This window comes from Cyprinodon tularosa, unplaced genomic scaffold (assembly GCF_016077235.1).
Source record: "Cyprinodon tularosa strain WSP-4 unplaced genomic scaffold, ASM1607723v1 ctg129, whole genome shotgun sequence".
Taxonomy (NCBI): domain Eukaryota; kingdom Metazoa; phylum Chordata; class Actinopteri; order Cyprinodontiformes; family Cyprinodontidae; genus Cyprinodon; species Cyprinodon tularosa.
The window spans coordinates 668889-795565 of NW_024038103.1; the positions used below are offsets into that span (position 1 = coordinate 668889).

The 126677-nt window shown below is 37.8% G+C and overlaps 4 protein-coding genes across 6 annotated transcripts; 1 reads left to right on the forward strand and 3 right to left on the reverse strand.

Moving 5' to 3' along the window:
• Positions 1–4532: 4532 nt before the first annotated feature.
• LOC119777910 (macrophage colony-stimulating factor 1 receptor 1-like) lies at positions 4533–18855 on the reverse strand. Of its 2 annotated transcripts, none has more exons than XM_038276919.1 (22): positions 18678–18855; positions 18349–18418; positions 16868–17155; positions 16494–16781; positions 16276–16412; positions 16033–16198; positions 15741–15942; positions 15117–15232; positions 14203–14314; positions 13908–14107; positions 13727–13818; positions 13523–13649; positions 12994–13098; positions 12772–12882; positions 12520–12682; positions 12354–12436; positions 12168–12265; positions 11731–11853; positions 8726–8837; positions 8538–8637; positions 7552–7663; positions 4533–5819 (listed from the first exon to the last, which is right to left on the reverse strand). In XM_038276919.1, the coding sequence occupies exons 2-22, from the start codon at positions 18401–18403 to the stop codon at positions 5673–5675; spliced, it is 2937 nt and encodes a 978-aa protein (XP_038132847.1). In that variant the 5' UTR covers positions 18404–18418; positions 18678–18855; the 3' UTR covers positions 4533–5672. The 2 variants fall into 2 exon arrangements, with proteins under 2 accessions (XP_038132847.1, XP_038132846.1); XM_038276918.1 differs by having other exon boundaries at positions 18349–18421; positions 18678–18854.
• A 2995-nt stretch (positions 18856–21850) lies between these two features.
• On the reverse strand, positions 21851–61035 carry pdgfrb (platelet-derived growth factor receptor, beta polypeptide). Its single transcript, XM_038276920.1, has 23 exons — positions 60647–61035; positions 44471–44545; positions 42911–43228; positions 42573–42830; positions 42345–42475; positions 41551–41716; positions 39146–39326; positions 37651–37766; positions 37399–37522; positions 37046–37251; positions 36706–36800; positions 36437–36569; positions 34863–34967; positions 34440–34550; positions 31529–31685; positions 31117–31283; positions 30606–30718; positions 30370–30492; positions 29038–29149; positions 28354–28453; positions 28167–28272; positions 25395–25684; positions 21851–24408 (listed from the first exon to the last, which is right to left on the reverse strand). The coding sequence occupies exons 2-23, from the start codon at positions 44517–44519 to the stop codon at positions 24261–24263; spliced, it is 3309 nt and encodes a 1102-aa protein (XP_038132848.1). The 5' UTR covers positions 44520–44545; positions 60647–61035; the 3' UTR covers positions 21851–24260.
• Positions 61036–72701: 11666 nt separating this feature from the next.
• cdx1a (caudal type homeobox 1a) lies at positions 72702–80508 on the forward strand. 2 transcript variants are annotated; one of them, XM_038276922.1, is made up of 4 exons: positions 72702–73175; positions 74441–74589; positions 77184–77410; positions 78604–80508. In XM_038276922.1, the coding sequence occupies exons 1-3, from the start codon at positions 72824–72826 to the stop codon at positions 77370–77372; spliced, it is 690 nt and encodes a 229-aa protein (XP_038132850.1). In that variant the 5' UTR covers positions 72702–72823; the 3' UTR covers positions 77373–77410; positions 78604–80508. The 2 variants fall into 2 exon arrangements, with proteins under 2 accessions (XP_038132850.1, XP_038132849.1); XM_038276921.1 differs by having other exon boundaries at positions 77184–80508.
• A 12094-nt stretch (positions 80509–92602) lies between these two features.
• Positions 92603–94110, reverse strand: LOC119777933. Its single transcript, XM_038276944.1, has 5 exons — positions 94053–94110; positions 93595–93849; positions 93399–93521; positions 93095–93196; positions 92603–93010 (listed from the first exon to the last, which is right to left on the reverse strand). Exons 1-5 carry the CDS (start codon positions 94108–94110, stop codon positions 92817–92819), a joined length of 732 nt encoding a protein of 243 aa, XP_038132872.1. The 3' UTR covers positions 92603–92816.
• Positions 94111–126677: the final 32567 nt, after the last annotated feature.

Consider the following 126677-nt stretch of genomic DNA (forward strand, 5'->3'; position numbering starts at 1 on the left):
CACAGAGTAACAATAGGAGAACTTGCTTTGATTAAAAACTGTTGTTAATCTGATGAATAAAAAGTTATTTCCTGATTGTTTCACAGCGATTATGCCCACAGCTCCCCTAATCCCCCACCATCACTGGTTGTTGGTGTCCCTGTTCCTGTCTGAAGAAAGGTTAAAATTGCATCTTTAAGATTAACTGCACTTATGTGAATCACATCAGCCAATGAAAAGTGTTACAGATTCACATGAGAGCAAAAAATGTTGTCTACCTCCAATGTTCCCAGTTACAGTAGCAGAGTGCATCAGTGTAGCCGGTTCAGCGTCACAGAGCCGTGGCAGCTCTGTTTGTTTTAAAGCAGAGGCAACAGATTAGTGTTGTATTACAATAGGCTTCCTATATTGGGATAAGATTTTTTTCTAATTAAAGTTTTCCTCTTATTTAATACTTGTTCATTGAAATTACAGTTTGATTTTAAAGTTTTGCACAGCAAATGTTTATTTACATGCCATTATTGTGTAAAGTTTGATAGTGTCATAAGATTTATGCATTAAACCTGCAAGTTACTTGTCAAGCGCACTCTGGTAGCTAAAATTTACTGTTTTTCTTTAAGAAATAAGTTATGAGTAGTTTATTAAAATTCATCTGCTTGTCATTTATTAAAGCAGATCAAACAAATAGAAATATAACTACCCGAGGCTTTTGGTTTTGGAACAAAACTGATTTGAAATTATTACACATTTAATAGATGCCAACCATTTTAGCAAAAATGTCCTTCTAGCTGAGAGAAACACTTTCTGCCATTTTTAAACCCCTGATGATTTTTATTTTTGTAATAGGAAAGAATTAATTTCTATTGGAATATAATTTTTCTTTTAGAGCACATTTGTTTAAAAGTAATTGAGATCACTATAAATTCCTTGGTCTTCTTACTAATAATTTGATGTATTTTGATATTTGATTTAAATGCGATAAGAGCACTACCCTCCATTCATGGTCTATGGGATTTCATTTTATGTTGGCCTAACCTTGCAGCCATTGGTAAGCCTTTTAAAAAAAGATTTTTAAGTTAACATTTATGGAAAAAGAGGATAAATTAACAAACTTAAAAAAAAGGATAGGTACAATGTGTGCTTGTGTGAGTATGTGGCAAAGTAAATTGAGTAAAAGAAGAAAAAAACAGAAATACCAAAGCAATAATATCACAAGGGGAGAGATCAGATGAGGCCCACTCGCATATATGTTAGTGTTTTTTTTTATTATTCCCTGATTTACAGAGATGCATTAAAAACAGAGGTGGCAGTGTTCTAACAGCACTGTTGAATATTGTTAACATTATATTAATAAAACAAGGACTGGAGCTTTACTACTATTGATTTTTCAATAGTACTATTAAATTTTTCTTAAAAGCATAAAATCTGTATTTTGTCTGTTTTTTTAAAGTGTCACTGTCAATGATATTGGTTATCAAAAACATAATCTCAACAGTATTAACATGAAATAATAATTAATATCATGTTCTTTTTGTACATCGAAACTGAAATAAGTGAACAAAAGAAAAAATGAATAAAAGCAGATTAGGAAAGAATTATTATTGTCAATAATAGTAATAATAGCAACCATTATTATATATTAGACTGAAAAAGCTGTGTATTATAAATAAGAATGGAATAATTGAAAGTGTTGGTGGAATATTGGTTCTTAAGTAAAGAGAAGGAGTAGAGAGAATCTCTGGTTTAGTATTCTCTACGCAGATATAAAGGATTAGTTTTTTATTGTTTTATGTAAATGTTTATTTTAGTTTTTCAGTTCATGAGTGTATAGTATGCCTGGCGACGACTAAAGCAGCAAGCAAAGTTATGCAGTTTCTTTTTTTATTGTCATGTACTGTTAGGTCCCCTAGCAAGCAGAGAGTTTGACTGGGTTGCTAAGACAGGTAGCATGGATATATGAATTAGTGCAGGGTAAAGAAAATACATTTGTGAATCCCATTTTACCTAAACTGTCACCGGTGTACAGGGCTCTATGGAGAATTCTGTATGAAATTAATGAAGATTTTTGGGGAAGTAGTAAATATTTTTACAGCTTAAGTCCAGAAGCCAGAATCTGGAGCAAATGAAAACCTTTTTTCCTCATTTAGTTATTGGTAATGCACTGGAAAAATGATCTAGAAATAAATCAGAATTTCTTAAATTAAGTGTATTTACCCTTAATTTGGGTAGGTAAATTAGATAGTTTGCCAATGGAATTAATATTTTTACTCTTAAAATAAGATAATATGCACTTGAAATAAGACAATGCAATTGTGTTTTCTTATCTTAAGTGTAGATTGTCTTGTTCCGTTGGCAAAATGTCTCTTTTACCTCCTCAATCCAAGAACAAATGCACTTATTTTAATAAAAAATGACTTGTATAGATTTTGATTTTTTTCCAGTGTATTTATTAGCTTGAATATTTAATGTTTTTATGGTATTCTTTGGAAATTATTTCTTAGGAGACTTTATATTCACATTTTTTTATTACTTATTATTATTTTTGATACTGATTGTTTTCAATATTGATAATTTTAGCTGCAGCAACATAATAAATTAATTAGTTTAGGACCGAGTCCAGTATAAAGAGTATAAATAATGTGTTGGGTTTATTGAGGTGTCTAATGTGTTTATTGCACTTGTGTAAAAACTTGGTGGTGTTTGTGTAACTTTAACAACTTTGCTTTGGACGATGGAAATTTGGTGGATCTTCCATTGTTAGGCTGTTAGGGCCGAAGATCTTGTTACTTCCTTAAAACAAAAGTGGCGTTTCATGGGTTTATCTAAAAATGGGATATCAGATATGTTTATAAGTGATTTGTGTATAATTAGAGCTTTTACAGTTTTGATTATTTAATCCTTGGTGTTTTGTTTTTTTCATTAGAAGTGAGTAGATACAGAATCAATCGTTTAAAACCAAGAGAGATGATGGTGAATTGGTATCATTAAGAATATCAAAATAATTTTGGGTAGTACAGTCATTTTATTTACAGCAATTCTGCCAGTTAAGGGTTGCAGTTGTGCAAAGGCTTGTTATGGGATCTGTTGACAAATCCTCCAAAAGCTCAGTTTTAACTCAGACATGAGTGTTGAGTACATTACACCTGCAGTTTCTGTTCTAATTCGTCCCAGTTGTATCGGGTTTAGGTCAGGAAACCATAGTTCCTTCCTTCCTTCTTTCCTTTTCTACTTACCTAAGCACTTACTTAAATTACTTCTTTCTTAAGTCAGTAAAATGTATTTATTACAGTAAGTGCCTTTCACAGATAAAGGATCGCAAAAGCAATGTACTGAAAACCAACAAAAAAGCAGTTAAAATGGAAAATAAACAAAATAAGATACAATTCCATTAAAAATAAGCATTAATTTTTTTATTATTTTTTTTAATTAAAAACAATGTTTTTAACTGTTTCGCCAAAGAGTCCACAGAGTCATATAAAGGTAGCTTCCTCCTCTCCTTTAAATTTGGTTCAGGGAACAACTAACATTACTATTTATTCTGAAGCCTGACTTATCAATAATCAAAGCTGCATCAGGAAAATACCACATGCCACAGTAAGCTGTTTCTATGAATTTAATGGCTCAGGCTTTTCTGCAATTCTGCAGCCATTAAGACAAAACACCAACAACTTTGTTCATTATATTTTCCTTTATATCCTTTATGTTGGCCTTTATATTATTAAGGATAAACCCTCGACTATATTGTTGTGTCGAGCCTTCATATAAATTTTCCCAAATCTGCCTTCAGCCACACTGGGACAGCTGTCCTGTGCATCTGTTAGACAAATTCAGGTATATATATGCTCACATGTTAACAATTTTTTCAAAATATACATAAACAGAAAGGGATCAATGTAAATTCTGTCAATTCTTTCTTCCACAGTAAAAGGAAAAATATAATTTCAAGACTTTTTGGGACATAAATCGCTTATTTTTGGGACATAATTTATAATAAATTAATCTCGCAATGTTGAGTGACCAGTGTACACACAGAAACAGTAAAACAGAAGGACTCCTTTGTAATGATGATTTATTTTGCAGTAGTCTGTATGTCTTGATAAACAAGACCCCAAAGACTGATTCAAAATAGAATTTTAGTCTGGGGTAGCAAAATCGATCTATTGTTTGGCTGCTGTGAAATGGCCAGACAAGCTGAAATATTAAGGTTGCTAGATAGATATTTTGAAACACTCCTTTTAACAGTTCTGGGGTTTTGCCACTTTTAGAGACGTTATGGGAAACTTTCCAGAAGAAATGCAGAATGGACGACAGCAGAGAGAAAACAGGAAGTGGGGAGAGAAGACAAAGGCCACACAGTTTCTGTCTACGAAGGAAAAAGAAACAAACTATAAATTTCTCCAAAGATCCACCAACACTGAAGGAGAAACCAGACTTATTTGGTAACGCTTTATTCATCATCTGTATTTGCAGTGATTTGAACAAGAACTGTCTGAAGTATTGATGTGCTACAATCTACCACAGTTAAATGAAAATAAAGGTAGGTTTCGATTTTGTTTTATATATATATATATATTTATATATATGTACATTATGAGACATTTCACGTGTTTCGTTTCAAACACAAAATGCCGTCGCACAAATATGCAGTCTGCATTGCTCACATAGCTTATGTCATTAGGAATCATCATACATTTGGCAGTGTAGGCTTACTGCTACATTAGGAGGACATTTTCATGCAAACATTCATCTTATGCTGGAAGAGAGATGTATTTGCAACTTACAAAATGCACATAAAAAAAATGGAAAAAAGAAGTTCACATTGTCAGATATAAAAGTTTTCTCTGTTCCAAAAGAGAGCCGCAGATTTTCCTGCAGCTAAATTACGCTAAACACTGGTAAATCACTTAAAGTGAAGCGGAAAAATCACATGATTCTAACCACCAATGAGAATTGGAAGTGTGTCGCAAGGAAAACAGCCATGACAGAAGCACAGAGAAAGAAAACAGCATGTCCTGATTTTACCATGTTCAGCCAACAAGGAGGAAATACGCTTGTACTTTAACTGATAGAGGGAGATGAACAACAAACTAAAGTAGAGAAAATCCTACATCAAGCTTTTTTAGTCCAGTTTGCAATTGTATACCTGCTTCTTTTGCATATGCATGCAATGAAACAATTAAAAGGAAGTGATCCTGCTGATTTCAACCTTTACGAGAACAAGATTATCATGTGGCAGTAAAAAAAAATGTAATAAACAAAAGGCCCACTGATGAAAAAAGCTGTGGAAAAAAAAAAAACATATGTAAGACAAAAGACTGTCTAACAGTTCAGCAGGGGTGATATTTTTAATAGAATGCAGCTATGAAAGCTTGCACACTTGTTGACGTGTTTCCTCCCTTCATGTCTGCAGCTGAGGTTAGACCTGGCCGTTTCTAGTCATGATCTGCACTGAAGAGAGTCACATGTTTTATTGCAGCCGGTCGTCTGTCTGGCGGACGGCACATAGGGCACAAAATAGCTGAGAGGGTAACAGTCTGCAGGGCTGCAAAAAAAAAAAAAAAGGCCTCATCCCAAGAGTCGCAGCTGATCTTGCTTTTCCTGATTAATTTTCATTTTATTATTTACTTTTTTTTGTTTTGTTTTACTTTTTGGTGGTCAATCTTTTCACAAATGTATTGTTGTTTGAGGCAATTTCAACAAAACTGATAGTTGTTTGTCTTCATCAGAGGCTGCTCCTCTTCGCCGTGGTCACAAGACTGGTCACAAGGGCCATCATGACACTTGGGCTGGTCATACGCATCGGCCTCTGTGACCTCCTGCTGCAGATTCTGGTAGATTACCTGAGAAAGGAAGCATATAAAGCTCTTATAGGTGAGGCATCATTTATTTAACACACTTTTTTCTAATTCCTGGTTTCATCCCTGATAGAAACCTCATTATACTGTGATGTCCAGTCCAAACCAAACAGCCAATAACTTAAAGCAGACAGTGATGGAAAACTACTTATATACTAATTGTTTTCCATGGACCTAAAATTTGCAACAGAAACCCAGTAATAAGTAACGTATTCTAGTTCTAATCAGAAAATGGGTAAATTTACCAACTGTTGAACAGAGTTATACATCATCAAACTAAAATCTTGGGTCAAGGCAAGCTATTATAGATATATTTCTTATGTTCAGACACTTATAAAGGTATATATGCTATAAATGAGTAAACAATTAGCTTCCTTAAAGATTTCTTCTGGTTTCCTTTCTGTCATTTAAAGGTTTCAGATCATTAAACGAATCATCTTATTATATCAGACCAACCATAACAAATACAAAATACAATTTCTTAATTATTTTTATTAAAGGGAAAAAACAATCCAAACATACTGTCTCTATAAAAAAAAAAAAAACATAATCAACCGTTACACCTAATAACTGAAGTCCAAAGCTGCCATCAGGCATTTGTGACACCAAACAATGAGTCTCTTACATCCCTGTAAATGGGTCCAAACTACAAACACGTTGGAAAGTTTTTGAGCATGATTGGTTAGTTTAAGGTCACAGAGTCTTAAATTGAATCTGATAAAAAATACGATAGGACCGGGTGTTCTTTGGATCTTTGCCCTACAGAAAAATCAATGTTGTTTTAGTTTGAGAGCAAGAATGGATGGTATTGTTATATAAATAAATACAGATATGACTATCTGTTAGGGTTTCCTGGATCAGAGAAGAGGTCATAGACTCTAAGAAGAGTTGAAGCACTAAATCTGCTCTATAACATCAAACCTCCACCAACAGGATTAAATGTTGCTATTATTTTATTTTCCTAAAAAGATGTGTTATATTAATGATAGCTATAATAGCACACACACCTTCCAGACACTTCCATATTGGCCTTTGTTCTTATATTTATTTCCATATTGGTGTTTTTTTTCTTTTTGGTCCTGTTATCATTTTCCTAATAATCTTGGTGATAATAAATGTGAGATGGATCTTCTTTTTGTTTTAAGTCAGTATTTGTTTTTTTTCTACCTGTGAACTTGTCCATGGGTGCCACTCTATTGTCGAATGAAGTGTTGCAGTGTGACCTACCCAATGGAAGCCGAGATTTAGATGCTGTTTTTGTTTTTTAATGCCCCGTCTGTTTGGGTTGGTGGGCCGCTACAGAAAAAATTCACCATATTCGATTTTTTTTTTCTTTATTTGTGGGCAATGGGTGTATATCAAGGATCAGTTGAATCCAATATGCTTAGTAATGGCTTTGCAGACTAGTTACAGTGATCAAACCATTTTATTTCCCTTAACTTTATTTGTCTATGTGATTGTTTTAAGTTTGAAAACAAAATAAATGTGAGAATTGATGAGACACAAATTATCAGAGGTGCAAATAAACTGTTTGTTTCCCCAGCTTCACTTTAAAATGTTTTATTTTTAATTATTTTTTGTGATCGTTGGAGAGAAGGCACCGGTAACAACTAACCTGATGAATTAGGATATAGCTCAAAACTTGGAAATAAAAAAGTCTGTCTGGAGCATCACATGGTTTCCGTTTGTTCACAGATTTGATTCAACATTAACTCACCTGCCCCTGCTCAAAATGGCCGCCGAGTAGTTTTTCTATCATCTGTGAGATTTTGCTAAAGGTTGGACGCTTTGTAGGCTCCAGATTCCAGCACATTTTCATGATGGCATACCTGAAATGAACCAGGACACAAATAGGGGGTCATAGCATCCTGTCAGTGGTACGCAATAAAGCCAACTCAGGGAACAAACTAGAAGGGCAGGGTAGGTGGTGACGCAGTTTGATAAGAGAGGCTTGTTCATAAGAATCATCAACCCTTGAATCCCATTTTGAGGCCATGAAAAAGCGAGTTACACGGCTTCCTGGCTCTGGGATCATGTGGCTAACAGGCAGAACCGAGGCCTGACTCACAACAGGACAACAGATGATCAGGCCCTGACTCTGATTCAGTACCCTCAATTTCCACAGCTCAGCGATTCTGCCTCGTGTGACAGCCGTGCTAAATCGGTGCACACAGATGTTGCAGCTCCTCCAACCCCGAGACGCAGGGCAGAAAACATTTCGTTTTTCACTTCTAGACTTTGCAGTTTTAACTAACTAATGGCAGCTCTTCATCTGCTTATCTCTAAAATCAGCATCTCAGATATGAGATAGGCCTGAGGACATCAGAGTAGAGGAAAAGGCCTCTTTTTGTTTGGCTGTGATAAACACTGCTGCAGCCGGGTGCTTTATCTGTGATGCTCTACTCATCTTATAAATAATCATCAGCCAAAATATTATCAGCTTAAAGAGCCCCTTGCATGTTATTTCATAAAATATATATAAAGCACAGCAAGCTAAATGACTACAGCTCTTACATCTACATGCCGGGAGGCAAATATTAAGTCTGGGTTAATTGTAAAACCCCTGCTGATAATCACCTGATGCTCCACTAAATTTCATCTGATAATGAAGCCATGCTAGGCAGAGCTTTATGGATGGAACGTGTAAAGGAGGCACTCAGCTGGTTGCTGAGGGCAGAAGTGTAGATAAGCTGCAAAGCTTACATTTCAAGGGGAGCAAAGTCAGGCTGCGACATCTGGTAACCACGCTTCACCATCTTGTAGAACCTGGAGTCCACTGCCATGCTGGGATATGGACTCTGACCTGGAGTAAAACCAGAAAGATTATCATTGCTGCAGGTACATCATGAACTAATAGGTCAAAGCAATGAAACTGTTGAGATTATTCTTACCCAAAGAGAAAATCTCCCATAAGAGGATACCGTAGGACCAGACGTCACTCTGCACGGTATAGACACAGTCAAAGATGCTCTCTGGGGCCATCCACTTCACAGGCAGACGGGCCTTAATACACACAAAATATAATCCCTTTAAACAACTTAGAAATATTAAATAAATTCATCTTAAAAGTCAAAACAGATGTTTAAACACACTTTAGAGGGAAGGTTTTTGGGTTTGAATCAGTCAGAATTATCAAAACTTGCTTTGCTTAAGGTCGGGGTAATTTAAAAACATGGATAGTAATGTGGTGACATTCCAAAACCTCTAATTAGGAAAAATGAGGAAAAACAATCTTGAAATACTGGAAGAACATCCAACAACATCAAGCAGGGAGCGGAAACTTTGGTACTAATGATTCTTCCAATGGAAAATCTCCCCAAGAATTTAACCAAATCAGTTACAGAGATCCTTAAACACAGCAAGGTCAGTGTTCACCACAAAGCCATGATCTAGAGCCAAAAAAAAAAAAATGTCCTAAGCAAGTTAGCTTACAGAGCGACTGTCCCATCTGCCGGCAGCTTTTAAAAGAAAAATACAATTCTTAATTTAAGTTATACAGTTAAAAAAGTATGGATTTCAAAATCAAAGAAACAGATTTTTTAAGCCTCTGAATATAAAGAAGGTAAATAAATCTCACAACTTATTTTTTAATTAATTTGGGATTCAGCAATCAGAAACAATTTGGTAATCCTGCATCGAAAGGAATTAAGGATTATTAGGGAAAATAAGGGGAAATAAACTAGAGAGTGAGACAAAATTATGCATCTATTTTATAGATATGGTTTCTTTGTACCTACGTTTCTTTGTTAAATATAGATAAAACAAAATTTGTAATATTTGATCAGATTTGGTCTAAAATATCTAAAAAAACTGGAAAATTGCCTAAGTAATTTGACTTTTTAAAAAAAATTATTTTTTATCCTTGACTGGATAAAACTGAGATTTGAACATTTTTAAATCAAGCTGCTTGCCGATTCTCTCTGTAATTCATTCCGGCATCATGTTTTCTAATCTCTGGCTTAGTTTAAATCAACTTTTGCATGTCAGGGGATGTAAAAACCATTGTAGTGAAGACTAAACATTTATTTTATCAAACACTTTCCATTAGATGTCAGGCAGCTTTGGTGAGATTGTTCTTGTTTCATTTCGATGCACTTTTTGACAAACTGCTGTTAGGAATATTAAATTCTCTCGTTTGTCCTGTTTTTTCATTTGAGTTTAATCTTGCCGTTTTAGTCCACACAGCATGGAGATCAACAGACTGATCTACTGACAATGCCCTGGTGCTGTTCTGCAGACTAAAAGCTTAACTTTCAAAGTAAAAAAAATGCTTTCTGGACCCTTTTGAATTTTAACCACTTGGAAAGATGAGCATTTCTAAAGTTTAAAAATGTTAGGCAGCCTATTTGTAATAATTCACAGTTTGCTCATCATGTGAAAATGTATTTTCTCTTACATTTTTCGTTCCAAGTGAGGGTATGAGCCCTTAGAACAGCACTCTGTAGCTCAACCTCACAACTTTCTCGCTTTATGCCTTTAGACCTACTATAGAGGAATAACAGAGCCTAAAGATCCCATCTTATTTGTAATTTCTTCACTTGTCTGTTGTGTGTCAAAACCCCTGAAATGTAATCCTTGTATCCTAGAGCTTTTTCGTTATGAGTTAAGAATGAATTGGTCAATTGAAAGAAAAATCCAGTTAAAATTAAAGGAAATAAAAAAGGTGAAGACACGTTTTAAATATTACAACTTCTGCTTACTTGAAGAAGAAATTAAAAGCAAGAACAGAGGAATCAGAGGATAAGGAAAAGCCGTTATGTTCATGCATCATCATTCATGTGGCTGTCTGTTTTTGATGCTTCTAAGCAAATAATCAACATAGAAGAAAGAGATTGGTATCCACAGCTTGAAGATGTTAACTTAAGTCATCAGATCCAGTCGTTGGCATGTCTAAAATGGCTCACGGTGAGGTGATCAGAGCACAAACATGGATGTTTTCTTTGCAGCATTTGGCATTCATCAGTGGTTTTCATCAGATAATACCTAAAAACACTGTCTGACTAGAGGTCAATTTTCCTTAGTTTTTCTTTCAACAAAACATAAAACTTCAGTGGAGTTTATGGATTGTGTTGTATTTCTATTTATCTTAACCCAGCTGCATTCGGTTTTATTGATATTATTTATCTATCTTCTATCTTGTTGAATTTGTATTTATTTATTTGCAAATACATCTGGTCAAGTTTCTCTATTGCTTGTTTTAATATATTTTTATTTCATAAAATTGTGTCATTAATAAAGTTATGTCATAACTATTATTGTGTAATTAAATCAGACCTAAAACTAGATTTTAACATCAATGGACATGAATAAATTCTCTCAAGACTTTATTAAAGTTTGATTTCAGTTGTGTAATTGTGTAATAATCAAATATCCAGAGTTATTTTTGCAAATCTTAATGTCTCTTGTAAAAGGATGTATTCTGGATTTAATCCAGCAGACCATAGTTATGTCTATAATTTCTTCTGCATTTTTACTCAAACTTTTTTATCTGTCATTGCACTGCTTGACAGCTGGCAAACAAAGCAGATAAATCTTTTATGTCTTGTTTGTCTGTTCTGACATTATTCTGGCATCTAGTCTTTACCAGAAAAAAACTTGCCTGGCGCGTAGTTCAGATTGGGATTAGGGGTTGAGTTGAAAAATTAACTTAATAAACATACTATATTCTATAAAATAAAAATTTTAAAGCCAGTATAAGATTTAGCTGATGGGTTTGACCCTTTTGTTTTAGTCTGCGTCTCAAATCATACTCATTATTATTTAAACTCATAAAAGCCGTGATATCATAAGAATTCTATATGTTACTGAAGGTTACCATGCTGGGGGACTCTCATAGTGGTCTAAGCCTGCATTGATTTTTGAATCAAAGTTAGCAGTCAACTACTCAAGTTCTTACATTGCCTTTCACGACATAGTTGGAGTCATTCATGATGTCTCGGGCCAAACCAAAGTCACAAATCTTCGCCTCCCTGCGGTTGGTCAGGAGGACATTCCTCGCCGCGACATCTCTGTGGATACACTGAAGACAAAGCCACACAGTTTGTGTTTAGTTGTAAGTCTTACATCATAAAAAAAATCAGATTAGTGTGTTTCTAAATATAGAATATTTTTTAATAAAAAGCATTACACTATTATCAGTAAATATTCACAGAGGGAAATTCCCATTCTAATATCCCATGAATGATTTCCCATGCTACCTTTTATAGTGAAATGATCATTGTTGGAAATGTCTTCTACGTATGCTATCTGCTTCCCTTTCCAGGAATAGAAAAGCATTCGCTTCTAAATATTTTTATAGAAGTATTTTCTAATATAGATTTTGTATATTCTTACATTTCTAGCTGCAAGAAAATCAAGGCCTTGCGCGACTTGAAGGGAGAATCTCAGCAGGTCATCCATGTCCAGTGGCCAGTCACCAGTTTCCTCGCAGTCTAAAAATAGACAAGAAGCAGAAAAAAAGGGTAAATGAGTTATCCTATATTTTCTGGTGCATAAATCCATGATTGGCGCTGTGTGTACCTTGAGATTGTTCTGCATTAGGCAACTGACAAGGTCTCATCTCCAGGTAAGTGCTTGAGGCCACACTGGAGATCCCACTGTCACTGTTAAATGATTTATCACAATAAGTATGTTTTCCTTTTCTTATTTTTAAACCTGTGCAGATGTTCAACGTTTGATGACGAACCTTCGGATAAATTTTTTCTGAACACAAATGTTTTTATAATCGTTGCAGCTCTCGCTGATGTCGGGAATACTCATGACGAAGTTTACGAAAGTCTCAGCCTTTTGGCGTAGGAAGTTCAGCAGATCACCCAGGCTGCAGTACTCAGTGATCACAAGTACTGGTCCTGAAAAGGAAATACACTTTTAATACAATTTACACTTGATTTTGCATGGATTCAACAAAGTTTCATGAGAATTTTTCATGCCATCTGACCTCCATAAGTGCAGGCCCCGAGCAGATTGACAATGTTTTTGTGGTGCCCCAGGTGACTCAGGATCTTCAGCTCAGACATTAGAGCCTCCTTCTCATCTGAGTGTGCACAGGCTACACATACATTGCATAGGCCATAGAAAATATATGTTATTTAAGGTTTTTTTTGGGGGGGGGGGTTACTTTCAATAAAATACTATAATACAAAAAATAAAATAAAATCACCTTTTAACATTTTCACAGCCACACGTATGACATTGTCCTCCTCTCCCAGACCATAAGCAGTTGCTTCAACAACTTTTCCAAATGCACCTGCACCTAAAATCTTTCCTGTCAGGAGACAAAGCATATGGGGAAAAATATTTTAGTGCTTTTTGTTGTGTTGATCAGGGAATTGTCTTTATCTTTAGCCAGCCCTTTGCTTTAGGCTAAGCTGGAACGGGCAGGAGTTTAATTCTTTAGTATCACTCCCTTTTAATCCCTTTTACATTGTAAAATTAAAATAAATTGGAATATATGTATAGAGTGTTTGAAACTGACTATAATTAGATTGGATAGGAACGAACTGGATTAATCTAAATTAACGTAACTCTGATTTGATTTCCATATAAAATAAATATCTAAAGTGCTTTAAAAGATGATACTTGGTCTATTTTTTTCTAGATACTCTTAATAAAATTCTAATTGATTTCAGTTAAATGATAATCAATAAGAAATTAGAAGACTGTTCTTATTTAAAGATCATGTTTATAACCTAGTTTGAGCTTGTCTCTTGGGAACTCCAACTTCTCGTTGTACGGCAGCTGCGTGGGATCGATGAAAGTGTAGTTGTTGCCATCCCTCGCCTCAATGATCTTCCAACGGATTTCATAACGAGGTTTCTGTAAATAAAAATCAGAAAACAGCTCTTCTTGTAGTCCTTCAAATAGTTTTCAGTATTTACGTGAATTTTATTTACCTGCTTGTATTTGTAAAGCAGAATAACCAGCAGCAGCAGGAGGATTGCCAGAATGCCTGCCGCTCCACTCAGGGTGGTGGTGAAGAGCTTGTCTGTCAGATCAGAGGACAATATATATTAATCCTTAAGTGTTGTAACAGGCATGGTGGAAAACTGTGATTGCATTTGTTAAGATCCTCACCAGAAACTTCCATGGCGAGTGTATCTCGACTCACACCAACAAGATTGAAGGCTACGCACTCCACAGTCATCCTCTGGCTGGAAGGTCCAACCGTAAGGACACTCTCCACCTCCACAGCGCCGTACTCTTCTCTCTGGACTTCCACAGTGGGAGCCTTGAGAGGGATGGCCAACTGCAACCCTGAGGTGTTTTCATTGCACCTTAACCAGTCAGAGAAAGATAATAATCTTAATGTCTAATTTTCTGGGTGAATTGAGTGCAAGCTTAACAGACATTACATTCAGGTTTTACTCACGTGGGTCGTATTCCCACACACTGATACCAGATAATCCTTGGAGCCGGATAGCCAAATGAGGTGCAAGTCAGAGTGGTTACATTTTCCCATCTAACAACCGCGTTAGGTCGCTCTAGCAGTGATTAAACAGAGATAAATAAACATGATTTTGATAAATTGAGAATTGATAAAAGGTACTTTAATGAAACAAAACCTAGGATCTCACAAAAACTGGCCAATGTTTTTTGAAGCATTAGAGCCATGATGCCTTTCTTCAAAAAGATAATTGGCTCCAACCCTGGTCAGAGCTCTTGATGGATAGAATTAAAATGTTCTCTCCACGCTTGGATGCATGACTCTTTCAAGTTAAAATCAGTATCTCTGACTCTTCAAAAAACATGGCAATTGCTAAATGGTTTCTCTGAACTGCTCTTACATGAGAGTATAATTGCATGGTTGTTTGTCCAGTTTGTCTCTGTGCTCGTTTATGATAAACTTGCAAACTATCCAGGGTGTTCCCTGCCTTTGCCACTAGCAGATTCTTATCCTGCAAGGATAACTGTTTGTATAGAGGTTGTATGGCTGAACCTAAGATTCTAGGGTGAGATCGCTGTATCATTCTTATGATCATTCTTAAGAAAAAAATATGCAGCACATATATAAATAGCATGTATTTATATTTCTTGTTATTTATAAAAGTCTTGGGGGTGTCTGTGCTTTGTCTTCTGTCTAGACTTTTTTAGACGTTTTGCTGAAAGATATCTTTTGAAAGGTATCAAAAACCCTGGGAATCTCCTTAAGGTATGTTAAAGAAATATAATAAATCTCTATTGACATTAGCAGGGCTCAGTAGCTTTAACATCTCTCCAACAGTCAAGGTAAAATACATCCCTTTATTAATTCAAGAAAAAGACAGATGAGTTTGTCTGACTTACGATACATTTGGACTTGAAATGAGATGGATGCATTGGTTGAATTACTCCTTGCATAGAAAGTATATTGGCCCTGCTCCTGTATGTTCATTCTTTTCAGCTGCAGGGTTGCATGGTATCTAATAACGGACAAAAAAACAGATTTTATAACTCAGAACAAAGAAATATTTATGGAGCAAGTAAGAAGAAGTGACTAATTCTGTGGTTTGTATTCAGACAGTTTCTATGTATCACTCCTAAGTCCAAACTTAAAAACAGGACATTGCTCTTCCCTTTAGCAGTTTTTTTGACCTGAGCGGAGATGTGATGACCTTCATGTTCCCTGTCAAATTTACAAAAATGCAGTGACAGCATTTCAGAACAACTTCCTCTTCTGCACTACAATCTAGCAGAAGTTAGACCTACAGAGTATTGATCTCAGTGCTCCCCACCACTAGTTAGAACTGAAGAAGCCTCTTGGATGAGAGGTCGAAACATCTTCTAGCAAACTTCATGTCCAGTTGCCTAAACTGATCTTTTATAAGCTTGACCATGATCTGGATGTCTGAGAACCTTCACAGATATGTTACAATCTAGCAGCTGGATGATGCTGTCTTTTACATGCAGGGCTTACAAAACAAACTGTACCTGTTGTTGTATCGGATGAACTTGTGCTCCTGTGAGGATTTGTTCGGAGGTGTTGGAGTCAGCCATCTATGCTCCGTGATATGAGGGTAGGCTTCAATGAGCAAGCTGAGCTCCAAGTCCTCTCCCTCGTTGACCACAACAGAAAGACCCTTTGGGGCCAGTTTGGGTGAGAGTTGGGGAAGCAACCTGATGTAGGGCTTGTCTGTTTGACATATGAAAAGTTCAGAAAAGTCACAACACTTTATGTATGTCAAAGTTTAATCATAGAAGATGTAACTAGTTTGTTTCTTACCCACAACCAGCAGGTAAGTAGTCGTACTGTTCACTCCGGCTTCATTTGTACCAATGCAGGAGATGTTTCCTGTGTCTGCGAGGTCAACCGCAGGGATCGTAAGGATGCTCTGGATATCCAAACGATTCTCTCCATTGGAGCGAACAGTCTCCTCTATTGTTGGGTTCTGTGATGAGAGATAAATACTGAGCCAAAGTCTGGATTAATGCTACAGACAAGTCTTCAAGAAAGACTCTCACTGACCGATTTGGTGGTATATTTCCACGTGACGTTGTAGTTAAAGTTTGGATTGTGTGTCGTGCAGCGAATCTTAATTTCTTCCCCAACTATTCGTATATATTCATCAGTCTCCAAGAAGACATATGGAGGAAAGCGCAGCTCTAGAGCAAGAAGAAAATATTTGGCTATTTGATATTTAAAAGTTTTTGGTGTATCAGTTTTGTATGGCAAAGTGATCTTACTCTGAATGACGTTGATGGAAAAGGCCCTAGAGGTTCTTTCCTGTCCATTGACTTTAGCCGTACAAACGTAATCGGCATTGAAGCTTGGGTGGAGGTTGTGGATTAAGATGCCACGGTGCCTGTCCACAGTGAAGTTCATTCCCGGTGGCACGGACGTGCCGTTGTCCATGCGAAGGCCCAAATCAGTGGCTGAGGGGTCTGTTAGCAGGCAGGGTAGCAGGAAGTTCTCACCCTCCTTCCTTACCACACGGAGAGATGTGCTACTGGTCCAAAACACTCGCAGGGGGTCTAAAATGGACATAATAATGTGAGAAATTATCCTAGATAATCACTAAATAGTTAGCATAAAACACACCTTAACTGATCCTACTCACCTTTTACATATACATGCAATGAGGAGGCCAGATCACTGGATTTGGGTCCGGCAGTGTAGAAGCACTTGTATGTTCCGGTGAATTCTGCCGAAGGCCGTTCCACCCTGAAGATGCGGACGTTCCCACTGCTTCTAGACATAAAGCGCCTGTGTTTGGCAAGCCTGGGTTGCCAGCTCACAGGACCGTTGCCCTCACACCTCAGATCCAGAGGCCTGCCAACCCTAACCACCGCCTCAGGGTTTGTCACCACCTTGGAATTGACTTTGATTATTGGACGCCTCCATTCCACTGTTTTAGAAAAAGAAAACATATATTTCTTCAGATCAATCAAGATTTAGTATGTGTTTTAGTCTGTTAATCCATATGTCTGATAAATGAGTCAGACTTATTTTGGAAGTTATATCTCCTTTTTGCTAAATTCTCACTTCTGCTTTTCATAAAAATATCAAAACTGATTCCAGGCCTCTTGCTGTTGTATTGATGTATATATCCTTAAGACAAAAAAGAGTACAAGGAACAACTTTAAGGAATTCAGACATAAAAAGTGTAATAGTGATACTCTGAGGTTTTTGAATGTCTCACTGTTAAAAGTGAGCCATCACAAATAAACAGTATTTATCGTGAAGATCAGTCATTTATTCTATGGCTTTAGTGTAACCTCTATCAGATATCAACAGGTGAGTATTATGGCTGTAAGTGATTCTGTCACTGTTTTTCTCACTCTGTTATCTGTCTTTTTATTTTCAGTATCGCTTCCAAATTTCCTTTTAGAACCCTCTTATGAATCTCAAAGGAGAACTGAGATTCCAGGTTCAGCATTTTCTCTTTTCACCACAATATTTCTCACAGTAACTGGGATTTAGACGTTGTTTAACGCCAATCAGCAGTTCCTTGCTTAACCTCCGTGTGTTTGCAATCAGCTGCCTCTCTGGTCCCATCTGTCTTTTGTTCAAGTGAGTGAACTTTTTTATCCAAGCTGAAAATAACCCCAATTAGATCTCATAAAGTGGCAAAAGAGCAAGCAAAACTAATCCATTCCGCCTCCAATCAGACCAAAATTAGATGATTTCGCATGTTTAAATTTAAGCACTTTAAAGACACAAAATAATAGCTAGTGGGTGATAATCATTTATCCCAGTCAAAGCTGTTTTCAAATTCAGCAGGAAAAAAAGAGAGAAACAATTTGAAGAATGACCCCACAAACAACTCATGATGTTCTTGTTGATTGTTCTGCTCATTAGACTCAGTATTGTGCACCAACTCGGCAAGCCACTAATGAATGCAGTAAAATGTTCTCATGGAAAATACTTTATTTATGCATTTAACAAAATATCATATGAAACCATTCTTTTTTTTTTAGTTTATTAAGATCTTCCTTATCTTAAGAATGTAATACACACCTCACGCTTCAGGAACAGGAATTAAACTAGGAGAGCAAAAAAGATCAAAGATTTATCTTTGCAGGGTTTGCTTTGTCTTACCTGAAGCTGCAGAGGCCACAAGTGCCAGCAGCAGTGTGAGGAAGGACTCCATCATGGATAAACTCCAGACCTGCTGATTAAAAACAAATACTAGCTTCTAAGCACTTTGTATTTAATCTGTTGTGTTTTAAAATCTGTTGTGTTTTAGAGAAAGACAGAGAAATGGAAAACTGTCTCAGGAAGTTTTGTTATGTCTGCATCCCTTCTTTTACTTCTCTATCCTAACCACTGAGAGAAGTTTAAATTTGTGAGAAAGACTTTTATTGCCAATTATTAGCCAACAAAAAAGAAGCAAATCTTCCATCATAGAATGATAAATTATGTCTCACCTCTAGTTGTCTTCAGCTTAAAATAGAGATGCAAAAACGTCCCTGGGATTCTGAAGTTCCCACCATCCAAATGTGGACACAAAACTCCCTTCTTCCCTCTCTGTTTGTCCGTGTCCTTATTACTCCCTTGTTCTTGTTTACAGTCAGACAGCAAACATCAGTGAGTGAGGGCTGAAGGGTGGAGAGAACTGTGCATGTGTCAAGGAGGAGGCGGTTCAACTTAGCCTGCTTGACAACTTAATGAGGCATTTCAAATTTAGAGGTGGGATCTCTATCTGTGCTGACCTGTGGCTTTAAGGCTTTTTTTGGGAATTGATATTAGAAGAGGGGGATAGTGATGGATTGGTGACATAAAAGTATAAAAAACAAACAAAACTGATCTCCTTAGAAAATTTTATTCAGTTTATTCCATCTGCTTTGTACCAATTCACAATATGGGTCATTATAAGGTATGCTGAAGTGTGAATGAAACTCAAACTGTGGTTAAAGTAAACTAGTTTATTCCAACCTACTGTTGGACTCATATAATTTACACAATTTAAATAAATTTTACCTGTCAAACTAAAATTAAAAATTTTTCCCTTCAGTCATCTGCTGGATGTTGATGGGGGTGATAACGAAACCCAGACATCTGTCTCATCAGCGGGTATTTGAATAGAACGATCAAAAGCCTAAAAAATCTCATATGTCTCCTTCTTGATAAAGTAAACAATAAATTTACAGAATACCATCTCAGTACAATTTACAAAGACAGTTTGATATTTTACCGATTGGTTGAATGTTTTCTACTAAAGAAAATCTTTGCATTGAATCATTGACTTTGCATAATCAGCTCCTTCTGGATGAGCCAGTAGCGACGGTGAACATTTGTTTGCTTGGTGTTGTTGACTCTGAACCAATCCCTCAGGTAAGTGAAAGGTCAGGCCCTGAACAAGAGGACCCATGGCGGAGAGAAAGTAGGGATTAACAAAGTGTTTATTTATGATGTGTAATGGAAAATAGCAACAACGTCTAAAGCAGGAAACTCTGCAGGAGGAGAACACTGGTTAGTGACCACCTCTATGTGGCGGGTAATGATAATAAACATGTGAGTCACTAACCTGGTCTTATAGTTCAGTACGAGCCTAGAGGAAGAGGTTGGTTCCAAGCGGTCGGCTGCCAAAAAAATGCAGCAGGTGCCGCCCAGAAAGTCCTAGACGCTGAAGTCTCGGAGGTCGGAGGACAGGCAGGAGAGCAGAATCGAGCAGACAAGGAAGGCAGGATAATCCAGAGGGCGAAGCCAAGGACAGTGTTAAGTACATGCTCAGGAGTCAGGGCTAGAAAATCAGAGATCTAAAGAGATACCAAAGGGGAATCCAGGACGGTGTCAGGAATCTCTTCCAGGGTCGATAAACAGGCAGAATCCAGCAGGAGTCCAAAGACAGGTCAGACAAACAGATCAGGGAGCGGGGAGAATCAGAGGTTCAGAGGTAGAACGGGTAAGGATCAGGCCATCAGAAACAACTAGATATGCTCGAAAACTCTCGCTAAGGGCTCGAACGATCAAGCACTGATGATTGGTTGAAAGCTGGTTAAATAGAGGCTGGAGCAGTTGGATCAGATGAGAGGTAATGAAAACTGGGCAGGGATAAGCAGGAGAGTGAAATGAGTAATCAAACCAGTCATCAGCGCCAAGATGAAAACACTGTGGCCACTAGAAAGTACAAATAAATTAAAATCATATCAATTGAAAACATAAACAGAATAATGGAAATATGGTAACAACTTCAAACAACCTGTACTTTGTACCAAGAACATGGACAAAACTTTTGCCCTGTTTATATAAGGTTGATAATAGCCTTTAAAGCATCACCAGAACCCCTACACCTGAAGCAGCCCAACATACAATGCTTCAGGGGACATGGCTGTTAAGTCTTCTCCAAATCCATAAAATACATGTAAACCAGAGAAACAAGCCTACCTGACCCTCGCTTACAGGAAAAAACACAAATTCAATGTGTTCGCATGGATTTTCCATCTTTTAGATGAAACTCCCATGAATTTCACATTTGATATCCATTTTCCACATGTGGGTCACATTCTCCTCATATGATCAAGCATTTTCTTCATGTAATCCATGTTCCATTCAACTTTTAATTTAGAACTTGTGATCGTATATTTTTCACATGTGGAACACATAATAAGCTTTTTCTTCCATGCGAATTCCATTAGATTGTGCTCTCCTTTTTACAGTACATTTGTTGAAAAGCCAACATATTTGTGTTTATGTTTTATGTTTATTCCTACACAATTGTATGTTTTTTTTACGTTAAAGGGGAACACTGTTTTTTTACATTGGGCCCTTGATTTTACGTTATTACATCATATTCTACTCACCCATATTAGTTTTGTGTTATTTGGAGCTGTTCTGAAGATATTCGGTTTTGTAATATCCAAGTAAGTCTTCCTAGTCTTCCTATGGGCAACAAGTTGAAGGCACAAACTAAACTGTTCGCAATTTATTCCTTATGGTACGTCAGCATTCATAACATGTAGGCGAATCACTTTCCCCCACACATCCGCGGTTATATTTTTTTAAAACAAAGCGGAGTGTATATGATGTCATCCGCGCGCCGGACTGGAGTTGTGACAGGAAGCCCGGGCCACAGGCGGCTACGCTCTACTCCTTATATTCATTCGGTTAGCTAATCTGAATCGTTCCATTCCATTTCGAGAGCGAGATCATCTGTTGTAGTAGCAATAGACATCTTTCAGGCATGTGAGTAAAACTAGCAGCAGTTCAGCGGAGAGGATGAATGAACGGTAGCTAGCGTGGCTTGATCTCTCTATTGACTTTGCCCTGTTGATTATCTTGCCTTCCTTCGTCAGCTTGGATCTGATCTCCTGTCAGCTCTGCACCCTTCTAGGCTCTCTCCTGAATTCTGAGTTCTACTTTCTGAGCCATTACATTTAGCATTCAATAACAAGAAACAAAAAAAGACACAAAAGTAATCCTAAACACTAAATCTCTTAACATTCTATGGAAATGAACTGATCCGGAATTTTAAGAAATTGCAAAAATGGAGTGGACAGAATACCAGATATTGTTTAGAAAACCAGCTTGATTTACAGTGTTCTTTTGACCATTGACAAATGCTGTTAACTTCCCATTAAAGACTCCAGAAAATCAAAAATATTGTGCTATTACTGATTTATTGACACATTTACAGCATAAAAAAACAACACATATAAAAATACATTTATAAAAGTTAACAAGAGCTTTGGTACCATATAGCTTGTGGCAGAGTGATTGTGTGCCTTTTGCACTGTCAGGAAATAAGGAGGTGTTCTTTTTAAAGGCCATGTAAAGTACAGAGTTATAAAACTATAAAAGAAAAGTGACACAAAGCAACAAGATACACTTGGTTTACATGTGCACATTGGTTTGTCATCTAATGGTTTCTACTCACCAGTGTATAAATGCCATCCTTTTATGACACACACAAAAAAATAGGGCATGAAAAAATATTTTATCCCTTTTTCCACCTTCTGTATAATCCACAAAGAAGCACAAAAAAAAAAATGAAAATAAAAATAAAAGACCCCTAAGAACCTGGTTGCATAGGTGTTGCATTACTTTGAGTATCTTCTGATTTTATGCCAGTATGGAGTCTTCTTTGTTAGTCATCGTCACACATCCTTAATTTGTAGTTTTTATTTTTAAAGTCTCTCTGCATTTTTCTATTTTTTTATTACCATCTAGCAAGGATTTATGATGGGAAATAAAATCTCTGTTTAGAACTTTTTAAGATGTTATATTTGAACTGAAAAACTTTGCTTCAAGAAATGTAATCGCAGCACATAATGCTGCCACCACTATGTTTTATAGTGTGCATGATGTTCATCAATTTTCTTGCTTGTTTGTTTTCTTTTGTGAAAAGACACTTACTTTATGTAATTGTGACCAGAAGGTTAGGTTGGGTTTCAAGAAGCCATCAGTAAATCTAGAGCAAGGCTTTGGGAAATTCTAGTCAGGTTAATGTGTTTTCATTTTGAAGTAAAAAAGGCCTTATCTCAAACTACTTCAAAGTCATTATATGGAGACATATAGAGAATACAGCAGAGTTTTCACATGTTAAAAGCAACCAGTGCTTACTTGAAATACATGTTCTTCTCTCTTGTTTGCCTCCATGACCAGTCTCTGTGCCTTTTATTCTAATTATAGGATATCTCCTAGATTTCTCCTGAAATGACTTTTTATAAAGAGATAAATTTAATTGTTTGTATCCTTTCTCTAAATTAAAGCATGCAAACTCGCAAACTGCACTGGGAGAGCTCAACTCTATGAAAAATGGCCGGGATGAATCCCTGAAGCTGGACGGCTCAAATTGAAAACAAATAAACATGTCTCCAGAGTTTAAATGTGCTTAAGTTTATGCAACCAGATCATTAAGTCTTTTATTCTTTTATTTCCTTTTCCTCTTGTTTTCTAGTTGAATAATGGATATTTTTCAATAATAAGCTGAAAAAAGCTCTAAAGTTCTTTATTAATCTGGTATTTTAAGAATATAATACACTATATCCACCATACATTAAAGCAACCCTCTATGAAAGCTATAACTAAAAAGTCAGTACAATGACTCTCATGTGTGCCACCTTGTGCTAAGGCAGTGAAATGCTGCTGGAGTGTTTCCCTGTTTTTACTGATATCAGATTGGATTTAGATCAATCTAATAATCCCAGATTATGCTGTAGTGGCTCTTTCTAACATTCACAGAGTCATTTTATATCGTTGATACAAATATCCTAATTTTCTCTAAATAAAGTGCAAATCTGTTACAAAACTATAAAATGAGCCAAAAAAATGACAAAGAAATCTCAGGTAAAGATAAAATCTCAGGCATAAAAATACACTAAATACCAAAGTAAAAGGACAAAAAACAGATTTCACTTTCATACAGTGCACCAAGGTTTCTGCATTTCACATCCTATGAATTAAACTTTACAAACAAAATGAATAAGGCTCCTGATATTACCTAATATAAGAAAAAGGATACAGATAAAAGTGTTATTTGATAAAAACCTGTCTATATCTGATCATATTTTAGAATTAGTGTTAATCACTGCTGAGAGACATTGCTCTGTTTTAGACAGGTTGTCTTTCTTTGACATTGTCGTTCATCAGTTTTCTATGGGAAACCTAAAAAATGCTTCTTAAAAATTACATATATCCTCAAACATAGTCAAAGAGACAAGTTACGGTGATAATAAAACACATTCTGATCTTCCTAAGGCCTTTTAGCTATCTGACAGAGCTGGGAGCTACAGTAAACACCATCACTACTTTGGTTAAACTGATTGTGTAGGAATGTGACTTCATTCATTGTCTGGCAAACCTCCAAAACAGAGAGAAAGATTGTACCATATTTGTTATGACTGTATAGAGAATGGAAAAGTTCTCAAATGAGGAATCACTTTTTGAGAGCTCAGTGAATCTACAGAGATTACTTCTCAGTCAGTCTCTTTGCTACATTTCAGTTTTAGTCGGGTTTCTTCTCAGCCTACAGAAAGAGGCTCTGTTTTCCTCGGTGTTCCAATCAGGAGCTACAGGAAACTGTCTTCTACCTCAGGCGTCCCATTGGAGCCCAGCAGAGCGTCTCTCTCACTGGTGTCCTCCACCCTGTCCTCCTCTGGAAGTGTTTCAGCCGTGTCCTGAGACGTGGAGTCGGCTTCTTCTTCCAGAACCAAAGAGCTGAAAGAAAAATTATTTCAATGACTTTATAGAAGTGTGCATTTCTCTTGGAAAACATTTTATTTTTATTTTTTTCAATCCACCCTTTTAAACTCTAAATCAGAATGTTCTTCATGGGGCTAGCTGGAATAAACCAATTAAAAGACAAGGGAGTCCAGTGCTAAAATTTGGCAACTGTATCTAACATCGTCAGTAGCAAAATGTGTAATTAGAATTAATTAAGACTTTAGACATTTATCCGACCACAGGAAGTGATAAGATTTTCTGAGTCAACATACGGAAAAACACAAGCATTCCCACAGATTTGCGAAAATGAGGAAGCAAAGGATCATGTCTGTCTCCAAACTAATTCATTTAGCCTGTAAACACATATTTTACTCAGAAATATCTTTTCTGTTTGCACATTAGACTTTTCTACTTTAATTCATAGAGCAGACAGTTTCCTGTTAATTCTGTTTAATTAACAAGAAACATTTTGACTTAATTCTGTCATATCAAACTAATCCAGGCTGTATTAAAAATACAGCCTTAGACCAAATCTTTGTCTGTGTTTTTTCCAGTTATGAGGCCCACAGCCTTAAACCCAAACCACACAGTTGATGGTAGATCTCATGATCCATTTTATAAGCAAAGTAAATTCCAAATAATTCAAAACTGAAAACATGTTCAGACCTACATCTTTGTTTAAATATCTCTGTTTAGGTTCTCCAGTTGAAATTCATAATAAGATATGACAGCCACTGTATTTAAAGGGGAAATTACAGACCAGCGTAAATCTGTGTGGCTAAAAAATGTATTTGTCATGTAAAGCCGTTGCTTGGCTCCGTGTTTGTACAAGCTGTAAAAACACATCTCTGAATCCACCTTCATAATGCAACTACTGTCTGAGCTCCACATCTGGATGAGTGGGTGTGTGGTGAAAAGAGAAAAAATACACATCCAACCCTTCCTCGGCCTGTGTTTAATTCCAGCAGGGGGGTCCGTACCTCACTGGGCTCTCCGACGCCACTTCAGTGAAAACTTCCTCAGGCTTTAAGTCAGGGAGCGGAATGATGTACTCGTTGTACGAGGGTATGGCTTCCTGTCCGTCTGCCTCTCGCCAGCCGTCTCCAGGCCTCGGGCTCTGGTTGTGTTCTCCCGAGAGGGGATAGGTAACGGGAGAGGGAGATCTGAAGGCATGGTTGGTGACTGGAAAGGGCGAGGAGAGTCGAGGTTTGGTGCGAGCCACTGCAGGGTGGTCACTCTTCAGGAAGTTTTCATTCACTTGGTTGTATCTCTGTTCGGAAAGGGGGGAAACATATCAAGAAAGCTATTTATTTAATGCAACTTTTAATGCATGTAGAATGAAAGATGATAAATACTTAAAATGTCACATTTTTACTTATTTAAAATGTTTTTTTCTTTTATTCATCTTATGATGTATAACCCGGTATAATGATCATACCATAAAAAAAAGTAATATGTGGACTGTATATATATATATATACTATATATATCCATGCAACTTTTTCTTTCTATGGCACATTTTTCTTCCTTGTCTATTTGAGCTGCTGTAATGAATACATTTCTCCACTGAGTGATTAATAAAGTCAATCAATCAATGAATGAATTTATAAGCCAAGCTAGTGCATAATACAGAGGGCTGCTAACATTGAGCCCAGAGGACCAGACATTATATCAAACAGTTTTTAACACAAATGAATGATGACTTCCTACCCTAACATTAATTACTTTTGACAGTTAATGAGTTTTTCTTATTATGAGAAAATAAATATGGGGTTTTAGAAGACGTTGGCTTGTCGCGCTGTTGCCTTGCGGCAAGAAGATCCTGGGTTCAGTTCTCGGTCTAAGTTCTTTCTGCAGGGATCTTGCATGCCCTCCTCATGCACGAGTGCGTAATTAAATGTTAATCAATATGTAGTAATTCATCTTATTTCTCTATTTCTCCCTATAAAGCTTGTTGTGCCGTTCTCAAACTTTAAAGGGGCTAACTAAAAAATATCACACAGTAAAAGTTAAAAGACCAATTTTAAAGATTAAAGTTTTATACTTGGAACTGCTTTAATTTTTTAGACAATAAATCAGTTGAAATTCAAGTTTGTTCCTGGATGTAAGATTTAGAGAATATAATTTCCAGAAAAAAACACTCTGTGCTCCTTGGCAGGATAAAATCTAATTCTAAAAACTGACTTAAACCTCAATGATTAACTTGATCTGCAGCGTTAAAAGTGATGTTTGCAGTGAGGCTCGTGTTTTTCAAACAGTCTTCCTCGTATGTTGAATTTGGTTTAAAAAAACTCTACATGTTCTTTAAGTAGACCTCAATTTTCTCTCATTAGGTATTAATCATGGTTTAACTTTCTGGTATGTAAAGGCAATTCTCTTCATCAGATTTATCAGTTTGAACACAAACACAGACTTCATCTTCAGATAATTGGATTTACATTCTGTTACATGAATTTTACGCCTGTAGAGGTTTTGCAGATTTTGTAGTTTTTTTTCCCCTCTGGACTGGATCATGTTGTCTTGTCTACCTGTTTTTATTTTCTGCATTTCATAGAAAAAAAAAAAAATTGTTTCTCTTTGCTCTGCTTTGTGTCTGAAGACATGATGTGAAATCCTGTTAAATGCTGCAGTTGAGGCAAACAGTATATCGCATTGCAATTATTATTGTGTGCAAGGGATTGTTTAATTGCATTACTTAGGATAATAAGCGCCATGCTTGGGAAGTCTGCATACCAGTAATATATCGGACCTGTTTGTCAGACTTTCATTGCCCTTGATGCTCACAATAGATGTATTATATTCCATGACTGAGCCACTGAATCTTGTAAAGAGTGTTGGGAAATTATGACGAAGAAGATAGAAAAACTAAATTATCTTTGCAGTGTCTATCACTATAATAACCACTGCATGACTGCCAGACTGTAGACTATGGCAGAAACCAATTCCAGAACATCCACTATTTGTTCTGAGAAATATATGAGAAATTCCATCAACTTTTTCTTTTGGCAGTCAGTCGTCATTTTGTTTGAGTTTAGAGGAGTAGACTGTAATTGGCCTTAGAAGTAAGAAAACCTGGTGACAAACTACAAGGAACATCTTCCTTGTAGATCGTTGAAAGAAATACTTCTTCACTAAGATAAGACATATAAAACCCACCTCTTTTCTTTGGCTTTTGACACCATGTAGAGTGTTGATTTTATGTACACATGTTGATTTTATGTATACACATGCATATTTTTATCCTGTGCGGGCAGTGCTTTTATTTTATTTTATTTTATTTACTTTTATTTATTTTAGTTATTTTATCTTTTTGTGCAGCACTTTGGAAAACTTGTGTTTTTTTTAAATCGCGCTATATAAATAAAGTGGATTGGATTGGATATTTGCAGGGAAATTAAACTAAAAATCACCTTTTAAACTTTCATTTAAAATTCTTTTTTTTTTCAGTATTTTTGGTTCTTTCGGTCTCTCTCTAATAAAATACAATCACATAATAAAAAGCAGACTGTTTTGTTTAGAATAGAAAAAAATGACCATGGAAAACTTTTTTTTTCTGTCCATGGAATGTGAACTAAAATACTGACTATAAAACAGACTCTTAACAACAGATGAATGAAACTAGATGCCATCAAGTTAAAGATATTGATATTTTACTCTATGTATTATGTAAAACCTTTGTTGGTAAATATATTATATAGTAAAACTAACTATAAGCGCAGTGTCTCCCCTTTAATCGTAGGTATAAATGATACCTTTTTGTAGCTGTCCATCAGCATGTTTCCGACATTGTGCACCAGCAGTGAGAACTCAGGCCTCTTCTCAAATTTCTCATCCCAGCACTTCTTCATGATCTCATACCTGCAACATCAACAAAATAAAATAGGGTTTCAATCAGGGAGAGGAGGATTTTTAGGACAACACAATGATAAGTGGACTCACACTTCATCAGAGGCGTGGGCAGGCTTGCCCATCCTGTAGCCTCGCTTCAAAGCACTGTAGAAGATTTCATTCATGGGCAAGTCAGGGTAAGGGGTTCCTCCTGCAGGGACAGTTTAATATATATAAACAGGAAAGCTGGATTCAGACAGGTTTTAAAAATATATATATTTTAAAGTTGGATTTCTGGCAAAAGTGATTGGCAAAAGGGGATCCTAAAAGTGCATTGTAAGCCGTACTGAGACATGACAGCACAGAAGATCTTTCTTTTGGACTCACAGAGATCAGAGATCTCACAGAGACTCACAGAGATCAGATTGTGAGCATGTTTTTAACCAATCTAACAGTCTTCTCTGTTTTTACAGTGGCTTCAAGACTTCATGGGAAGAGTGTTTAAGAAAAAAAAAAAAAAACTTACAATAAGCAAGGAAATGAGGATTTCAGTGCTTGACTATGACTAATAAGATTTAGTCCTCATATGAGTTTTCAAACAAATAGTTATCTATGTACATTCTTTTTTTTTTTTTTTTTTTTAGAGTTTTATGTATTGCTGATTACAGAAAACCCCCCCAGATCTGACTAGAACTTTTGCAGGTAAAGTTAAAGAATGCAAAGACATTTTTACTATTTGTTTCTTTCTGCATGTTCTGCTCGTGCAAATTTACACTGTATAAAGTTCAAACTGACCAAGAGTGAAAATTTCCCAAAGAAGGATGCCATATGACCAAACATCGCTCAGGGTGGTGTATAAATTGTGGAAAATACTTTCCGGTGCCATCCACTTCAGGGGCAGGAATGTCTGAATGAAGAAAAAGCACAGAGATACACACTTCATTTTAGTGAAATATGACAGGGTCAACATGGACATAGTTGTTTGCTGTTTTTCATTTTTCTCAGAATTACATATCTATTTGATCTAATATCTAAATATTGCACAGAAAATAGATATATTTTCTGTGCAATATTTGCAATTGACAGTTGTTACTGTGTTTTATCTTCTGAGAGTTTAACCTTAAAACCTCAATATGACCGTTATCCCTTGGGGAAAAAAAATAGTTTAGTCTCCTCTGAATGTTAAATCTTTTCTAAAAAAGGCATTTGGTTTGTCCATGTGGAGCTTGCAGGTACAGATTTTAAACAGGGTTTTTGAGTTTCTTTTTGTAAGGACCTTTTCAGTTCACTATGTTGAAGCTAAACGTATTTCATGGTAGCCACTGGTGGTTTCCACGACTGCTACACTGTGAGGCATTTTAGGTCAGATGGTTGAAACCCAGGCCCGGCTTAGTGGTTTAATAGAACATTGATTCCAAACACACATCCAAAAAGTGTGAAGCATGCTAATATGGAGTCTCTGGAATGACCCTGACCTTAACCATATTAAACATTTTTAGTCTAAGCTGAAATGTCAACCAATTCTACAAAGAGAGGTCAAAACACCCTGAGCTAGATTTGTACAAGAAAATTCTTTATGGCTATAAAAAGCAACTTTTTAAGGTGCAACCTGCTAAGAGAAAAAATAAGTATGAGTGGGGGAGTCTTCATATAATTGAGCTTGTTAATATCATTTTTTGACGTGTTTGATTAATTTAAACAATTTGTAATTTCAAAAAAACATTTCTTATTTAAGTATTGATTCAATTACCTTAAGTTAATTGAGGTAATTGATTCAATTCAATTCACTTTATTTATATTGGGCCAATTCAGAAATCACATCACAAGGCACTTTATAAAGGCATTTCAATCAGATCATACAGTCAGGTTGGTTTTCTAACAAAGAAAAACCATCTGATTGCATTGAAGTCACTGACTTGCAGGAGACTCTCCTTCTGGATGAGCATGCGGTAAATATATGTTGTTAGCAACTATCTAAATAAAAAGGGATATTTGCTTTCATTTAGTCTACAGCAATCCCCCACATCGTTGTTTTGGCAGATGAGTCTTCAGCAATTCTTCAAGAAAAAGCCTGATTGTTGCATCACTAATAATAAACATTGCAGAAAGCAATGATTTTCAACTTACGCTGCCTTTAGAGATGTAGTTGGAATCATGCATGATGTCTCTGGCCAGGCCAAAGTCGCAGATCTTCACCAGCTTGCCTTCACAGATTAATACATTCCTGGCAGCCAGGTCACGATGGACACACTGTGATGGAAATATCAGTTAATGAATTCTTAATTATCATTGATCTGAAAGCAGGTCAGGTTTCAGACCTTACTTTCAAAATTTCATTGAAATCATCAGGATCAACATCCTACATTCTTTGAAGCCAGGAAGTCCATTCCTTTTGCCACCTGGTAGCTGAAGCCCAGCAGGTCATCGTAGGTGAGGTTGGGGGAGTCGCTAATCACCAGATCTAGTCTGCCTCCACCTTAAGGAGAAACATAGCAGGATAATCAAGAGGAGATCAAAGAAGGGGACTTGTTACTGGATCTATTATGGGGATGTCCAGTGATATAATGTGGTGTATGATGTGGTGCTCATGTGGTTCTATGATTGTTTTACTCTTTGTATATATGGTCCAAAATTAGCTGCATTGCTTAACGCATAAATATAAAATTCCTTGACTATGACAAGCAGGCGGAAGTCACTGGATGCCTCCATTTCATATTCTTCAAAGTAATTTATCTAATTTTTCACTTTTCTTTGTCCCCATTATGTGTTATTCTTTATGCTCTTCTGCTTTTGTGAAACTGGAAAATTGATAATTTCCTACAGTATACTCTCCAGAGTTCCTTGAATGAAATCATGTATGGGATGAAGTCACACCTTGTTCCTGGTAGAGGTCTTGCTGATAGGGGGATTCGTACGGAGATGGCTGAATGTCTGCATACTTGATGGTGTCCAGTTGCTCCTGCATTGGCACGTAGATTGAAGGCTCGTCTTTGCTCATGTCCATGTACCCGCCATCGCTTTCGCTTCCAAAGGACACATAACTGAGGGCACAAAGATAATGTGTAGACACCAAATTAGTCAAGTGACCAAATGACCTTATTTGCAGACCCCTCCACCCCCTACCCCCACCCCCCCTTTGCGTGCAAGAAAATCTGTTACAATTGCAGTCACGGAATAAGCGGAAAATGTATTGATATGTCTTGGACAATTGCAATGGCAGAACTTTATGGATAGTCAAGCAGTGACTCCAGAGTAGCTCTGAATACATTTTCTCTGCTCCTCTCACCCTTTTCTCTGGCTGAGAGGAGTGCTTCCTCTGGAGATGATGCAGCCGCTGTCCTGGTTTTTCTCAGCATAGTAATGGAGGAAGGTGTGCTTGTTCCTATGCAGGTAGTCCACTAGGTCACCATAACGACAGTACTCCGTAACCAGGTAAAGAGGACCTGTGATGCAGAAGAAGATTTCTTTCAGTTTTTTTTTATTATTATTAATAAATATATTTAGCATTTATCAGTCCAAAGTATTTTTTCAGTATTTGAAGAGTTAATTTGCAGAAAAACATACTTTTTATTAGCAGCACCATAGGAAAAGTAAATTACATGCCTTAGCAAATTTCTTTCAAAGATACCATGTATCTGTTTTTGCAAATTAACTTTTCATTTTTATTTTTAACCAAAGCCTTAAAACAGGTATATTTGAAAACAAAAATGGAACTTTATTGATCTCACACTGGAGAAATTTACCTCCTCATTTAACCCATCCCCTTGGGGAGCAGTGGGCTGCCATCATGGGGTGCAATCAGGGGTTAAAGGTCTTGCTCAGAGAGCCAGAGCGGCAGTCTGTGGGAGTGGGGCTCGAACTCAGAACCTCAGGATTCCAAGCTCTATGCCCTAATCACTAAGCTGCCACTCCCCTTATATGTGTATCCTTCTACAAGCAGTAATGATGCCTTCCAAAATATTAAAATACTCCACATTATGTGAACTTTACACTAAAAGGCTTCAATGGATTTTCATTGGAAGTGGTTCATAAACAGAAAGCAGTGTGTAATTGTAGAATGTCAATAAATGCACTTGACATTTAAAATATGATCTAAAAGCTGTGGCATTGGTTGTTTTTTTTATTCAGAACTGCTAAGTAAATACTCAATATCAGTCAGAATAAAAGCAGAATGTCTGTGAATGCCAACTGTCATGCTTCTGATTCTTAATATGATTCATAGCTCGAATTTTGGCCATTCCTACAAATAAATATGGACTGATCTAAGCCATCCATTTAGAGCTGTGAGTATAAGTTTACAATCACTTTCCTTTTAGAAGTTGGACTGGACAAAAATGATATTACCCTCAACTTAATATTTTATTGCACAACTTTTTGAGGCAATTACTGTAATCAAACATCTCCTGTAACTATTAAGGAGATTTTTGCTCCTCTCAGCAGGTATTTAGTCTCACTCCTGATGAAAAAGCCGCTCCAGTTGTCTTAGGTTTGATAGGTGCTTTTCCAGATGGCAGGTTTCAGCTCCTTCCAAAGATTCTAAACATGATTTAAGTCAGGGATCATGAAAGACTACCTCAGAAATGTAGAAATCAAATGTTTTTCTATTTCCTGGGTGTTTTTGGCTTTTTTGATTTGGGTAATTACCTTGTTCAAAGACCCATAACCTGCAACTCAGACCAAGCTTATTAACACTGGGCAGCACATTTCTCCCTAGAATCCCTTGACAGTCTTCAGATTTAATTGAACCCTGCCGAGATTCAATGCACTCTGTGCCAGATGAAGCAAAGGAGCCCCAGAACATAACTGAGTCTTCTCAGTTTTTCCCATTAGGAACAGTGTTCTTAAATATTTTTCATTTTTCTGTCTGTTAACATCAGAGATGGCAAAAGTACTCACTTTCCGTACTTGAGTAAAAGTACAGATACTTGTGTTAAAAAATACTCTGGTAAAAGTGGAAGTACTGATTAAACTTCTTTACTCAAGTAAAAGTAACAAAGTACAGGCTTGTAAATTTACTTAAAGTATAAAAGTAAAAGTAGAAACCACTTTTTTCATGCCGTTGCCTACATTTTAAATGGATGTCTGCCAATAGGACTAGATCTCCGTTGTGTTCATTTTCAATCATCTCGTCGTCCATGCTACTATGCTAACGCCACCGCCACCAAGCTGCAATGATTTGCCGCCAATGAATACCGCCGAATCTGTCGATTCATCTTGTAGTGGTGCGTCAAATGCAACGTAGATTCCCATCCACTTAGATTGAATTTGGTATTGATGACGTGAAAAATAATAACGGTAACTCCATTGAAATGATTCAAAACTAAAGTAACGAGACAATTTTTTAAAATGTAAGGAGTAGAAAGTACAGATATTTGTGTAAAAATGTAAGGAGTAGAAGTAAAAAGTCGCCATAAAAATAAGTAGTAAAGTAAAAATATCAGAAAAATCTACTTGAGTACAGTAACAAAGTATTTGTACTTCGTTACTTCCCATCTCTGGTTAACATAGAGCTGATGTGTCTTGGCAAAAACATAATTTTTGTTCTCCTAGAAGCTTCGTGGCTTGTCATCATTTATTTTGGCACATTTTCCTGCCTGGCTTTGTAATGATATGTTTTGAACAATGGTATCCATCTCCCATTAAGGCCACTTTGGCTTAAACAAAAACATGGTTGAATCTGACACTGATGTTTCTTCAGGTTGAAGTTCACCTTTAATATCTCTAAAAGTTTTTTCTGGGCTCTTTTGTTACCATTTGTGTTATCCATCTCTGTGATTTATCATCACTTTTCTTCCTGCAGCCACATCCAGGTAGGTTTGCTACAGTCCTGTGGATCTTAAATATCTGAATGATATTTGCAACTGTAGTAACAGGAACATCAAGCTGCTTGTAGATGGTCTATTAGTCTTTACATTTAACATGCTTGTCTATAGTTTTCTTTCTAATCTCCTGAGACTACTCTTTCCTTCCCTTCTTTTGTTTTATGTTAAGTTTCATTAAACAAGGGGTACCAACAATTTTATCCACGTGTATATATAAAGTTGTTCAAAACAGTAATGTAATCCTCTGATTTTTTATAACTACATATACATATACGTTAATACCTTTATAACTGTGAGCAACTCATAATATGAAACCTTTGCCAAACAATTAGTATTGTGTCAATTTATTAGCGAAGTTGTCAGTGTAGATCTAACCGTGTTTGGTGCACGCTCCGAGCAGGTTGACTATGTTGAGATGAGGCCCAAGGTGACTCATGATCTTCAGCTCAGACATCAGCGCCTGCGTCTCACTCCTCCTGGCTGAGGCTGGATGAGAGCAGAGAGGAAACAGGAGAAAAAACTTGCTTAAAGGTAGAACAGTGTGAGATATACAAAGCGAGAGCCCAGAGACAACAGGAGATGCTGTGTTTTTGCCAAACAGCCACAAAGACCTGCGAGTTGCAACCTAAATGAGGCTGGCACCCAAACTGAAGCTCAGCAGGCACACAGATCTCTAAGAGCTCACAGGAACACTTTGCTGGTGTCACTTTATCTGACAGCCAAGCAGGGGTCTCCTTATTTTGTTAATAGAAACTACGCAGATGGTTTTTTTCTTCTTTTAGACTTTGTGTGTCTTACATTTGAGCATTTTCACCGCCACCTTTGTGCTGGAGTGGGAATGTGTGAGACCGTACGCAGTTGCCTCGACCACCCTGCCAAAAGCCCCTGATCCAAGAGTGCGACCTGAAAACACAAAGAAAAGTTCAATGGGACACAGAGTAAATGGAGCACACAATAGACCAAAAAATTAACCATAACACAAAAAAACCCGTATTTATTATAACAGAAAAATTAACACTCCCCTATAAGTCAAAAAAGTTTTGATTTTAAAAAGAGTTTATGGCATATAAGAAGGGATTTTTATCTAAGTGGAGGTCTAACTGAGCAGCCATCAGATGTTTTCTGCTTAGTGGCTCAGAAAAAAATGTTGCCATGAAGACAAGAAGTTAAGAAGCGAATATGGACTGTTGCCAGTGGGGCAGGTTTAAAAAGCTTTATTATGTATTCTGCAGCTGACTGTGTGCTGACAACCCAAAGCACCTGCAGTACAAAAGCCTATGAGGGTAATTTCCAGTTTAAAGTGTCTGTTTTCATCAGGGGTAAAGGAGGAAAAACAGCAGGAGGAAAGCTAGACAAAAAGGTATGGAAGTTTTATTTGTTAAGTTTTCTTAGCAGTTTAACTCATTAGTATATTGATTAACCCTATATAAGAAACATTACCTTTGTATTTTAATCATATTGACAAATATGAACAATTCTACAGTTGAATCATCAAATAAATGATTGACTTTGACTGTTTTTAAAATATATTGGTGAGTAAATATCAAAATGGGGGATTTTTTTTACATTTTTATCTTCACCTTGAACTCATCCAGAGTTGGATTACAATCTAATACAAAGGCATGGACCGCATACCACAAGAGGGCGTAAATAACATATGGACAAAAGAAGCATGCTTTTTATTTGTGCAGTTCAAGATTACGAAATAGATTTTAGAAACTCCTCCACTATTTTCCAAGATTTTTTTTTCTTCATTGTTAAAAAAAAAAAAAAAGCCTAGGGTGTTCAAATAGTTTAAATCTTGCTGCTTAGATGACGAATAAGCTCAAAGGTCGTAACTCAGTCGGTTTGTAATACTTGCAGTTATAATAACTTGCAAAAGTATAAACAGTAACAGACCAGACAGATTGGACTTGGACTTGGAGATTTTGACTTCAAATTAATCTCCAATATAGAATAATGCTTTGGTCTAAACCATTGAAGTGGCTCTCTGGTTGAAGGTGAACCTTCATCCCAGTCTAATGTCAGCATGTAACTAGTCTACATCTAAAATTGTTGTTTATCTAACTCCATGCATTATTTTATTAACCCTGACTACCGACAGCATGATGTTACAACCACCATGTCTCCCAATAAGGGTGGTGCATTTTAGTTGATCTGCAGTGTTGCATTGTCAGAACCAGTAACAGCTGGCCTTGTGCGAAAACATAATTCTGGAGCATTGCTGATATATAAAGATTACTCAACAGATGATTCTGTAATCAACACCATGAAGCACAGATTCCCATCCATCCATCCATCCATCCATCCATCCATCCATCCATCCATCCATCCATCCATCCATCCATCCATCCATCATTAAGATGACTCACCCAACACCAGGTTTTCTCTGGGCATCTCCCAGGCCAGGTCATAGGGCAGGTGGATGGGATCCACATAAATATACTCATGTCCATCCTGGCTAACGGATTCTATGACCTTCCATCTGATCTCATAGCGAGGTTTCTGGAAAAAAACAAACAAACAAAAAAAAAATGTTCAGAAGGCAAGGAAATTGTCAATAAACTACAATTTCTTACAATATTCTTTTTTGAAATTCAGACTAGGAGAAAGAGTATTAATGCAGTTATGATTTTCATACCTTCCTCCATACAGCAATGAGGATGATGATAGACAACATGAAAATGACCACTAAGGCCAGGACAGCAGCCAGTACTGCCACCTGGGAGAACCAGGCTGAAACAAAAAAAAAAAAAAAAAAAAAATGTATGGAAGAAAAAAATGTCTTGATGAAGGCAATAATTATTTATATATGGACTTGTGTCTTTAAAGATCAATATTTGTTTATTATATATAAATACTTTTGGGTATAACCTCATTATGAAGCACAGTGGTAAAGATGTATACTGAAAAACAGACATTAATGTATCCTGTAAAAAAAGAAAAAAAAAGAAAAAAGAAACATTCTCCAAGAAACCTACTGCTGTGCACCAGTTTGATGTTCCTTCCGTCATCTCCGGCTTGGTTGAGTACCTCACAGCGAACTGTGACCTGCTGGGGCTTGTGGAAAATCACCTGGCTGCTTACGCGGCTGACTTCCCGGGCCTTGATATAGCTGACATTGGTTTGGATGCTCAGCTCCTCCGGCTGCGGCTTCAGAGGATGCAATTCAGCTGTTTCGTTGCACCTAAAGAGGGAGCCACAGACACCCAACCACCTGCATTAACAAAGCCCTAAAGTCAAAGCAGATGTTTTGAAGTGAATAAGTTTGTAAGGTCAGCCCTCTAGTGTTCGTGTGTGGTATTTCAGAGAGTAGAAATGATATGTGACTCACTTGAGCATGCTGTCACAGCTGTACCAGTAAATGGTCGGGGTCGGATAGCCCTCAGCGGTGCAGGTCACCACGTCTTTCAACCCTGGGAGATGGTGGTCGGTCAGCTCTTTAATCCGAGCAGGAACTACGCAGCGAGGGGCATAGCAGTCATTAAACATGAAGTAAACTGAACTCCAAAACCTGATTTGAATCCCAGGTTTTAAATACATTTATAAATGCAAACAAAAAACATTGTTTTGAACATCTTCACACCTTGGACTTCCAGGTCAAACACAACCTCCTTTGTGTCGTCTCCATTGAATATGATGGCCGTGTAGAGGCCTTTCTGCTCGGCCCTCACCCTCACCATGGTGAGAATGGTCACATACCTGAAGCAAGAAAAGCATGAGCAAAACAAAAAGTTTGTTTTAGTAACTAAATGTGAGGGATTTTCTTTTTCTGCAATGTCCTGCCAACCACTTTAATTCTGTATGAAATACATGACATTTCATCCACACAGTGTTGTTTTTTGTCAACGATGACGATGACATAATCTCATCAGCCCTCCTTTTTTCACTGTGATAATTAAAACTGACAAGCTAAATATGGATCCTTTAAAACGAAAACATGACTACATTCTCACTACATTAACATATGATTTAGCCCTGGACCATTTTCACACCATGTTCAGTTTGACTGTGAATAACATTTCCATTTTGGACATGCCAAACCAGAAACCTGACTGGCATTAGGCAGAAAACCTTTGAATAAAGCTAATGATTATGGTGATGGCAGGGTGGCCTTCCAACCCAAAAGACTTGGAGCTCATCACTAAACATAAACTAAGTGGAGAGTGATGGCCTATTGGTTATCAGAAGGATTTGAACACTGTGTTGTCAGTAAAGATTTTCCAGTTAATCATTGAGAAGAGTATAAATCATATTACATGATATTCTAAATTAATGTAGATTAAAAACAGATTCACAGATTTAGAGATAAAAACAAATTTTTTTTTTACAAACAAACCCTTTTCACATGAATGTTTTTCAGATGTCTGCATCATTTCTCATTATATTGGTCAGATAAAAATTATTCCAAATCTCAATCTTTTATAAGTATACATTATTTAGGAATTACTGTATAAGAATGCATAATAGTTCATTTCTATGCTCTTTCTCTAACTGGTTTAATGTATTATCTTAGCAACCTTAATGTGCAATACCGGTAATGACCACAATTGATGTTTATACTGTAGGAACTGCATCAAAACTGTAGTTCAGAACAAGTGAAACCAGAGACCATTTAGTCTAGATTGTATGTTTCTTCATTCATCACCAGAGGCTGTTTTGCAACCTCATGTTTTATAAGGGAATACATTAGAATGAAAATGCGTTTTTCCTATCTAGTATTTCTATTGTTTATCCACTGGGTAGCTGTTTTGTTTCCTTTATTTGCTGTGATGAATACATTAACAAAATCATTTCTTTTTTTTGCAACATGTGAAAAGCACAGCCCTGTGGGCAATTTGTCTGAAAAGCATTAGGGGGGAGTTGTGACAGGTATCCGTTGTTGATGGTTTTGGCGTGTTGACAGACAAAGTTCTTCCCTCTAGAGAGTATTGCATTTCCCTCTGAGGACGTCTCATTGTGTGCTGACTGACAGGAGCTTGATGTTTGAATCCAACATGCTACAGGGAACCTCATCTCTAGCTTTGTTGCATGTGCTCTAGAATTATGGCTCAGCTGAATGCTTGGAATGGATCTTTTACCTTATTTCATGCTCCTGTCTAAAGACGATAGCTTTTTCTTCCTTGATGGTGGTCCCATCTTTGGTCCAGCGAATCTTAGGGGGAGGGTAGGCTGTGATGTCCACTCTTAGTTCCACATTGTCCTGAAGCTTGGCTGAAATGTTTTGCTGCCGGGCAGGCTTCAACTCCACAAAGCCATTCTCTGATAGAAAGACATGCCATTAGGAGAATCTTCAGTATGACCAACTGAATAACATAATTATTCTGCAGTAATTGACTTAATGAATCTGTTAACACTGTTAGACCTTTTGTTTTCCATAATTAAATTCACCGGGGGGAAAAAACATATGTGTTGGCTGCCAGGCATACCCAGGAGATATCCTCAATTTACCACAGGATCTATTTAAAACATCTAAATATTGACATAAATTTAATTTCCATGCATAACCGAACATGACATGAAAATTATGCAAAAAAGCAGTCATCAGGATTTCAAGCAAGGAACTATTTGCTGCAAGCTCACATGGCTACCACCTGTTCTGCCACGCTGTCTAAATAAATAAATATTGCATTCCCTTTCAATTAACTAATCTGCAAATTGAGCCTTTTTTCCCTAAATGTTGCAGGCTAATGATGGTCCCCAATGTGTATAAGTGGTTCTTAATTGATAAAGAATAACAAAAACACATCATAGTTATAAATACAAGGTAAACAAACAAAAAACAACAGACTCAAACATCTGAATAAGTGAAATTAAAGCAACATGTTTTAAAGTGTATGTTAAACGTGTTAAATATGGATAGAATGATTCGATTTGTGAAATTTTGGAAATTATTCATTTTACCTGAATTTGACAATATTTTGTCATATCACAACCACTTTCAGTCAAAAAATTAATTATGAAGTGGAAAGAGATAACTAGACTGTACAAGCACTATTGCGATTGGAGATTATGTCATTAAAAAATACAAATAGATATTTAAAATTTGGCTGTGCACTTGGATTCAGTCACTAGGTTATTACTTTGTAGATCCCTCTTTAGCTGGAAATAGAGCTGCAAGTCTTTAAGAACACGGCTTACAGATATGCTAATCTAAACAATAAAATCAAACCTTTGTTAGCTTAAACTAAGAAATATTTCGTGGTCAGCATCTGTGCATAAAAACTTTCAAGTCTAAAAGCAGATTGTTAGTTGGATTCAGGTCTGGATTTGATTGGGTCAGTCGGATAGGTAAACACACTTTGATCTAGGCCGTTTGTTGCTCAGTCTGTTTGTTTAGGGTCTCAGGATGATGCTTCCCTGCCTGAAGGCTAAAAGTCGTAGGTCAACTTGGTATTAAGCTCCATCGTGCAGAAGAATCCTCCCACAGCAGGGTTTTACTGTGGCAGTAAAGTGTTAAGAGTAATGTGCATAATTAATGTAATGTTTTTCATGTAGAATTTCAATTTTTTATTTCACATTTATCTTGTATGAAACAAATTAAAGCTTGTCGCCATAATGTAATAAATTGTGAACAAAATCAAAGGCAGTTGATACTTTTGTAAGGAACGTAAACCTAAAAGCTGCTTAAAAGATGTCAATTTAAAAGATAACATCTGCTAAAGTATAGTTTTTAAATTTGCATAATCCAATGTGTCATCAACTGGATAGCTGGGATTTGTTTGCAAAGGTTTTTTAAGGCAAATTAGATTCAGGTCCAGACTCAAGGAAATATACAGACTTACATATATATCCAAAAAACCTTGAGGGTGTGGGCAACATTTTACATATACGGTAAGCTCTTTTATTCAAAAGAACAATAGCACCAAAGAAAATTTATATATTAGGGTCTTTTTGTGTTTGTATATTCAAACCAGAGCTTTTGTAATGTTTCCATTACTGAAAGATGCAGTCAAATAATATGGGTATTTTCTATTGTCATGTCAGTTAAAGCTAAAATCCATCCTGGTCTTCTGTCTCCATTGAACATGGAGTTTCAAGTTATTTAAGGCTTTTATATAAACAGTACACCTCACTGCCAATGGAATAAGCATTCATAGACCCAAAACGGACATAGTGATGGTCAAGAGCCAAACCATAAAGGAAAATGTGAGAAAGACCTTGCTTGTTTTGGCTCCCAGACTGCTGTTCTAAGTTGGGGAATTATGTGTCTCAGTTAAACATGTTTCCACCTTAAAGTCTAAATATAAAGCTGGTGTGTGCGATGATTTGGTGTGGTTTTTATGGTATCACTCAGTGATTGTACACCTCGTCAAAAGGTTTTCTTCATATCCCAAAAAAATTAACCAAACTCAATCCTTCAAACATAGGTCTTCTCAGTCCTTTACCTCCCAGTGTTGATGTTAATAACTACTGTTGTGGTGAGCCAAACCCAATAATGATCCCTGCAGCGTTGGTTTGTTTGAATTGTGTGTCTGTCTCTAACCGAGCACAGTGATGGTGACGGTGGAAGACCCCGTGAAGCCCTGCGTCGATTCCACAACTTCACACTCGTAGTTTCCGCTATGGTCCACAGTAGTATCAGGGAAGGTCAGTCTGGACTGCATGCCCTTCAGGGAGGAGTAGTCTGTCTCTTGATCAACCTTGTCAGCCTTTAAGATAGGAGGAAAATATAGATAATATAGATAACACCTGATCTCATCACATTTAATTTTAATTGATCTTGGTCAACCATCGTATCATATACCTTCAGCAGATAACAAAAAAGGTTTAAAAGATGAGCACCGCTGCTGTGAGTTTCTGAAAACACACTACTAGTAAATAATTGTTACTGCAATTTTTGCTTGTTATCTATACATAGATTGGACCTTGGACCTAGCTAAATTTTTTAAATATATAAATAAAAAGACTTCAGGGAGCTTTTTTGTTGTCTTTCAGATTGGGAACTCCAAAAAAAAAAAAAAAAAATCTTTTCAAATACAAATATGATGCCGCAGATGCATTATTTAGGGCATAACTGAACAAAAATTTTATTTTAATAATTTCCATTTGAGTATGAGATATAACTCGAACCTTTCTAACATAAAACAAAATGTTGTAAGGAGAAATGATCACTTGGTGCATCGCCACACTTGATGTTTTTAGAGCAATATTATCGGAGAATCCAAAGTGGGGTGTGTCTCCACATCTTTTTTCAATTTGGGTTCGGTTATGAGTCTGGAGAGAAATCAAAAGGGTGAATTTGAACAAAAGAGCCTGTTCTGCTCCACTCCCACTCACCACTGTGTCTGGAACATTCCAGTAAAAAGACACAAGGTCCACTCCATGCACAGTGCAGTTTATAGTCAACGGCTCGCCCTGCTTCAGGACCGTCTTTGAAGTGTTGATGTAAGGGTCGACCCCATTAGGCACTGGGAGGGAAACAATAATGGTAAACAATAGTAAAATAACATGCCTGAGTCAAATCTGAGTGATCAAATTGGGCAGTGCCAGGAGCTGCACACCTACCTGTAATGCTGAACACGTCAAAAGACTGAGATTCTCTCAGCTTTCCATTCAGCTGTCCATGACACACATATGTTCTGTCCTCCAGATGCGCCCTGTACCCCTCGCCAGGTATATAGCGCCCTGTTATGAACTTGTGGGTGTCCATCTCGTACAGACTCACAGTGATGTTTGGGTTGGTGGCCACACAAGGGACGATGCTTTCTTCACTGGTTTTCGCCACCATGCCATGGGGCCTCACCACAAACCAAAACTCCGGATCTGAAGCGAGAGGTGACCTCGAAATTGATGAGGGTTCAAGCATGAGGGCATACTGAAAAGGTCGTTGAGGCATACCATACCTGGGACAAAAACTGTCACTTCAGCCATCTCATCCGTGAGCCTGTCAATGCACTGATAGACGCCAGTATGCCTCCAACTCACTCTATTCAGGGTCAGGGAAACCGATGTGGGATCGGTTTGAAATAATATGTATCTTGGATTTCCATGTTCATCTAGATCATCAAGGATGTTTGGTGTATCATCCCTCTTAAACTCCCAAGTTGCACTCAAGGAGCCAGAGCAGGTTAGGTTGAGAGACGAGCCTTGAATCAGGATGAACTCTTCTGCATTGGGGAAGATCTCCAGGCTGTGCACTTTACAACAGAAAGGCACTAAAGCTGTGTTGTAAGACAAGGGATGGGTGTAAGGGGGTGAGGACGGGGGGGTAGGGATAGCAGAAGGAGTTCAGAGGTTAAATCAACAATGTAAGTCAGATCCTGCCCTATCTCTGACTGCTGAAGGATGAGAGTGAACTGGAGCAGATGAGTGGGAGGAATAAAGCGGTGTGTCAGAGACAGATGGATCCAGAGCAGACGAAGCATATTTTGTCGTTCGCATTGAGAGTTGTGTTATCTCACAGAGTGAAGAGTTGCTTTAGAACATGTTGCTGTGTGAACATATATATCTCCTATCAAAGTATTACCTTATTGTTGTGTGGATATAAAATGTACTACCTCTCTGCTAGAATGATCCTTCTACTTTGTTATCATGACTAATGAAAGTTTAAACATTGGATTATGTGCTGTTAAGTCTCTTTTTCAAAATAGGAATGGAATATCTTTCAAATAAAAATGCAATCTGTTTATCAGCATGGATTACACAGAGCCCTAGAGATTGGTAAAGCTGGGTAAAGTAAACACACCTTTTAATGCATTAGCCACGCTAAGAAAGCGAATAAGATTCCAGCTGGTTATAGTGGAGGATGTTCTTTCTCTGGACGGATCATCAAAATAATTGTCAATCATTCTGGTGATATGTTTACGTAAGGCTGTCCTACGTGCTCATCCCCATTTTCACTTACCAGTGGTGAGTCTGACATAGTGGAAAAATTGCAAATCTTCTTTTGGAAAGTAAGCTTGTAATAGCGACGCAAACAGCAACTTTTAAAGAGTGTGCACGAGGAGAAATGGGCTTGTGCATGCTCTCGCAGGCATTTAATAAACGTTCCCTCACGGGAGCGGGTACATAGTTGTGTATGTGCATTTTTTATTTTTTAAAGTGAAGAGGGGGGGTCATTTAAAAAATTCACGGAAATCCCCCACTATACCTTTAAGTATTGAGAAATGATACTATGTGAGAGGTGTAATTGTTTGATTCCCTGATTAGATGCCTAGAGAAAAAAGAAGCCTAAATATCTGTCTCAAAATACAAAGAATCAATCTTCCAGTGTAGAAAAGTAACTTATTTTCAAATGTAAAAGTATGATCCTGCAACATAAAATTACTTTAATCAACATCTTTTTTTTTACAGGTATTAGTAAGTGATACACTGGATATCCAACAAATCGTTCCTGCAGAGGTAGCTGTCTTATATCGTGATTGGTTTATCTGTTGTTTTCTATAAAAAAACTGAACACTAACCTGTATAAACGACCATCAGGTGGAGCACAGATGCTACCAGCCTCCTCATCGCGGCTGCCTCGTGACCCCACAATTCTGCAAAAAGGAAAGATGGAGCAATCATTTATTTATGAATACAAGACAAAGTTTGGTAAAGACAAAATTAATCAATGAAAATAATATTAGAATGTCAAAAAAAAAAAAATCCCCAAATTACCAGCAAACACCTTAAAAACACTTGGAGTAAAAGTTACCAATCGTTCTATAATTATTCTGAGCAGCCTCTCAGTAAAGCTGGTACATCATGACTGCAATAGTGTTTTTTGGCCCATAAATATGAAGAAAGTCTGAGATATAGGCTGGTCTTCTAGATATGTATCTGCAAAAAGCAACTTTGATAAAAAAAAAAACTCTTCGGTTTGATTTTCTGATGTCTTAATCCATAATTAAACATTTTCCATCACTGCAGTCCTTTGGATCATTGATCAACTGCCTCCTCTAATGTGAAGTAAAGTAAGATTAGGGAAAGGCATATTTCTCAGAGGAATGATCATCTAAGGCTGATATAAAACAATCTTTATTTAATATAGCTTTTAACTAGTTTTGAAAATAAGGGCAAATAAACAGACGCCCATTTTATCAAACAATGCATTTAAATCTAGAAGATAAGAAGTTTATTTTGACTAATGTAATGTTGATTAGATAAAAAATATCTTCATGAGAGCAGAAAGAAAAGAAAACAAAAGATATCAGCTTTTCTTATATCAAAAGTCAAATTCAAGAGTGTGGGAGATCAACTTAAAGGTTGTGACAGATTGACATGAGCTACACTGGTTCAGGTTAGGGGACAAAATGTGAGAACAACCTGTTGCTCTCATCAAGCTTAAAGGCAAAATAAAAACAAAAGTATTTTATTCTTCATGAAGCTGCTTTCTTTCTTGGCCTAGGCCTAATCTGAAGGTATTTGATGCCTCATTGCACCAGGACAGAGCGACAATGTCTGTCTCCTTTTGTCTGGTTTACCAGCACTGTGCCCACTCACAAACAGGTCAGTGTGTGCAGATCAGCAGCAGGCTTATGGGCAACAATGCTGTGTCCAAGTTTTTCCTGGGTCATGCTGAGCCATTAATTGGTTTTGACAGAAATAAAAGTGAAATTGAGGGTATTCACATAAGACTTTGACAGGAGCGATCCAGATTTTTTCAGAAAGTTGCTATGCTTTGACAATGATATGGGGTATGGTGTTGTCAAAATGCAAATACAACAACCCAGCTGAATCAAACTCATGCAGTACTACTAAAGACCTTCTAACATCACACAGCTGAAAAAGCCAGAGGATAAGGGGAGTAAGGCTAGGAGGGGGTGGTTTGTTGTTATGTTTTGGATGGGGGTGAAGGACGGCTGCCGCTGCACGCATACGTCTGGAAACAGTTAAGGATGGATCACAGCCTGTACACAAGAGGGTGGGAAAGAAAAAACAGGGGGTGGAAGAATGATTCTTGGGAAGAGCGAGGGTGGAAGAGGAAGAAAAGGAGTGAGCATGTGGAAAAAAATTGCGAAAACTTGGTGCTTCCAGCACTTTTTTTTCTTTATCTGGCAAAGAAATGTTCTACCTATTTTAAGACTTGACCCTATTTTTATGCCATATGTAATAATCATTTAAGTGGAAATCTGATAAGCAGCAAAAATAAGAAACCAAGTGTCTTTCTAGTTGTCATGGTCTTGTTTTATGGTTGAAATGAGCTGAAATGTCCTAATCAGTTGGCAGAAAAAAATCCAAAGTCAGTCAGTCACTAAAACCAGATACACAATGTCTCCCTAAATTAACAACCTCTGGCACATCCGCTCCCAAAGCTCTCGAACAGTTCCAAAAAACACGGCTGGTCTGTTTCCTCCCCCGCTTCCTGGTTCCAATAAAATGAGGTGAAAGAAAAGTGGATAGATAATGAGCAGAAACATACACATTTGGAAAATTCTCATTGGTGCAAAAGCTTACTCAACATATGGACCTACAAAAAATTACAACATGAATGTCCTCTTAAACCAAACACAAACGCAGAGACCCTCCCGCCTTCCTCCATTTTTGTCACTGATGTCTGTGTACAGTTCACGTTCCCACAGTATCAATCTAAAACTTTCCCAGGACCGCTGATACACTAGGGACTCTGCTGGTGATGACGGCAGGAGTGGAGGGGTCACCGCGTCCCAGGGGCCACAGCAGCAGAGAGCAACGATGGTCTGCGCAGTGAGGAAGTGATTCTTCAGCACTCAAATAAAGCCCCTAACCTCACTGTCAGTGACAAGGGCTTAGAACGACAAGAGCCAAGCTTCGCCAAAGGCATGTGTCATTTGGCATGGTGAAGACAAACAAATCATATTTTAAGCAATAACAGTGTGACACAAATAAGGAGCCTAGTATGGTCAGTTTTTAGAGTTCAGTTCATAAGCTGTAACAACTCAGAACAGGACCTGGTATTCAGGCAAGACAGACAGTAGGATTACTCAAAAAGTTAAAGTTCTCCAGGAAGCTTTTTCAATTAAAAAACTTCCTGGATGGGAAGCGAAACATCTTCAAACTTGAAAACAGAGTCCAGTGGATTGTTTTTAACTTTTTTTTTTTGGAATGACTATGACCTGGATGACTGAAATTCTTCCCCACAGATTACTCAAAAAGCATTTATTAAAATCTGGCAGATTGGAGTAGCAGCAGCTAGGGTGTCTATGACAGGAAACTCTTCGGAAAGGAAACACAGGTTAGTGACCACGTAAATCTAATGGAGGAAGATGATGAATGTGAGTCACGACCTGGTTTACAAGTTCAGTCTGTAGCCAGAAAATTAGGCAGGATTCAGCCGGTGGGCTGCCAACAGCAAAAAGAAGTGTCCCAGATGCTGCAGCCCTTGAGAACAAGCAGGAGTCCGAAGCGAGGTCAGGCAAACAGATCAAAACAGGAACAGGCAGGCTCAGTGGTTGAAAGCCAGAACAGATCAGAAACATTAAGGTACACAAAAACACTGTCACCCTTGGTATGAGAGATCAAGAATAATCCGGCACCGATGGCTGGGTGCAAGCAGCTTAAGTAGATGCAGGAGCAGGTGGATCAGATGAGCAGTGATGAGTAACAGGGCAGAGATAGAGAGGCGAATGACATGAATAATTAAGCCAAGTGCCAAGATCATGACATAAATGGCTTTTTGCAAATGTATGAACTTGAAGCATTTCATATTTCAACGCATTCAAACCACAACTATTAATTAATTTTTTTGAGGTTTTTGTGTGGTAGAGAAACAGAAAACTTCATATTTTATGTTTCAGGAAAACAAGCCTTTATCTTAAAAATATTTTTACAAATAAACAATCAGTTAAGTAACTGTGAGTTACCATTTTGCTGTATTTTCTGCAATTAGGTCACGCTTTCATGCTAGATCAGGTGTAACTGTAATGGTCGTTTTTTAAAATTTGCTGTTCCTCAACTAGTCTGAACTTTGACCATTCAGACAATACATATGACTGACTAGACAGAAAAATATTTAAAGAGCAAAAATATTCATAATTAACAGATCATATCAAAATTAGATAAAATGATTAAAACCAAATTAAAGGAAAGTTGGAATGAAAATGTAACCAGATAGCTCAAAGATCACTTTAACACAAACAGTTTAATCTCAATTTAGAGTACTTAGGATATTAGTTATTTTACACTTTTCTTGGAGTTTGTTCCAGATCAGTGGAGCATAAGAACTAAAAGCTGCTTCTTCACGTTTGGTTCTGTTTCTGGGCATGCAGGGTAGACTTAAGCCAGAAGACCTTAGAGGTCTAGGAGGTTGATATACTGACAGCTGACTTAAGCCAGAAGACCTTAGAGGTCTAGGAGGTTGATATACTGACATTTTGGAAATAAGCCATTAAGTGATGTTAGACTAAAATAAATATCTTAAACTCTATACTTTGAGATATAGGGAGGTAATGCAACACATTTTAGAACTGGGCTCAGTTTTGCTGAGTCAGCAGCATTCTGGATCAGCTGCTGTCTGATCCACTTTTTAGGCAAACCTAAATTGCAGTTATAAATTTCACCATGAATTCATTTTTCAAGGACCCGCTGAGACATTAGTCTTTTAAACTGAATATATTCTATAGGTTTTAAAAGTCTGACTGTTATGCCTCTGGAAGTTCTGCTCTGACTTCATCACCAAAACCAGATTTGAGCCTGATTGGTGGTTTCTATCTGTACTGTATTAACCGATTGAAAAAAAAACACAACACTTACTAATAATCAAAGAAATTATAAATGTGCTTATCTTACTTTACATTTTTAAACAGGCATATAACAGGACATTAACTTTCTGCAAGGTGGAGGTGAGAATCTACAGTATTCCAGTCTTTGTAGCCTTTTCCAATTATTTCCCTAAGGATTTGATCTAGCTCATCTCCGTCACTATAAGATCTAAACAACCTGGCTCATAGTGAATAAACACCCTATTGCATGATACCACCTACACCATTTGGTGTTTATTGTTACATGGTTTTTGGCCTTCACTCATAGGCCAGCTGATCTTCATTTATTTCAAATAAGGAATGCTGACTTGGGCAAAAAGAAAAGAAATGGTGCCTATGATAAGTCGGTTAGATCTACAAAGACATAAAAACCTTAGATGTGCTCCAGCTCATTTCAATGAGCAAAGTGTGTGTGCTGCTCGAAAATTGAGAGTATTAGTTTTTTATAAACAGCCATGATGGTGGTTCTTATTTTATTTGCATATCCTCTACTGACACAGTGTCCTGGTTTAGTCATTAAAAACAAATCTAGATATGAATGAGGGCATAATGAAAAAAAAGTTTGCACCCTCTGCCGACTCATTTTACATGCACAAATCGCTTTGCACCTCATACGGAACTAGGCTTTTTGCATTGAAATGAGTTTGCAAGTGCTCTAACACATGCAAACCTTTTGAGGATATGGCAAAAACTATATTACTTAAGCTAAAATAATCAGTAGTGGTCCAATCTGACCAAAGCCTATCTTCTACAAGTTTGCGTTGCCCCTGTTGTGGTTTGCACCAAAAATCATGTATTACTTTTCCATCTAAACTAATAGTTCATGTGACAAAATGGGAAAAGCTTAAAGAAAAAGAAATGCCTTTAAAAGGCGATTACATCTAAAAAAATAAGGATTGGAAAAAACTCTCCATATTTTGCTAACATCTGTAATCTTTTGGTGTTTTCCAAAGGGTTGGAAAAGATTTAGCTATTACAACATACTAAGGTTTGATGAAGATCAGTGTGGATTTGGAGGACTATGAAAAGGAAAGAAAAACTCCCCCTACATTTTAAAGTAAAGTCTGAAGATAATGCAGCAAATATTTAAAATATTTTTAGGCTTAATGATATAAACAGGATCAAATATCTGCACAGAAGTCAAGAAGCATGAAGTGACTTGTGCAAAAAAAAAAATGCCTGTAGGCTGTTTGATCTTTTAACCTCAAGGATGCTTTCTGTTTAAGCCAAAACAACAGAGTCATTTACAGTAAGGAATGTACAGAGTGTCCACAAATAAAGCAGAGTCACACTAAATCATCTTAATATGAGATCTCATAAAGAATCTAAAAAACATTTCTCCAAGCTGGATGTTTGTTGTTGTCTTTTAGGTCTTTGGATTGGGCCACCTCATTCCCGCAGTAATCCTGGAGGTCTGTGGAAACGCAAACTGTGTTTACTTCTGCTGTGGCACAGAAATCACCAGAAGGGATGCATGGTTACCCCTTTGTATGAACTTTCCCACAGATGCTGGGAATTTAGCGGTTTTTCATAAACAAACCCGTTACACTCAAAGTGTCACCATCTATCGAGAAGAGATCGCTGAAGCTGACCTCAGCGGGAGGCAAACGGCCCACGCTCTGCCTCAGGATGCAGCTAAACCCGCTCCTGGGATTAGACACATATAGGGAGGCTGCAATGTTTTACTTAAACATCTGGCAGTGATAAAGAAGTACTCGATAAGGTGGGAACTGCTGTCCAGAATGAAATTGCAGCCAATTGTGGGAATTAGTACATCCCAAGGGGGGAGAGCGTGCACTTGGAAGGAGAGGAGAAACATGTAATCTAAAACAAAAGCAAGAAGATCATCTTGCAAAACTCCTCACAGGCTGCAGCTGGAGGGATCCGACTTCCTGCAATGGGAAATTTGTTGGTCCTGCGTGGGTGTGATGCATCACTGACAAAGCACATCGTCAGAACCACAAACCATAGATTTGTTGCGCCACAATGAGTGGCAGATCAACAGTAATGAAACTCCTCAAAACAGAGAAAAACCTAATTGAATGAACAAGACGCAGCAGAACTCACATTCGAAAGGAGAGGAGAAACAAGAAGACCAAAACAAAACAAAGTGCAACGTACCATCAAACACAACAAAACAACCAACGACGGAGCATGACAGCCCGAGAGAGCGAGAAAAGAAGCACTGCACCCTTCACCAGACTGTGGAAAAAAAGAGCAAAGAAGCATGGAGACGAATGGATAATCTTTATGGGAGGAAAACTGATCTAAGGTAGTAGGTAGGTTAACAGAATTAGGGCACAAACAATCTGACATGAAGGACACTGATGTTTACCCTGGCAAAGTGAGCATGAAGCTGAGATCTGCAAAACTAACACTTCCAACTAATTTAACCCAGAACAATCTTAAATTACCTAAAGATGTATACTGATGATTTTTCAACATAAATTATGTACTAAAGTAACATCATCTATAAAAGCTAGTAAACAAAATATTCTCATTGTTAATGGGTTTTAGATTGTTTTAAGAGAAAAGAGTTAGGGTTTGATAATGTATTTGTGAGCAGCAGAGCTGGGGGGTTGTGTGGGAAGAGAAAATGACCTAAAGGGTCTGTGTTTAAACAAACATCTCCCATCTCCCCCTGAGGAGAACCCTCTGGTCCTCTGCAGGAGGCCCAAAATGCAGTGTTCATGGCATAGAAGGCTGTAGGGTTTGGTAAGTGGAAAAGACTTGAATACTGTAGCTGTGCATTTACAGCGTAACAATAAATAATGATTCAATGCAAATACTTTACTACAGTATGCAGTAAGCAACATGTCAGACTAACGGATCAAAAACTGATCTGGCAGCTCAACCAAGATGAAGAAAAAAACTATAAAAAAAAAGAGCTTAAATAATGATTTCATTTAAGTACTTTTTTTTATTTTAAAAGCAATATATATTAATGTAACTCTAATTAGTTGAAGCCCAATGAGCCCAATGCCTCATCCAGTCTTTTATGTTTGAGTCAAGAATGTTTGTCTAATAAAACAATATTATCATTTTGAGATTCATACCTTTATTTATTTTCCATAGGCTGTTTCTAAACAGCTTAGGTCGGAATAGTGACCTTTATGGAAATTTCATACATTTTCCTAAAGTCTTTTTAAAGACTCCTAAAATTAAATGAGCTATGAAGTGTGTTTCAATGAGGAAACACTGACCCAATGCTAGCTACCCTATAGAGATCTAAAGAAAAACATCAACAAGTTTCCTAGATTTTTGACAATAGATAAAAAATAAGTATAAATGTACATTTTTATGTTTATTTCTAACATCTTATTTATTTCCTTATTGACCCAAATGTTAGTGAATTCATTCAATAATTTGTTTTTCCAGACCATCTGTTTCCTTTGTGAGTAAAGCTGACATGAAACAGAACTGGTTTTCAAAGTGGAAAAGACACAAGTACTTTCCATTCAGGACAAGCAGACGTGTTTTCATTTCAATGATACACCCCCTCTAAGCAGATTTGACTCAGCACACAAAGAAAAGACAATATTACCAACCATTTAAACAACATAAAATCATGGTTGAAAGGTGGAAATAAAAAAAATTTCCACTTAAAAGTGATGTTTATCTGTCTCTAAATGTGCTCTCACAGATAATATAGGCTGTCAAGACTGACTTCTAACACATTTTTTGGGCTGTATATGGTTGGTCTGGTTTTACTTCTTTTTAGACCTTAGAGATGACCATGAAAAAATCTCTATGAAGGTCCACAGTTTGTACAGATCAGTGTGAAACCTCCAATATCTATAGAGCAATAACTTAAAAGACAAAATCAACTAGAAGGATAATAAAAAAGGCTTTACTGTGTGTGTTTGTGTGTGTGTGTGTGTGTGTGTGTGTGTGTGTGTGTGTGTGTGTGTGTGTGTGTGTGTGTGTACACATAAACTGGCATCAGACGATCCAAATATATATATATATATTTATATATAATATGAAGGTATATATAATGAGGTTTACTTGTACAAAACACAAAAAAGCATAAAACGAGAAATAACAGCAAATGTGGTTCACAGATCTTTTCTCTTCTAGTATCCTTCTAGGATTGGTCAGACTTCCTGATTAATTTTGTATTCTGCACCTTCTGTCTGTGTTCACACCCGATCACACACCCAAAATGAATTTGTTATTTAAAGCAGACTGTATTTCCCTACAGTTTCTTTGTATGTTGCCAGTTTGTCATTGTCACACTCTCCAGGTTTAGTGAAGTCATTGCCAAGACAGAGTTGATCTCAGGAAATGGGTTGTTACCCACAGAGACTTGCAGCAGGTGTCCACATTTCGGGGCTTTGGCAGAATGCATTGAGTTTCTAGCAGCTTTTACACAAAGCACCTTTAATAATGAAGATATATTCAAAGAATCATATATATTTTGGATCTGCATGTCATATGAGTGATAACTCTTCACTATGAGAAATTTATCTCGTCATCCAGTATCTTGCCAACGTTTTAATATCTCTTCAACTTCTTCTTTTTCTTTCACACTACGACCACAAGCGTTGGTGTATAACAACTGGTTTTCAAGTGAAGAAAAATAAGACACACAAAGTAATAATAAACATGATGAATGTTTTTATTTTTTCTTAAGACCACAAACACCAACAGCTGCAAAGTCAGAGAGAAAGCAGTGTTAAGGTTTTTTAAATAATATCTCTAGTAACATCTTGAGGAGTAGTGCAGTCCATCATTTGAAATGGAAATCACGTTGGGACTCTACAACCACACCAAGACATTTACCTAAACTAACAGGCCAGGCACTGGGAGCGTTAATCAAAGAAGAAACTAAAAGGACTCTGGTACAATAGAGATCCATGGCTCAGCTGGAAATATCTATGAAAGGGACAACCAATCTGCATGGCACTTCTCAAATCTGGCTTTTATGGAAGAGTAGGGGGAGATTCATTGTTGAATGAAATAGACAAGATGTTTGCAGTTTGGCATAACAAACATGTGGAAGAACTGACTCTGGTCAGGCCAGAAAAAAATTGGTCAAAATTGAAACTGATTGTCAACCTTAACACACCACCCCCATGGTAGGCATGGTGCTGGCAGCATTATGCTGTGGGGATTATTATCTTTAGCAGGGAAAACGAAACTGGGTTGAGCTAAATTCATCCACAATCAATGGGGATTGGCGGCCTAGTGGTCAGGCATAGAGCTCGGAATCCTGAGGCTCTGAGTTCGAGGCCCACTCCCACAGACTGCCACTCTGGGTCACTGAGCAAGACCCTTAACCTCACACTGCTCCCCGGGCGCCCCACAATGGCAGCCCACTGATCCCCAAGGGGATGGGTTAAATACAGAGGTAAATTTCTCCAATGTGAGATCAATAAAATTCAATTATTATTATCCTGTCAGAAAACCTGTCAGAGGCTGAGAAAGACTCTAAAATAGAGTTCCCCTTTCTCTAAACCAATGCTGTGATGAAAAGGCTTTGATTCAACAATTATAAGAGTCTGAGGCAAGAGCTAAAAAGTCCCTCATGGAAAGACTCAAACTTTTGCAAAAAAAAACCCATAATCTTTTGACACAGTCTTTTAAGGCTAATAAAGGCTTACAATGAGAAAAACATGTTTCTACACAGTAATAAATTAGGGAATTTAAATGCAAATGCACACCACAGTGTTATTTGGTAATTAAAACTGAAAAACATCTGTTTTATCCATACCCTTCACTGTTAAACACTACTTTGATTTGGTCTATAAAAAGCACTAATTTTTGTGTTTATGAAACAACATATTTTGTGAAGATGAATATTTTCAACTATCAGCAATAAAAGAGATTAAAAATTAAAATAGATGTACTTTTGTTGTGATAAAAGAAAGAAACACTCTATATGGTATTTTCTTCCAGAGGCATGTTCGCCTTAGGGAGATATTTCCCTGCAGCAAAACTCACATTTAACTGTACGGTGATAACAATGTTTTCCTAAAATCTGATGGTGGGTAGGTAATGTTTTGGGTAAAAACCTTTGCTTGCTGTGGTTGAAAACATGCAAATATAGTAATGATGCAGGAGAAACCTAAACAAAATGAAAAACCAGAGTTATGCAATACTGGATTAATGCAGTGAAGTCCAAAAAAAAAGACAGGTGCTAACTCTTTCTGGTTTTCCTCCAAGACAAAACAACACAATGCTTCAGTTCTTACTTTCACAGACTGCAAAGTATAGCAGCTTCTCCATTATTTTAGAATAAAAATACACGTTGCACCCCAATTTGGAACATTTCTGCCAACTTTAAAATATTTTTGGACCAACTGAGGCCAGAAAGGGGTCTTCGTTTGTTTTGACAGTATCTGTCTGGTGGAAATAAGTGGAGTAGATTTATGACTGAGTTACATTGACCCCGATTTAGATCTAAGTTACACAGCTGGACACTGAACTTTAAAAGGATCTGTTCCAGGAAAACTTGCTTGTATGTCGTAACTTAAGAGGCTGACGCTTTACTGAAGCCATGGCGGGTTCGCTTTATCTGCACCTAAAGAGAAAAGGTCTACTGTTGCTCTATTTTCATAATACTATTTTCTTTCTGGTTTAGTGTTTGGGTACAGAGCATGTGAGGTCCAATTTCACAAATCAAAGTGACTCTGTAGTCATGCTTTAGCAGCACATGTTTAGGAAACTGCTGATTTTGGTTTGCTGGCCTTTCAAACAGAGTTGTAAATGCTGTTTGTAGTGGCGGTGGGGGGATGTTAAGGGCTTTCTGCTGTAGAGTGGCAGCTTCAGATGTGGCAGCTCTTAGACATTGGCTTAATGATCTAGATTTGACTCATTCAGGGACTAAATCAATGGAAAAAAGTGATAAAAAACAAAGCAAAAAGAATAAAAGCTCCCTGCTATCCATTAAAATGCAGGGCTGCTATTAGGAAATCATTAATGTATGCTAGTGATTTGTGTTTTTGTAGGCAAATGAGAATTACATATCAGAGTCAAATGTGTGTTTTCTGACATAAATGGCACAAAACCATTCAGCTTTTTCCTTTTTAATTGATTATCCTCAGAAAACTGACCCCAAAACCCGTGAGGTTGGGGGTCCCCCCACCCCGTGCACTCCAACACCCACCAAAGAAGCAGCTGAATACAATTAGGACTGACTGGCTTTACATTCCACCTATACTCTTACATACATGAAAACAGGAAAATGGCTACAAAGGCAAAAGGAAATCAAATTGTTTCTAGTAAAACATCTTAAGTTCCTGATTTCTCACGTACTTTATGAATGTGAGCAACGAATGGAGGTGGAAACCTTGTCTCTACTTCATTCTGTTCATAATATTTTTATCTTTTAAAAGCTTTGGGCTGTTTTTCTTTGTCCTCGTTTCCCATTGCACTGTATCAGCGACTTCAAAATGTTTTTGTTGGAGGGAATACAACTCTCTGGATAATATATTATCCAGAGAGACTAGCGAGAAAAAAAGAATCTGAGACGAAAACTTCCTGTTGAAAATTTGCCTTGTTCTGTACGCACAGACTTAAGAGAAAAAAATTATGATTTTATAAATTTGTAGGCTGGGAAGAATACATCAAAGACTTTTACTGCTGCTTTTATGAATCTCAGCTATATAAATGTGTAACATAATGTGTTAGCATAGATATCTAAACCATTTACTTACGCACAATGCTTTTACTAAGTATAGTATTTGCCATTCAAATCAAAGAGCTAATAATGCTTTCAATCATATTAAAAGTGTTCTCTTTTCTTTGCACAATTCTTTTTTGTGAGTGCTATTCAAGTAAATGGAACAAAGTACACATTTCATTGCATTATGTTGCGGTTGTGTTGATTGCTATGAATGGAGGGAAGATAATAAACATCTTAAATCAGATTAGTCTAAGCTGGTCATTTAAGGATAAGGGCATAATCATTTAATAATTGATACATAAAAACAAGAAATACACTTTTTACCTTTAACAATGACATGTTGCAAAATGTTGAGCTATTGTTAAGCCTTGTTGACCTAATTGAAATTAGATCAATAAAGCTGGACCATAAAAAGGGAATATAATACTTCTGTTTTCTTTTAAACTTCTTTTCAAGGAGCAGTTTTAAGAGGTTGTATTGATATTCACTTAAAATCAAGGGTTTTTTAAAACCTTATATTAACAAACATATGGCCATCTTAAATTAAATCCTACTGATCCTTTCATTATTTCTCCTTCCAGAATGACAAAGGAGATATTTAGAGAAATTTATCAAGTTCTTTAAAGTGAGAAACTTTAGAGTTTAAAATCAAACTACATCTAAAAAAACAAACTGCTTCTTACAGTAAAATAAACAATTAGTAATGTTATCCAAGAATAATTGTTTTCTTCAGAGAGTGTGGTTCATCTCTGGGTACAATTTATAGAAGTCTAACAATACTGCATTCATATGTTAGCAATTAGTAACCATGGTAATGTCCAGCAATTATCAGCAAAGGATGGGTTCAATGTCCCAGAGATGAACATGTTTTGGTTCCATTCTATCAACTGAAAAAAAGCTGTAATAAATCATCAACAGGGAAACTAAGCAAACATTTGAAAGAGCACTCACCAATGAGGAAGACGCTCTAAGATAACCAAAAAAGCCAGATGCAGTTTTAAAAAGCACTCATTGACAGAGCGTCTTAAAGCATATCTTTGCTCTGTAGTCTAATGAATAAATATTAAGATTGTAAACGCTTGAACAAACTCCCAGCTGTGGTCCACAGGGATGGCAGCATCATGCTGTGTGGGCGTGCCGCTGTAGAAGGAACCAATGCACTTCTCAACATGTGGCATCCTTTGGAAAGCATATTATGTTGAAATACTGAGGCAGAATCTCATCCATCAAACAGGAAGTTAAAACTTGGAAACACATCAACAGGACAGAAGAGAAGCCCTGAACTCAAAATCAGTGGAAAATATTTTTCTTTTACCTTTAGGATTTGCCAAACACAAATAATGTTGGTGATTTTGACTGATTTATGACAACAAATAAGCTTTGATGTAATGTCACACAGTAATTAAAAATTTTATACCATGTATGTAAACTTTAGTTTTTTGGAATTATTGTCAATTTCCCCCAAAAGCACAATGTCATAGTAAAGAGGAGAGAAAATGGATACAATAAAATAAATGTTTCCTCAAAGACTTGTCCTGCAGATGAGGCTAAACTTCCTGACTGAAGATGAAATACAGCTGCCTGACAGCTCTCCCTAAGAGAGTAGGAGGAGGTAAAAGAAGGAGGAGGGGAGCCAGATGGACGGGCAGCATTACAAGATTGCTGAAACGCTGAGCGCTCTTCATTAGATATATGTGAGTTAAACGTTTGAGAAGCAATGGATTACTGAGAACCAACTGTTTCAACTGAAACATGAATCATGCAATAACTGAGCATCAGGATATGAGTCAGAGAAAACATACAGTTATCAATAAGTGCCTTGATAATCATGTGATAAGACGTCAGCTATAAATAAGTTTTCAAACTCAATATTTCATCCAGATACAAACAGCATGACTCTGTTTTTCATATCGTGGCTGTTCAGCAGCTGTGTGTTTGGCTCTCAGAGCACCGAATAAATCACTGCAGGACAGAATGGGATAAGTGTGTGCTATAAAACCCACCATGTGGACCTCAAACCGTTACATGTCGACACTGTGGAGCACATGTGAGCCCAAAAAGAGTGTTGGCATGTTTTCCTGCATGGTCATAATATGAAGCACATTTTCTTGTTGCGGATGGCATGCAGAGAGCCAGGACAGCCAGGAAACAGCTGATGACTCAGGATTAGATCCAGGCCAAGAAGGGAATGGAGATGACTGGGCTTTGGAGCACCAGGGCCAGCAGTGGATCTGCGGTGCATACCAGCGATCTTACGCACCGGGAGGAAAGTCCCAGATCTTCTTTGGAGATGTATTTCTTTATAACATTTTTATTAGTCTGCTGTAGACATATGCCTGGGGAATGAGTGGTTCTGATATCCATTACAGCCTCACACCCCTAATATTTAACCAGGACATCAATGCAGCTTCAGAAATTTCTGGTCCAACTACATTTAAAACCATCCTACAAGTATACAGCAACTGAAAATGCATGCTTAATCAGTTAAAAAAATAAATTGAACTGTCAGACGAATTTGAAAGTAATGACTCTAACAGGTTCAGGTGTAAAAAAGGCTCCAATCAGCTGAAAAAGACATGGAGGAAACATGACTTGGCCATTTTCCCACTGAGATAATCTGATATCAGAATCAAGAAAACACTTATTATAATTAATATGTTCAATTGGACATGAATCGATAACAAATCAAAATCCGGGATCTTGAATTACATCGAACATCTTTGTTTCAACTACGTATAGCGAGAGCATGTTTGGGAATATAGTTTAGAATTTTTCCTTCACACTATAAGCTAAACATTTCTTAAGGTCAAAAACAGTCTCCAAGTCATGCAGCTGTGCCAGAAAGCACAGCCCAAAACTCGATACAGCTTCAAATGATTTAGTCTGAATAGATTTTAGCAACATCAATAAAAGGGAAATTCCCTGTATGTATATCTAAGATCTTAAGATAGAGTTAATGATAATAAAAATGCTGCAATATTCATATATTTATACTATAGTGGCAGGAGTGGCCGTGCGTTAATATAATCTGTATTGGGTGAATCACTCCAATTGCTCTGTACTCCCACATACTCTTGAGTTCAGACTCAACCCAATTACAAACAAAAAAACAAAACAAAAAAGACAGTAGAAGTGCTTTTCACCGACCCAGGTGCCAATTACACCCTGAGCAGTTGGCAACGCAACAAACACGTTGATTAGATTTTCTGATGATTTAATAACGAGGCTTATTTCATTTTCTACATGTGATTTTTTTGGGTGGCTGCATCAGAATTTCCTGACTCGCATTAAGTGGCAGCACCTCTGTCGGTTTTACCCTCTGAATCACCTTGGCATCACAGAGACAACGCTGCTCTAAAAGGATGTCCATGAGACGAGAGGCATCGATTCATTTTTATTCATTTAAAATACTTACATCTGAAACGAGGAATGAAGAAACACGTAAAATACTTCACTTAATAAGATTGACAATAAACAGCCTCAAAGTTGATTCATAAGTCTGAAAACTTTGAGACATTGTTATAAAATACTCAAAGGGAAATCCTTCCACTTAGTAAGAGCTTGTTACTGCGACGAATGCCAAGAGACGGTTTAACAGATTGCCTGTTGACCCAGTCAATCTTAAAGCAGGGGTGAAGCTGTTTTCAATTAAAGTCAGTATGTATTATCACTGCAAAAGGAATTCATTTGTAGTTAAGAAAGGATGCTGGGGTCAGTGACGGATGCCGGCATTGCTGCACCGCCATGAGGTATGCAGAGAAGATTGATTCTGTCAGGAGTGTTCAGCAGGATGATTGTTGGTTCTCTCTGGGTGACTGAAGAGGGTTGTATACACAGGCTATTTAGCAGCGAAGCACAAAGTGGAGGGCATGCAAACAGGTTGTAAAGCCCAGAATGTTTGTCTGTGTGTGTAATGCAGCGAGAAGATAAACTCCATCAAAGAGAAAAGAGGGGTGTATGTGCAGAGATGCTCATCTACGTGTTGATGTTTGAACAGGCTGCTCACATTGTAATGCTTGTGTGTACACACTGAGGTATGCGGGTAACAGACACCCCATACCAAAGACATAAACATTAGGTATCACGCAATCAAACAGGTTTAAAAGTTGTTCTCAGTTTCCTAAATTGGATGGAGATTCAATTCCAGGAACTCCTGTGTGTTCCAGTTGTCAGACATCTGTGAAATTACATATGCAACTTTAAGATTCCTTTGCAGACTGCGTGAAATTCAAACATTCAGCCAACATGTGTCAAACAGCCGTGACCAACAGATAAGGAAAACTTTTTACCTTCAGAACGCTCCTCCAGACACAGATGAGTCTTCCCTCTCTGACCCCTCTCTAAATAGGGGAAAACTGTCGGCCGGCGAAGGAAAACCAGAGACGAGTTCTCCAGCTGTTGCCCCTTCAGGGTGTGCTGCTTCAAATGTCCAGCTCTCTCAGATGTTCAGTCTGAGGTTAATCTCTGCTGTCCCAGGAGTCCGTTGGGAGGAGGTACTGCTTGGAGAATGGCTGTTTGTTTAGTCAAATCACAGCAACATGGGGGTCTCTCTCCATCTCTCTCTCTCTCTTTGCTCTATTAACCCGTACTAAAGAGCCTTAACACTCAGAATGAGTGGAGTGAGTTTGAAAAAAGAGAAAGACATTACCAGTGAAGACATGCAAGACACACACTCCTTCACCAATAGGCTCATAGAGAGCAGAGCAGAGCAGAGCAGTGGTCCGGCCCTCAGCGAACACAGAGAGAGGGGTGGGAGGAGAGGAGAGAGAGAAGCAACAGAGGCAAGTTTCATGAAAATGAGAGAAGAGGCAGACAAAACTTCAATAACACAGATCAGGTTCTGCTTGTTGTTCTTAGGTAGCAGCTAGGAGGTCCCCCCGAGCTGCAGCGATTTGTTTATGAATGGAGAGGCGAGCCTGCTGGAGGTGAACTGAGACAGTCTCTACTGGCAACGAGCAATCTGGACTGCGTCTAAATCTGCCATAAAACAACAAACACAATGAAAAGGAAAGAGAAAGAGGAGTGAGAGGTTCAGACAGGGAAGAAGGGAGAAAAAGGCCTTTGGCAGAGCTTGGTGCCCTGCTATGGAAACAAACATTTGTCTCATTTTCTCAGGAACAGGAGAGAATTCATATGAACACGCTGCGAGGAAGAGGTGTAAAAGTCAGCAAACACAACATTACTTCAGTTTCGTTCTCGATATATTTATAATTTTACTTCATTAAAAGTAAATAAACTATCTCTCCACCTCACTCTGTTCTCACCCCCCTCTTTTGTCTCCTCTCCATAACCTTTCAGCCTTTCTCTCTTTCAAAGACATGCAGGCTAAAAACACGTCCTAGATATTGGCTCTCGTCCTAATTTCATCCTTTCCCAGGGCAGGAGGGGGTTGGACCCCACTGCTGATGAAGGCTTTCTTCCACTAACAAGCAGGCAGAGTGAGGGGAGGAGGGAACAGGGGCTAAATTGGACAGTAACATGTTGTCCTCTAATCGTGCGGGTAAATCTAAAAGCCCTGTTAGAAGTAATTAGAGAGCTCCAGTTATTTGATAGAAGGGGAGAAACACCACACCGGCTGGATTACCATCTAATTTCACCTGTGTGATTAACACATCCTGTTAAAACAGCTGGCCTTCTGCGAAAACATAATGCTGGAGCATCGCTGATATTTAAGGATTACTCAACAGATGATTCTGTGACCAACAGCATAAAGCACAGATCCATCCATCCATCCATCCATCTGCCATCCCTCTGTCATCCATCCATCCATCCATCCATCCATCCATCATTCATCCATCTTCCATCCATCATCCACCCATCATCCATCCATCCATCCATCCATCCATCATCCATCGATCATCCATCCGTCATCCATCTATCCATCCATCAATCCATCTGCCATCCATCCATCCATCTGCCATCCCTCTGTCATCCATCCATCCATCTATCCATCCATCTGCCACCCATCTGCCATCCCTCTGTCATCCATCCATCCATCCATCCATCCATCCATCATCCATCGATCATCCATCCGTCATCCATCTGCCATCCACCCATCCATCTGCCATCCATCCATCCATCTGCCATCCCTCTGTCATCCCTCTGCCATCCATCCATCCATCCATCCATCCATCTGCCATCCATCTGCCATCCCTCTGTCATCCATCCATCCATCCATCATCCATCCATCATCCATCCGTCATCCATCTGCCATCCACCCATCCATCTGCCATCCATCCATCCATCTGCCATCCCTCTGTCATCCCTCTGCCATCCATCCATCATTCATCCATCATCCATCCATCATCCACCCATCATCCATCCATCCATCCATCCATCCATCATCCATCGATCATCCATCCGTCATCCATCTGCCATCAACCCATCCATCTGTCATCCATCCATCCATCTGCCATCCCTCTGTCATCCCTCTGCCATCCATCCATCCATCCATCCATCTGCCATCCATCCGCCATCCCTCTGTCATCCATCCATCCATCCATCCATCCATCCATCCATCTGCCATCCCTCTGTCATCCATCCATCCCTCTGTCATCCATCCATCCATCCATCCATCCATCCATCCATCCATCCATCCATCCATCCATCCATCCATCCATCTGCCATCCCTCTGTCATCCATCCATCCATCCATCCATCCATCCATCCATCCATCCATCCATCCATCTGTCTATGCCAGATTTAGCAGTACAGGCTTATTTTCATCTGCAGTCTCATAGCCGATTAAGGTAAAAGCATGAAGTACAAAAGATGTTATACATACAAGAAATGTTAAAATAAAATGCCTTTGAAAAAGGCAAGTATATTAGAAATTTAAAATATATAGACAAAAATTTTTATATATATGAAAAAACTGTATAGAGTACACAGAACACACAATTAAATTAATGTTAATAAAATAGATCAATGTGAATTATGTGTGCTTATATGATTATATTTTATATTTAACAGATGAAATTAAACGTCTTCAGCTTGCTCTGTTATGAAATGGCAAAAAGCCATGAAGCCTGTCATCTATAGCCCTCTCAGCATTTCTTCAAGAAACGTGAGGATATTTTGCTCTTAAAATGTCTTGTATTTGTATAGCATTTCATCAATACCTAGGACTCTGAAGCATTTTCTCTATAATCTGTCCTTCATCCACTGACACACACTCACATGCTGACGGTGGTGAGCCACACTGCAGCCACTGTAACCCTGAGACACACTGGCATCGGTCAAAGTGTTGTTAGAAACAGATAACGACACCTAAACCCTTTTTCTAAACTTTGCACATTTCTTTTTGACACAGAAAAAAGATAATTGCCTTATGTTTCAATTTTAATTTTTCATGTTTTAAAAGAAAAAAATCAAACAGACACTTGCTTTTTCTTAGCCTTCTATAAGGACTGATTGTATAGAAAGCCTAGAAATAGGACACAGAGCTTTAACTCATTTGCATTTCATTATAATATTATACTTTTAGCCTGTAGTAACCATGGAGGACAGCGAGAAAATCACAAAGCGTTCATCTATTGCTCTATATTTGGCTGCAGCTGCTGAGAGGAGCCCTTAACAAGCTGGACTTCCAAATATTCTGCCGCAACAATGCTGAGTCTATCCAACTTAGTAAAGGGTGTTTCCTCTCACACTTTAGCCCAGCTGATGCAAGAAACTGTGTGTCACAAGACTAACCAGCTCGTAGGTTATTTTAACTTGGCATCTGATAAAACTTGAACTTATCTTGATATGTCTTTGAGGAATGATGAAGGAGAAGGGATGCTGTGGCCTGATCCAGAACTAACTCCTGTGAGGGATGAAGATAAATAATGATAAATGGAAAACTGTGTCATCAGGGGTCATTTCCTTTTACAGATACACTGATAAAGACTCTAAATCATGAATCAAACACTGATATGAACAATTGAAACCAGAAAAGGAGGCAAGGATGTGGTCTCTATATCCTAAAAATTAAAATAAAACAATAATTCTGCAATAATTCGCAGTGACTACTTTAGAGCTGTGTTAACTTTCCTATTGCTAATGATTTTAATGGTGCATTATAAACAAACTTTTCTTTTCTGGTGTCTGCAATGTACAGACTTTAAAATGTTACTTTTTTTCTGTCTCTTTTTATTATGGTTTCTGGAAATTGATCACATTTTCCAAGTTCTTTTTAGAAATTGACAAAGATGTTGTCGGTACCCACTTAATAAATATATTAATGTAAAATGAGCGGTATATTAGTTCAGTTATGCTTGATTCTAAGTAAAATACTTATATAAATACAAATAAAATCAACAGGAATATAATAAAACGGCTGAACAAATGCTCTGAGCTGACTAAGGTGCCAATTTGCTGCATATTCTTTTACTAGGAGTAACACTAATACAACTGGGCCTAAGTAGCATCACATGTAATTTTAAAGGGCTTTTTTTCTTATTTTATTCCCCTCTTCTTAGGTAAATTATTGCTTCATTTTTGCAGCTAAAGTCTTATTACACACATAAAAATATCAAATTGTCGTCCTTCCATGGTACACTAAATCATCAAGTCATATTGTTTTGTATAATCCTTTTTCCTGTTCTGTCTGGATATTTTAAGTATACTTATGTGGTTGTTAGGGGTCATTCTCTGTGAGTTTTGAATTTCTTATTTAACTGACTTGCAATCTTAGAGTTTTAAATGATAAAACCTGCACATTGAATCGTAGCCCTATCCTCTCTATACTGCAGCTGATTATGTTTTTTTCTGCAACTTTTAATAATTATCTACAAAGTTATCAACCTATAGTGAAATGGAAATCCAAAACATTTTTTTTTACTTTAGGATATCTAAAATAAAAAACTTCATCTTGTTGACTTTAAATATCGGGTCTGTGGTTCAGTCACTTTAACTCATTTGGCATAAAAATTAGTTTAAGTTTATGTAGAAGGCTAACATTTAACTGCAGTTGTAACTTAGATTTGCAGAATGAATCTTTGCTTAAAGTAAAGTCGTTAATAAAAGTATTTCCTCTTCCTGCACTCTGATTTTGTCAGCATTTTATCTTGAAGTATTTTTGAGCCATATGGCTCACAGACAAACACAGAACGCCAGCTTCATCCAAGGCCTTGAAAAGCACAGCCCTGGAACATTTTTACATTTTCTTACATTATAACCGCAACATATGATGTATTTACCTGGGATTTATTGCCAATATAAAGTAGTAAATACAGTTTGGATGGATATGGAGAAAAAGGAAAGAATTAAAAAAATGTTTGCCTGTTAAAATAACTAAGAGCTAGCATTTGACCCTCTATTACAACCAAAATGAAATGTAGAACAAACAATTCCCTTCAAGTTGTGTACAGTAAAGTCATAGGCAAACTATTTATTTTCAAGTAAATTATGCTATAATTACAAGAGAATGCATGTTTGCATAGAAAAGCAGAATAGATAAATTTCTTGGTTGCATCTTAGCCAAATCAAAAGCTTATTTTGCTATCAAATATATTTCTGTGTTGCTTATAAGACTTTATGAAATTCAAAGAAAGGAAAAATGCATCATTAACAATGTAAACAGTCAGCCATTGTAGTTGTGTTAGTTAGTCTAGTTGGAACAGCATGTTAAAGCTGTTCCCTCAGATGCTCAGGTCAAGACTGCAGACAAGACAAGGAGGGGAGATAAATGATTGCAATGGGCTGCAGAATATCAACTACATATCTTTGCATTAAGATTTCCTCCAATAATACAGCTTTAAATTATCGTCATGCTATAGATGAAAAGATGGAAGCAATCCACATATCTAATAGAGCTGTAATAGAGCTTTAGTTGCATTTCAGCATCATTTATAGAGAAACAACAAAGAGAACAAAGGATCAATCAAACAAAAATGTCCTAACTTTCTGCTAAAATAATTGTATAAATAAAAAAAGTGAAGATATGATGCAGCAACTGGAATCATTAAAAACAAACAAATTAACAATGAAAAACAGCATTAAGACCAGAGGTGTCAAAAATTCCACCAGGGAAACACCTTTCAAAGCCAGATTTAGCTTTACTGGCTAGGATTTGTGCAGAATCAAGGAATTTGACTTTGGTTACAGCACTCACATTGCAAATAAGCTATACATATACAGTACATAAGGGAGCAGTATGCATTTGCAGTATTTCAGCATTCTTTGTCACTATAAAATGTCTTTAAATCATTTAAGGGTTCAAAAATTCTAAGAGGAAAACTATGGAGAAAGAGCCAGGAACCTGATGGCAGATCTCTGTTTGACACATGTGAGCTCAGAAGTCAACAGAAGCCTGTCATTAGTTCTCCCTCAGTGAGCTTTAATGAGAAAAACTATGCTCAACCTACTCTGTTTAAACAAAATCTCTATACACGAAACATGCCTGTGAAGTAAACACACATTTAGGCAAGTGGCATGTATTTCTGCAACCCACCTCTGTTTTTGATTTACAGGAACAATCAGCAGCCTTAAAGGGGCTGTCTGGGTATTAAAAGCTTTCAATCTTAATAGAAGTTTCAGGACTTAGAATGGATGGTTTACTTCTTAGGAGCATTAACATATTCCTTTGTGTATTTTCTAAGAGGTTAAACCACATTTAACTATTTCCAGGAGTGGTTTTGCTGGGTGGTGACCTTTAATGTATTTCCAGCTTTTGATGTTATGTTTTTAATGTTCATATAGCACTTAATGACCGGGTCAACAGCACTTCCATCTCCATTATCATGACTATGGTTATGCTAACAGATTGTACATTAATGAATGTTTACACCAAGATAGTGTCATGAAACTTTAATGAATGTTTACTAGATTCAAACATATGTAAGCTGCAAGATTGAACGATCAAGAAGGTCTTAATGGACAATGATGTCAGAACAAAGGTAAAGAAATCATTTAGTGTTGCTGGAGAAAAATGAACCTCAGCCTGGATGTGGACTTGCGTGCTTTTCTGCTGCCCTCTTGTGGATTTCTTTAAAACATGCATGGAGGTAAATGACCTCTCATAAGTGTTTCACTCAGATAAGACTGGACTCTACTTCAAAGAGTCAGATCCGTGCTTATAATTTGAAAGAACACAGATTTATGATATGATTTTATGACATTAATTTCAATAAGATATTGACTTTCAGATCAAATGCTCTATTAATTCAGGCTTGGTTCTATTTTTAACTGGCAACTATGCTACAATGATGCAGCTATTAATATTTGTTTCAAGAAATAAGTAAGGAACAACATTACTGGAAAAAAGTGAAATATTTACCAATAAATTAAAAACTTATTTCAGTGCATGGTTTCAAGATTTGGGGAAACCATTCATTTACGGTTCTATGCTGTAAAGCAGGGATTCTCAAACCTCATCCTAAGGAACCACTACCCTGCATGCTATATATCTGTGTTGCAGCACACTTGACACCTCAGCAACCAAGAAGTGCTGCAGAAGCCTGTTAATCATTCCCTTATATAATTCAGGCGTGTGGAAGTCAAATGTGCTCTAGTGAATTGCATTTTATAAGCTGAAAACATTTTATTACCTCCTATTCCCATTTATTTTGATTCGTAAACCACTTTGTGTTAACTGTTGTAAAAAAATTGTGTATATGGCTCTGATTTCAAACCAAGGTAACTTTTAGCATCTTCCTGCTGATAGATGTTAATAATAGGAATCCTATATTTACACTCCTCTGAATAATAAGAGAAACCACATTGACACTAAAACACTCAAATGCTTATTACTGCAGAGGAGCTTTTTGCATGTTTCCACTGGTATTTAAAAAAGGTATCTTTATAGATGCGTATCATGTCTTTGAGGTTGGAAGGTTATTTTGCCATCACCCAACTCTTTAACTCCCTCAACAGATTCTCCATTCGGAACTGTCTTTTTATTACACTTCTACAGTGAAACGAACACTAAAAAAGATTTGAGCAGTTATGTTTCTGTGGCAACAAGAGCCCCCCTCTGAAAAAAAAATCCGACAAGTACAATTATAGGTAATGTGGTTGATGACAACAAAAAGTGTAGAAAATCAGAGCAAGTGGTACAGTACATCGGCAAGTGGTACAAGCACTTTAAGTATGTACAGGTCAGGGGTCTGTAACCTGTGGCTTTGGAGCCACAAGTGGCTCTTAAGACACTTGGTAAAGACTCTTTATCGCTGTGGCTAAAAATAATGATGAGCCTGTTAATCTTTGTAAAAACCAATAAATTAACAGATGCTCGTTAGTGTGCTGAATGCTACTTTCTGCACTGGCTAATTGCATTAAATTTCCAAAACAAATTTACTTTAACCATAAGAGAATGTTTTTTTATTTATCTTTTTTTAAGCAGGCAAAATATCTTCCTGTTTTCGTTTCAATAAGGCATTAACAATGCATTTATTGTCATGTTGGGATTCAGGTTTCTAACCCACATGCAGAACACCCAGGAGTCAGAGTAAAGTTTAACAATTTATTAAACGTTTGCACAAGGTTGTTTCACAGATTCTTGAATCAATGATAAACACAAGGTTAGATGACAGATGCTGGAATCAGGTCCGGGACTGGTCACACAAGGGCTCTCTGCAGAGAGGGGCAGTTAGGTTAGCCAGGCAGCTAATGATCTGGTAGCTGAGAGAATGTGCAGATCTGTACCTGTTCAGAGATTCTGGCTGAGCGGCAGAGGAAGGGAACCAGGAGGGTCTAGAGACTGATCGTTGCCAAAGGGCTTGGAGCGACAGAACTTAGCTTCAGGCTGTGAGTGTTAAGAGCTTCATCAAGTTGCTTCTTGAAGGATGAGAGGTAGAATCAGACAGTTTGATCTTCAGGTTTGTTACTGAGAGCAGGCAGGCAGGTTTCAGTTGAGTAGCTCTTCCAGAGCTCCAGGGTCTCAGTCAGATTCTTCCTAGGAGGCAGAGAGGACAGAAAACTGGTTAGGTTCAAGTCAGGTTTTCTGGGAGTCAGAGAATCAGACAGGCTGGTTGGCTCAGGCTTGCTAACCGTAACTAGCTTAAATCTCTGACGCTGAAGAGTAGTTCTGCCCTGCTTATATGCTGCTCCTCCTGTTGAGCAAATCAGCCGCAGGTGTGGTAGTCAGCTTCAGCTCCAAGAGACCTAGGGCGCCCTCTGCTGGAGAAAGGTGGGCAGATCTCCAGATTCCAACATTTATTCTCTTTTCGTAGATGAATTCCATCCTTTTAAAACCTAAAGTTTTAAACCGTACAGTGTTTATAAAAAAAAAATGAAAATAGACATGACAGATATTTATCAAATATAAGTTCCGTTTTTCTTTTCTTTTTTTAAAAAAGATCACACAATGTTTGCAGCTTCAGCTGGACTGAATGTAAAAACAGCTCTTTGGATTGTAAAAGTACATATTATTTACTTTTTTTATTTCAATGCACACGTAAAATAAAAGACTATTCCTAAACAAAAAAAATACAACAACAAAAAAACAAATATATATATACATATATATATATATACAGGTGCTGGTCATAAAATTAGAATATCATGAAAAAGTAGATTGATTTCAGTAATTCCATTTAAAAAGTGAAACTTGTATATTATATTTATACATTACATACAAACTCATATATTTCAGATGTTTATTTTGTTTAATTTTGATGATTACAAATGACAACAAATGAAAATCTCAAATTCATCATATCAGAAAATTAGAATATTACTGAAGACCAATAAAAACAAAGGATTTATAGAAATGTTGGCCAACTGAAAAGTATGAACATGAAAAGTATGAGCATGTACAGCACTCAGTATTTAGTTGGGCCTCCTTTGGCCTGTATTACTGCAGCAATGCGGCGTGGCATGGAGTCGATCAGTCTGTGGCACTGCTCAGGTGTTATGATAGCCCAGGTTGCTCTAATAGTGGCTTTTAGCTCTTCTGAATTGTTGGGTCTGGTGTATTGCATCTTCTTCTTCACAATACCCCATAGATTTTCTATGGGGTTAAGGTCAGGAGAGTTTGCTGGCCAATTAAGAACAGGGATACCATGGTCCTTCAACCAGGTACTGGTAGCTTTGGCACTGTGTGCAGGTGCCAAGTCCTGTTGGAAAATGAAATCTGCATCTCCAAAAAGTTGGTCAGCTGCAGGAAGCATGAAGTGCTCTAAAACTTCCTGGTATGTGGCTGCGTTGACCCTGGACCTCAGAAAACACAATGGACCAACACCAGCAGATGACATGGCACCCCAAACCATCACTGACTGTGGAAACTTTACACTGGACTTCAAGCAACGTGGATGAAGTGCCTCTCTTCTTTTCCTCCAGACTCTTGGACCTTGATTTCCAAAGGAAATGCAAAATTTACTTTCATCAGAGAACATGACTTTGGACCACTCACCAGCAGTCCAGTCCTGTTTCTCTTTAGCCCAGGCAAGACGCTTCTGACGCTGTCTGTGGTTCAAGAGTGGCTTGACACAAGGAATGCGACAGCAGAAACCCATGTCTTTCATACGTCTGTGTGTGGTGGTTCTTGAAGCACTCACTCCAGCTGCAGTCCGATCTTTGTGAATCTCCCCCACATTTTTGAATGGGTTTTGTTTCACAATCCTCTCCAGGGTGCGGTTATCTCTCTTGCTTGTACACTTTTTTCGACCACATCTTTTCCTTCCCTTCGCCTCTCTATTAATGTGCTTGGACACTGAGCTCTGTGAACAGCCAGCCTCTTTAGCGATGACCTTTTGTGTCTTGCCCTCCTTGTGCAAGGTGTCGATGGTCGTCTTTTGGACAACTGTCAAGTCAGCAGTCTTCCCCATGATTGTGTAGCCTATAGAACTAGACTGAAAGACCATTTAAAGGCTTTTGCAGGTGGTTTGAGTTAATTAGCTGATTAGAGTGTGGCACCAGGGGCCATCAATTTTGCACCTTTTCACAATATTCTAATTTTCTGATATGATGAATTTGAGATTTTCATTTGTTGTCATTTGTAATCATCAAAATTAAACAAAATAAACATCTGAAATATATGAGTTTGTATGTAATGTATGAATATAATATACAAGTTTCACTTTTTAAATGGAATTACTGAAATCAATCTACTTTTTCATGATATTCTAATTTTATGACCAGCACCTGTATATATATATATATATATATATATATGTATATATATATATATATATATATATATATATATATATATATATATATATATATATATATATATATATGTATATATATATATATATATATATATATATATATATATATATATATATATATATATATATATATATATATATATATATATATATATATATATATGTATATATATATATATTCTGAACTATATTCTAAACTTGTTCTAAACTATATTTCATATACTTAACAATAGTATAGTCAAGTGTACTTGACTATACTATTGTTTACTTTATTGTTTACTAAAGCATACTTTAAGTATACTTTAGTAAACTTAAAAATGTCCTAATTTAGTTCGAAGAAGTATTACTTTAGTTGTTCGGTACACTTTCTAAACTTATACTTAAGTATTCTTAAAAGAATTTACTTCAAGTATACTACTTTTTGCTAAGGGAGAGAAGTTTGTGAAGTTGCAGCTGTAAAGAACTTTGTAATCTATCTCTCACTTTTTTTCTTATTCTTTCCAAATAGCACTAGTCTGTAGCAATAGTGCTGTGTTAAGTAAGCTATTTTGGGTCTTCCTCTTTTTAAAATCCTCTCCACTTAAGTATGGTAACTGCTAAAACAGTTTAAACATGGAGAAATGTAAGACTGAGACCAAAACGAAATGGGTCCTATAATGTTAAAATTATGTTTCATTCTCCTAATTGCAATCTGTGTGTGCACTTTCATGAAGAAGGCCTTGTTTTATTAGACTGTGCCTCAGAGGACAAATAAATAAATAAATAAATAAATAAATAAATAAATAAAAACTCAAACAAAAAAACCCATATTTCAAATATATGTAATATTTCAAATAAATATCAAACATATATATATATATATATATATATATATATATATATATATATATATATATATATATATATATATATATATATATATATATATATATATATATATATATATATATATATAAAATAGATGAAATACTCCCATTAAACACCTGGCAGAGCAAAGCAAGGCATTTATATGAAATGTTGGAAGGTAAATGCAGAGAAATCAAATAGTTCCTCTTCTGATCTAGTTTGATTCATAGTTAAAATCACGAGTTTTCTCCTCGCTTGCTGCTCTTATCAAGTGCATCTCAGGGGACTGAGTAGGCAGGTTATGGCCATTGTCCTTAGCAGCCAGGTGAGGCTCAGGTAGGCCGTGACGTCATCCAGATACTTTTGACCTCCTTGGCAGTAAATCCATAAAGGTGTGTATCCTTACCGCTCAGGTGCAGTTATAGCACCGAACTCTTAACTGCTGGAAACAAACACAGCAGCCGAACATGCGCCAAGGGGCCTGATCCACCTGAGATCAAACCTAACCTGTCATCCATTCTCCGGCATGTACCCCAACTACCAGCCGGGGAGACACCCGGCTCAGACCCTCACCCTGAACGGCCAGTACCTTCCGCCTGCTTATGATTTCTCCGGTTACCATCACAGCGTGTCGGGGGTCACCGACCCATCAACGACCACCTGGAACCCTGTTTATACTCCCCGCGAGGAGAACCCCTACAGCTTCCCGGGTTCGAGCCCCAGCGCGGGGCAGGTGAGCTACACCTCCCCGGAGCTGAGCAACGCCCCCTCAGCCGCAGGAGGAGAGGGGTCCCTCACTCCCTACAGCTTCATCCCAGGACAGGACCCCTTCAGCTTCCGGAGGAGACCACCTGAGCCCATCAGGCAGACATTTTCAGGTTAGACTTTATCTATAAACATTGTTTTTAAAACATATTTAATGGTTTCATTTTTCAAAATAAACATTTTCTAAGGATAAAAAGTTGTTTTTTTTCTATTTCACATTTTGAACAGTTTGAACATGTACTATGTTATCGTGCAGCTGATCACGTCAGCTTATTTCACTAACAGGAAGGAAAAGCATTATCTTGATAAACTTTTCAGTCATTCTGCTCTGCAGCAGCACAATAATCAGTTTAGCAGGGGGCCGGGGGGGCAGGTGTAATGCATGGTTTTTTGGATGACAGCATTATGCATATTGGAGTTAGATCAGTCTGAGGTAACATGCATTCATCATTCTGTTCACCTCTCCCTTCCGGTTGCTTTCAGATGTCATTGCAAAGCCAACAGTGAGGGCCAAATCTACACAGTTATCATTCTCCACCCTTTGTATCCACTGAGTTGATGCAACACATTGACAAATCACACTGCAGGGTGGCAGTGGAAGTCAAACTACAAGTCCCCTGACAGAAAGCCATCAGGCTTTAACCGTATCTTTGTGGTGCGTGTGCATGGATCAGTCGATCGATGGTGTCACATGCTCAAAATTTTTCTAATCAATAACTCTCACAGCGAGTTAAAGAACATTTTTGTCGATGAATGGCTGCCTGTGAAAACACCAATGCAAACAGAAGTCCCGGAGATAAGGAGAGCCAGCAAGGCGACGCATAGAGAAACCTCTATATTAGTTAGTATTAGCATGATTAATAGAGCTGATGAGGATTTAAGTGGCGCCTGACCTGGAAGTTGGCTCCAGACGTGTTTGGCCAATTCTTCCACCATGTGTGACTCACTGAAACATTATTTCCTACTGCATAACTCAGGTTTGGATCAAACTGCCCTACAGGGGACTTTGCAGAAAAAAGCCACCTCTTATATTTTTTTGTTTCAGTGATTATTGCTCATATCAGAAACACACTGGTGCAGATATATGACATTAAATACTAAATATAATCTGCATGGTGTGCAGGTAAACACAGAAAACCTTTCTGGAAGCAAAAATATAAATCAAGATATCACAAGTACTCAGTTTGCAACAGTATTCAGTTCAAAAATTACTTTAAAAATAAATAGTTAGTGTTATTACTTGGCCCGTCAAGTGATGTCTCCTTAAACTTTCATTCTAAAGTTTTGTTTATTTGCCTTTTTCTAAATTTACCCTTTGTGCTGAGCATGCATCAGTATAATTATATGTCATGTTTTTCTTAATTTTTATGTAATTCAGTTGGAAAGACACGGACGAAGGACAAGTACAGGGTTGTGTACACCGATCACCAACGGCTGGAGCTGGAGAAGGAGTTCCAGTGCAACCGCTACATCACCATGAGGAGGAAGTCTGACCTGTCAGTTTCTCTAGGACTCTCTGAGAGACAGGTGAGGCGAATGAGGTGAACAGGATGGTTTAATGGCAACGAATATGAATGAATGTAAAAAAAAACAAAAAAACACAAATAAACAGATATTCTCGATGCATACTCGGCTGTTAAACAAACGATAAATGAACAGACCCACATTTCATCTACATGCAGTTCTATTTTTTTGCACATACCTTATGCAAAAAAACAGAAGCACACGTTTTGTGGTATTTGTACACATCATAAGGGATTTAGCACATTCTGGCATAGCAAAAACGATACAGAGTTGTAATTTCAGTTGTTCCTGTATTTTCTGTTGCTGTTCAGCTGCACTAAAGGCCCACCATTAGACAGCATTTATCACATTTTCCAGCAGCAAACAAAAAAGAGCCCACATGCACCACTGCCTGCGGGATATTGATTTAATTATTTATTTTCATATAAGAAGAAAAATATACAATACAGCGTGCCTAAAATTGGAATGAATAATGTTTTTACTCTTGCAAAAAGGAGAAGTATTTAAGATTCTTGATGACAGCCAGCATTTTTCACATCTACACCCTGTATAACTTATTGAATTGTGTGGTTACGCCTTAATGATCAGTGGTAAGGGTCTTGCAGTCTATAGAATTTTAACATTGGTGGTTCTTATTTTAACAGCTGCATGCAGCGATTACAGACATTATTATTTGCATAACTTGATGTACTGGAAGCAACGTTTTGGCTAGATGATGCTCAAATAATTAAACTTGCATTTTATTTCTATTATAAGGAATAAAACTTTATTTTTAAATGGGTTGCATTTTTCTTTTTATGGTAGTTGTACAATAGATTTGACAAAAAATAAGTGTACATTAATGTGCAGAGATCTTTTCTGATATTAAGATGTCCACCTCTTAAAAATCTATATAATCAGTTATGGTTTTGTGGCTAAATGCCTAAATGCCCTTTTCTAGATAGAAGCATTAATGGTGCACAGCTCGCTGTTGCTTCCTGATGCGGCTTGTATTACTGCGTCTTCTGCCAGCTCATGTAATCATCCAAACCCACAGCTTTGTGTGATATCAGAAAATGTTAAAGTAATTCTGAGGAAACTGAACATTGCTAAACTTAACCATAAATAGACAGGGTACAGGAAGCTTAACCACACAACCTATAACCACAAGTATTCACACCCCTTCAGCTTTTCTACATTTAGTCACATTTTAACAAATTTTGTCAAGTTTTCATTTGATTCAAAAGAACAACAAAAAAGCACTGCATATTTTTTTAAGTGGAAAGGGAGATGATAAATGGTTTACAATTCTATAACCTCTTAAACTTCTCTCCTTTTAAATTTCCTTCCATCCATCCACGAGGAAGAAGGATTACTTGGAAAGAACTCAAGTATATACTATATCAGGGTTTCCGCGGGTCATTAAAAATCATTAAAAGTCATTAAATTGTTATTTTTTAAAATTAAGGCCTTAATTGGCATTAAAATTCATTAAACATGTTTATTGTGGCATTTACAATGCTTTCTTAAAAAAAAAAAAATTTATAAAAACAATTTCATCAGACATATTATATCACGATATATTTGCGTGGAACTGCTTCCGGTTCATCGCAAAGATGTTTGTTCGGAAAAGAAGCTTGAGTCGGTGAAACGGCTAGAGAATGGGGAAGAATGCCAATTTCAACAAAAGTGGTTGGAAAACAAGGAATTCGGGGCATGGCTGCAGCCGGTCGACGGTTGGTGGCATTAAAATTATTTCTAAGAGCATTAAAAGCGCATTAAAAAGCATTAAATTAGAGTTATTTATTCCTGTATAAACCCTGTATATAGAAAAATTGAAACACAGGATGTGAGGATAGGGCGTTATTGCAGTTTAAGGCCCTGCGTGTGAATGCTTCCCGTTATTGTTGCAAGTAGTTACTACTGCACTGAAATTCTTACAAATCAACAATATTTTTAGAAGTTTAAAAAAAGGTAAGGTTTTACATATATGAAATGTTAAGATAAAACCAAAAACCATGCAGCTCCTTAGAATATCAGAGAATCGGGTCACAATATCAGGGAATCTAGGGTAGAAAGTCTAAAGGGTTGCAAAACATGAAACTGGCTAAGATGGCTGCCTTCCAACAAGACATTGGTCCAAAACAATACAGCCAGAGCTTCTGTTTGATGGTTTGGATCAAAGAATCCTCATGTTTGAGAAAGGCAGAGTCAAAGTTCATGCTTAAAATCTAATAAGAATGCATTGTATAAATATTATTTACACCAATTTAGCTTCTAGTATGGTGGAGTTTGGGATATGTTTAGAAAAGGGGCTCTTTTTTAGTCTATATATGATTGCAAGTTCATTGCATTATTACACAACTTTGTGTTTGTGTGTCCCAAGTTATCCCAACCAGTTTCTGGCTAAAATGTGACAAAATTTGCAAAAAACACCCGCTATAAAATGACCTTGGCATAATAGTTTTAGATTAAGGACCTATGCTGCAAAGACAGCAAATGTAGAGACATGGTTGAAAACCATAAATGATGTCAAGGCATTACAGGCTGCTAAAAATAACGTTTCTTTAAATACTCTGAAAAGTCATCTTTCCTTTTTTTGTGTGTGTGTTTATCAGGTGAAGATCTGGTTTCAAAACAGACGTGCGAAAGAGAGAAAGATCAACAGGAAGAAGCTGCAACATTCCCAACAGGCCTCCACAACGACGCCCACCCCACCTGCTCTCGGTGTACTCACTGAATCCCAAGTTACCAGCAGCCCCGGCACCAGCAACATACTGTCGGACATAAAATCAGAGGAGTACTAGCTGGATTCCTGATCCAAGACAGACAGCATATCCTAAATGTAAATAGTTTCTGTTTTTATTTGTTCAACAAAGAATAATTAACCATTCACATCACTGATGCCACTAATCCAGTTTTCTGTTTTTTATTGTGAAGCTACACATGTTGCGCCAATCATTTCTACAGGGTGCATTAAAAATATTTAGCTTTTTATTTACCAGCATAGCCTATTATCAGATCAACACAGTAGCAATTTACATGTTTAATGTTTATAGCGCAGTACAAAAAGTATTTGCACCCTAACAGGTTTCTGCAGGGTTTTTAATTAGCTAATGACATTTACAGCTACAGGTCATCAAAATTTATTGGTAACAGGTGAGGTTAGCGTGAAGCTTCTTTTCTAATTTTTTGGAACAGCACTTTTATTTATTAAGGAAAAGAGGTAAATGAACCAACCCGCTTCTAGGTGAAAAAAATAACCGAAATAAACCAGACATTTGCCTCACATTCACTAGCCACACACTGGCCTGTTTATTGCTAGACCTGTAGAAATAAGAACTCACTCAAATAGAAACTAAAGAATGTTAAGTCATCAGTTTGGGATCTTAAGACAAATGCACTTAGAAACTGTAGCAGTGTAATAACTAAAATAAAATCACACCTGTAAGTCTAAAAATTTAAAAGTAGAAAAAAACCAGACAAAATAATGCTTTTGAGGGTCTAGTACACATCTATGCAGTGAAATGATCTTAAAACAGACCTGTCATGTTGAAAAACCACCCAGTATGACTTTAATTAAATAGTCCTGCATAAAAAAGTGACACAAACTTAATCCTGAGAAGGAAAAGCCTCCTTCCCACTTATCAGGAATAATTGATAGCGGTTGTTGACAAGGCTTGCACAGTCATTAGGTTTAAGGTCAGATAGTGTAAGGATATTTTTTACCCTAATAAATAAAAAATGTCAATATTATTACAATTATTATTATGTTTTGTACATACTCAGGTTATATTTCATGTGGTGGAATGTTGAAGTTTCACAAGAAAGCAAAACGAAAAAGGCCAATCTGTACCAACAAATATTTCTTCACAACACTGTATTTGTTAACCAGTTAACCAGCATTGGAAAAACCCTTTCACAGGCCTCTTTTTAAAGAACAAAATATTAATTAAGTTAATTATTATTTTAAGTTTGGTCTTCTGTTGTTAAATATATCTTGCATTAAGAAGTTATTTGTTCTTCTTTTTTTACCAGATACCGACATGGCAACTGCTGTGCTGGGTGCTTATAGGTAGCAAAAATGCAAATGAAGTTCAAAAATAGATTTGATATGACATTTTGTGGAAGTTCTGCTGTTTCGGTTTATAGGAAACGGAAACAACAAAGCAGACAGGAACATGGAGAGAGAGAGAGAGAAAAAAAGAAAAGTGAACTAAAGTTTTCTGAGGTGTGAAAAAATTTTTAATATTGAAGCATGAGAGATTGAAGGGAAATTTTTATCTTTATAAAGTGGCTTTATTCAGACCTTTTCACAAAAAAAAAAAAGTTTTCAGGAAGTACAGTTGTAAAAATTAGGAAACTAGAAATTAAGATGGCGGTGTTTAGCCACATCCTGAAAGACAGATGCAAGATTGCTCAACCACACATCATGTGATTTTCAGTCACTGTAGCTCTAAACAAAGAGTTTCAGTTGTATGTCCTTAAAGCTTAAAATTAAGCTAATATTTTAAAGAATACATGCATGAAAAAAAAAGACAGAGTTTAAGTTATCAATTCCTGGACTAACTTTATCTCAGCTAAAGAACTGGCTTGCTTGAGGCACAAAAATTGGCACTGGACTTTGTTTTATGGTGGGGTAACTATGGCATGGCACGGCAGGGTCATATGAGAGTGCCATGACAATCATAATCTCTTGACATTTATGGAAAACAAATCTTTCATTACATCTTAAACAATCATACAATGGTTGATACTCTCTGAAAATACAGAATTTGAACATTTGCAGAGAACCACACTATCTGGTTCCTGTTCTTAAACTGGACGAAGTTGAAGTCTTTATTTGAGCAACAGGAAAAGATATTAGATGGCAGTTTAAGGAGAATACAACTGTCTTCAATCATAAACCTACTTTATGGTCCTGTAAGTCAGCTGAATGATTGTTAACCTTTAACCTTGGACTATAAAACTTAACATATCCTGTCGTTGATTAAACAGACAGAAAGTGAAAGCCCAAACTTCTCTGGAAAAATCGGACCACAAGATCATAGTATCACTAAAAATCATCAAACACCTGAACAATCTTAATAAATATACCCTATTTAATGGTTTTTAAACTTGCAATATATACTAAAGAAAAAAGAATTGCCTAATGATATAATCATTTTCATTTATATTGTTAAGAAATTATTTAGGAATAAAATAAATATCATCCAAAAGTTTAAAACTGCTGAAAAGATCAGGTTGCCTTTAAATGTGATTGAATTTAGTTGCTAGTAGAAAGCAAAACTAAAACAAAGCAGTGAACATTTGCCAAAGGGAGGGACATGTATTTGGAGTTTATGAAGAGCTTTTTTTAAATAGAAATTTGTTTGCAAAGAGGATCTGCTAACTACAGTAGGTACCAGTTGTTTATCATAAAAGCTCAAGAATTCAGTCGGATTCACATGATGGCCCCCATTAACATAGCTTTTTAAATCATCTATCAAATGTAGATCTTTACTTTGACTAAAACTAACACATTACTTTCCCTTGATCCAGAATTTTCAGGTCTAATTAGATGCCTATAGTTGTTATCCTGCTAGAAGATAAACCTCTGACCCAGCCAACAGTGCTTTCCAGCCTCCAACATATTAAGCTGCCCTATATTTTGCGCCTCTGCCCTTCTAATATCTCTAATCACTGTCACTGCTGAAGAAACATTCCCACATCATGATGCTGCCACCTGCCCCTTTACACGGTTAGCATGTGCTCAGTGTAAAGCACTGTGTTGGTTTTCCATCTGCAATATTTTTTTCCATATAGACCAGGTAATTTCACATCTCAAATGAACCTTCATTCATGTTGACCATGTTGACCTTTAACATGTCTTCTGGAAAGGCCCAAATATTCATATGTTTTGGGGAATGATCTATAATGTAATCTGTCTTACTCATGTAAATTCTTGTTCATTGTTCATGTTCTTGTTCATTATTTGGATAAGACATCGTTTATAGTGGCTAAAAAAGCAATAAATTGGAACTGGAGGAAAGAACACATTTCATCAAAGGACCATTGGACAGCTATGGTGGAAATCGTTTTTTCTGATGGAAACGCCGACTCACAGGTTTAGACTACAAGAAGCACAAATGGACAAAAAAAAAAAAAGGACAATCAATATGAAAACATGATGGCTTTTGAAGAGTTGAATCCTTGGTAAATATAGAGAATATGTTATATATGTTCTGTGTAAAAACACTTTAACTCAATAAAATATAAGTGATGAAAAAAATGCATTGTGACAAACCACAAACTACTTTTTTGCTAATGTTGTTTAGCAGTGGTTTTCTTCTTGCTACTCCTATTTTATGCAAAGGTTTACTGTTTCCCCACCTGAGGCGTGTGTCTCTGTGGCTCCTCCTGACCTGGAATGAATCTTTTAACGGCTTCTATTCTAAATGCTCCTCTTGCCCAGCTTGTCAGCTTGGGTCAATAACAATGTCTTTGTAGGTTTTTTGTTGTGCTAAACACTTTCGATTTTTAAATGATGTTTGAACATCATTAAAATACAATCATTTGCAATTTTATAAATTATTCTCCAGGAGGGAGCAGCTCTACATAGACATACCAATCTACTCCTTTTCTCAGGATGGGGAGGGGCTCAGCTCAAAGAGCACAATTCACAAGCTTTATTCAGACATGCATCAATAAAGCAAAATACACCCTTTTTATGATTTTAATAAAGGAATAACTAGTCACATACAGGTCCTTGTCAAAATATTAGCACAAACTTCATCGGACCGATAAAAGAAAAGTGTTCTTAATACAAAAAAACAGTTATGCACAAAATTCTTGGTCGGGAATCCTTTTGCAGAAATGACTGCTTCAATGCGGCGTGGCATGGAGGCAATCAGCCTGTGGCACTGCTGAGGTGTTATGGAGGCCCAGGATGCTTTGATAGCGACCTTTAGCTCATCCATAGGACTTTCGTCTCTCAACTTTCTCTTCACAATATCCCACAGATTCTCCATGGGGTTCAGGTCAGGAGACCAGACTGATGGTGCTTGACACTGGACTTTTGGCATTTTGGCATTTCCTTCTCCTCAGTCTTCCCCCAGACTGTGGCAACTTGATTTCCAAATGACATGCAAAACTGACTAACAGTCCAGTGCTGCTTCTCTGTAGCCCAACCCAGGTGCCTCTCCCGCTGTTTCTGGTTCAAAAGGGGCTTGACCTGGGGAATGCAGCACCTGTAGCCCATTTCCTGCACGCGCCTGTGCACGGTGGCTCTGGATGTTTCTACTCCAGACTCAGTTCACTGCTTCCGCAGGTCCCCCAAGGTCTGGAATCGGCCCTTCTCCACAATCTTCCTCAGGGTCCGGTCACCTCTTCTCGTTGTGCTCTTCTCGTTGTGCAGCGTTTTCTGCCACACTTTCTCCTTCCCACAGACTTCCCACCGAGGTGCCTTGATACACCAGTCTGGGAACAGCCTATTGGTTCAGAAATATCTTTCTGTGTCATACCCTCTTGCTTGAGGGTGTCAATGACGGCCTTCTGGACAGCAGTCAGGTCGGCAGTCTGACCCATGATTGAGGTTTTGAGTGATGAACCAGGCTGGGAGTTTTAAAGGCCTCAGGAATCTTTTGCAGGTGTTTAGAGTTAATTTGTTGATTCAAATGATTAGTTGCATAGGTCCTTTAGAGACCTTTTTCATGATATGCTAATTTTGTGAGATAGGAATTTTGGGTTTTCATGAGCTGTATGCCAAAATCAGATCAAGATAATCAAATTAAGACAATAAAAGAATTGAAATATTTCAGTTACAGTGCAATGAATCTAAAGTATATGAATGTTCAAGTTTTATCATTACATTTTGGAAAATAATGAACTTTATCACAATATGCTAATATTTTGAGAATGACCTGTGGTTAATAGCCCAAAGCCTGAATATTAGTAGAGGTAAAATATGCAGTTTGTTTTACCTTGAAAAATAAAGAAAGAAACTAAAAAAAACAAGAAACAAAGAAACTTAGGAAAAGAAACAAAGAGTTGCAAACCACTCATAAGCCCCCCCAAGAATGAAAAGGGTTAGATTGTACTTTAAAAAACAGAAAAGGCCAACACAGCTTTGGAGTAAGGATGAAACCAAAATCAAGTTACTCTATAACAACTGCAAAAAAAGTCTGGCCAAGGGATGGAACAGCCCATGAGCCAAAGTATACAGCATAATCTGTACAGCACGGCAGAGGGAGTGAAATGGCTCGGGTGTGTGTGACTGTGAGTGGCATTGGGAAATTAGTGTTTATCAATGCATCAAAAAGAAGCCCCTGACCTAAAACTTTATGTCAAAGTCAACCAGGTCTGTTCAAGAGAAACATTTCCTTAATTGAAAGTCAGTCACCCGGGGTTTCTTTTATAAAGTATTATAAAGCGTGCACACAAAAGAGGGCCTGAAACTTGTGTAGCCTGACTACCATGCAAAGTTTTTGATACAGACTTGAAAATGCATGAGACTGTGTGTTCCTTTATGTCAACTCTGACCCATCTGTACAAGGTTTGTAACATTTTGGAGAAGGGGAAATTAGTGAGACAGATGGTGACTGAGGGGAACTAAAACTGATCATTTTAATTTAATCAGTTCTGAAACTGCAGGGTGATATATGCTGGAAATGCTGAACCTCTTACACTATAAAATAAGGCTCATGAGCAGCTTAAATTCAAAATCTAAATCGGCACACATATAGACGTTTCCTTACCATTGCATTCCTCTCTTCATCGGCCAATAGGGTGAGTCAAACAGCAGATCATTGTATTCATGTATAAAGTGTGAGAAATTCACACAAATTTCTGTGGACATCAAAATGCTGCCAACCCCTCCGTGTGCAATGGTTCACAATGGAGAATTTAACAATGTTAGAGAATATGTAAGGGATTTTTAATAAGGAGGGAACTAAAACATGACCAATGTTATCTGACCCAGGATATCAACTGATTAGACTCCATAGAGAATTGCTCTCAGATCTATGTGCTGCATGGGTCCAGTATTAAAGAGAATGAGCTGCTGCACCCACACTCTCCCTGGGACCACTGTGTAGAAAAATGGTATCTGGTTGCACAGTTCTAAAGAAACACAAATAAATACGAATAAAAATCATATTGCATGGTCAGTTTATCAATGATTTAAAATGACCAAAGAAAGATTGGGTAATGTGTTTATACAATGAGCTGATGTGGCCAAACAATTACCTTTTCTGCTTAAATATTAGAGATGGATGAGCTGCTTCCTAAGATTATTATTATTATTTATTTATTTTTATTGATTACAACTGCTTACCACAAAAGCTATTCCTGCACAGGTGTTAGACATAATCAACAATTAATTTACTCTCTGCCTCAAGTTTTCTTTTAGGAACAAAACTATTCAGTGAATTTATCTATAAATCTGAGAGTGAGAGATAATTACTCTACTGCCTAGATGTCTGATCAGTCCACATCACACATTGAAGGTGGCACTAATGATACCTTCCTCTTTTTACAGTGGTTTCTAAATATATTCATCTGACTTTCCACCTCACAAACCAACACCTCAATTAATCTGCTCTTTCCCCTCTCTTTGCTGCAGTTGCCATTGGTATCTGTTACAGTAGATAACAATTATCAACAGATTCATATAAATAAGCACATTTATGCAGTGGTTTGCATGGATCATGTATGGTTAAAAGTGGGCGTGCACAGATGCAAACATGACGTGAAAACTTGGAAACAAACTTTGAGGCACAGCTGTGATCTGTAAAGGAAAATTACTTTTTTTTTTAACATGGTTTTTATAAATTTTTGCGTACTCCATTTTAGGGTTTTTTGCCATGCGTACACTTTTAGCATGGATTCCACACAATGTTTAATAAATGAAACCCATTTTCTTAACAGACCAACTTAGGACATAAAGGCCCATAAAGAAGCAGCTGCAGCGACTGTCAGTCACTTCTAGGTAGGCTCAGTGGAGTCACCCCAGAAAAATGTTTTAATTCCATTAATTAAATCTGGACATTTTCAGAGTCTTAAGGAGCAAAAGCAACATCTTTATGACTTTTGAAAAGGCTAGGAAGTGCATTTCTCTGTTCCTGTTTCCTGCCAGACATTTCAGGCATTATAAACTCAATTGTTTATGTCATCTTTCTTTTGAAACTTCTATCTAAGTGGATAGAAATGTATCATGAAAGACTTTCCAGTATAACTGAAACTTCAGTATTTAAAATAAACATCCATATCCTATTGTATTATTATGTTGGTAATCAGGCCTAATCTGTTCACTCTTGTTAATGAAAGCTTTTTAACAGATTTCTATTATAATCTTCCACAATTCTTCTTTTCTTCCTTATCCTGTTTTCCCTTTAGTGAAGAATATCCACACAGTCAAATACTAAAATTGTAGAAATTAAAACAATATATGTCATTTCACCATAAATTTTCAGGAAGTTTTGTCATTTCAACATGTTAACATAAATGAAAGTACCTTTCTGGGTTCCAGAACAACCCAATGTCAAAGTTTGAAACTGTGAAAATAGCTAGAAAAAGATTAAGTATAAATATTAAACAAGATAAAATATGCACATTTAAGGAATTACATAAAATAAATAAATATAAGAGCATGATTCACATAATTTTATCCTCCGGAGGGGGGAAACATTTATTTAAATTCTGAATTCCTACTTCTGTCTTAAACACTTCATAAGTTCAGCGCTACATCGTCAGACATCTCAGTTTTCCCCCCAACTCTCATTTCATCTCAGGCTGTTTTATAGTCTCAATATCGCACTGTGTAGATGCCCATGCACAACGGAATATTGTTGAAACCTTACTGGAATTCACGTGTTTTGGTCAAAGCCAGAGGTTGCTCTGACACTGGACAGAATGTTTATGCAGACGTTCTCTGTTTATGCCAAAACATCTTAATATATCATCTAATTGTCTACGAATCAGCCATTAGGGATCTAACTACGTATTGCTAAGTCTCATACTTGACCTTCAGCATGTACTGTTTTTGTTGCTAAGTAAGTATAGCCTCACGAAGGAGGCTATATAAGGCATTAAACTGCTTCAGCATTCCCCCCTGTAGTTCATTGCAGATGAAATACTTTTGATGTTACATGGTGATGTGAATACTATGCAACTAAGTGTACTTACGTGTGTGTGTGAAGTTTAAATGTGAAACAAAGCTTTAATGTTACAGACATAGCCTGATATGAATGCAAGTTGGGTGATAAAACCTTTAAATGAAACCATTAACTAACCGTTACTTAGTATCATGATTAATAATTAAAGTCAGTCAGTACAGGGACCCCAGGAAGAATAGCTGTCAAATTACTGACAGCTAATGGGGATCCAAATAAATAAACAAATAAACTCCTCTCAACAGCCAGCTATGGATGGTTTACAATGTGAAATAATAAAACAGTAATACAGGTTATTATGCAAATGAATGGCATGTCACAATTATCAGGATTATATTTGCAGAATACAAGAATAATCGATACTTGTGTTGTCTTCTTTCCTGTTGAAAACAAAAAACAAAAAAATTGTTCTTTCACTTCAGGGCCCTGTCCTTGGCTTTTAAAAGGCATGAACACAGGATCACAGGTTCACGCCTCCAGCATTTTGCAGGCGGAAGTCGAAGGTTTCAAGTCTTATTCCTGGGGTCACAGATCTTTACAATCCATCCCCTCAAAATGAGTAAGACAGAAAAACCATAATTAGTGTTCTTATCAGCAAATATCAGCCAATTATAGACAATGATATTCATATCACTCCAATCCTCCTATTGTAGTACATAGTGTTGGACTTATCTAATTCAATTGGAGAAGGATCCCATTCCCCCTGTGCTGCTTTCGTCACATCTGGTCCTCTCAGTCGCTCCTCGGAGTTGTATCCTTTTGACGTGTAGCTAGAGTTTGCTGGTCCTCTTGTCCTTTCATTACTCTTTGACGTACCTCCCTTATTATTCGAGTTCAGTCAGTCTGCTCCTATGTTGTCATGGTCCCCTGGGCCTCGCATATCGTTCATGTTTCCATGGCTTATGCACATCCAAAGTGAGGGCAGTCCTTGTCCCGGTGTCCTTAAATCTCCCTGTCATATGTGATCCTAAGAGGAAAGAGAAACTGACCAGTATCTTGAAATCAAATCTAGAGATATATCACATCTTTACTTGTTTCTTCATGAGTCCAGTTTCTGTATTCAAGGTTCAAATTAAAAATAAAACTTTGATTGTTGCAGTAATGTCCCATTGTCTCTTGGTTTATCTTCTCCCTGATCTGCAATTATTAATATTTCCAAATATCCTCCAATAATCTGTAAAACTCAAAACTCAGAGAATTAAACTTTCTGATAATACAAAAAAAAAAAAAGTCTATCTTTTGTTCAACCATCTTACCTGTTAAAAAAAAAACATGAAAGAAAATAAAATCATCTTACCTTCCTAAGACGACAAAAACAGGAGAAAACTTTACCCAAAGAAATTGGGGGTCCAATCCTACTGTGCAATCAGTGTAAGAGTTTCAAATCGCTCCACAATTATTTCAGAAATCTTGTAATTTAAATATTTCTTAACACAACCTAGTGTGAGATAAATAAAATCAAACTTCATCACCTTTTTGTCAAGTCTTGGTTGTGGTTTGGAGGACCCAAATGCAGAGGCAGAGAGGCTAAGGTGAATACTTGTAGTTTTAATGAAAATGGTAAACAAAGGCAGTCCAAAAAACCCAACTAAAAATGTAACAGACCAGAACAATGGATACATCAACAGAAAACACATACAAGGAGCCAGGGAGAGACGAGGGGAGACGACTACAGCGAGGACAGGACCAGCAACAACAGAGGAACCAACAAAGACTGAGAGCAGAGGGAGAGCATAAATAGCTGACAGAGACAAAGGCAGGGCTAACGAGCTGACAAGGAGCAGGTGTGATGAGACAACGAGGGAGCCAAGGGGAAAGGAACACACACACACACACACACACACACACACACACACACACACACACACACACACACACACAAGAGGGCAGAGGACAACAGAGGACAACAAAAAAACATGAGAACATAAATCTAGAAATTACAACAAAATAGGAATTAAACCAATAAAACTAGAAAACAAGGAGCAAAGTAAAGCACAACATAACCAGAACCATGACACTTTTTTATTCCTCTGTAAGGTCCTTCTCATCAAAGAGTTCATTGGTCCTTTTTTGCTTGAAGTGCATCAATCCCCCAATTATATGTTAATGACAGAAGGAAAGAAAAACATGAGTAAAATAATAATTTGAATTTACAATGCAACCCTTAAACACTTAATATAAACAAACCACTCTCGGCTTTCAGGCGTTGTTCTCAGACTGTGTTGCGTACCTGGGCTCAACCATTTTGTCACGGGGTGGAGGCATCATCTAGGGGCAATTTAGTGATCTTTGCCCTAAAAATAAACACTGAAAATATTGTCTCTTATTATCTTAGACTTCTGTTCCAATTTTGTTAACCACGGTTTTCATGCACAAGAACAGTAAGAAACATTAAAGATTATAGCACTATAGTAAATAGGACAATATAAGCACAAAAAAAAAAAAAAAATCTTTTCCTCTGAAAGCAAGTTGAGTGCCATCCTTACATTATTTGTAAATACAATCTGCATTCTGACTTTCTGTGCTTTATAAGAACATTTATAAAGACATCTAGATCTAGAATTTATTCGACAGTTTATGCACATAGATTATATAATCTCCCATTTGTGTAATATTCCTGAATTAACTTCTTAAGGTGCTTTGTTTGCTTTTACGTATTGAAGACAGAAGTAATGAACTTTTCATCTTATTTGTCTAAAGTTTGATATTTAAATTAAACAAATCCCTGCTGTTGCACACCCTGCATAGATCTGTTTACAGTTATTATTTGGCTCCATACAGATAGCTAGGAAATTAACCTATTTAAGGATGTAAGAATGTAAAATGTAGAATTCTGGCTGGCTTGCCAAATAGAGAAGCAGCTGTACTGCCTTATATATCCTTATTCGTGGCCTTATAATGCTAGCAGTACATGCTGAAGGCCAAGTATGAGTCCTAGCAATAATAAGGTCTCTAATGGCTGATTCGTACTGTCGTTGGAAAAAAGTGTTCAACTATTCACCCTAGTTAGATAAACGAGGATCGATGGATTTCACTCAGTCGGCACATTTATTCATATCCTTGCAAAGAGAGAACAGTTCATCATACAGCACTTATGGCACAACATTCTGCCCTGTTCTGTATGAGCAGCGTTCGTTCCTCCTTACTTACAACAAGTGAAAAGTAGTCAGAGTCAAAACAAATTACAGACACTTTGGTTAACAGTAACATGTTATGAATAAACCTTGAGAAAGAGTCTGGTTTGTTTTGCAACATTACAGCACTAAATAAAAATGGGGCATATTGAGGCTTTTTGATGGACTAATATGGTGACCCTTGAAGTGAGGGCAAGTTACCACAGAAAATTATTTAGGCTTTTATTTTGAAAATTAACCACATGGTCTATTTTGCTTCTGCCCACAGCTTCCTGTCCCGCCTGATCTGATCTGTACCAACTTGCTGCACTGATCCAATACATACATACATACAGGTTCAACATCCAAGACTGAGAAACCCATGATGAATAAACATTAAGTTTTCATTTCCAGGAGTCGCTAACACATTGATCACATTATGAATGTTGATTCAACTGCTGGAAATAGACTGACGACTGTCAGAGAAGGAGTAAAATCAACTTTGGTTCTATGTTTCCTTGCTGACTGAATAGCTTTCTATGCTGAAATCTTTTCTCATGGAAATGTTTCTTTTTCCTCACTGTCATCTACAACTTAAACTGCACTCCACCTGCATTTGTAGCTCGACATGCTCCTCTCCCAGTGACTGCGGTGAGTGACAGACTGACTTACGGCATCTATGGCCTGTGTGTGGCAGTTACTATAGTGACAGTGCAGGTTGGTGGTGCACAGCACTTATGCCCAAACACTCGAGCACTTTTCTTTAATTACACAGTTGCACTATTCTTGGCTCTCCAAATATAAACACCCCACAGTTTTGTGGGAGACCTAGATCATCGTCCTACATTAATTTATACTAAAAGTTTATATATATCACAAAATATATAAGTTACAAATAATACATGGTACATAACCTCTGTGTCCTCAATTGTAGTTACGGCCCTGACTGACAGAGCACTGAAAAAGAGCAAACCCAGGGGTTGCTGATGTCCAGTAGTTCAAGACTTCCAACTGTTATTACCAGCAAAGAGTTTTCATCCAAGTATTTAAAATGTACCCGTTATATTATTGTATTTGTACAATTCATTTTGAGTCCTGATTTAAAGAGATTGTTTAAAATAGGCTTTGATAGCTTACTTTTTTTTCTTAACCCACCTGAATAAACTTTAACTGCTACGCACTTTAACTACATCTGATGCAGAGTAGAGATCTAAAATATGATCCATACATTACTGTTCTCGTAAATGGAAACCACAAGTATTCTTTTGATTAAATATAGAAAGAATAACTTCAGCCCTTTGAAAGGCAAACACCACCTCTCCTCTGTTGTCTGACATGCTGTTTGATATTACTTCCCCTTAAACCAAATGTGCTGAATATTAAAAGAACCTTAACCTTTCAGTTCTCCATTTACAGGTGCTGGTCATAAAATTAGAATATCATGAAAAAGTAGATTGATTTCAGTAATTCCATTTAAAAAGTGAAACTTGTATATTATATTCATACATTACATACAAACTTATATATTTCAGATGTTTATTTTGTTTAATTTTGATGATTACAAATGACAACAAATGAAAATCTCAAATTCATCATATCAGAAAATTAGAATATTGTGAAAAGGTTCAAAATTGATGGCCCCTGGTACCACACTCTAATCAGCTAATTAACTCAAACCACCTGCAAAAGCCTTTAAATGGTCTTTCAGTCTAGTTCTATAGGCTACACAATCATGGGGAAGACTGCTGACTTGACAGTTGTCCAAAAGACGACCATCGACACCTTGCACAAGGAGGGCAAGACACAAAAGGTCATCGCTAAAGAGGCTGGCTGTTCACAGAGCTCAGTGTCCAAGCACATTAATAGAGAGGCGAAGGGAAGGAAAAGATGTGGTCGAAAAAAGTGTACAAGCAAGAGAGATAACCGCACCCTGGAGAGGATTGTGAAACAAAACCCCTTCAAAAATGTGGGGGAGATTCACAAAGAGTGGACTGCAGCTGGAGTGAGTGCTTCAAGAACCACCACACACAGACGTATGAAAGACATGGGTTTCTGCTGTCGCATTCCTTGTGTCAAGCCACTCTTGAACCACAGACAGCGTCAGAAGCGTCTTGCCTGGGCTAAAGAGAAACAGGACTGGACTGCTGGTGAGTGGTCCAAAGTCATGTTCTCTGATGAAAGTAAATTTTGCATTTCCTTTGGAAATCAAGGTCCCAGAGTCTGGAGGAAAAGAAGAGAGGCACTTCATCCAAGTTGCTTGAAGTCCAGTGTAAAGTTTCCACAGTCAGTGATGGTTTGGGGTGCCATGTCATCTGCTGGTGTTGATCCATTGTGTTTTCTGAGGTCCAGGGTCAACGCAGCCACATACCAGGAAGTTTTAGAGCACTTCATGCTTCCTGCAGCTGACCAACTTTTTGGAGATGCAGATTTCATTTTCCAACAGGACTTGGCACCTGCACACAGTGCCAAAGCTACCAGTACCTGGTTGAAGGACCATGGTATCCCTGTTCTTAATTGGCCAGCAAACTCTCCTGACCTTAACCCCATAGAAAATCTATGGGGTATTGTGAAGAAGAAGATGCAATACACCAGACCCAACAATTCAGAAGAGCTAAAAGCCACTATTAGAGCAACCTGGGCTATCATAACACCTGAGCAGTGCCACAGACTGATCGACTCCATGCCATGCCGCATTGCTGCAGTAATACAGGCCAAAGGAGGCCCAACTAAATACTGAGTGCTGTACATGCTCATACTTTTCATGTTCATACTTTTCAGTTGGCCAACATTTCTATAAATCCTTTGTTTTTATTGGTCTTCAGTAATATTCTAATTTTCTGATATGATGAATTTGAGATTTTCATTTGTTGTCATTTGTAATCATCAAAATTAAACAAAATAAACATCTGAAATATATGAGTTTGTATGTAATGTATGAATATAATATACAAGTTTCACTTTTTAAATGGAATTACTGAAATCAATCTACTTTTTCATGATATTCTAATTTTATGACCAGCACCTGTATGTGTAGGAGGGTGTTTGCTTGTGTGTGAAAGATGGAAACCTGTGTTTCATCAGACAGTTATTCTGCTAAATAGAGTAAAACTAAACTAAAACAATAATTAGATAAAATAGATTACATTGGTTTCTTATGTAGTGTAGGACAGCGTAGGTAAAACAGTTTAGTATTCACCATAATTTGAAGTATCATTGCGTTAAAGATCTTACGTCATGGAGACTTACATACAAAACTTCCCAGGAGACCAAGTATTTCTCTCTTTTCTTCGTCTACTGTGATACCAAATGGAGATATGATCACAGAGTCGCTCACAAGCTGCAAATGTATGGCTGATTTTGGCCAAAGATATTTTATTTTAGTACTGTACAGACAATGAAGAGTATATTATGCAGATATAGTTTTTTTTTATATGGTTGAAAGTATACAGTCAGATATACATAAACACAAAATGAGTCGCTTTGGTAATATAGTATTATTTACAAGTACTATTTATCAAACAGGTATTAAATTAAAAAGTATTACATAAAGATATTTTAATGTGTTGATGTAACAATAATTTACTAATGTAAATACAATTTCAAAATAAAAACAACTGAAAAAATTTAATTTCAAGTGTTTTTTTTTTACATGTTGTAGCTCAAAAACTTTCATCATAAAGAAGCAGGCATCGCTTTTATGATGAGTTCAAACACAAATTAATCAATGCTTTGACAAAAAAGCAGCTTCAGGTATAATAAGTCACTCTGTTAAAGTTTTTTTTTTTTTTTGTGGTAATACTGTCCTTCATTCATCGGTGTAAAAGACAGAAAGAGGATATAAGGTGGGGAATTTGAGGCCCAGACTGTGTGGAAGGCGAGACAGCTGCCCATGCCTCCATTAAAAAGCTCCTGACTTGTATTTTTAACAGGTAATCCAAGAAAAGTCTTTTAGGTAACATGCAGAAATAGGCTTGTTGGACATTTTAAATCACCTTCCTTTGTTTACTTGTGCATATAAAGTATCCTCGACTATTGGGTTAGCCCGCTCTGGTCTCTGTCTCTTTGAAAACTTGACCTGGCCGTACTCCACATCAACGTCCGCACTTAGCTCCACTTTCTTTCCCTGATTTTTCACAACCCTTACATCAGCATAGGTCAGTTCCTGGTCATCTTCCTCCACCGCTGAAAAGCAAAAAAATTGTAAAGCTGATGAATTATAAGGTCTGTTCTTGAATCAATAACCAAGTAGAAAGCTGTACTGTTTACCTCTGGGGCTTTTCTTTTTCTTGAAGTAACAGATGAATGCGATGCAGACCACCAAGATAATTACCAATGTTGTGAGAACGCCAGCTATTATTGGCAATAGCCCTGTTTAAAAACAAGTAAATATCAGACAAGCACAGATCTTTAAGGCCAGAGTTACTCTACAGGATTTATGAAGACTTAAAAAATGGAAAAGGGTATTATTCACAAACAACCACATCAGAGTTTAATTTTCACTTACTAATGTACCAAGGTTGATCATTGCTGTCAGGATTATGAGGTAAGGAAATTGTCTGTGTCTCCTTACCCACACTACTATGTTTAACTGTTGGAGGGCCAGTTGTTGGTTCAACACACAGGGTGTTATTTTCTTTATACACCCATTTAGCTATTGTTGTCCCATTGACGGTGCAGTTAATAAATAGGAAGCCTAGAAGCAAACAGGACAATATGTCATGTAGGATTGTAACCATCAACTAGTTTATCATATTTTTCTCACTCACCACAGTCAGGAATGTTGATCTCGTTGGAGGATGAACTGACTTGATTCCTGACTGAGCAGAAAAGAAGCCCTGAGATATTTGGTTTTAGAACAATGATTTTAGTCTGATTATTTCCAGAGAGAAGTTCAGAGTCTGTCGGTGTTTTTCCATCCAGAGTCCAGCTGTACTGAGGACTGTCCCCTTCAGAGAGACAGGACACCTTTATCTGTCCCGGGGGCCAACATTGATGGACCAGCTTTACAGACGACACAGGAGCTGAGAGAGAAAAACACATTGATTACAAGAAATATCTTTTTAACCTTTTGATAGAAAACGGGAAAGATACAGAATTTATATTGAAGGCTGTTGAAAGATGTCTGTATCTAGTGTCAGTACCATGTTTTCTACAACATTTAAAGTGGTGGAAACAAAACAAAGAGCAGAAAATGTAAAAAGGTAGAAGATAAACAGTGGATTACCTTGAACACAGAGCTGCAAAGTTCTAGATCTTGTTTCCTTCCCATCTCCACCAAACATTTTAAGTTGATATTCACCGCTGTCACTCATCTTCAGGTCATTGATCCTAAATGATCCATTATTTGAATAAAAGAGAATTTTTCCGTTCTCCAAGCTTACTATAGGTTTGTTGGTATACCCCTTAAATACACTGCCATTCTTTGTTAATTCAACACTGCGTAATTGTGAGACGTCACTCTCCAGTGGAAGCTCCACTGATCCTCCCAAAGCTCCATAATACTGAGCTCCATCTTGTCGGCCATCACAGGAAACAGCTGCACCTTAAAGAATAATATTAATCATTATCTTCAATGAAAATAAATAACGTACTTAATCCTTAACAAATCATGGGCTTCTTTTGTCCACTATCACTAATATTTGTATTTGCCTGACATCACAGTGACTTTAACCATTTATTGTCCAACAGCTGAGCATGAAACACAGCTGTGATGGAAAAACAGCAAAGAGCTTCAAGCAGCGGCACTTTAACTTAAAACAGAATGAGATAGTGATTTACAGAATTGTGATTATTTATTTCGTGAATGCGTGCGTGAATGGATGAATGACTGAATGTAATGTAAAACGCTTTGGTCAAGTCTCCTGACTTGAAAAAAAGCGCTATATAAGTACAGGTCATTTACCATTTCAGATTCAAGAATCTGTTTCTGTGCCCAAAACTCAAATTGTTTCAAAAAACTGCAGTAAATTAAACTAAAGGTGCTGCTCAGCTCATTACTGCTATATGGAGAGAAAAAAATACACATTTCTTCATAGCTGATTAGGATTTAACTAAGATGAATAATCCTGTTTAAAAGCCAATCAGAAGGGAGTTATAGCTAAATCTGTCAAATTTCTTTTTTCTTTGCAGAGTCCAAAAACGCCCACATTCATTTCAGTTTAAAATAATCGTGAATACAACAAATGCTGAAACCTTATAATTTATGTTTTCTTCAAAAACATAAATTAACAAAATGAACAGCCTTTAACATTTCAACACTGGATCTTTAGTCCAACAAATATTTAATGTAATGTTAAATTGATTTGTCTTTTATGTTAACGGTTTTAATTTAAACTTTACATGAAATGTAAGAGGATGAAAAACTAAGAAAGAAATTAAAATATATTAATATATTTTTTGTAAATCAACTGTAATGTTTATTTATTTATTCAAACAATTTAAGCTGTACTCATTATATAATAATAAAGAAAGCAAATCAAACTAGCCTGAATGGTCATAGGACACTTCAATCCTATTAGAGGTTTGGATTTTCTTTTTATTATTATTATTTCTTTTTCTTTTCAGATGTTACACCCTCAAAGAAACTTAGTTTTCAAAACTGTCAGTTGAAAAGAAACTTAAACATCAACATTTTAAAACATATTACCGGTATTTAAATGGAAAGGAATGAATGTGGTGCTGGGTAAAAATAGATAAAAACCTCACCATGAGAGACTCGGAGCAAAATCAGTAAGACTCCAACGACGGCCTTCATCTCTGCTCTCTGGTTCACTCAGCTGCCCTCAGATGCAGGATTATTTTATCCAGAATTTAATGTTTAAATTTAGCTCTAAACAGCCTGAAGAGTGTCCTGTTAGTGATCAGAGGAGAACTTCTGAATACGCTGACCAAATAAAGAGCTGCAATGTTCATGTTTTTAACCTCACTGAGAGGAAGAAAGGAAGTGATATGAGCCTAACTTCCCCTTTTAACCAACAGCGGAGTGTTAAAGTAGATTGTTTGCTGGACTGAGAGGAAGAGATGGAAACATTGTTAAACAGGTTAGAAGACAGTTGTTATATTATGCTTTTATAGTGAAGGAGTTGCATTTATTAAAATTAATAAAAATTGATTTAAAATATCAATTTTCTTAATACAAAACATATTAGGGCAAAGTATCAAATAGATAGCAGCAGTAATTTGTAAAAACATGATTTCAGGTTTGATTATTTACAAAGATTACACTTACACACAAAATGAGATAAATACAGTATTTTGTTAAAATTATAAAGATGATTAAGATTTTTTTTGTAGTTTTCTCCATCAGATAACTGAAATTCTGCTGTATAAAATTTTAAACGTAAAAAAGGAGGTCAAATACTTGGGCATCTTTCATAACACTGACTTAGTTTGGAAGCCAGAGGCCCATCCCATGAAGCCAGCTCAACGTAGCTTAATTACTTCCAGTCTATCCGTTTTACCCAATCCTCAACAATGGTAATCCAGATCAGCAGTACCACGACACTGGTTATCAACCTGCTAACTCAATCCAGCTTGAATTGATCACGATCTGTTTACATGCACATCTAAAAAGACGGGTTTTTTGGTAGCAGACCAATCACGATCATAAGCGCTGAAGGGAGAGTACCATATTTCTCCTGTGAGGAACAAAAACCACTGACCTCTATTTATTCACTGGACTGCTGATAGACCGAAAAAAACTGAAGTCACCTGCCACCATCTTGGTACTGTACTTCCCAGTTTCACAATTAATGTTGTAATTACTATGTAATTTCCATAACAATGTAATCAATACATGTACATTGATGTACATCATCAATTTAGCACTTTTGGCACTTCATCATATAGTGTGAGTGCGTTTGTAATATTCTTAATATCTGACTATAGTGTTATTGGGATCCATTAACACACTAAAATGGATTTGTATAATACAATATAGTACATTTATAGACATCCTTGACTTCATATGGAATATGCATTGTGATGTGCCTATTTCTTACCATAAATTACAGCAATCTACTTATGCTAAACAGCAAGTGTGTGTCAAAGTGATGGCTTTATCTTTATTTTAAAGGTCTTAACCCCTTGAACCCTACGGACCCACCGGCGGGTCCAGCTGCTACATGACCTCGTAGTTTTACCAAACCCCCAGTATTGATGTAAAAAACATATTTGGCACAGTTTGGTGACCTTTATGGATAAATGTGCCAAAATGGCCTCTCCGCCTAAGAAATTTCTCACTAATACCATTCTAAAATAAATATGATTCATCTGATTGAGTCCACATTTTGTATATTTTTACACAACATTTAGATTTGAAAGTCTGTACTACTTTTTTGTGCTATAAATAATATTTTATTAGTGTTTTGCAATGTTTATTTCAAAGAAAATTTTAGCGAGGTTCAAAAAATGCAAAATATTTTGTATTTTGTCCCTAATATTTCAGGCAGGGTCAAAGCTACAATGGTGCTGACACCAGAAAACCATTCTATGACATCTTACCTTTACAGACGTACCAAAAGTTTCTTCTTAAATCTAATAGCTTTGAGGCTATAAGTTATTTACTTTTGTGTGTTTTTGTCAGGCAGAAATTTATTTATACCCCCTTAGGGTGTAAGAGGTTAAGCCCCCCTGAAAATGAGAAAATCATCGTTGTTCTTTCTATGCTGTAGCGCACATATTGTTTACATTCCAACTGGTCTAAAAAGGGAGTACCAATATGGCGGCTGGTGAGTTCATACTACCAACGGCCTATTAGCAATCCAGTGCCTATCACTCCCATAGAAAGATGGATAGCTTCTCTTTCTGATGTACCAGTGATTATTACAAGCAGCAAAATCAATTTTTGAGTTTTGTCTTTATCAATGTCTGGGTATTGACAGTTTTTTTTAAATGGTTAATTCACTGATTTTACTGCATAGTTTGTGCTTCGAGACATGTAGGTCTCTTAGATTTTAATTTTAATTCAGCTGTGATTCTGGCTCTGCATCTGAGCTGGTTGGTACAGAAGAGGAGCTCAACATTTAAATGTACGTTCTGTCAAATTTAAATCCTTATAATACTAACATGTCTAGCATAAACACTGTTGCTGTTCAGTGTTTGTTTTTTTTCTGAAAAAGCTCTGTATGTCTACCGGCTTTTTTTGTGGCATCTTAACCAGCTCATCTCCTTATTTCAAAATAAAATGCTAAGAAGCTGCCTGTTTAAATTTACCGCTACTATGTGTTGTCTCATCTATACTATGTACACAGTGAAGAACCTCAATCAATCATATTATATCTATAAAATGCCAGATCCAGGGCCATAGAGTAAGGAGTCTTACCTACACGGTTCTGGACAGAAACAGTGATATTACACCAGGTAGGTGGGACTCAGCAGCAGCAGGAGAGAATGAAAAAAGGCAGACTGAAAAAGCTTTGAAGTCAGACAACTGCACCCGCCTCCAGTATCTGTTGGCTAAATTAAATGAACGGAAATAAAAATAAGCGTGCAAATTATTGGTGGGGAGTGTCCCCGGCAGGCCAAAAGTGGTGGGGACATGTAGAACCAGTCTTTCAAAACGTATGCCTGTGTATTTGTCTTTATGGATTTATTTTTAAGAACAGGACAAATATGTGATTTCATGTCAACCCAGAGAACAGAGTTTTGTTAGGAAAATAACATTGCCAACAGAAATCACTGTGGGAAACGTTATGGAATCACTCAAACCCCCCATTTGAAGTAAGGTGAATGGGGGAAGATTTCAACAAGTTTTACATTTCTATCAGTTTCTCATGGATTTTTTTTTTCTTTAGAATGACAATATTCCTGTTAAAAGTTAAAGTCAAACCACTCTCCTACACATCCCCAAAGTTGCATCATGTGAAAACTTAATCTAAAGTAACATTTCAAATGTTGCAACTGACAGCTACAGTCATGCACAAGGTGTGTGTCTGTCTTACCATAGCAACAAATGGTTTCCTTTTCCTGTGGAGAGAAGAGGGCGTCCTATTTCTTTTATACCCTTCACTTTTTAACAAAGCGCCCTTCGCAGCTGTAATTATGACTTCATTTGGGATGACACTAGATAGTGAAGCGGTAGAGCATATTCCTGGTTTGGGATTGGACCGATGAAGTCAGCATCCGGAGACATCGAAGTGACAGAAAGGGTACTGGCGCCATCATTTGGCCTAAATATGTAGTGCCATCAAAAATGGCCCACATCCGTATCTTCAGGTAACAAAGAGTACATGTCAGACTTAAATATTACTTTAGCGATAGTTTCAAGGTGTTGCTTTATTGTATGTCTCGTACCATGTCTTTCGGTTGTGCTGTTCTTTTTTCATCTTGTTACAAGTGATGAAGCAGACTGAAAATGTTTTGTCATTGTCTCCTTTCTCTTCTTTCTTTTATCTTTTCTCTTTCTTTGTTCCTTTTCTTCCTCTGTTTTTCTGCTCTATTTACATTGCAGTGTCCATATAAACTGTAAAACTCTCTGCATAATTATATTAAAGCAATTTGCATGCATGAAACAAGTGGAGCTATATGGCAATTGCCATACTGCTACACTTGTGAAAGTAAAATCTGTTGGGCTCTTTTTGGCATCAAGACAATTATTCTTATTGCCACATTGCCAGACAGGACACTGTATAAAAAAAAAATGGCAACAACTTATACACTGCATTTTCCAAAATAAAATGCAATAAATTGTATTTTTTAGAGAAGGGTTCATTTACTTGACCGCCTTAATTGGACCTCAGCTCTCCCATAGCACAAATAGAACAAATCAGGCCCCCATCTGTTACCTTTTTTTCTGGATTTACCTGCTTTGACAGCATACCTGCATTCAGCAAAATTTTCTGCTGTGGTCTCAGCAGAAGAGACTTGTTCATTTCTTCATATCAACAAAACTTTCTAGTTTCTTATCGTTCTTCACGAGAGTCTGTCAAGGTTGAAAATAAATTCAAATTCAAAGGTAATTTAAAGACATATAGACCAATAATAAGTAATCACATAAAGTTCAACACTTTACATACAAAGTGATTTATAAAAAAAAAAAAACTAACAGAAAATAAAAAAATGTAAAAACTATAAAATGAATAATAAACTTTAAGAATAAGTTTGAATTGTATTTATTGAGGGATTAGGATGAATTGGCAACAGCAAAGGTGTCCATACAGCCAGGCCATAAAATTTGCTCCAAACATGTATCCTCCTCTAAAATGGTGTTCCCATATTTGAAATTTTCCTGACAGTTACCTTCATTAGCTTTTCTGCTTCTCTGGAGATGACACACAGAGGATCTGTGTTAGGCTCACGCCTTTCTACTAGTGGTATGTTTCTGTATGCACTAGAAGAGAGCTGAACATGTTAGCAAAGCCATTGCAAGTGTGTATTTGACATCAAAATATGATGTACTTATCTTTACAACCTCTCACGGCCAAAAAATAACGACCTACACCAAGGAGGGATTTACTGTATTGCATGTAACATAAATTAAGTTCCATAAATTTTAACACCTGGACTAAATGCTGTCATTTCTTTGGAACAGGATTTCGCTATTGCTGTGCTGGACTGCACAGATTAAAATGAAAGACCCCTGTGAAGCACAGAAAGAGGATTTTGTTAATAGAAAAGTTCCAGTAGCGGTGAGTTATAGTTAGGCTTATCAAATTCAACATTTATTCTGTTATTCAGGTTTTTTGTTTTTTTTTTATATTATTCCAAATGACAACACATGTAATCTCAAAACACTTTACAGAAACAATTCAATCAGATCACACAGCCAGATTTGTTAAAAGTTTTATATCTATTAAAGAATCCAGCTCATCTATCAATCCATGGAGTGATCAACTTTGCAGGATTTGCTCCTCCTGGATTGGAATGTGCCGAAAGTAAAATTTACTTGCATGGTGTGGTTGACTAAATTCATGGCCAAAAGTTTAAAAAATTATTCAAATGCAATTTGCATATACTCCAGAATGTTATAAAGAGTGATCAGCGTAACAGCAATTAATTGCAAAATAAATATTTGCCTAGAAAATTAATTGTATCCCCCAAAACACATTTCAAAGTCACTGCAGCCCTGCCTTAAGAGGACCAGCTAACATTGTTTCAGTGATTGCTCCATTAACACAGGTGTGGGTGGTGATGAGTACAGCGCTGGAGATCAATCTGTAATGATTAAGTAAAAATGACACCACTGGACACTTTAAAAAGAGGCTGGTGCTTGGCATCATTGTTTCTCTTCTATGAACCATGGTTATCTCTAAAGAAACACATGCAGTCATCATTTCACTGCACAAAAATGGCCTAACAGGAAAGAGAATCGCAGCTAGAAAGATTGCACCTCAGTCAACAATCTATCGCATCATCAAGAACTTCGAAGAGAGAGGTTTCATTGCTGCCAAAAAGGCTCCAGGGCACCCAAGAAAGACCAGCAAGTGCCTGGACCCTCTCTTATAAGTGTTTCAGCTGCGGCATCGGGCTACCAGCAGTGCAGAGCTTGCTCAGGAATGGCAGTAGGCAGGTGTGAGTGCATCTGTACGAGTGAGACTCTTGTATCAAGGCCTGGTCTCAAGGAGGGGAGCAAAGAAGCCACTTCTCTCCAGGAAAAACATCAGGGACAGACTGATATTCTGCAAAAGGTACAGGGAGTGGACTGCTGAGGACTGGGGTAGAGTCATTTTCTCTGATGAATCCCCTTTCTGATTGTTTGGGACATCTGGAAATCAGCTTGTTCGAAGAAGATGAGGTGAGCGCTACCACCAGTCTTGTCTCATGCCAACTGTAAAGCATCCTGAAACCATTTATGTGTGGGGTTGCTTCTCAGCCAAAGGAGTCGGCTCTCTCACAGTCTTACCTAAAAACACAGCCATGAATTAAGGATGGTACCAGAATGTCCTCTGGGAGCAACTTCTGCCAACCGTCCAAGAGCAGTACCTTGCCCTAAAGCAAAGCTGACTCAGGGAACAAAACAGAGATTTTGGGTCCATGGCCTTGAAACTCCCCTGATCTTAATCCCATTGAAAACCTGTGGTCAATCATCAAGACACGGGTGGACAAACGAAAACCTAGGAATTCTGACAAAAGGCAAGCATTGATTGTGCAAGAATGGACTGCTATCAGTCAGGATTTAGTCCAGAAGTTGATTGAGAGCATGCCAGGAAGAATTGCAGAGGTCCTGAAGAAGAAAGGTCAACACTGAAAATACTGACTTGCTGCATTAACTCATTCTGTCATTAAAAGCTTTTGTTACTCATGTGATTGCAATTGTATTTCTGTATGTGATGACAACATCTGACATACACACATGAAAACCAGAGGGCAGCAGATCATGTGAAAATATAATATTTGTGTCATTTTCAATACTTTTGGCCATGACTGTACAGCAATCCCTCACACTAAGCTTGCATGCAGCAACAAGAGGAAAATCCACTTTCAAATTCTCACATTCCATTCACTTATCCAGTGATGCAAAAAGGGTTAGAGGAAGAAATTGTTGATACAGTGATAGCATTTAGTTGATTCAGTGATAGCATGTAGTTTTTAGTAACATATTTACTACTCCCAATATTGACTATTAATATATACATGAAAATTGTTAAGAAACAGCAGCAGCACAAAGACAAGTCTGAGATGAGACTAACATTTAACTTTATTTTTCTAGTCTTAGTTGTTGTCCAGACTGCCTCCTTCTTCCTTTGGCTTTTTGCACATGAGCTGGTCCAAATATGATACTTCAAAAAATTTCTTGCTGCTATTTTGATATTAATAATTAAACTCAGTCACAATCTGTACAAGATGCTGTCATGATCTTGGCGCTGATGTAGGGTGACCAGGGTTTCTGAAAAAGCTGGGCCGCTGACTGACTGGCATTTGAATCTTCCTGTTAAAAGGGAGTTTTTCCTCTCCACTGTCGCTACAAGCATGCTCAGTGTGAGGGATTGCACTAATATAAAATGTAAGTAGTAATAGTAATATAAAATGTTTTAAAATATCCAAAATAAAATTAAAATTAAAATGGAATAAAAATGAGTGTGCTTCATCAGGCTAATGTTGTAAAACAATTTCACAACCGATTTGAGTCAGGAAATGTTTTGGCTGTGAATTCAAGCAGGTCTATCCTTCGGCGGCTTTTACCGCCCACTGTCGCTTAGCAACCGTGATAGCTGACTCACAAAGCTGTAAAAGTTTTTTTTTTTTCATTGTAAAGTAAACAGAGACCATAGGGACACACATGATTTCTGAAAACTGCTGTTAAAATGAACAAGCAAAGACCGTAAGCTATCAACATTTCTGATTCCCTTTTACCAATATTTCTTTGCTATTACTGTTTTCATTTTTGACGGCAGTTCAGGTATTAATAACAGGTGTTATTTGTTTTTTTAGAACATAACATAAGAAGAATGCTAAAGATCTGATATTTTTTGTTTTCCACATAAAAATAGTGCTATTTAATTGACTTCTACATATAGAAATACAATAAAGACAAACAGAGAAACACTATTTACATTGATTCTATTTTTCTAGATTTACACACGGTCCATGAGTTAATTAGTACAAGCATTAATGTCTGGTAAACAATGTTTGAAACTAGTTGGTTATTTTGGATACTATTATTACATTACAGAGAAGATAGTGTTTTATGTCTTTTATGTTTGTTAAAAGTGATTTTATTTTGGAATAAACTTATGCTCATTCTTAGTGTTGTGCTTTGTAGATGAGGCCAATAAAAAAGAAAATAGACATTAGGAGCTATTTAAACAGTCAGACAGTAAGCAATATAGGAAAAAGGTTGTGTTACATTTAATCCGTTTTTAATTTATTAAAAACGCACTTGTATAATAGAAACATTATATGATTGTAGGAAACACAGATATAATAAGAAATTTATTTATACAATTACATTGTCTTTGGCGCTCAGACCTCGGCACGAAACAATGCACTTAATTTTGATATATATGCATGAACAGGGGCAAAAAATAGGGCTGTTTCCCCCCGGGCCTGAAACTGGTGGTGGAGCGGAGACAGATGAAGTTGGTCAGTCTGTAGACTCCTGGTTAGAGAGACGGTATGCTGAGCTTTATGGGGAGATCTAGTGGATCGCATGACCTGATACTAGAGCTTCACTCAGGGACATGGAAGATGGAAGTCCAGTTGGATAACACAGGTTGTGAGAACCTGTCCATGATGAGCAAGCATGAAGTGACAGTGGAGAGGAAAAACTCCCCATTGATAATAAACCTCTGGCAGGACCAGGCTCAACATGGTGATGAGACTGCGTTACTGCGTTCCCTGTCAGATGAGACAGGGAACGCAGCAAGAGTCTGGGAGGAATGACACTCTGATGAAGCTTTAGCTACGATGGTGGAGGAGGGGCTGGAGGTGGGTTGAAACAGTGTCACCTGAATGAAGTCACTCAGCGCATCCGTTGCCTACCCACAGGAGGAAAAAAGAGCGATTCGGAGGCCTTCTAAGATGGACTTTGGGTGGCCAGCGATGCCGTCTCTGACGAAGGGGGGCCTCTGGAGGAGGAACGCCGTCTCTGATGCAGCAGCCTTGGAAGAGGACACCACCTCTGATGCAGCAGCCTTGGAGGAGAGCACCATCTGTGCTGCTGCAGGAACCACCTTGGGGGGCGCTGTCTCTGATGCCGCTGCAGGAACCACCTTGGGGGGGCGCCGTCTCTGATGCCGCTGCAGGAACCACCTTGGGGGGCGCTGTCTCAGCAATAGGAACCTTGAGTACTGCCCACTGTGGCACTGGAACAGCCTCGGAGGGGGCCGCCCACTGCGGCACTGGAACAGCCTCGGAGGGGGCTGCCCATTCCAGCACTGAAACAGCCTCGGAGGGGGCTGCCCATTCCAGCACTGGAACAGCCTTGGAGGGGGCCGCCCACTGCAGCACTGGAACAGCCTTGGAGGGGCCAGGAAGCACCCGCTGAGGGCTCTCGGAGGCTTGGGACGCCCGCTGAGGGCTCTTGGAGAGGAACTTCCACCGACTAACTCTGAGCCCTCTTCATTAATGTACTCAGGGGTCTCTGGACGGCACAGGGCGGGCTCAGGGGTCTCTGGATGGCCCAGAGTGGGCTCAGGAGCTAGGGAAACTGGCCCGCTAATAGGCTCTGGAGCTTCGGGATCTGGCCCACTACAGTAAAGGGCTCTGACTCGGGATCTGGCCTGCTAAAGGGCTCTGACTTGGGATCTGGACGGCGGGGAGCTGATGGAGGTGGAAGGAAGGGAAAAGATCTTCCCTCTTCCCATAAAAGAAGCCCCATAATTGAGACTTCTCAAGATGGGGAGCTCCGACTGCGGGAGGTTTAATATTGGCAACTGATTTTAAACCTCTAACTCGTGAAGCTAGCTGCTGGTCATGGAGCTAACAACCTAGGCCATGGGGGAAACTTACCTGATGAAGATGGGAACTGAAGCAGGTGTCAGGCTGACCCACCAGAGAGGGAGTGGAGGCCTCAGGCTGACCCGCCAGAGAGGGAGTGGAGGTGTCAGGCTGACCCGCCGGAGAAGGAGTGGTCTTCTTTCCCCTGCTGCACTTACGTCTGGATGAAGCAGGTGGCAGGGGAGGACCAGCAGCTGGTAATGGTGGAGGGTCCAGACCGGAGGCGATAGACTACAGTGTGGGAAGGTGATGGAGAGATGCTTTGGGTGGTGGAGGTCTGTTGAAGAGTTGGGCACTGGCAGCTTGATGGTCGCACTCCAACTCTTCAAACAGTTCTGATAAGACTGGGGGAGAAATGAGTGTGGAGTTAGAGAGGAGAATCTGCTTTATTTGGCCAGCCGCACTCACCCTCTTCCAAGGCGGTGTTAGAGTGGCTATGAGTCCAGAGTTTTCCCTACGTTGAGGAAAAAATCCCTCAGGGTGTCCAGACTGGGCTGTACTGGGTCCATTTTGGTTGGTTCCTATTGTCAGGGTTTTGGTTGAGGTTGAGGACCCATATGCAGAGGCAGAGAGGCTGAGGTGATTTCTTGGAGTTTTAATGGTAACACAAACAATAGAGGCAAGATCCAAAAATCCAACATAAAATGTACACAGACCAGAACCATGGAGACATTATGGGAAAACGAGCACAGGGAGCCAGGGAGAGACGAGGCGAGAAGACAACAGTGACGACAGGACCAGCAACAACAAGGAACCAACAAAGAGTGACAGCAGAGGGAGAGTATAAATAGCTGACTGAGACAAAGGCCAGGCTAACGAGCGGATAAGGAGCAGGTGTGAGAGGAGACAACGAGGAAGCCAAGGGAAAAGGAACACACACACAAGAGGGCAACAGAGCACAACAACAGAAAAACCTGAGAACTAACATAAATCTAGAAACTACAACAAAATAGGAATTGAAACCAATAAAACTAGAAAACATGGAGCAAAGTAAAGCACAACAGAACCAAGACCATGACACATAGTCGGTATTACAAGAGGGGAGCCACCATGCTTTTAGCATTGATACTGTCAAGTGTTGTATATTGACCTGAGGAATCACTTAAAATAACACATATGCATCAACTATTTATGTCACAAAGTCAGCGGAGTGCCTTTAGGGAGACGTTCCCTCTCAAAGTCTCATAATGTGATCAACTGCCAGAAACTGATTACTGCAGCAGATTGTAACTGTCTTTAGCTGTTCCTCTGGTCATCGAACCAATTTAACTTGCAATTCCACGTGACTTTATAGCCATGTTGGCAACATGCTGTGATTTTGTGAAACATTGCTGTTTTAATTTTCTTGCTATGTGTTTGCATTCTATGTTTAGTTCATATGATTTATTTAATTTAATAATAAGTAAAGTAGCATTAAAACTGATGGTAATTTCTATGAATATGGATGAAGGTAAAGCTAAGCTTCGATATAGTGGTATTTTCGTACCATAGACTGAAATGAATCTTTAATTGCAAGTTGAAAAGGAACGAAAAAAAAAAAAGCATTCAAACTGCAACAGTTGACTTACAAAAATCGATTTGAAATTTCTGGGGAATAACATTTTCATGCCTTTCTAAGGTGGAATTAAGAATTTAAATAGAATTTTTTTCCTTCTAAAAACTGATTAGGCTAATATCCATATCTTGTAAATGGAAAGCTCACATTCTATGATTCAGTAGTGTTGAGAAGTCTAAAACTGGTCTGTAACCTAAATTATATGTTTTTCTTAAGTTATTTAAAACTATACGAAACTCTTCAGTAGCAAGACACAGTGCGTGATCACTTTTGGCAATCAAAGACACAATCTAAGACTTACCGGTGGTTAAAAGGGGAAGTTAGACTCATATCACTTCCTTTCTTTCTCTCAGTGAGGTTAAGACATGAACATTACAGCTCTTTATTTGGTCAGCGTATTCAGAAATTCTCCTTGGATCACTAACAGGACAATCTGCAGGCTGTTTAGAGCTAAATTCAAAGATTAAATTCTGGATAAAATAATCCTGCTTCTGAGGGCAGCTGAGTGAACCTGAGAGCAGAGATGAAGGCCTTCGTTGGAGTCTTACTGATGTTGCTCAGAGTCTCTCACAGTGAGATTTTTATCTATTTTAACCAAGCACCACATTTATTCCTTTACATTTAAACAATATGTTTAAAAATATTTTTTTGTTTCTGTTAAACTTTGACAGTTTTGTAAACTAACATTCTTTCAGGGAAAAATTTATGAAAAGAAAAAGGAATAATGATTATAAAAAGAAACTTCTAATAGGATTGAAATGTCCTATGACCATTCAGGCTAGTCTGATTTGCTTTCTTTATTATTATATGATGAGTACAACTTAAATTGTTTGAAAAAATAAAGAAATGTTACGGTTGGTTTACAAAACTTTTTTTTTGTTTGTTTGTTTTTCATTGTCATCCACTTCATGTAAAGTTTATATTAAATCTTTATATTATTTATCTTAGTTAAAACCCAAGCAGATATAAAGAAATGTGTATTTTTTCTCTCCATTTAGCAGTAATGAGCTGAGCAGCACCTTTTGCTTGATTTACTGCAGTTTTTTTAAAACAATTTGATCACAGAAACAGATTCTTGAATATGAAATAAATAAATAAATTCTGTAAATCACTATCTTATTCTGTTTTAAGTAGTGTTGCGTTGATGCAATTTTTTGGCCCCAGTACCGATACCCAACACCTAGCTGTGCAGTATTGGCCGATACCATACAGATACCATCTGTTTGAAATTGATGTGTATGTTTGTATATATGAAGAACTGCATACTACTTGGATTTAAAATAATTGCTTTGTCAAGCTGCTGCCTACCTTTGTGAAGAAGAAAAAAGACGTAGTGGGAAAAAGTATTCAGCTATTCACTCTATTTAAATAAACAGAGATCGATGGATTTCATTCAGTCGGCACTTTATTCATAAAATCTTTGCAAAGAGAGAACAGTTTATCATACAGCCCTTATGGCACTGTATTCAGCCCCATTCTACCTGAGCAGCTTTCGTTCCCCCTTACTTACAACAATGGAAAGTAGAGAAAGTCAAAACAAATTACAGACACTTTGGTTAACAGAAACATGTTATGAATAAACTTTGAGAAAGACCCTGGTTTGTTATGGGAAGAAGCTATGTCTGGTCTACAAGCCCTCATGCAGAGAATGGTGTGACCTTGCAGGTGAAACAGACTCAGGGAAAATGTTTAGAGTGAGTAAATAGGATAAATTAATATATAAAATAAGATAAATCAAGATTTTCCGACAACAGACTAATACAAAGTGAATCCAGTAGAACGTTATATTGCCTAACTGGAATGGGCGGCAATTGTTGAATAAACTTTTGGCTCTCAAAATGGTATCGGTGCCCTATTTGTTAATACTCGCAGATACTGAAACCACCATTTTAGTGCTGTATCTGGGCCCCGCCCTATACTGGTATCGGTATCGATGCAACACTAGTTTTAAGTTAAAGTGCTGCTGCTTGAAGCTCTTTGCTGTTTTTCCATCACAGCTGTGTTTCATGTTCAGCTGTTGGCCATTACATGATTAAAGTCTCTGTGATGTTGCAAAAATACACAAATATAAGTGACAGTGGACAAAAGAAGCCCATGATGTTGTTAAGGCAGACATGGGCAATGTGGAGTCAACAAGTCATCTCCATGTCATGTATTTGTTCTACCCAGCCACTGAAGCAGGTGAGGCCAATATTCACCGTGAATTAACCTGTGCAGATTGGACTCACTTGGTTAATTGGCTGGGTAGATTAAATACATGACATGGAGATGACTTGTTGACTCCACATTGCCCATGTCTGTGTTAAGGATCAAGTATGTTATTTATTTTCATTGAAGGTAAAGATTACTATTATTCTTTAAGGTGTGTCTGTTTCCTGTGATGGCCGACAAGATGGAGCTCACTATTATGGAGCTTTGGGAGGATCAGTGGAGCTTCCACTGGAGAACGACTTCTCACAATTACGCCATGTTGAATTAACAAAGAATGGCAGTGTATTTAAGGGTTTTACCAACAAACCAACAGAAAGCTGGAAAGAGGGAAGAATTCTCTTTTATTCAAATAATGGATCATTTAGGATCAGTGACCTGAAGATGAGTGACAGCGGCGAATATAAACTTAGAATGTTTGGTAAAGATGGAAAGGAAATAGGATCTAGAACTGTGCAGCTCTGTGTTCAAGGTAATTCACCGTTTGTGTTCCACTTTTTTTTATATTTTCTACTCTATGTTTTGATTCCACTATTTTAAATGCTGTGGTAATCATTGTACTGATTCTCAATACAAACATCTTTCTACCAAAAGGTGAAAAAATATTTCTTGTAATCAATGTGTTTTTCTCTCTCAGCTCCTGTGTCTAATGTCCAGCTGATCCATCAATGTTTGTCGCAGGGACAGATCAATGTGTCCTGTCTCTCTGAAGGGGACAGTCCTCAGTACAGCTGGACTCTGGATGGAAAAACACTGACAGACTCTGAACTCCTCTCTGGTAATAATCAGACCAACAACATCGTTCTAAAACCGTATATATCAGGGCGTCTTTACTGCTCAGCAAAGAATCAAGTCAGTTCATCCTCCAGAGACATCAAAATTCGTGACCGTGAGTGAGTGAGAAAAATATGATAAACTAGTTGATGGTTATGATGCCAATATGACATATAATCCTGTTTGTTTCTAGGCTTCATATTCATTAACTTCACCATAAATGGGACACTAATAGCTAAAACCCTGTGTGTTGAACCAACATCTGGCCCTCCAACAGGTAAACATCATAGTGTGGGCAAAGAGACACAATTACTTTACCTCGTATAGTCCTAACAGCAATCATCAACTGTAGTCTAAAAAGAAATTGCATCTCATACTTAGATGTATAGCTTTAATTTAAAGCAAGTAATTTAATCAAGTGAATCCATTTATTATGTTTATAGGTTGGAAACTTAAATATATTACGTTTAGCTAATAATTCAATTACTTGTTACCAATTCAAGTATTTTATTTAATCTGAGCAGCATTTTTTTTTTAGAGTGTAAGTGTAAATAATTATTTAACAAATCTTTGAGCTCCTTAACCTAAAAATATGATATAAGAAACTAAGGTTAGGAAATAGTCATCAGTAAGCTAATGTTATCATTTTCTTCAAACAGATCCATCCATTTGGCTCATTTTGGGATTGCGTGCTGTTGTTGTCAGTCTTCCAATTATTATACTTTGTCTTTATTTCACTTGGAAGCAAAAGAAAGTGGAAAAATCTGAACAGCCTTATGCCTCACCAACAATGGAGAATCCAGGGACCTTTGTGACTTCTTGACCTTAAACAAATCCCACCATGATCACAAACTTATCAATGTTTTAAGAGAAACACCATAGTAATTTGTTGAAAGATTACAGATTAATTTAGTTTGTAACTTCTGTTCTCATAATAATTTACCATTGTCATCATTATACCATGTGTCATTGTTTTGGTTCTGTTTAAGTTTTATCTTTGAGTTTTCATTGGTTTTATTTGCATTTTCTGTTCTAGTTATTTTTGATTGTATTTGAATTCTTATGTATTTGTTGCCCTCTTCTCTTAGTCTCCTTCTCCAGGCTCCCTTCTAGATTCCTATATCCACACCTGCCCCCAATCTGCTTAGCCTGGTGTTTCTTTCTCCCATATATACACTTCCTGCTCAGTCACTGTTTGCTATTTCCTTGTCGTCATCATTTATTTACCCTTCGTGTAAGTTTTTCTGGATTTCAGTATTTTGTTAGATTTTGAGCATTTTTGCCTCTGTTGTCCTTTTTTGGATTATTAAACTGGCAAGTAACTACCTCAGAATTCATCTCTGCATTTGGGTCCTTCAAGCCTCCACTCAACCTGACACCTTGCCTCTGTATCTAATCCATGTGTTTCATTCAATTTACATTTAAATAAATAAACAAAAAATGTAAACAAACATTGCTTTTCTTTAGGTTATTAAAAAAACATATGTATTGTAATATACTTAATCTTTGCATCACAAGTATAAATAAAACAGATATTCTTGCACACGGTAATTGACAGCTAAGGATACCTGACATGTGTTGCACCTCTGAAATAAACAGTTTTAAAAAGCCTGAGCAGGAAATGCAAACCACTTATAATAAAGATTAATAAAGGAACATTCTTGTTGTGATGAAACAGAGCTAACCACAATGTTACCACCCCTACCCTTAAAGGAATAGTACACCCAAAACATGATTAGCCTTCATTTTCTACTCACCCCCATGCTGAACAACACCCTGGAGTACTTTTGTGATATCTCAAATGCATCTGGAGATCTGGGAGGCTTCTTGCTGTCTGCTGACATTCAAATAATGGAGGTCTATAGTGCCCGAGGCAGAAAGGTCCATAAAAGTCCACAAAAAACGTGTCAATATTCCTCCATACTGGTCGTCCAATGTATTCCAAGTGTCCTGAGTGGGTAGCATCCAGAATTTACTCGAAACGAAGTCATTTAGAATGTTTTTAGAGCATAAACAGTAGTGTATAGGATTTCCTGAAAGCGCGCACATGCGCGATCACGACGCTACGGAAGCCGGCAGACCAAACCAGATGAAAGTGCGCATTCAGCGTCTGCTCTTCCAATAATGCAAGCTTAGAAGAAGAAGAAATGTGCCGTTTACCTGTGCAAAGAAAGAAACAACGAAAGAAGAATGTTTGAGGACTTCAGTGTTGAGGAAGAGCATGAGTTCTTTGCCGAGCTGAATGCGCTGGTTTGGTCTGCCGGTTTCCGTAGCGTCGTGATCGTTCACCCCTACCAGCTTCCACTGTGAACAGAAAAACAAAACGTTAGTTAGCCAATTGTTCAACATGAACACACGGAAACACTCAGCTCATGAACAAGATCACTTCAGATCAAGGCCCAGTAAATAAAAGAAGGTGGCCTGACATCTCAGGGTTGAAGCTCTTTATGAGGTGGTTGACGAGCTTCAACACACGGCACCTGTAACAGCCAGGAAGACCTGAAACACAAACAGAAAGCTCTCTCATGAAGAGAACTCCTAGAGGTCAGTGACTGTAACACACACCACCAAGCAGAGTTACGAAACCATGTCAATATGGTTTCGTAAATCTTAAAATTATCTTAAAATTTTGTTTAGGCGACTACTGAAAGTCAAACACTTCAGACTATACTCTTGAGTTTATAACAGCTCTACATATCCGTGATAACTATAAGTCCTGAGACAGAATTAATCATATTAACCCTTTATAGGGGTGATAATTAAAAAAAGTCAAAATTTCAAACTAATAGTGTTAGAATCCAGGACAAGACCTTATTACCTTTGTAACATTCAGAAAATATGGATATTTTGATGTCAAAAATAAATGTCAATGTAATAACAAGAAACCCCAACTTGCCTGAATATGTTGAGAAATATAACAAATGCTTCTATAAGAAATTCATTAAAAACACTCAGAGTGAATGAAACACATTTTTTGCTACAACATAAACTTAGAGGCATTAATGCTGATACTGGCACTTAAATTTTTTAGCTTATAAACCTAAATATAATTGTTAACTAGGCTTATTAACTTTACTTGTTAACTTTTCAATTAGCTTTTTACCTTCTTTTCTTAAGTTTATCATTTACAGTAGGTATAGTTGGAATCATTCAAGGGCTCATCTAATTGGTCAAATACCAAAAAAAGATGTACAGCCTTGTAGGAGGATCTTTACTGAATGGCTTATAGATCTTGTGCTTCTAGACCTCACTGAGGGACGGGGGCGACTCCATTTCTTAGGGTGATGCAAGTGATCAAAAACGCTAACTGGCCATATAAAGTGTTAATAGCATGTTACACAGGATTGGAGTTTTTAACACTGAGTTATGTTTAGAAAACTAAAATAGACTTCCTCATTGAAATACCAAACAGAGCCTAAAATGCACCCACAGTCTTTCACTTAACTTGCTCTTGTGGTATTAATTCCTTTTTTTTCTTTTTTTCTTTTTTTTTTTTTTTTTTTTAGCCTGGAGGTATGTCAAAGATGTGTCTCTGTGTCTGCACCTTGAAGCTTTCTCTCTCTCCGTTTTTTTTTTTTTTTTTTCCTAAAAAGAAGTCACTCGGGACAAAATATTTAATAACACTTCATAACTTATATGTAATAAATAACCATGAGACATGACAACAGATTTTGATAGAAATTGTAATCTTACTCAGATCAGAGAAATTTCTTAGAGTTACAGAAAGCAGCTGCATAACCCCAGGCTCACTTCTCGGGAAGTATCCCCGATTAACAGCTTTATACAATTCCAGTCTGCCACATAATCAAATTTTGCATCATACAAGTTAGCAGATGAGGAGACATCCATAGCTCCTGCCTTATTAAAATATTACACTTTGTTCTTAGCTGAAGGACACCACTCTCATTCCATTACCAAATATTTGCAACGTACAGAATGAAGATTATAACTGTATATCCAGTCAGAGAAACTGTCTTAATCAGATAAACTATTGGGGAAAACATCAGTTCTGGCATGCAGCAGGCAGCTAATATTAAGGTTTATTAAACTCACAAATCGTCAAGTATAATTATCCTAACAGGTACATACAAACCCTTCAACATTTAACCCTCAACCTCAATAAGTTGTTACATTCATGCTAATTTTTGCACAGTTTCATTTTGCACATCTCTGATGTTGCTGCTATTTTTAAATATCCATTACTGTAAAAATGTCAGCAGCTGTGTATCGGTATATATTGCTATAATCTTTTTGCTGCTGTAACACCAGAATTTCCCCATTGTGGGACAATAAGGCGATTTTCTATTATATTATAGCCCCTTTATCCAGCAGCTGTCTGAGGGTTTTTCACATGGACAGACCAAAACAGACTGATTAGACAATAAAATACATCAAAGATCAAATGTAAAATACTGTAGAACCAGAAGTCTTATTCCAAATGAAAATGTATTACTAAAAGAACTTTATTTATGAAGCACTTTATACACCGGACAGGACCAAAGTGCTGTACACAATCATAAAATACAATGCAATTATAAAATAGAAAGGGCCGCGTATAAAGTACACATTAGTATACAAGCAGAATAAAACAAAGTGAAATCTCTCAAATTGTGCCAAAAGCCAAGGAAAAAAGATGACTCTGAAGAAGGGACTTAAAAATAGCAGGAGAAGAGGCCTGTCTTATGCTCAGAGGCAGATCATTCCATAGCTTAGGAGCTGCTACAGAAAAAGCATGGTTCCCTTTGAGCTTGTATTTTGTCTTTAGGACCCTCAGAAGCAACTGATCAGCTGACCTGAGGGAACGGGAGGGTGTGACAGATAAGGAGAAGCAATTAAGAGTTTTAAAAACAAATAAAAGAATTTAAAAATAAATCATTAAATGTACTGGCAGCCAGTGTAAGGAAGCTAAAAAAGGGGAAATGTGGTTGAATTTTCTTGTACCTGTTCAAAGACGTGCAGCAGCATTTTGAACCCTCTGAAGTTGGGAAATATACAAAGCACTGACCCCTGTATAAAGTGAGTTAAAGTAATCCAGCCGTGTGGTCACAAATGCGTGGATCACTGTTTCAAAATGTTGCATTGAAAGAATGGGTTTTACTTTGGCTAGCTGCCTTAAGTGGAAAAAGCTGGACTAATAACGGCTCTGAAGTGTGCTTCTAAATTAAGCCCAGCATCCATCTTAACGGCTAAGTTAGTAATAACCGGCTTAATGTACTGAGCAAGGAGCCAAGACTGGTCAAGGAATCAGCAGTGGATCTGCCAAAGATCATTCCCTCTGTCTTGTCTTCATTTAGTTTAAAAACATGTAGGGCCACCCAGGCCTTCACATCTTCACAGCAGACACAAAAAGTACGTTCAGCCAAATAAGATTTAAAATGATTCTAGATCTATGTGACCGATGTCTACCCACTGTTCCAGACAGGAAAGTAAAATTACATAATCAACTGTATCAAAAGCAGATGATAAATCCAACAGCACCGACACCACAAAGTCACCTGAATCAGTTGCTAAAAGTATATCATTAAAGACTTTTAAAAGGACTGACTCTGTGCTATGAAATGGTTTAAAACCGGACTGGAAAACCTCTGATATATTATGTTCATGAAGATAAGCCATTAGCTGATTACAGACTATCTTCTCAAGAATTTTTGAAATAAAAAGCAATTTAGAGATAGAGCTCTGTTGCAATAATCTGATCAGCGGTGTACACAGTACAGTCTGTGCTTCCTTTTCATCCACATAAGGAGATTTTTTTGTGATTTTGAAATCATTTGTGGCTTTACGCTAGAAACCTCTTTTCTCTGATTGCTTTAGAAAGTGCTCTTTAAAGTGCATTCATATATTTACCCGTCCATGTCAATTCCTCACATGCAGCGCAGCAAAAAAAAAAAAAAAAGAGAGAGATCTGTGAGTGGCCCATCTTGGTCTCACTATAAGATTTGCTTGTGTTACAACAAGATTTGTGACCCATCATAAACTGTGGCTCAAGCGACTGCTATGACGGAGTCTCCTCACCCGCCTGCTATCTACTAACTCTTACTTCACAGAATTAATACCTAAACCTAATGGAGTCCTCCTCCTTTAGGGGAGATTTTGTTGTGGCACTGGTACTGGAGAATCAACATCTGAATTATTTCTTCAGCAATGACAACAAGTAACTTAGACAATTTTATTGTTATTTTTTATACACAGCCCAATCTTTACAGCCCCCCCTCCTAAAGGTGGGGGGGCTGGTTGACCTTTGATGACCTCTAGAAACATTCCTTTATATCTTTAAAATGATAGCGGCACAAATGAAAATTTTTGCTGCACAAACCAGCACAAACATAGCAGAAACGTTTGACACCAATTTTGTCTAATTTGAAGAGGGGGGGGGGGGGGCTGGTTGACCTTTTAGTTTAGTTGATCCCCATTAGCTGTAGCTTTCTCCCATAATCTATACATATACATATATACATACACACATATACACATACATATATACATAACATATACATATATACCCATATACATACACAGAAACAATCCAAACTAATCAAAACAAACTACAAAGCACAGCAAGTGAAGAAGACTGTGTACTCCCTCACAGTCCTAATCGTGTTTTACCTCTATATTTAATAAATGTTCTTTCAATTATCTTTTAAATTTCCTTAAATCAGTTATCAGTTTAATGTAATTTGGCAGTAAATTCCATGCTGTCATACCTCTATACATAACAGTTCTTTTTCAAGGCAAGTTTCCTTCAGTTGCATGCCTAGTAATGTATTTGTGATTCTCCGAACTAAAAGTAAGGTTTGTAAATAAAATATAAGGTGTTTTTAATACAGATACATTTCTAATCATAACAGTCAATCAGTATGAAAGTCTGTCTTTAACCAACAACCAGTTTAACTTTTTTACGACTGGGCAGTAATCCAGTTGAGAAAATATCAATGATCGGATTATCATTTTAAGAATATTTGGGAACATAAAGGTTGCATGTCTTCTTATGATTGTGATTCCTCTACCCATCTTTGCTATCATGTTATTAATATGTTTTCTCCATAATAACTTGTTATCAACCGTCACTCCCAGAAGCTTGGCCTCATGTACATTTCTTATCGAGACGTTATTGATATTAATATTCAATATATGATTACTGTTTACGTTGTAATTTGACCTCACAATCATGCTATTAGTTTTTGCTGTATTCAATACCAGCTAACCTTTTGACCTTTACATTTTCATTGACATCTTCAAAGCCAAAGCAGCACAAACGACAATTTTTGCTGCACAAACCAGCACAAATGGAGCTGAGTTAATTGACACCCATTTCGTCTGATTTGAAGAAGGTGGGGGGGGCTGGTTGACCTTTGATGACCTCTAGAAACATTTCATTTTATCTTTAAAATAGTAGCGGGACAAACGAAAAATTTTAGCTGCACAAACCAGCACAAACTTAGCACAAACGTTTGATACCAATTTTGTCTGATTTGAAGAAGGTGGGGGGGGGGGACAACTTCACTCAGGTCTGGGATGATAGCCACCTGGTCTAGTTCTCCAATGGCAGCAGTCTGCTGACCCTTTTATAGGACCCTGAATCAGGCCACTGGAGAGTCTTGTCTGACTTTGTCACTTGGTATGGAGAAAATGACCTGAACCTTAGTGTGACAAAAACTAAATTATAACTATATTATAACTGATTACAGAAAAAAAACGCTCTAAAACAACATGATGGCTGTATCATCAATGGGAAAAAGGTTGAAGTTGTGTAATGTATAATTACTTGGTCAGAATATTCAGAATATACAGAGGTAATTACAAAAAAAGGCCAAGAACCTATTTACTTGCTGCAAAAACTAAAATCTTTTAATTTATCCAAAACCTTTTTTATGCCTTTTATCATTTGTTTACTGATAATCTTTTAACTTTTTTCTTTTATGTGTTTATTTTAAGGATTGCCAGTTAATGACAAAAATAGCTTGACCATCATTTTGAAAAACTTACTATAGAGTAGGCATTTGCTCCAGAAACTAAGAACACCATCCATCAATCAGATCCTGTTTTTAAAGACATCATTAGTCTTGATGCCCTCTGGGAGGCGCTATCCAGCTACCAGTAGGAAAGTATATTGATTTGTAAATTCTTGTCCCTCAGTCATTAGACTCTTGAATGCCAAAGAATGTGCATAAAGTTTGTTTTTATGTTGTTTTCAAAGTTTAATTTACCATAACCATTTATTCTATTTAGTTCTGAGTTCTTGTCAATTTGCTGATGATGGGAAACTCAACGTTTGCTTACTGTTTTAACTGATATTATTGCATGTGTCTCTATCCATTTCTTGATTGCAAAGTTAATTGTAGTGTCTGCAGACTTGGGAGGAGAAGGTTGTGCTGTATGAAGGTAGATGATCACGTAAAAGCAGGGATGTTTAAAAACAAATCTCTTCATATGCTATTCTTATAAGAGGAGATGATAGGCAAGATGAGAAGGAGAGGGTTCAACAATAATAAAAAAAGGCTTCTGTTCTGAACCAGGGGCACTTACTTGTAAATAAAGATTGCAAATTAGTGAAGAATGTGTCTCCTAGAAGTTTTAAGGCTGTATTAAGGTGATATAACAAAAGATCAGCAGCCTATGTCACCTCCTAACACCGCACACAATAAACTAAGGCATATAGCACATAGAGGAACAAAATGGAGGGACCTGCTCACCTTTTAAAGTGGACAATAGAATTGGATAAACTGAATTCAAGAATACAGTGAAGCCAAAACCTGAGCAGGAGTCAATTAGCACATTTACAGATAGTGGCTGAAGCATCAACAAGTAAGGAGCTAAATGAAATCTCACATAGTTTGTCAACATTTCTGCTACATTTCAAGCATCTGTTAAGACTCAGAGCATAGGACCAAAAATTCAGGCAAGACAGACAGTGGGATTACTCAAAAGGTGTTTATTATAAAACTGTGGCAGATCGGAGTAGCAGCGGCTTGGACGTCTGAGGCAGGAAACTCTGGTTTACAAGTTGAGTTCATGCCCAGAGACCGAGTTAGGATCCAACCGGTGGCTGCCAAAAAGATGTGGCAGGCGCCGCCCAGAGTGTCCCAGATGCTACAGTCCTGGAGAAAAAGCAGTAGTCTGAAGAAAGATCAGGCAAACAGATCAGAACAGGAACAGGCAGGCTTAGTGATTAAGAGGCAGAGCAGGTCAGGATTAGGAAATCAGAAACACTCAGGTTAGTTAAAAAACACTGTCACCACTGGCATGCAAGAACAAAATAATCTGGCTCTAATGACTGCATGCAAGCAGCCTTAATAGAGGCCTAAATAGTAAATAGAGGCAGGAGCAGGTGGATCAGACGAGAGGTAATGAGAAAACGGGCAGAATTGGACAGGTGAATGAAATGAGTAATTAAGCCAGTCATCAGTGTAGGGTGACCAGATGTCCTCTTTTTTTCCGGGGGGGATTTCAAAATTGTCTGGGATTTTGGTCGACTTCAGTGCAGCACGTAGTCGAAACACACCGGCCACTCGAACCGAGCTGTCAGCTCTGTGGTCCTGACGGATGGGGGCAGGGAGCCAGTGGAGGTAACAGAGGTTGGGTACAGCTATCTGTGTTCAGAGCGTTTTGAGTCAGTTTTTTTTTTTCCTCTCTCCCGCTGCTCCTGTGTCCCGCATCTCGGTCTAACATCATCGGAGTAAAAGTTAGGAGATGGGTTGGTTAAAATAATTAGAGATGCCATTGAAAAATATGTTCATTACACACATGGAGCTTTTCCAGCTAAAAATTGCAACAGATTGTAAGTTTAAACAAGTTGGTATTATAATGCAAGAAGCTTGAGAAAACATAGTTCTTTCTTCTTTACTAGTTTAAAAAATCCTGGCTTCTCAGAGGACCATGACTCCCAGTTACAGGTTAAAATTAAAATGTTTTCTTATTGAACAGACAATATCAGACTGCATAGCTTCTACAAATCCTGAAATGTTTTTCTGGCATCATAATATTAGTAAAGAGGTTCATAAATCGTATTAAACAGAGCACAGAGAGAAGTAGGGAGAGCTGCCGATTAAAGGTGAAACAGATTTACTGGGATATGCAAAATGCAATGAAATATATCTCCACGTTTTCCGCAAAGTTTACAAGAACAAAATATGCTATGCTATATTTAAAATGCAGCATATACATTTTTTTCTGGATGGAATTAAAATTGTAATTGTAGGGATGCATGGTATATCAATTTTGGCATTGGAATCAGCTCTTATAATTATTTTTTTCATGCATTGATGTTTTGGGCCCTATATTTGTAATGCACTAAAAGGCATCTCTCTAACATCTATAAATATAAATATTAGTGTGTTGTGGTCTTGTCTTCTCAAAAATAGGAAAGCGTACAATAAATACCGTAAATCCTCTAATTTTGGCCTGTATTCCATTAGCAGCTGGGCCTCTAATAAAGTATAGTAGGGCCTATACTTCTTTACTTCAGTTCTCTGAAACTCACCAAAATATAGAAAATAATTTATATTGTGTGAACATTTTTCCACGTTTTCAAATTTTCACTTATTGTTTCTCAGTAACATTTACTGTGCTATAAAAATTAAACATTTTACAGATTTGTTTCAGTTAAATCCTCTGGAAACCTACCTATAGCTGCGCCTGTCCTCATCTCACCCCCCGACAAGGGTTGCCTGTCCAAATTCTTTCAAAATCTCACTCCAAGGTTTGGTGAACAGTTGGCAGCCCTGTTTTCAGAAACTGAAATCTGGTCACTCTAGCTTATAGATAAGACTTTAGGGAATGTTTTCTATGTATTTCAGACCTAAATTCTAATTTTTTTTTGTAAGATACATCTAATTTTCCTTGCAACTGTTTACTTTCTATTTAGAGTTTTACCGCATCCACGCTATTGGAGTGAATGTATTCATGTTGTTGGTGCCATTTTCTATTTAGTAATTTACATTCATATTTAGTTATTATTTTTGAATATGTTCAGTATTTGCATATTATAGAATATTTCTGATTGCATTAGAAATAAGTTACTGCTTTACTATTTTCATAATTTCCTTTGGTTTCAATTTGCATTTGTTAATGCTTAGAATTATCTTAAATAATAGCTGATAGGATTTGACGTTGAGCGATGACGTTGCAGAGCTGTGCGTCTCGGGAAAAAAAAAAAACCTGTGTGCTTTGTTCTGACTGGAAATAAAGACGGGGCGAACACACTGTTTTCTACCGTCGTTCAAATATCAACACGCGTAGACTCGTTCTTTCCGTCTGACTGAGTGGTTATTTGCATTCATAAGAAGAAATATTTAAGCACGGACATTTAGCCACTATATTAAGTAGAAAACAGTCGCCGAGGGCGGGACAAGTTCCGAGGGAAACTGAGGAAAGTGCCGCATGCGTTGGGCTCGCTGATGAAGGAAGCCTGCCGGCTTGGAGCAGCAGAGGGCGGTACTCACCAGAGGATTTCCAGATGGCCTCAATGATGATGGATGAGTACAAAAATATCAGATACAAATGAATAAATAAGCAAAGCGTCGGACTTGGAAGTAATGACTGAAAATTCATGATATTTAACTGTATTTGCCGACGCCAAGTAACGTGGATGAGTCATTTTGCTCAAAGTTTCAAGTGTGCTGCTCTGCTTTTTAAGAAGCCATTTACATGGTTTGGAAAAAACGCTATTTAAAAAAAAAAAGAAGAAAAGTCACATCAGCTTAGAAGAAACTCAAGCCTTTCTCTGGAAATAAAGCCTTAAATCTTACTTTGGAAAACTACATGTTTTAAGATTAAAGGAAAGCTTATTTGGATTTCAGAAGTGTGCAAGAGTTTGCTGAGGCTTATTTAACATAAATAGCAGTTCAAAGTGTCCAAGAGTGGAAACAAGATGGAGAACAATGTCGAGCTAGAAACTAAAAGAAGGATCAAGTTAACTCCAAAGGCAATAAGTGAGAAGCTTGATAAGCAAATGTCTCTAAGAAAACGTGTTTTAGCTCGCATTGTTTCCAAAGCAGAGGAAATTGATAATTTAATAAGAGATGATTTCAATGCACACACAGTAGAGAAGGATCACTTGAGAGAATACTCAAAATTGCTGAATGAGTTTATTGAAGTTAATAACACAGTAAGCGAACTGTTGTCAGAAGAAGAAAGAAAAGCTGACCAGCAGTATTGGAGTGAGCCTAATCTCACCAAGTATGAAAACTTTTTGTCCATATTGGAGCAGTAGATAATAGAAGTAAAACAGCAACCAAGGGCTGCTCCTGAAAAGACAGCCACAGAGCATGAGGCTCCTGTGGATGTTGCTGTGGCACAGCAAAGTGAGTTTGCTGCTGAGGAGCTTGCTGCTGAAGAGGTGCATCCAGATGACAGTGTGTCCACTGTGCATCAGAAGCAGGCTTCAGTCCTAGTACGAAGCGTATGCAGTAAGGGATCCAGCGTATCATCTCATGCATCGTCTATGCGTAAGAAGGAGGAAGCTCGTCGAGCAGCTTTACTAGTGCGTGCAGATGCACTTAAGAAGAAAGAAGCATTACAGTTGCAAGAGGCCCAAATAGAAGCACAGCTTGCTGCACAGGAAGCACATCTTGCAGCACAGCTGAAATATCAGAAAATTCAGATGAGAACTCAATTGGAGAAATTAGATTTCGAGACAGCTCTCGCAGAATCCACAGCAAGGCTGCAGGTTCTAGAAGAATATGATAACATGGAAGATGGGATGCATTCATACCTGAACAAAAACATGCATGCAGCTACAACCATCCCACGTCATGGTCCAGACGTCAGACCAAAATCTTCAAGCTGTCTTCAAGCTCTCCCAGATAACCGTGTGCCTCATGTTCCAGCTAGGAACACACCGCATGAGCAAGTGAAGAAAGAAAAGGATGATGTTGCAACCACACGTCCAGGTGCCAGCATACATCCTGGTGCAAGGCAAATGGAACTCGGTGAGGTGATCCTGAAACAGAAGGACATCACTGAGATGTTAGTCACACAACAAAGACTAGCCAATTTACCTCAACGCAAAGTCCCTGAATTCTGTGGTGATCCTCTGGAGTTCCTGCCGTTCCTGAGAGCATCCGAGCACATCATTCACAGTCGGATAGACAATGATGCAGATCGTCTGTATTATTTAGAACAATTCACCACAGGTGAGCCGAGAGAATTGGTGAGAAGTTGCCAACACATGAGTGCACAAGAAGGGTATGAGGAGGCAAGAAAGCTTTTGACTTATCACTATGGCAATGAACAGAGAATAGCTGCAGCCTACGTTGACAAGGCTGTCAAATGGCCTCCAATCAAAGCAGAAGATGCTAAGTCGCTCCACAGCTTTTCAATTTTTTCCGACTGGGTGCAACAATGTAATAAATAATTTGGAGTATCTACAGGAAATGAACAGTCCAAGCAACCTTCGAATCATTGTCCACAAGTTGCCCTTCAGGCTTCGGGAAAGATGGAGAGTTGTAGCTTTCGACATCCAAGAGAAAGAATAAAGGAGAGCAGACTTTGATGATCTTGTAAAGTACATCAACAGACAAGCTAAGATAGCTTCAGACCCACTGTTCGGTGATGTGAAAGACCCTGCTGAGGCAAGAGAAAGGTCTAAGTTCAGCGCTAAACCTGCTATGGGTCGACTGAAAAGAACCACTGGCCTAGCAACAAGCGTAATGCCAGCAGATCAGTCTTCTGACTCAAGAAGGACTAAGCAGACTAGCAACGCATTTCAAGAGCCATGTCTTTTCTGCAACAGGGGACACGGTCTGAGTGCATGCAACAAAATCAGAAGTCTGCCGAACAAAGAAAGAATTGAGTTCCTTAAGGGAAAAGGTCTTTGTTTTGGGTGTCTGACTCAAGGGCACATGGGAAAAGATTGCAAAAAGAAGGCCACATGTGAAATTTGCACTAAGAAACATCCTACACTGCTCCACACGAAGAGAGAGGAAGATGGCAACCAAACAACTGCCAAGCCTGAGAAGTCAAGTGAAGGCTTCACTAGTGAACACTCTAGCCCACAACAGCAAATGTCATCCAAAGGTGAACTGTCAGCTGTCACCGGGGCCGGAGGCAGTGATAGTATCCTTTCCATTGTGCTGGTGCGCATCAAATCCAAGAAGAGCAACAACACCATGGAAACGTACGCGTTTATGGACTCGGGAAGTTCAGAAACATTTTGCTCTGAAAGGTTGATGAGGCGACTTGGTGTCAATGGCAAGAGGACTCAAGTGCTACTACGTACCATGGGCCAGGAAAAGCCTGTGTCCTGCTTTGTCCTCTCAGATTTGGAGGTGTGCGGTTTGACAGAGAGCACGTACATCAGCCTGCCAGATGTTTACACCCACACAGACATACCTGTAACAAAGGAGAACGTTCCGGTAGAGAAAGACCTGGAAAGATGGCCGTATCTGCAGAAGGAAGTGCAGTTACCACAGATCGATGCAGATGTGGAGTTGCTCATCGGAATGAATGCTTACTCTGCAATGGAGCCGTGGAAGATAATCCACAGTCAAAATGACGGGCCTTACGCCATAAAGACAACCCTTGGCTGGGTAGTGAATGGCCCTCTGAAGAAAGAGAATGAACTCAAACCACCAAGTCATTTCAGTCATGGTGTTTCAGTCAACAGAGTGTCAGTCAGCAATGTGGAAAACATGCTGTTGCAGCAGTACAATCATGATTTTCCGGAACAAGCCTGCGAAGAGAAGTCAGAAATGTCACGAGAAGACATTAATTTCATGCAGTGTGTGACGCAAACAACCAAGAAAATCGATGGACATTACTGCATTGGTATGCTTCTTAAAAACAAAGACATTGTGATGCCGAACAACAAGAGTGTTGCTGAGCAACGAGCATTGAGCCTGAAAAGGAAACTTGCCAAGAACTCCAGCTTTCATGACGACTACACAGCCTTCGTGTCAGACCTGCTGAGCAAAGGCTATGCGGTGGAAGTCCCTGCCAATGAGCGCAACCGCAATGATGGCCGAGTATGGTACATTCCCCATCATGGCGTGATCCATCCGCAGAAGGGTAAGTTGAGGGTCATCTTTGATTGCACCTCTTCTTTCCAAGGAAAGTCATTGAATGAGGAGTTGTTACAGGGGCCGGACCTCACGAACAGTCTGGTTGGAGTCCTGACAAGATTTCGCCTTGATTACATTGCACTCATCTCAGACATAGAGGCAATGCATCACCAGGTGAGAGTCCCTGACGAAGATTCAGATTTTTTGCGATTCCTCTGGTGGCCAGAGGGAGATCTGAACCAGCCTCTGCGTGAGTACAAGATGGTTGTGCACCTGTTCGGGGCCAAGTCTAGTCCAAGCTGTGCTAATTATGCCTTGCGCCGGACTGCAGAGGATGGGAAAGATAGGTCGTCACCTGAGGCAGTAACCACGATTCTTGAGCACTTTTATGTAGATGACTGCCTTGTCTCAGTGTCTGACGAGAAGAAGGCTATTTCCTTAACCAAAGACCTCATTGCACTCTGCAAAGGTGGAGGATTCCATTTGGCTAAATGGTCTAGCAACAGCCGTGAAGTATTGTCATCACTTCCCGAACATGAGCGTGCGAAGGAGATCAAGAATCTAGATCTAGACAGGGATGAGTTACCCATGGAGAGGGCGCTTGGAGTGGACTGGTGCATAGAATCAGATTCTTTCAAGTTCCGCATTCTTGTGAAGAACATGCCTGTCACCAGAAGGGGTATCCTATCAGTCGTAAGCTCAATTTACGACCCCCTTGGCTTCCTGTCGCCGTTCATCCTTATGGCTAAGATCATTGTGCAAAATCTCTGTCGGTTGAAACTTACCTGGGACGATGACATTCCTGAAGAAATTGCGAACAGATGGTTTGCCTGGCTGTCTGACTTGAGCCGGTTCGCCAGCTTCTCTGTCAAGAGGTGCATTAAACCGGAGGGATTTGGTTCAGTAGTGTCAGCACAGCTACACCATTTTTCTGACGCTAGCGAGAAGGGCTATGGAGTCGTCAGCTACGTTCGCATTGAGAACAGCCATGGTCAAATCCATTGCTCGTTTCTGCTAGGAAAATCTAGAGTGACGCCGCTCAAGCCAGTTACTGTCCCACGTCTTGAGCTGGCTGCAGCTACCATCGCGGTGAAAATGGACAAGCTCATGAAGCAAGAATTTCGAATGGACCTCAAGGAGTCTGTGCTATGGACAGATAGCACCACTGTCCTCCGCTATATTGACAATGATTGCGCTCGTTTCAAAACCTTCGTAGCGAATAGAGTGTCGACAATCAGAGAGAACTCAAGGCCAGCACAGTGGAGATATGTCGGTACATCTTCTAATCCAGCTGACCACGCATCACGAGGAATGAATGCAGAGCATTTCATGGAGTGTCAGAGTTGGATTGAAGGACCTGACTTCCTTGCCAAGGACGAGTCTCACTGGCCGGTCCTCTCAGAGTTCTCAAGAGAGATAAGTGATGATGATGCCGAGGTGAAGCGCAAGATCACTGTGAACCTCATCGACGCCGTATACTCAAGCACAGACCCTCTCTTCAAGCTGATTCATTATTCTAACTGGCACAGTCTAAGGAAGGCCGTTGCCTGGATGTTGAGGCTGAAGGAGCTGCTTAGAAATCTGTGTGAACAAAGGAAGATCTTTGAGTCTCAAACCCAGTCTCAAGGTAATCAAACTGTGAAACCTAAGATCGTTGACGACCACATGCAGAAGTGGAAATCTGGCCTGAAAGGAACCCATCTGACCGTCGAGGACATCAGGAGATCGGAAACTGCCATCATTCAGTTCAGCCAGAGACAAACTTTTCATAAAGAGCTTTGTGCACTGCAGAATGGTGATAAGGTCAAGAGAAGCAGTTTCATCGTGAGATTGGACCCGTTCCTCCAAGATGGTGTCCTCCGGGTTGGTGGAAGACTGCATCAGGCAGCCTTGCCGGAACACACAAGGCATCCGGCTATTCTAGCCAAGAATAATC

Coding starts and splice junctions, on each gene's coding strand:
- LOC119777910 (XM_038276919.1), bottom strand. CDS start 18,403: ATGATGGAGTCCTTCCTCACACTGCTGCTGGCACTTGTGGCCTCTGCA. Junction 16,782..16,867: donor ATTGCATGTATATGTAAAAG/GTGAGTAGGATC, acceptor TGTCCATTTTAG/ACCCCCTGCGAGTGTTTTGG. Junction 12,266..12,353: donor TAATGCAGAACAATCTCAAG/GTACACACAGCG, acceptor GTCTATTTTTAG/ACTGCGAGGAAACTGGTGAC.
- pdgfrb (XM_038276920.1), bottom strand. CDS start 44,519: ATGAGGAGGCTGGTAGCATCTGTGCTCCACCTGATGGTCGTTTATACA. Junction 39,327..41,550: donor CGTCACCATCACTGTGCTCG/GTTAGAGACAGA, acceptor TCTTTCTATCAG/AGAATGGCTTTGTGGAGTTG. Junction 31,686..34,439: donor CGGAGCGTGCACCAAACACG/GTTAGATCTACA, acceptor TCTGCATCACAG/GTCCTCTTTACCTGGTTACG.
- cdx1a (XM_038276921.1), top strand. CDS start 72,824: ATGTACCCCAACTACCAGCCGGGGAGACACCCGGCTCAGACCCTCACC. Junction 73,176..74,440: donor CATCAGGCAGACATTTTCAG/GTTAGACTTTAT, acceptor TATGTAATTCAG/TTGGAAAGACACGGACGAAG. Junction 74,590..77,183: donor TAGGACTCTCTGAGAGACAG/GTGAGGCGAATG, acceptor TGTGTTTATCAG/GTGAAGATCTGGTTTCAAAA.
- LOC119777933 (XM_038276944.1), bottom strand. CDS start 94,110: ATGTTTGGTGGAGATGGGAAGGAAACAAGATCTAGAACTTTGCAGCTC. Junction 93,197..93,398: donor AGTTAAACATAGTAGTGTGG/GTAAGGAGACAC, acceptor GTTTTTAAACAG/GGCTATTGCCAATAATAGCT. Junction 93,011..93,094: donor GAAAAAGAAAAGCCCCAGAG/GTAAACAGTACA, acceptor TTTGCTTTTCAG/CGGTGGAGGAAGATGACCAG.